General features: G+C 35.7%; 1 protein-coding gene across 2 annotated transcripts; it reads right to left on the reverse strand.

The window, feature by feature from the left end:
- Positions 1-2,968: 2,968 nt before the first annotated feature.
- LOC114054107 (desmocollin-1-like) lies at positions 2,969-51,523 on the reverse strand. 2 transcript variants are annotated; one of them, XM_027877222.1, is made up of 17 exons: positions 51,024-51,523; positions 48,079-48,163; positions 44,802-45,004; positions 43,545-43,664; positions 42,011-42,166; positions 39,251-39,392; positions 31,418-31,581; positions 29,447-29,581; positions 22,393-22,578; positions 21,380-21,639; positions 21,106-21,248; positions 14,426-14,638; positions 13,737-13,979; positions 10,677-10,798; positions 6,693-6,950; positions 5,803-5,848; positions 5,627-5,718 (listed from the first exon to the last, which is right to left on the reverse strand). In XM_027877222.1, the coding sequence occupies exons 1-16, from the start codon at positions 51,087-51,089 to the stop codon at positions 5,813-5,815; spliced, it is 2,532 nt and encodes an 843-aa protein (XP_027733023.1). In that variant the 5' UTR covers positions 51,090-51,523; the 3' UTR covers positions 5,627-5,718; positions 5,803-5,812. The 2 variants fall into 2 exon arrangements, with proteins under 2 accessions (XP_027733022.1, XP_027733023.1); XM_027877221.1 differs by lacking the exon at positions 5,803-5,848 and having other exon boundaries at positions 2,969-5,718.
- Positions 51,524-144,179: the final 92,656 nt, after the last annotated feature.

Raw genomic sequence — 144,179 nt, forward strand, 5'->3', positions numbered from 1 at the left:
CATGTTATAAAAGAAGTATATAAACATTCAGAGATAAAGATACAAATGAACTTTGAAAAAAAAAAAAAACATCATCTATAGGCAGACTGGATCGGAATGGGGTAAAGGTTCAAATATTTAATATACCAGTGCTTATAGACTTTCTATACTTGATACTGGCCTATACAGTGACTCCATTTTCTATTGTTTTCATTATAAATTGTTTAAATGGGAATCAAATATAAGCTAAAACTTCATAGTGATTGTTACTCTTCTCATACACTACTGGCAAACAAATTTATTTATTATTTTTAAAATCTTGTAACTTTTATAGCTATGAATAAGCCACCTTTTTAGCAGTAGACCAAGAATGAATGCCTGCCTTTAGATTTTTCCTAAAAGTCAAGCAATGAACTGTTTTCAGTAAAATCTTTTTGTTTTATTTGAACCATTTTATGGCTCAATGATTCCTTGACACGTATATTATAGAAAGGGCTCTTGTTTTTGTATGCTCAATGCCTGGAACAAGGCTTTGCATAGAGTATATGTTTCAAAAATTCTAATTGAATGATTGAATTTAGATATGATTTCCTTATTCAGCTGAGATTCTGTGAGGATTTTCACCAAAGGATGAAATCTGCTTTAGGAAACAGTGGGATTAATTAAATATATATCACTTAAAAAACACTTAGTTGCCTTCTATCATGATAAAACATGCTTTCTGAATAAAACACCTGAAACATTGCCTCCTTTTGTGAAAACTGGTTTTTGTTCAGGATTTACAAAGCATTCCTTTCCCCTAGTTGTAGTCAACTTATACACACATATTGACAAGGATCATGGCAAACTATTCATTTTACTGCTGTGTAAGTGTCTTACTTCATGTCAATACAGTTTTCAATTTAAGTCCCTAAAACATCCTTTAAGAGAATTTTTAAAAATCACCATATTCACTTAAACTATACTTGGCTTTCTACAATTTGCATAAGTCTTACACCTACTTAGTACTGCCTTCTCTTTACCCATGTCTTTTTTTTTTAACCATTCCCTACATCAGTGAGAAAATATACCTGTAGCCAACAGTCCCATGGCTTTCACAGATTTGTGTGGCTAACTGACAAAAAGTGATTAGAATATGTAAGACAGGATATGTCCAATTTTTATTTGTGTGTTTATGTCTGGACTTTAAATATATGGACTAGGCCATTTTCTTTCTTTTTTCCCCAAATTTAACAAACTATAACATTGGATTTTGCTTCCCTTTTAGTAGTTACTAAAAGTGTATTATCTATAGTAATAATCTAAAACTTTTCTAACCACCATAAATATATTTTCTTGAAGAATTAAAAAAAATTTAAGTTATACAAAGATACCTACACTTAGTGAACCGAAGGGATTAAAAACTTTGAAGGGTTAATGAGGAACTTGGTATTCAGTGAAACTCATTTATGATAATTACACTTAATTTTCATTCACTTCGATACTCCCACACAATTCTTCCCCATGAGTAAGAGATACTATGGGATATGAAGTAGGGTGAGGATGTCTCTTGCTGCAAATGTTTGTTCCCTTCCCATAGCCCTGAAACTGCTCTGTGTACAGATATCCCTTTGAACTCAGTGGAAGTTGTATTTAAGGAAAAAATCACATGTAATTAGTAACAATGAGTCTACATGCTTTAAATAGTATCATAAACTTTAAGATACCTTAACAAAATTAATTTGCACCAATACCTTTTTAGTGAAATTTTAGAAAATTCATTAATCATGAGACTGATTCTGTATTACCTCAAATTTTGACTAACTGTTCCAGAAAGACTTTATATTGTCAATGTTCATTTTTTAACCACACACATACATGCATATATACATACACACACACACACAGACACACACATGACAATACCAATAATTGCTCTGGAAACTGTGATTGTAGAGACCCAGAAATAACAATTTTTTAGGTCCATGGGTACCATGTAAGTCCTAATTTCCTGAATCAGTGCTCTTCAAAATGGATCCTACTGACCAGTAGTAGTCCATGCGGATCCTCCTAATGATTTGTGAGCTTGTCTCTTGAGAAAACCTGTAGCCTAGTTCAGGCATTGTGATTAACTTGCTAAGGAACCTTAAGTAGGTCATTTCACTTTTTAGAGCCTCAATTTTCTCATCGGTCAAAGAGGAGGGGTGTACTGAATGATTTCCAACCCTTCAGGTTCTTGGAGTTTAAGTAGATTTATGTTCTTGGATTTTGAATGTGTACCAGTAATTTAATTATGATATCCTCACTTTCACTTTTGTCTTTATCAAGAGTGCCTAGCATAATTCCTGCCACAAAGTAGGTACTTAATAAATGCTTATTGATTAATATTTCTCATTTTTCAAAATTACTTACCCACTCCCACTTTCATACTTGGCTGCTTCATTGCTAATGTCATTTTTCAAAGTGGTAATAAGACAGGTGAGACAGGTTGAGATAGGATCAAGGGTTGTTGTACTAAAGCACAGCCTAAACAAGTTTGTGCATTCTGTAACACAGTTTTGCCAATGGATAAGTAATTATTTATGTTTATAAATTATTCCATAATATTGATTTTATTATTTTGACATTTGGTGTTCCTCCCCTGGCATAGCCTATTATTTTAAGGTAGACTAGAATAGTTTTCTGAAAGGCTGTGAATATACCCCTGAAAGTATACAACTTCCTTGTAGGAAGAAAATTCTTCCCTAAGGAAAAAAAGAAACACAAATAACATTAAAATTAAAACAAATTAGTAGTATGTAACCTCCCAATTTAAAAGAATCATTGACTATGTTTTGCCTTTTGAACAATATGCAACCACTGTCATTGATGTTATAATGGGGCTTGTATCTGTGAAAAGCTGTAAGTAATCTGAAATTGTAATTCTTATTGATTAAGAGAATTGATGCCTACATATACCAAAACCACATCATGTTAATATATGTATAGGAAATAAAAGCTACAAAGAAAAGCAGAAAAAAAAGTAAATTTATTGCAAAATACAGTTCTTTCTCACCCTACCACTGGCTATTTGTTCCATTAGAGATCTGTTTTTAAGGATTGAAACACTAAAAGTACAGAAAATAATTGTATTAACAATTGTAATAACAAGTATTAGCTTATGAATTTGTAGGACATTTTAAATTCTGCAACTTCTGTCATACACACATTATCATTTCAGTCATGGCATTGTCTTCAGAATCACATTAGTTTTAACACAGAATATAAATTGGTATTTCTGAGAGGTAAAAACTAATGATATCCAAGTGTTTTTTAAAACAGCGAAAATCATCTTAGAACTCCTTTGTCTCCCAGACTTCTGCAAAATTTTCCCCCTGAATTTTAACAATGGCTTCTCTTAGTTGAAGCAGAAATACATCTTCGAAACATAAAATTTTATGTTCACATACATGAAAGTAAATAAGCCGTAGTGGATAATGTGCTTGATTTGAAGTCAGGAAGACCTGAGTTCAACTCTGATTTCTGTCATTTATTGTCAGCAGAAGATATGTAACCTCTATGACCCTCCATGACAATGAGTTAAAGCTGAGCTGTGATCTGCCTTGGTGGAGGGAGCTCCCACCCCACCAAAATCATTGGTCTTTTATGCAATGATGTTTGGACACACACTTCCACTCTTGTTTCTTCCCTAAAACAGCTTTGAGAACAGTGTAGTATAGAAAATAAAGCTAGGAATAAATTAATGGTGCAGCAGTTACCTTTTTCTCTATATTCAGAAAACTTTCTCCACAAAACTGCATGCAAATAGCTTTTCATGTTGTTAATTAATCCTTATCACATTCCTACCAGTACTACCATCTTTCTTGGGAGTTACAGTGCAAATTAGGTACAGAAGTGCATTGGAAATGTCTTCAGTGTAACAAGTCAGTTTTAGTTGTGTCATTTATCATATCTCTTTTGCTCCAACACTTTTATTTTAAGGAACACACAGACTGGAAATTGCCACTGAGGAGAAAATGAGACAACAGAAACAAAAAGCCCAACCAGGCACCCTATTCACTAGCTAACCAATTAATTGACAAAGAGAAATCTTTTTTTCTAGACAGAAAACTATCTCCATGACATTTGCAATTTTTATCCATAGATATTTCAAGTCTAATAATACAATCTCTTAACAAATATTTGTTAAAAAATATCTCTGCTCTTTTCTGGACTGATGTATAATTGAGAAGTTTAAAACTAAAAAAAATCACTTGAATTATTTTATGTATATACATCAGTTTTATTTTTTTTCATTTCCTGAAAAAAACTTCAAAACTGGTTTTATTTTCATTTCTCTGACTGTAGTGAGGAAAATTCAATAATCCCAATGTTCTTTTCTTATCTTGTTTTGCATTTACACAATGCCTTGTAAACAGAGATATAATAAATTACCCATGCCATATTCTAATGACAAAAATTCAGAGTTTTGAACATATATATGAAGGAGAATTACACTTATTTCAGGCAAGCTCAGCTCTGTGGGATAAGATGCTTGAAGCGGACCTTTGATTGTAAAGCCAAAGAATCCACAAAGGAATATTGGCAATTACTAGGTAAGGGATAGGACCTGTGATTTCATTGGTATAAAGAACTCTCTGGAGAGGAAACTCCCTCCACTGTGCATCTATGTGTACCTTCTCTACAATATATAGTCTTTAGAGAGCTGCCTAGGGCACTGAGAAGGTAAGGATCTACCAGCCAGTATGTAACAGGGTGAAACTTGAATCCAGACCTTCCTGTTCCCAGGACAGCTCCAATATTTCTCTCTTCTTTCTTGGATATTAAAATTCTTACATTTCTATTAATTAAATGAGAGTGAAAGGACTCACTCATAATCAAACAAGCTTAAAATCTTATATTTCATTACCCTTGACAATCTATTCATTCCCCAGGTATCTCTATTCATAGAAAAGATACATAACGTACAAGATTGCATAAAATATTCCAAGTGGATCTCACTTGCTTGTTCTATATTAAAGCATAGGAAAGGAAGACAATGTGTTGTGTTAAGTGAAAAAATGGAATAATTGAAAACCTTTTAAAATGAAAACTGAGTCAAACCTTGATGGAATTTACCTTTTGTAATGAGGGAGAAAGATGAGGGAGAGACAGAGACAGAGAGATTTCTATATAGATATAGATAGATAGATATGAAGAGAGAGAGAGAGAGAGAGAGAGAATTCTGACAAAAAAATTGCAATTTACAATCCCTGTGAAAAACTCATAAAGAGTTATTTATAATTGTCAACTAGTATCATACGATGCAGAGTTGGAAAGGATCAACTCCAAATACTCGTTTTGCAAATGAGGAAACTGAGGCCCAGAGACGTTATTGCTTAGTAATACTACTATTAGCTCACACTTACTTGTTGCATTAGTATTTACAAAGCACTTTACAGACATTTGATTTCACTGACCTCCTAAAGATAGAATGGGCTAGTAAGTAACAATCAGGCTTTGAATCCAGTCATTTGACTCCAAATTGTGTTCTCTTTTCACAACACCCCACTGCCTCACACTTTATTTCTTTATGCATGTCTTTGCTAATGTTCTAAATTTGGGTTCCAGATGATCTAAAAACTCAAGTCCCTCTTCATCCTGCCGATCACTGCAACAGCCTACAGAGCCAGCTAGAGATCCTTTTCCTTCATAGTCATATGGAAGGACATAGTCTTTAGAATACTTATGCTCTTCATCCTGTCCACAGTGATACACCTTCTGTAGATGAAGAAAACACATTTTATTATTATTTCTTAAAAAACACCTAAACATATTCACATAAAAATAATTTCTTTGATTTACCTTTTATTGTTTAATTTTTAATCAGAGTGTGTCCTCTAATGGATTCCTACATATAAAAAATGCACATGATTGGTCTAAATTATATTCATACTTAAAATAAATATTTAGCAAATAAATGTTTCTAATGATTTACAAAGGTATAAATTGAATTATACATCTATTAGAAAGCTAGCTTGCATTTTTCCAATTGAACCCACAAATATTTGAGGTTTTTATTTGTCTGCTAACTAAGTGCTTCACATATTCAGGGCAAATTTTGTGGTCTGTGATGTTTACATAGAGCTACAGAACTATAATATTTGAATGCTTTAAACTGGATAATGTTTACAATCAGTGACAAATCTATACATTAGTCAAAACAAAGTGAAGAATCAAAATAATCTTGTCATTAACCATCTGGCTGATAGTATTATCTGATGCCAAATGTTGTTCTGAGTTCCCCATCTATCCCTGAATGCAGTTGATAGCCACCTATATTATAGTTGTAAGCTATGTGCTTATTCTAAATACAACAAACATATTTACAATTATGATATGCTCATCACTATATAAACCTTATTTAATTTCATGTTATCAATAGTATTAAAGCAAGAAAGATGTCAATTGTTTATTCCTCACTAAAACATATGACTGCACATAGTTACACTGGTTACCTTTGTCTAATACCAATTTAAAAGGTAATGCCAAGAGAATTTGTTGAAGATAAGTCAAGGAAACCATAAGTTATGAGCTGTAAAATCAGATGAAACTGTGGCAAAATGCTATTGAAAGTAACAGGATGACCAGCAGCATCAAATTCACTGAAGTTTGTCATATGGATGATCACACTATGGCATAAAACACACACACATACACACACAAAATGTGAACTTGGAATGATAGGAGCTTACTTCACCAAGGCGAGGTTGTGTAAAACTATGCCAATCAGTATATGCATATCTTCCAGTATCCACCAGTCCCTGTCCTGATCCTTTATATGATTCCAATGTCTGATGTCCTCCACTTTTGGTTGATTCCAAGGTGTAACCTTTGACCATTTCAAAACTTTGTTGTCCACCAGTTTTGGTTCCCTGTCCACCAAGTGTCCCAGAGCAGATAACTGGCTCACAAATGTTTGTAGTCTGTGTGGGGAGTCTAATATTTGCTTCCTAAAGATAAATTTTAAAAGAATATAAAATGAGTTAATTGTTTTTATTCCTTTCACATATTTTCATTTGATATTTCATATCCAACAATGTAAAACCATGAGATTCAGAAGTTACTGTCTTAGGTTTTTGTTTAAAATCCTAATGTGAAATGAAAACAGTTAAGAGAGGTCTCTCTAAAATGTCAAATGTGATGAATATCTGTGAACAAAAAAGGCCTGAATTGCACAGTAAAAAAACAACTTGGCATTTTATTACTATTTCCATAGATTTAAAGGATTTCACATGGCTATAAAAGGCAAAGATGTTTACTGAAAGTTAAATTATTATTCCTAAAAAAAAATGCTGGATCACATGACCAGCAAGAAGGTAGAATGGAAGTTTTACATAATGTTTTCAATGTAAAATCTCAAAATAAAGTAATTAGGTGGCACACAATATAGTAATCACAGCCCATTCCATAAGACAAAAAGACAGAAAACTCTACTCCCACACAAGGTTAAAAAAAAAAAAAAGAAAAGAAAATTAATTAATTAACACCAGCAAATTTTAACATAAAAGCTTTCACTCAGTGCTACACTCTCTCAAAGAAATCCACTAACATACTACAATGAACACAAGACACCTCTTAGGTTAGTTACTGGGGACCTGGATGTAAGAATCTCCCATGACTATGTTATGTATGCCTAAAATATTTCCCCCATCCTTGCCCCATCCCACAAGAAGCAATAGACATTGATTCTGCCCAGCCATGTAAGGCAAAGGAAGACCGGGGAATGAAGGAATAACATGTATTGACAGTACTCAGTGCTATAGGCTAGAGACGAGTAGTATTAACCTTAATGAAAAAAGGACTGGAAAACCACATGAGGCCAGTCCTCTCTTCCATGAGGTTGCTCATGGCAGGGACCCCAGCAGATAACCCCATATTCCCCAATGTAAAGAAACTAGTTGTTTTTTTTTTTTTCAGGAGCCCAGCCTGTACAACAGTGGAAGGAGAGGATCAAAGAGTAAGTGAAAGGAAAATATAAGAAAAAGACTTAAACAACATAATTTTTAAGAGACCATGCCTCAATAAAAGTCAAGTACACATGCAGATTAATAAAAAAAAGGACCACAAATATAAAAGCAAGAACAAGTAAAACCTCAAAAAAGAACCAAAATACTTTAAACAAATACTATAACATGAAAGAAGGCAAACTGTTGTTGCTCAATAAAAATAGAATCCTATGGACTCAGAATTACATCAGTTCAGAGATGGAAAGGATCTCAGTAGCTATTTATTCTAGTCACTCAGCCTCTACTTTAAGGTCTTTGTGAGGTACAAACAACCATTTCCTTCCTTCCACTGGACTTTTGTATAGTTCTAATTATTAAGAAGCCTAACTTCAAGCCTAACTTCTTTTTTATTTTATTTTTTTTTTGTGATTTCTATTCATTTCTCCAGGTTCTGCCCTCTGGGTTGGCGAAACAAAGCAAATCTAGTCCCTCTCTTACATAACAGCCTGAAAGTAATTGAAGAAAACTATCACTTTTACTTTAACCTTCTCTTCTCTGGCTAAACAAGCCTAAGTACTTTAGGTGATTACTTAAGCTTCCATTCTAAATGACTTTCTGGGGCAGCTGAAGGTGGTGCAGTGAATAGAGCCCTGGCCTTGGAGTCAGGAGGACCTGCGTTCATAATCCGGCCTCAGACACTTGACACTTAATAGCTGTGTGACCCTGGGCAAATCATTTAACCCCATTGCCCAACCCCCCCCCCCCCAAAACACGAATAACTTGCTAATTATAGCTCTGGGCAATCCACATTTTGCTGCTCTTTCTCTCCATTTCCTGCCCTAGCAAGCTTTGTTGCAGATTAAGAAATCAAAATGACTGAAACAACTACAAATTTATACTGCCTTACATTAAGGGAGACTTCATTGCTGCTCAGCAACTCCTATTCTACTTACTGATTTCTTATCTCAATTCTCCGCAGTGACTGTTCCAAAATTGTTCTTCTATCTTCAAATCCTCAATTTCACTACATCCTTTCCCAGAGTAATAGCCTATAGCCTAGGCTTCTACTTTACTGAAAATATAGTAACCATCTGACCTCTAAGTAGCCTTCTAGTCCTAATAAATGATCCTTGGAAGAAAATTAATCTGGCAGGTACATGTAGGGTGTATTTCACTTTGGGAGAGTCTAGAAAATTGTTAGGAAGCTATTGCAATAGTCCAGCTGTTAGGTAAATTTCAGTGTGTTAATACCTCTAAATCTCACGTGGTTTATTCATCTGAATAGTTTTATAACTAGAGATGGTGGATAGAAGGCTGACCTTGTAATCTAAAAGAACTGAGTTCTAGTCCTGTCTCTGATACATCTTTGTTATCTACCATCCTGGTAGAAAGTCACTTACCTTCTCAGTGCCCTTGGCAACCCGCTAAAACTCAAAGTTACAGATTAATGTACTTTTCTTTTCTTCACAAGCATGACCTCTTCAATCATTCCTTTCCTTCTCCAATCTTAAATCTCTCTTTATCCTTTGGCTCTTTCCATGCTGTCTATAAGCATGGCCAGACCCTGGGGAGGGGGGGACCATTTCATTTGACTCTACAATTCCCTTAAGCTATCATCCTATTCTCTATCACAGTCAAACTATTTAAAAAATTATCAACAGTCATTGCCACGACTTCCCCACATCTCACACGCTTTTCATCTTTTCACAACCTGGAGTCTGATCTTATTATTTGATTAAAACTTCTCTTTCCAAGTGTATCAATAATATCATTTTCTAAATTATTCGTCTTTTCTCACTACTCACTACTACTCTTGACCTTTCCATAGCATTTCACATCTTTGACCATCCCATTTCCTGGATACTTTCTCCTCATGGGTTTTTTGGTGATTCAGCTTGGATATTATATGTTGTCCATATAATTTTGTTGTCCATATTAATATGTTGTCCACATATAATATGTTGTCCAAAATAAAACATATAAACCCATACATATATATATATTTCAAGCTAAATGAAAATTTGATTATATGTTCTTTTAGATTATTCAAATAACTTCTCCTTTGCATAATAATTATTAAGCAAGGGTTGGCATATATATGTACCTGTGTATGCATGTATATAAATCATATGTAAAATTATAAATCATATATTACACATATACGTACACACATGTACACATATGAATATATATACAACTTTATATAGATAGATATACAGAGGTTATATATGTAATAATACATGTTTATATCATGTCTTAAATTTTACAAAGCATTTTATATTTAGAATCCCGTTTGAGCCTTGCAATAACCCTGTAAGGTAGATACTACATATTATTTTTGTTTTACAAATGAAATGAGAAACCCTCTTTGAAACACAAAGCAATTAAGTGACTAGCCCATATCTGCACGAGTCAGGATTAGGACCTAAGTCTTTCATGATTTCATGTCCAGAACTCTTTTCATTAATCTACACTGTCATTCAGTTAAAGCCACACTCTTTCACTAACCATTTACTTCAATTACAGCTATGTGGAAGTGGGGCAGAGGGAAGCCCAATAATTTTCTCTTAATGCCCTATGTTTTTGAAGAATTGAACCAAGCACCATGTTTGCTTAATCTATAAAATAATAAAAAAAATGTAAACAATTAAAGGAGATCATTCAATGCCACCTTGAAATTTATCATACAATCAAAAACAACCCCCCTAAAAAAAGATATAAAATGTTTACCATCACTTCTTCTCCTGGGGCTTCTGTGTTTGATACAATTAAATTCTGTTGAGCTATATCTTCTGGGAAACATTTTTGTACTGTCTTCTTAGTGGTAACACAGAAACATGTAAACAGGACACCTAAAACAAAGTACTTTAGTTAAACCTCCTATTTGTCTAAATTTTTATTGGATGGCCTTTTTCTGGGGATACCCTCAAGATTCTTATCTTATTGGTAGAACTGTGAATTCTTCTCAAGAACTTTGCTACTTCTTAGAACTTAAAAAATACCACCACCTATTGATGTAGACACATTGGGAAAGACAGTCATGAACTTTATAAAAAGATATTAATAAATTAATTCATGTATTTTAATTTCTATATGTAGGTAAAAATAACTCTGTCACATAACCAAAATATCATTAGAAAGCTAAATAAAAATATAGAATTAGATCATGGATTCATTAATATTGTTCATTGGCAATGCATCCAACTAGATCCTTGACATGATACATGACAAAAGTGACTAATAAGCACTGGGGTCAAGAAACAAGAGAAATGTTGGCTTCTATGCCCAAGTTCTGTTTTATGGACAGCTTAAAGGCCATAATTTTATGCCACGAAGTTAAAAGAACAATAGTAAGACATTCAGTACATAGCTTCCACTGTGGGAGATTTATGGGAAAACAAAGGAGGAAAAATCACACAGAAAAAGGAATAGAGGAGTTGTGATTGGTATTGTTAGAAGTACCCACACTAATTATATCACAGATCTTTCAAAGAATGAGACTGTTTCCAGCTCTTGAGTTATTTTCAAAAATTGATACCATCTCTTCTTTGCAATTCTCTTTTGAGAGGAAGACCAAGACCCACCAAAGGTCACATAAGTGATAGTAAGAAGAGATGACATCGGATTCCACGTCCTTTAACCTCAAATCCACCCCACCTTCATTATCACATGTGCCCCTTTGGGAGCATTTGGGGTAGAAGGACTATCTCCACCATTTCCTTCATCATCCTGGTCTCCTCATCTCTTACTTCCTATTGTACCCTTAACTCCTTCCCATCTCTCCAAGTTCTTAGCCAGCTGCAAGTATTTAGAAATAAAATTAATCAAAAAAAATTACATGCTCCAAAAGCCTTGGAGAGATGATTTCACTTTTTTGGTCTAAGAACTATATAGAGAAATGTATACAATTCTAGGCTTTGAAGGTATTCATTACATCAAATCAATTTTGAGATTAAGCTGTCTGTAGTTTAAATAATAATAGCTGACTTTATATTGTGCTTTAAAATTTGTAAAGTGTTTTTGATATTGTATACCAACTCTACCTTATGAGAACCCTATGAAGTTGGTACTACAAGTTATCCCCATTTTATAAATGAGAAAATTGGGGCCTAGAGAAATCAATTAAGTGACTTGCCAGGATTACACAGCTAGTTAGTGTTGGAGGATGCCTTTAAACTCAAGTCTTCCTAGTTCCAAGTCCAGGATCCTCTCCACTACTCCATGCTACTGCCTCCAAAACAAATCATAAGTTCATAACATAATGATTAAGAAACAGAACAATTTTTAAAAAGCAAATATAGACATGATCTGAACATCCAACTACACGATAAAACTCCTTGGAGGAACTACTTTCTATTTCTTTTCTACTTTCCCACCTCCCTGTCTACCATCCATCAATTATACTCCACTACACACAAGAAATGAAATGGCATGATGGAGAATGAGGCTCACTGAAGGACAATTTGAAGCCCTGTCCTGTAGCCACGTAGCATCCTCTCAAGATGAAGAAGCTAACACTTATAATTTCATTATTTTATTGCTTAAATCTTGAAATGATTTCCAGAACAGTAGCTTTACTTCAAGGTGTCTGACTTCTACCCATTTGGAGTGACACTATTTAAAGCAGAAGTTTCTATATTTTCAAATTGGCCACATGATAAGATATCTATATTTTTCAAGGTGCATAAATTTAATTTATTTCATTAAGCTTTATTTACAATTGCTAATAACCTGAGTGAGCCACCAAGGTACCCAGAGGCAGTAAGTTACATGACAATAGTGGGCAACCGGAAGTTATTGTCTATTAGTTTATGTGTGTTCCCTAATTAGGCTAAAGGCATGTTAAGAGCCTCAGGTAGGCTCTAGAGTCAAGCAAGATGCATTTGGCTAATGGGGTAGCTCTAGGGACAGGCAAATTGGAGTGGCTGATGGAGTACCTGTTAGATGTTGGAAGTTTAAATATTTAAATAGGAAAGATTCAAGGCAGAGTCAGCATGGAGCAAAGGAAAGCGAACTGGATTTGGAGTCAGAAGACCTGGGTTCAAGTCTATTACCTATTTCCTGTGTAACTCTAAGCAAGTGACAATCCCTCTGGGCCTCAATTTCCTGATATATAAAGGGAGGATTAGACTAGATCACCTCTAAGATCTCTTCTAGATTTAAATCTACGATCTTATGATCCCATAGCAGAGTAATGAGCCACAGCATAGACTCTTGCATTTAATTTTATTTTAAGAAAATTACTAGTTCATATCTGAATAGCCATAATTCTAAAGAGGAATACAGCTCCTGCTATGGATAGTTGAACATAGGTTCAAGTAGCATACTCAGGAATGTATCACACTGTTTTTTTTTCCCTTAAGGAGCACAATGAGCAATCCTAAGGCCATGGTCAGGAGGTGGTCTTTGTGACTTACAGGAACATTTCAGGGAATTACAAAATGAGGTGCACTTCTTTTTTGGTAGTGTGGGATACAGATAATCCTCAAACAAGACTGTCAGAGCTGTCTGGTATCTCAGACTAAGAAAAGAATAATGGTAGCTTTAAATTAAGTCATTCTCCAACCACCTCCCTCGAGTAGGTATTGCCCAACCCCAATTTTCCTCATCAAACTCATCAATAAAATGAGAGAATTGGACAGCATGAAATCTAAGTCCTTATCTAGGCCTGTAATTCTATTTCTATATAAGTTCATACACTGGATGCTATTATGAAAAGGTATTGATGATCACAAAAAAACCCACATTTAATTTAATTTGAGGAAAGACAAGACTAATAATTATACTTACATAGTAGCAGTGCAGAACCCAGCACCATTGCAAGGATAGCCCATTTTCCAAGATGTATATTTGAAGGTGATACCTCTCTCAACCGACCAGGTATCATCTTACAATCACTCGGTAAAGTACAATCACACAATTTGACTTTTAAATGAGATACTTGACCAAGGCCATGTCGATCTTCTACTCTAAGGAACACTGAATAAAAATCACTCTTGAGACCTTCCTTTGGATGAATTAAGGCAGATGTATCTGGGAGAAGAGAAGCATTAATCTAATATTAACAAGACCTTTCAATGCAAGTTCCTAACCAAGTTATGTATTTTGATAGAAGTTCTTAGGTAAAAAGAAAAGTCAGGTGGGTATTTTTATTTGGTACTATTTTGAGGATAAAAGAAATAACATTCTTCCTTAACTTTTAGAGAACAGCTCAATCTCTATCTGGTGTTGGTGTTTAAACATTAGCAAAACAAACTACATATTCCTATATGAACATGAACATTTTTTGTTCTTAAAAGGTTTATTCATTAAAGGATTTGCAGAGTAGGAAAGTATAGACAGTGCTTTGTAAATAACACCTGTTTATCCTTTCATAATATCTGAGATTGTTACAAACTAATGCTAACAACTTTCATTACAATAAAAAAGATAAAGATTTTAGTGAATTACAAGTAGAAATATTTCACATCTTAACATACCAGACTTTTTTTGTATTGTCCAAAGTTTACTAGACTGATTATCCAATGTAAATTTAAAAGGCGGACCATTCGTTGGTCCATCATGATCCACAGCTTCTATCATGCCAACTTCATCCCCATGACGGCAAATTGTCACATTTTTCTTAATTATTGGTGAATTATCATTTTCATCTTCCAGACGTACTACCAAAGTCCCAGTGCATGATCTGCCAACTAAAACAGAAGCATAATAACTTTTGGATTAAAACTGATCGGTTTCAGTTCATTATTATTATATTAAATTAACAGATCTACAATTGGAATAGTGAGGTGGCACAGTGGGGAAAAAAAAAAAAACGCCAGGCCTAGAGTCAGGAAGACCTATGTTCAACTTTATCCTCAGACATTTATTAGCTATTTGCCTCAATTTCCTCAACTGTAAAATGGGGATAATATTCCTAGAGTTGTTGTAAGGCTCCAATGAGATAATATTCGTAAGTTGCCTGGCTCAGTTCCAGGTAGGTTCTATAGCAGGTACTATAAAAGTAATAATAATTATTATTGTTGTTATTATTATTAACCTCTGACACTCATTAGCACCATGACCTTTCACAAAAATCACCTAATCTCTTTGGGACTTAATTTGGGGAGAAGATGGCTCAACTGACTCAACAGGGAACAGACCAACTGATCTTAAAGGTCTTTGTTGGTGCTAAGAGCAAAAAACTTACTCATAAAGTCCCTAAAATTAATGACAGCTCAAAGTGAATTCAAAATTACTTTTTAATTGTTTTCCTCATTTCATTAAATATGCAACATTTACTCCATTTAAGTATATTTTATTGTTACTATGACTGAATGTTAAATTTACAACAAATTTAAAATGAGGAGATGGGACGTAATCATCTTAAGTTCCTTTACTGCTCCAAATCTAATATCTAGGAACATATTCTTTGTTTATATTTCAAATATATATTAAGATAACAGAGTTGAACTGGATCAATGACCATTGATAAAATTACTTACATATAACAATGGAGAATGAACCTTTTCATATTCATTCGTGATCAAAATATAAATTAACAAACTAACCCTTAGTTTTGGGAATTGAACAAAAATAGGTACAATTGATTAACTTACTGTTCTTCCTTGCTTGGAAAATAACCATCTATTCATCATATACATATGTAATAATACAGGTATTATTTTGAATATATTATAAAAGCCATTGCCTTAAATTCTTTATGACTATAATCCATGTTCGGGTTGATAGAATTTCAAAACCAAAATTGTACGAGAAAATATTTAGAGAATATTTCATATTTAACAAAACAACAAATCTTATTTTTTTCATGACTTTAATTAATGAAATAGTAGGAAACCACTATGCCTATTTAAAATATTTTTAGTTCAAATATATTTTAAAGTGTTTAGAAAAAAAGGGCCAGTACTCCTTTAAAAATAAGTCTGCGTCAATGTTTTGTAACAGGTTATGTAACTACTATATGTTACCTCACAAGATAACGAAAAGGTTTTGGAAAATCTTAAAGTAATATATAAGTATTGACAGAAGTTAATAAAAAAATAGACTATATGAAGATGTAACTAGACTGCAAAGGAAACATAACTAGATGATAGAGGAGGAAGCCTTCTGATTGGACTAGGAGAGCCATTCTAATGCTAAATATGTTTACTTTTAAACAATGTACAAATAGATTTACATTTATATAATTATTTGTTCTTATCCAACTCTAGATAGGGTTTGAATTAGATGACCTTTAAGTTACTTTCCAAATCTGAGATTTACTATATGTGTATGATCTCCAAATGTAACTATCCAACCCTAATTCCCCTCCTGAGCTCTAGTCCTGCAATAGCAATGGCCTGATGGACATCTCTACCTGGATGTTTTGTGGGAAAAGCAAACTCACTAAATACAAAAGAGACACCATGATCTTTCCCCCTAAACCTTGCCATTGGCAGTTAGGTGGTGCAGTGGATAGAGTGCTGGTCTTGGGGTCAGGAAGGCCTGCTGAGTTCAAATCTAATGCCAGATAATTACTAACTGTTTGACTCTGGGCAAGTCATTTAATGTCTCTGCCTTAATTTACTCAACTGTAAAATGGAGTATGTAATATATCCCAGAGTTGTGAGGATCAAATGAAGGATGTATAAAGTACTTAGTACAGTACATGGCACATAGTAGGCACCTTTTAAATTCCTCCTTCCTTTCTTTCTGGCTGGGTCCTGAACTTGGCAAAATATCCCCCTCACCTGTGCCTTTGCAAAGGGAGCTCCTTCTGCTTATATTACACCACTCTCTCACCTCTCCCTATTAGAATCTTTACTTCCTTTGAGGTTCAACCCAAAGGCCACCTCATAATTCCCCTAATTGTTAGTGTACTCTCCGCTAAAGTTGTCTTGCATTTACTTCTGCTCCTCAGGCTCCTCAGGGGTCCATTTTTTGTTTGATTTTGTTTTGACTTGTTGTGTATCACACAGTACTGCTCTTAGACAAAGACAAGTATCTAAGGATACCTTCACCCTCTGGATAATGCCATACATCTTAGACACAATAAATTGTGAGATTAGCCATCAAGTGTAAACCATTTTTTTCTGGAATGCTTGGCACACAATGTTACAAATAGCTAGAAGGATGAGTGGGAGGATTCACTCTTTAGCCATCAGTGGTTAGACAAGCTGTCCAGAATTTTGACACTGGGTGATTATTATAGTCCATTCAGATGTGATAACTTATTGGTGAGTGGTACAGCTGGCATGACTGATACTGATTCAGTGATTTTTGTGTAAGGGAGCATTTCCAGGAAAAGTACTATGAAGTTCATGCCAAATTCCTGTAAAATTTCTTTATAGCAACAACTTAAAAAAGCTTGGATTGGAATACTTATCCAAGTGACCACTAAAGGGTTAAGAGATTTCTTCTACATCCCATATTTTATGAAATCATTCTTCTTTTCAAGATCATGTCCCATTTATTATGAAAAGTTTCACACAGATGTCCTATACTTTTTTTTAGGTAATTGGGGTTCAGTGACTTGCCCAGGGTCACACAGCTAGTAAGTGTCTGAGGTCAGATTTGAACTCAGGTCCTCCTGACTCCAGGACTGGTGCTGTAGTCCTATATCTTAAATATGTATGTTTAGTGCACAAATGACAGTAGTGATAAGTGATTTTGATCTCATATTTGAACAATGGAAAGAGAGACATGTTAAAAAAATTACTTGACCAAAAAAAGCAATTGTGGCTATAGTCACCACTCATTATAATCCAACATTTGGCCATTATTTAAAATATAATTTTGTGTGTTGTGCCATGTTAACTTGAGATGAGGTGATACAAAATATGAATGTCATCAGTAAAATTCAAAACCCCAAACTTTTTTGAAAAAGTAATAAATAAATAGAGAAACCCTTAGATGCAATGATGATTTAAGAGGATATTTTCATGGAAATTCATATAGAAACCCTATCAAATACACTAATCATGAGTTGCATGGTAACATAACCTAAGTCTTTTAATATTGAGCTTTCTTATGAATTTTTGTGTCCTCCCTTTTTGGTATACTTTTCTATGTGTGAATATATATTAGTGAGATGATGAAAGTACCAAATATGAATACAAGTATGTGTGAATGTGCTTGAGATAAAAATTATGAAGTAGACTAAATATACTTAGTTGCAGAAAAATCAAAAGTAAAATATTGATGTTGAAAATTTGCATCTGTTATATCTATATATAGTCTAAGACTGTCTATAGTCTTTAAAACTATATTGGAATTCATTCAGTGAAATTACTCAAAGATGTAAGTGAGAATTTTGAATACTTCAGAAGAAATTATATTTTAAACTATATTGAAATTTAATTTTGTGGTTATTATACTCATATAGTATAATGATAAATCAGTGTATCTCATGGATTCATAAATTATGTCCTACTTTTTAAAGTCAAGTTCATTATATAAACAGGTACCCCAGAAAAGGGACTGAATGCCCAAGGGCAGCCCCTGCTTTTGTACATAGTAAGTGCTTAAAAATATTTGTCGAAATAAATAAGTTCAGGGATTTTTCCTCCCTGTCTTATTTAAAAGATTCAGGAGTCATAGAAGAATTATAGTTTGTCACAGTACACCTAGGATTATTTTAAGTCAATAAGAACTTCTATAAAGGCAATCATAACAAGCCTGTATCCACCCCTCAATGACACCTGTCCAGAAAAAAAATGTAGGCACACTTTAGAAGCTCCAGATCACAACAGTTTAAGTCTAAGATATATGGTATACAATGACAATGATCAAAATACATATAAAAAGTAGTGAAGTCCTATAAAATTATACTGTTATACTAGATCTGGGTGAGTTGATGTAGGCAACAAATGCTAAATATAACCAAGAGGAGCTGTTTTCTTCATTTGAGGGTCAAGAAGAAGATCAAAAAAGTGGTAAGATTCAGGTATATACCATGCTCATGTGCAATGCTCAAGGTGGAGGAAATGATGATAAAGGATATCATCAAAGGATGATAAAAGAGAAATAGGCTTATGTATCTGTTATTCAACTTCTGTTTTACAAGAAGAATAATTTTTAGTCTGAGTCTAATTTTTAGTCTGAATGGTAATACAGAAATGATTTTAACATAAAATACAAAATAAGGAGATAATGAAGTTGGATCACCACGTCCACCTGAGTACATCCCAGAGAACTAAGATAATTGACATATAGTAGTAGTAGTAGTAGTAGTAGTAGTAGTAGTAGCAGCAGCAACAGTAGCAGCAGCAGCAGCAGCAGCAGCAGTGGCTAACGCTTATGTACCACTTCAAAATAGACACGTTTCTTACCAAGCCACTTTCCATGATCTTTGAAAATAAAGGAGAATTGGAGAGGTGCTATAGGGCTGTAGAAAGGTGAGACTAAGATTTACAGAAAGGCAAAGAACATGAAGTCTTCAGACTATCTAGGCTTATAAGCATAACCTGATTCCTAGGGGGGAAAAGGTTCAAAATAAAAGGGAAAATGCTCATACTTGTTATTAAGGGGATAGTTTGTGAGACTTTAGAAAGTGCAGTAATGAAAAATCACAGCTTCTTAAAAAATTTTGATGCATATGGGTAAAGAGAATATTTTAGATATAATTTGCCTGGATTTCAGCAATGCATTTCTTTATTCTAACCTTTAGGACAAGATAGAAGGATGTAGACTAAATTAAGATAGTTCAGTTAAGTGAAGTTAGTTTGAATGACCAAAGAGTAGTGATTAATTAACAATCAAATGATATATTGGAGGGTAATCTTTGGTGGGAAGTCCCAGGAATCTCTCCTTGTTCCTGTGCTGCCCAACATTTGTATAAATAACTTGGATTAAGTCATTAATAGTGTATTTATAAATTTTGCATATTACACAAAGTTGTGAGTCAAAGATAACTTGTTGAATACTAGCATCCAAAAAGTATTTCTTTGAACAAAGAATGGGCCAAATGAAAAAGACTAATTTTAAAAGGGATAAATATAAACCCCTATATTTGGGTTCAAAAGATAATTTGCAAAATTCAGTGTGTATGTGTGTGTGTGTGGGAGAAAGAGAAAGAGAGAGAGAGAGAGAGAGAGAGAGAGAGAGAGAGAGAGAGAAACTGAGTCATAGTCATATAACTATTTGCATGAAAAAACCTGGGGATTTTAATAGACTATATGTACAATATGAGTCCACAGTATGACATGATAACTAAAAAAAAAGCTAAAACAATTTTAGGCTTCATTAAGCATGTCATACTGTCTAGGAGATATGATCATCTCTACTTTGATCAGACCACAGTTGGGATACTATGTTCAGTTTGAGCCAATAGTATTTTAGGAAGAACATTGATGATCTTCCAAAGGAAGGAGTGTAGAATGATAAAAGAACTAGAGACCTTGCTATACAATGACCAGTTGAAGAAATTGGAGGTAAATGGCTTAGAAAAGAGAAACCTTAAGAAGTATGTGATAATTACCTTCAAATAGAAGGTAGGGCAGCTAGGTAGAGCAGTGACTTGAGTTCAAATGTGGCCTCAGACACTTAACATTTGCTAATATGTGACTCTAGTCAAGTCACTTAACCCCGATTGCCTCACCAAAAAAAAAAATACTAGAAAGAAGGTCATGTTGAATAATAACAACTCACTAATTCTATAATGCTTTAAGATTTAGGAAATATTCTTCTTGCAACAAAGGGATGATATTGGTTGAACCAGAGTTATTATCCCAATTTTAAATATAAGGAAATTGAGACTCAAAGAGATAAACTGTCCTTCCAGAGGTGCAGAAGTACAAAGTGTCAGTACTAGTATTTGTAGAATAGTCTCCTTATTTCACATTCAGTGTATGTTCTTTCCATCTATAGCCCCGCATTATGAGTTAAATTGTTCTATTCAACTACAGAGGGTAGAATTTGGATAGTGATTACAAAGAGACACATTTAGACTCCCCTATAGGGAAAAGTCTTCCTGAAAATTAGACCTGCCCCCAAAGTGAAATCAGCTGCCATAGGAAATAGTGGGCTCCTCATCAGAGTTGGTCTTCAAGTGAAGGCTGGATATCTACTTCCAGGGATGTTATAGAAAGGATTTCTGTTCAGGAACAGGTTACAGTAGATAATTTCTTCTAACTCTGAAGTTCTGCAACATATTATATTTGTCATATATGGTACTCACCTTTATCTACTGCAAGCACTGTGACATTGTACTGGTCATTTTTTACAAATGGTGACTCTCTATCCAGGACTTTAGTGGTTACCAAGTTCCCTGTTTTTTCATTAATTTGAAACCAATTATCTTCATCTTTTAGCTTCTGATACCTAATTAGGAGATGTGAGAGGGAAAATGATATATTCTAAAATTCATCATTATAGGAAATGCACATCCCCTTTCCCACATTCCCAACTAAATATGGGAGTAATAAAACAAATATGATTAAAAAGTTACATACATCAAGCCTTCATTACTGTGGGTTTCTGGATCCCGTGCTGTGTATCCACGGATTTCTTTCCCAGCTACCATACCATCCTTAGATGATATAACTGTTACAGGAGGCTGGCATTCAGGTCCCTCATCAGTATCTTTGACATTGACAATGACAGAAGTTGTACAAGTTGTAATGCCTCTGGAACTTGTCCCTTTAGAGAACTCAGCTTCATTAACTACACCAACTTGTAGAATAATTTGGTGAGCAGCTTCATAATCCAGTGGCTGTTGAATCAAATGTGTCTTGTTAGTCAATGGAAAACAATATACATAGCAGGCCCATTTGTTAATCAGGCTATAATATCTAGGCATAGTGAACAAAAAAGGAGGGAAAATACAGAGCTAGATCCAACGATGTGTTCAAAATAACAGCTAAGATTTTTAGAAACTAATTGGCCACTTTCAGTAGACTTTCTAACAGAAGCTTATGAGGTTTAGGCAAATGTTTCCAATGTTAATTTTTCTGTTTGGCTGAAAAGCACCAGTCTTCTTTTTTTAATCTGCTCTTAATCACAAGCAGAAATGCTGATGAAGTAATAGAACACTACAGTTTGAATAGTCTCACATTCCACGTTATAGTGCTTCTTCCATTTGTTTCACGCAAAAGGCACAAATCATTAAGAAAGCATAAGCCCAGTAGGCTAAGGAGTTTTAGTGATTCATTAAAGAACCAAAGCAAAAATACTATAAATTCTACTCATTACATTCAAATACTCAAATGGATCTGTTGGAAATTCCCTTCAATTACATAGAAGGCAACCCAGCCAAACCTGCCCATTCTGCAGAATTCTTGTTATCAAAAAAAAGTCATCATTAATTAACTACATAAGTATATATATATATACACATATATATGTGTGTGTATACACATATATGTATAGATATACACATACATTTATGACATAATAATTTGAAATTACAATCTATATATAGAGCAGAGATGATAAAAACTCATCCTTATCATTGCAATGTATTTACCTTGACAACATGTAAGATGCCTGCATTTGTATTAGGATCAGTAGTGATTTGGAATTGTCCATTTTCATTTCCCTTTAAGATAATGTATTTAGCTCTTGAATGAGGAGTGTTGGGTAAATCCTTGTCCTCTACATCCATGCGCAGAATTTCTACATTGATTCTATTTTCTTCCACTTCTGTCACATACTGAAAAAATGTTTTGTTATAATTTCATTATATACATAATTTCTAAAAGCAACACACTTTTTGCACTCTCCTCCTAGCCTCAGCAAAAGAGTCAAGTCAAGTTGACAAGTATTTATTAAGTTCTATTGTCAGGCTCAATGAGTTGTAAGTGCTGGAATATAAAGAAAGGTAAAAATAACACCTGCCCCAGAAGGAACTCAAAATCTAAAAGGGAGGGAGGCAAAGAGAAAACAAGCAAACAACTATGTATTTACAAGATATATACAGGTTAAATTAGAGATCATTTCAGAGGTGAGGCACTAACATTAAGGAGGACTAGGAAAGATTTTTGCAGAAGGTAGGAGTTTAGCTGAGACTTGAAGGAATCCAGGAAGTCCAAGAGGCAGAGGTGAGGAGGGAGAGAATTCTAAGTATGGGAGACAACTAGTGAAAATGACTGGAGTTGAGAGTTGCAGTGTCTTGAGTCAGAAACAGCAAGGAAGTCACTGGGGAGTAAAGTATAAGAAAACTAGAAAGGTAGGACTTTAAACGTCAAACAGAGGGTTTTGTGTTTGAAACTGAAAGAAATAGGGAGTCACTGGGATGTATTGAATGGGTGTATGAGTGGGGTAAGATGGTCAGATATGTGCTTTAGGAAGATCAGTTTGATGATGAATGTAAGATGATCTGGAGCGGAGAGAGATTTGAAGCAGGAAGATCAGACTTTTGTAATAGTCCAGGTGTGAGGTGATGAGGGCCTGTACCAGGGTAGTAACAATGTCAAAAGGAAAAAAGGAAACATACATGAGAGATGTCATCAAAGTAGAATTAGTAAGACTTAGCGAAAGATTGTATAACAGGAGATGAGAGTGAGGAGTTGAGGATTACACAGGTTATAAGCCTGTATGACCTGGAGGACGGTGATGCCTTTGATGGTGGTAAGAAAGAAAAATGGGGAAAGTTTTGAAGAAAAAATAATTAATTGAGTTTTGGACATGTGGAATTTAAGATGTCTACAGGACATTCACTTCAAGATATTCAGTAGGAAGATGACTAGAAATCAGAAGAAATGTTATGGCAGAATAAATAGATCTGAGATTCATCTGCATAGAGACAATAATTGAATCCATGGGGAGCTGATGAGATCATCAAGTTAAATAGTATAGAGAGAGAAGAGAAGAGGGCTCAGGACAGTTTTGGGGAGGTACCCTCAGTTATTAGATGCAGTTTATATGAAGATCCAGCAAAGGAGACTGAGGAGTGGTAAGACAGGTAGGAGGAGAACCAGAAGAGAACATCATGACAAAAACTTAAAGAGAAGAGATAGTCAAGAAGAAGGGGTGGTACACAGTGTCAAAGAATGCAGAGAGGTCAAGTAGGATGAGGACTAAGAAAAGGACATAGATATTAAGAGTCAAGTGACAATATGAAATAAAATTTTAGAACTGTATTGTACTTAATTTCTATTTCTTCTCCATCTATCCAAATACCAAAACCCAGATCACATTCTATCTCTATGAACCTCCATTAACCATTCCCTGCACTCTTCCCTCTCTTGTGAACATATACAGATATTTCTTTTTAGCATATGCCACTTTTTCTATCTAAGATAAGTAATAATATATAAGTAATGTCTAAGATTTATGGAAGAATATATGTACATATTATATAAAATGTGTGTGTGTGTATATATAGAGTACATTTATTTGTACAATTATAAGAAACATAATTAAGACAAAAACTTCCTAAAAGTCCCAGTTTATATAAATGACTTATTAAAATAACTAATTTTACTAGAGAATCAACTAAAAAAACTAGTTGAAATAATTAACAAATTCAGCAAATTTGCAGGCTATAAAATAAACCCACACAAATCACCAATGTTTTTTATTTACTACCAACAAAACCCAGCAGGAAGAAATAGAGAAATTCCAGTTAAAATAGCTGCAGACAATATAAAATACTTGGGAATCTACTTGCCAAGACAAACCCAAGGATTATATAAACACAATTATAAAACATTTTTCACACTAATACAGATCTAAACTATTGGAGAAATATTAATTGCTCATGGGTAGGCAGAGCCACTATAATAAAAATAGCAATTCTACTTATTTATTCAGTGCCATACCAATCAAACTATCAAAGAATTATTTTATACAGATAGAAAAAATGGTAACAAAATTCATGTGGAAGAACAAAGGGTCAAGAATATCAAAGAGAATCAATGAAAAAAATGTGAAGGAAAGTTGACAAATACTTCCAGATTTCAGATTACATTACAGAGTGGTAATCATCAATACTGGTACTGGATAATAAATAAAGTAGTGGATCAATGGAATAGGGAAATAATACACAGTAGTAAATGACCATAGTCATCTAATGTTTCATAAATCCAAAGATCCAAGCTTTTGGGGTAAGAACTCACCATTTGACAAAAATTACTTGGAAAACTGGAAAGCAGCTTGCCAGAAAGTAGGCATAGACCAACATCTCACAGTTTACCAAGATAAGGCCAAAATGGATTTAGACATAAAGAATGATATCATAAGTAAAATAGGGAAGCATGGGGAGATGTACCTATCAGATCTATGGATAAGGGAAGAATTTATGACCAAACAATAGATAGAGGAGATTATGGAAAGTAAAATAGATAGTTTTGATTACAAGAAAAAGGTTTTGCACAAATAAAACTAATGCAGCCAAAATTAGAAGGAAAACACAAAACTGGGGGAAATGTTGCAATCAGGTTCTCTGATAAAGGTCTCATTTCTCATATATGTAAGGAACTGAGCCAAATTTATAAAAATAGAAACCATTCCCAAGTTGATAAATGGTTAAAGGATATGAACAGGCATTGCTCAGAAGAAGAAATCAAAGCTATCTATAGTGATGTGAAAAAATGCTCTAAATAACTATTGATTAGAGAAATGCAAATTAAAAAAAAAAAGCTGAGCTACCACCTCACACCTATCAAATTGGTTAACATGCCAGAAAAAGATAATGACAATGCTAGAGGGGATGTGGAAAAACTAGGGCACTAATGCATTGTTGGAGTTATAGACTAGTCCAACCATTCTGCAGAAAAATTTGAAACTACACTCAAAGGGCTATAAAACTGTGCATACCTTTTGACTCAGCAATACCACTACTAGGTCTGTATCCCAAAGGTGTCAAAGAAAAGGGGAAAAGGACCTTTTTGTTTAAAAATATTTGTAGCAGCTCTTTTTGTGGTGGCAAACAATTGGAAATTGACAGGATGCCCATTAATTGTGGAATGGTTGAACAAGTTATGGTATAAGATTATAATGGAATACTATTGTGCTATAAAAATGATGAGTAGGATGGTTTCAGAAAAACCTGGGAAGACTTATATGAACTCATGCAAAGTGAAATAAGCAAAACCACGAGAACATTGTCTATAGTAACAGCAATATTATAAGGATGATCAACAGTGAAACACTTGGCTACTCTGATCAAGACAATTTCAAAGGGCTCATGATGAAAAATACTGTTCACCTTTAGAGAAAGAGAACTAATGAACTCTGAATGTAGATTGAAGCATACTTTTTAAAATTTTATTTGTTTTTATTATTTCATTATGTTTGTGTTTTCTTTTGCAACATGGCTAATATGGAAATTAAAAATAAAATAACTAACTTTAGCTGGTAACAAAATCCCAAGGTAATGTTAACTTACCATATTTTAAAGAATATATTTTCTTGTTTAAAAATTTTGCAATTTTATATTACCACATACATGTTTTGCTGTAATTGTGCAATCTTACCTCCTGTGCTAATCATTCTCCCCACAACAAACCCAAACGAGCCTTACTTTGTATCACTTAAATTTTAATCCTTCCTCTCTCTCTGTCTCTCCGTCACTGTCTCTCTCTCTGTCTCTCCGTCACTGTCTCTCTCTCTCTCTCCTCTACACAAAGGGATTATAGGATTATGTATATTTATACATATTATATAAATACATGTACATATATGTGTTTATATGCATACAATATATAAGTGGAATGTGTACATATGCATGTATATCATATTTATATATTCTTTTTGATACTGAGACTCTAGAATTTGGCATCTGTGCAGGTAATATTAGGATTCTTCCCCATTAGCATTCAATATATTATATTGATTGACACTTTGCCCTTTGTTTCTATTACATATGCAAGGCATTTTTATCATGTCATTTACCAGAACTTGTTATTCATAATCCTTGAAGATTTGGTGGGAATTTTTTCAGAGATACCAATAATTCTCAGATTGTTCCATCAAGTTTTTCTCTTCTAGTTATGCTTGTTAATTTGTAGAAATCTAAAATTATCTTCTAGTTTTATCATTTTTTTAAAAAAATATTTTTTTGTTGTCTGTTCTTTCATTTCTGCATTTTTTTTTCTGCCTGAGGTACTCTCTACCCTAGAGAAAACACTGCTTCATAACGGTTTTTCAAAACCTTTTCCATATTGTGAATTCTTATGTGTTTTTTTTTAACTCTCCCTTCTGTGATCTTATTTCCACTCTTGTATTTGTGAAATACATCTACTTCTTTTTCTGAATCTAAACTACTTTGGAAATTTTAAAATATGTCTATCCTTATTTTTAGAGGTATTGTTTTTCTTTCTGCAGTATTGTTTTTGTCCCAGTCTTGCCTTTTCCTTATGGAGATTTCTCTTACCTTTTATATTACTCTACAATATTTAATTATTTTATTGGAAGGAGGTATTTTTTTTTTGCTTGAATTTTTGGTTTTGGTCTTTCTATTAGTTTTCATGTGGGAGTTTTGCTTCTTTCCTTACCTCCTTTTTTGTTGTTATTCTATTATTTTAGGGTCTACATTTGTCATATCTTAAGTTAATGCAGTAGAGATGAACTTCATTACAATAATGCATTTTACAATCTTGCTCTTAAAGATTTAATTTTTAAGAAGTAATAATTTGCTAAATGGAACATATAGAGAAATTGTATTTCATGTGTTAATTTATCTTCAAAATTTCAAAGGATATACAATTTGGATTTCAAACCAACAAAAACCAACACAAAATCTGTGATCCTCACAGGTTTTCCAAGTAAAATGTAACAAATGGGAATTTTTCAGTCAAATGATAACAAAGACAGTATAACCTTCTTGTAGTCCTTGGTGATTGCTCTCCCCTTTGAATTATTATCTATCCTATATTTTGAGACTTAGCAAATGCTACCTTGCATTATTTGTCCTCAAGCATAATTACATTGTAAGTTGCTCGAGGAGATGAACCATGTCTAATTCTCCTTTGTATCTTTTAGGACAGCTACCTATACATAGTAAATACTCAACAAATATTAATGATGTTGGTAATAAATAATTATTTATTAGGGTATATTACTGGAGGGCTGATTATAACAATAATCACCTTTGCTATGTTATTTTCTCACTAGCGTAAATTTATATTTCTCTTATTTTTGTCAACGGAAAAAGAACACATAACTAAGGAAGAATGTGTTATCAAAGAAGACGTAAGTAATGAATTGGAAACAGTATGGATCAAATGAGATAAAATATACAAAGTGCTTAGTAACCATAAAGTATCATATAAATATTAGCTAATATTATTAGTAATGTTATTATTAGTGGAAAGATCATTGGATTCAAAGTCTGAAAACCTGACTTAAAGTCTTGGTCTAGCCATTATTTAATTGTGTGGCCATGGGCAAGTGCCTTCATCTCAGTTACCCCACCTGTGAAATGGGGCATGACCACTATGATCCCTTCTGTCTTTAAATCCTATGATATTATGATTTCTTAAGGCTTATAATGTCATGTAAATCTATATAAAATGGATTTTTTTATTTCCTGACACTATGAAATATGAGGGGTATCACTTCCCCTCAACACCATAGCATTAGTGTGTCCTATGTCATATACTATTTAAATGGAACTTGGACTTAGTACACTAAGAAACCACATAGATATGCCACTTTTATTGTTTGTTCCATTAGATCTCCTCCTATACGTATGTAGCTGAGGGAAAAATATTGAACTATCCTATTCTTCAATTAAAAACCTGGACTGAAAGTAAGTCGGACAAAGGAAATAAGCTCACCCTTTAACTCCCTGAAGCAAAGTTATAAACTGTATTACTTCATTACTTACATGAGTTAAATCAATCATCTTTTTTTTTTTATCCAGATAGGTGTTGGGATTTATGAGTAGAACTGAACTTAGAAATTCTACTTCCTTCACACTACCTCCTATCCTTTCCCCTTTCTCACTAGCTCATTCACACTAAACTTGTTATGTGCCCTTATTATGACTTCTATTTTCTTGATTCCTTCCTTTTCTTTTAGTCTGTCTTTCCCCTTTATCTATATTCACCCTTGTTCATATGGACTATTTGTTTTCAGCCTTTGGTAGCTCATATTGGTCTGATCAGCCACAGTTGGATACATTGTACCTTGACCCAAACATAATAATATCATTTTTGGTCCTTTTCAAGAATGAAGGACAACAACCAACCAACTATTCACTCGACTCAGTGGTCTACTAGTTAAATGATTCATAGTTACTATTCTAGAATTCCTCATTCCTTTTACTTTCCACTATTCCAAACCTACTAATTATTTGCCAGTAGCCTCACTAGTTTATTTCAGGAAGAAGGGAAAGGTCCTTATAGTGAAACTAAAGATTTCTCCAAAGATAACAGGAAGGCATAATTCTCTCAATATTCTAGATCTTTTTGACCCATCAGATTATCATGATATTTCTACCAAAATATTATTTTCTTCCCCAAATAAATTCTGCTACCGTATGTAGTATCAACACTAAATGAAGTCATCCATAATGAATGTTCATGGTCTCACAAACCTATCAAGTTCTGAGTGGGGTACAGTGCAAAACTTACAGAAGTTTTTCGGAAAGTTGGAGCATTGTCATTTTCATCTCTAATGTCAATAGTCAATGTTGCTGTACTTGATAAACCAAAACTCTGGCCAGCCATATCTCGTGCTTCAACATGCAATATATATGTGGGGCATGCCTGGGGAAAAAAAATATCAGAGTCTGTAATGTTCCTCATTCCTGTAATAGACAAATCCTCAAAGTCAGCATGCACAGCCTCTAATGTAAACTTTTAATATTTTGGGACAAATAATAACAGCTAGCATTAATATAACACATTAAGATTTGCAAAGCCTTTTCCACATATTATCTGATTTGATCCTCACAGCAACTTAAGGAAATAGATGTTATTGTTAACCCCATTTTAGAGGTGAGAAAATTAAGGCTGCTAGGTTAAGTAATTAGCCTAAGGTCACACAACTAAGTGTCTGAGGCTAAATTTGAATTCAGGCCTTTCTGACTCCAAGTCTAGCACTCTACCCAATGTACCACTAAACTGTTACAAATGTGAAGGTTAAGTTAGTCAGATGTAAGCATAACAACAAATTCAAAAGCAATGTTTTGAAATCCATTTGGTAGGCCAAGACAAAACTTTCATGGAGAAAGTTTTGATCTACTTGCTAAACAGGGCAATTAGAAAGTACTTCTCAATTCTGATCTTCAGTGGTTTTTGAAAAAAATTAGGAAACATTCAATTTATTGCTCCTTCTTTGGAGTTTCCTACTTCTTTGGAATTGTTTACGTCTCAATCACGCATTTTCATAGGCAGAAGCAGAGCAACTTGGCTATTTCCTTTATTTTTCCACTTAATTTAAAATTTCTTAGATTTTTACTTGGGTATTTTTATGTCCTACATTTTGTTTTGCCCCCTATCTTCACTTTCTCCATTAAACAATGCCATCCCATTTCTGACTTTTTTTTTTTTTTAGTGAGGCAATTGGGGTTAAGTGACTTGCCCAGAGTCACACAGTTAGTAGGTGTTATGTGTCTGAGGATGGATTTGAATTCAGGATCTCCTGACTCCAGGGCCAGTGTGCTATCCACTGTGCCACCTAGCTGCCCTCTCCCTCCCCCTTTTTTTCTATTTCTGTCTTTTTAAGAGAAGATAAAGCAGGAAGCTTAATCATATTTACCATTTCAGTTTGACTTTCTGTCACATTTGTAAAATTTTTGATTTGCTAAAATTTACATCAATTTTATAAGTGGATTTTTTTCAATTTTACCTTTTCCTAAATTTCCCTTTCACTTTGGATGTAGAACCTGCTTGGTTTTATCTTTTGGTTTTTTATTTTTGAATCTCATGTTTTTGTTTCATCGCTATTCTAAAAACTTGCCTTTTTTGGCAATTGGGGTTAAGTGAATTGCCCAGGGTCACACAGCTAATAAGTGTCAAGTGTTTGATCTGAAGTCGGATTTGAATTGAGGTCCTCCTGACTTCAGGGCCAGTGCTCTATCTACTGCACCACCTAGCTGCCCCTAAAAACTTTTTTTTTAGATTGTATAGTTTATCTCCTATCTTCCAGAAACACTGGTCCAATACTGGTACAACCTTTCACCTCCCCTTTGATATCTCTTTAAAGTTTTTTTTTAAAGTTGCTCGCCCATTATTATGAGTGAATTATTAATATATTAAGAGTATCAATCTAAACTCACATAACCACCAATTTTCCCAAGATGAATATACCAATTTTATGAATAATAACTGATTTCCACCATGGATTTTATACTTTCATAAAGAGAAACGGAGAGATTAAGGGAGAGATCAGAGAGAAGAGGTGATGATGCTTCCCAAGACATCTATGTTCTTCCAAACACTCTAGAAGCATACAAAAAGGACTTCAGAGAGCAGGCAACAAACTTTCTAGCAAACAAATTCAAAAAGTTACTCCAAAAGCAGAGGCTCACAGAAGTCAGTTGTGTTATTGCTCATTATATATATACATAGCATTGCTCAGGAAACTGGAAAATAATTTACTTCTCTGTCAGGTGTCAATATGGTAGTGATCACACCCGTATCTGGATGGATTGCAAAATGTTTTGGGTTTTCTGGAATCTGCTTCAAAATGGTATATTTCAGACGAGTATGTAGTGTATCAGGCTCATCCCTGTCCGTGGCCACCACTTTTCCTACTGAAGTACCTGTAGGGATAAATCAAATTCTCTTGAACAATTGAATGAGTGATGAAATTTAATATTTTTTGATAAAGATGTGGTTATAGATAATTCTTTCCAAAAGGCCAGGAATAGAAGAATGTTTTACAGAATGGTTGAGGGTCATGTGATCATATTCTGAAAGTTCTTAGGTTCTCTATATAGTCTTAAAATGAACTTCAGTTAGATGGCTTTTTTAATTAATGTTGTCTGTATCCTATTTAATCTACATGTTTCTTATTCATTTGTAAGAGTGCTTCTTATCCACCTCCAGAGAGAAAATTGATGAACTCTGAGTGCAAATTAAAGTATAATTTTTTCACTTTATTTTTCTTGCTTTTTTTGTCCTCACATGGCTAATATGGAAATGTGTTTTGCGTGACTTCATATGTATAATTGATATATTTTATTGATATCTTAACATATTAATAATTCACTCATAATAATGGGCAAGCAACTTTAAAAAAAAAAAACTTTAAAGAGATATCAAAGGGGAGGTGAAAGGTTGTACCAGTATTGGACCAGTGTTTCTGGAAGATAGGAGATAAACTATACAATCTAAAAAAAAGTTTTTAGGGGCAGCTAGGTGGTGCAGTAGATAGAGCACTGGCCCTGAAGTCAGGATATTGATATGTATAATTGCTTGCCTTCTAAATGCATGGGGGTGGGGATGGAAGGAGAGAAAGAGGTTGGGACTGAAATAATTTTTAAATGAAGATTAAAATAAATAAATAAAGTATATCTACTTTTAAATAGTGGTTCTTATTTTTTCCCAGTTTCTTGACCTTTGGCCAGCCAATGCACTCTGACAGGTCATCACTATGCAGAAGAAGGGAATGACTAGAATTAAGATAAGGAATGGTACTTTTTTTGGTGGAGCACCAATGAATGTATACCTGTTCATTTTTTTAAAAGTTTAGATCTGTATTAATTTGTTTAAGTAGCAAAAACGTTGATGTTATTATGTTATAAGCATCATTGACATAAGACAGCAATGTGTGGATTATTATGCCCATACCCATACTTTTATCTTGTAAGAATCTTGAGATTCTTGTATGATGACAAAATGCAGAAATATTTGTTTGTTAACATATTTACTTATTATTACATTATATATTAGCATTTTAAAATACTTACAGTGTTCAAAAACCATTTGTACCTCTAAAATATTTTCTACTTTTTGGGTCCATGATAACCACAACTCGCTCACTGGTGGCTTCTCTGATTTTTTGTAATTTATATTTGCCCTGCATGACATATAAGAAAATTGTATTCCTATAGAGGTTGATTTATTAAATTTTGTAATTTAGAATTTGCCATTGCATATAAATATTGCAGACCTCAGAACCATTTGTGTTTTGTTCCTTTATTTCATAGAATAAGTAGGAGGTAAAGTAGTGTAATGAGAAAAGCACAGACCGAACCTGTAGTTTGGAGAACTTGGATTCAAATCCTGCCTCTGTCAACTATTAGTTGTGTGATCATGAGAATGTAATTTAAAGTCTCAATTTCATGTTATTCATCTTTAAAATAGAGATAATAGTATCTACTTCATAAGATTGCTATGAAGATCAAATGAGATGATGTACATAAGGCAAATTGCAAACCTTAAAGTATTATATAAATGTCATTTACTTTTTTTTAACAAATGGAGCACCAAATAAATCAAAGTATAGTCTCAAGGTAGTCTACAAGCATTCAAAGATGCTCCACAGATTGGTGTCTTGTGTCAATGATGCTTATAGCATAAAATCTGTATTTTTGTTACTGACGTAAATTAATACTGTTCTTATACCAGTTAATTTTTTTAAAAAAATTGTATAACTCCCTAAGAAAAGTTAGTGGCTACTTGAGTTAGATGCTAACATACAAAGAGAATCACTCCACATTCTTTTCATCACTGATTTTTCTTAGGTGTCTAGACCAGTTTTAAATCAACTATTCAATTACCATTGAAAAGTACAGGATCTAATAATAATAACAATGATAACAATAATGGTAATAATGATAAAAGCCAGCATTTATATAAAAGCTTTAAGTTTCATAAAGTTTCAAAAAGTATCTCATTTTATCCTCACAACAACCTTGAGAAGAAGTCTCTACTATTAACGCCATTTTATGGAAGAGAAAACTTAAGTGACTTACTGGCCCAGAGTCACACAGGAAGTAAGTGTCTGAAGTAAGTTTTAAAATCAAATCTCCCTTATTCCAAGTACTATGTCACCTGATTGCCTCAAAAGATTGCCTACCAAATGCACTCCATAACCTAGGCAATAGTCATCATTCTGTTTTGTTTTCCAACTTTGTTTTTTCTCTCTGAATTATCAAATCTTTGGAGTTGCTATGGATCTCATCTAGGATATCCTATAGTAAGTATCGTGTGTCGTGACACAATCAATGCAATTTCAGTCAAAAATAGGAGCATATGGAAGACATCATCATCTCTTATTTAAAAGCTGTTCAAAATGTCCTTCCAGATAGTGATTATTACTTTTGGTGACCATGTTGCTCACAATTTTATACCCCACTTGATACTAACAGAGAATTATTGGACAAAGCTCTCCTTTGTTTACATCTCTCAAAGAACCAGCCAATTTTAACACATACATAGGATACATGTTCTAGGAAGGGAAAATTTAGGATGCTTTTTGTTCTACTAAATCAAATAAATACTAAAGTCCTTCCAACCCCAAATCTTTGATTCTACAATCAGATCCTCTATTCTATTCATCTTTTAGTCAATTGTGTTATTATGAAGATGTGGTCTGCAATAGAAACTGATTGATAAAATCTTGCTTATTCCTTTCATATATACACACATATACATACATAGACACGTATGTATACTTACATGTATGTGCTTATGTGTATATATACATTATATATGTATATATGTGTGTATATATGTGTGTGTATATATAATATATATATATATATATGAAATCAGAGATAACCAAGATACCAGGAACAAGTAGTCTAAAGTATTTTATGGTAATGAGAAAGTAGGCACATGGATCAATCATTAATGATATCTACTTGGTTATCATTTTGGAAGTAACAGTATTGTCCATACTTTTTTTTTTCCATTCTTGTTATCTTCCTTTCTTTATGAAGGTTTAAGTTTGTTTTCAAAACTCTTTGGCTTTCTGTATAGGCTTCTTTTATGCATACTTTGAACTGTCTAATTGTTCTTCCTATCTTTTTCATGCCATTTTCACTTTCTTTTATATTGTACATTGGTTTCCTAAGTGTTAAAGTCTAAATGTGATTATTCTGCTGTCATCAAAAATTATAATAAATCACCATAAGATGCTTGGAAACTTGTTTTATTTTAAATATATTTATTTTCTTCCAGTTTATACTAAAAGTGCTCTTGGGAAGATTCAATTTAATTGTCTCTCATGCTAAATTTTCTTTTCCCTCTCCATAGTTTTTTGCTATTTTGTATTAGTAAGTTTTCACAAATCTTCCATGATGTTCAGCAAATGAGCTTGCACTTTAATTTGGTGCTTTCTCTTGCTTCCATGTGTCTTTCTTTTGTAAGAGGAATAAATGACTGCTGGCTGGGGTGGCTTCTGAGTAATCTTGGCCTATTCATTATGATGCTTTTTTATATTAGTTAACTTCTTCAAAAAAATGGCGATAACCAGAATGACTATCTTATCTTTAATCCATTTCCCATTTTTAATCAGTAGTATATTTACATATGCCAAAATGCAACTGATATAATTTACACAGAAGTTGTTTTTTTTTTCAAATTTAATGCTAGTTTTTACTTCTACTCTAAAATGTTGGTGGTCTAACAGCAAACATACAGCTGATTCAGGAATGACACCTAGATATTTGCAAGTTGTTTCTATCATGTCAACATGAAATTAATCTGACTTTTGTTGTTGATTATATCTTCTGGTACTTATCATGCCCAGTGCCTTCCAACTAAATTTTTTAAAATAAAGTAATCCTGATATACAGGTTTGGGGCTACTCAAAAGCCTTCCACCTTGGGGTCATATTTTTGCTACATATTGTTAGCCATCTTCACCTGATCCCTCCTTTGCACTTAAGCCAACAAATATCAAGGTATAAGTTAATTGGTTTAGAAGATCTTGTTGAGTTTTTCATAGAATTTCATAGAATGTATCTACTTTATTTTCTGTAACATAGGCTGACATATACCACCTTGCTTATAGTCTACATGAGCACTGAGCTTGAGATGATTAAGTGTCCCATGAAATGACTTTTCTTGTTGCCTCTGAGTGCTCAATGAAACCAACTCACCTAACTCCTTTAACTGCAGCTCCAAGGAGGACCTGTGAGTTGTCCTTTAATTTGGTTATAATTTCATTAGGTATTCTGGTTTTATTTATAGCAAGAATATATGTGTATACATATACTGTACATGTGTGTATATATACATTGTATGTGATATGTGTGTATTGTGTACATATGTATATGTGTGTATAGTCAGTCAATAATAAGCATTTACTGATCATTTACTTTGTGCCAAACACTGTACTAAATGCTGGGGATACAAAAAAGGGCAAAAAACAGTCTCTACCCTCAAGGAACTTACAATCAAATAGAGGAGACCAGGCAAATAATTCGGTACACACAAGATATATATATAATAAAGATGGTAGGTAAATGCAGAAGTGAAAGCACTGAGAAAGTTTTCCTACAGAGGGTAGAATATGAGCTAAGTCTTGAAGAAAGTCAAAGAAACTAAGAGATAGAGATAAGTAGGCAGAGCATTTCAGGCATAGGAGATAGTACAAAGGCAAGGAAATGGAGTGTGGTGTGTGAGAAACATTAAGTGTAGCTGGATCATCATGTACAAAGAACAGAATAAAGTATAAGAAGACTGAGAAGGTAGAAAGGGTCCAAGTAGTGAAGAGCTTTAAATGTCAAACTTTATATTTGGTTCTAGAGGTAAAAAGAAACCATTGGAGGTTAGTGAGTAGGTAAGCAACATGCTTTAGCCTGTCCTTTAGAAAAAACACTTTGACAGCTGAGTGGATAATGGACTGGGGAAGTCTTAAGGAGAAAAGATCTGAGTGGGGAACTTGAGGCAAGGAGTGGTGAAAGACTTGAGGTAGGGAAAACAATTGGAAGACTATTACAATAATTCAAATATAGTGAACCAATGTGATATTTGAGTGTCCAGAGAAGAGACATCCATAGAATTTGCCATTAAGGTAGAAATGGCAAGGTTTGGCAAGGTTTTCAATATGTAGGATGAGTAAGAGTGGGTAGTTTAATGTGAAACTGAAGGATGGTGGTGCCCTCAACAATAATAAGAAATTTCATAAGATGGAAGTTATTTGACGAAAGATGAACAAATTCTGTTTTGAATACCTGTAAGTTCAAAATAGTCAGTTGGTAATATAAGAGTATAACTCAAAGGAGAGATTAGGCCTAGATATATAGACCTGGGAATGACATACATGGAGATGACAATTAACTACAGCATGGGATTTGATGAGATCACCAAATAAAATAGTATAAAGCAAAAAGAAAAGAGGACCCAGGAAAAATCAATTCAACTCAACAAGCATTTATTAGGTACAGATTATATGCCAGACACTTGTTAAGCCTTGATTTAAAAAAAAAGAAATGAAAGCAGTCCCTGTGCTCAAGGAGTTTCCATTTTACTTGAGGAAAGAAATGGAAACACTGTTATTGCAATTAAATGTAAAAAATACATCATAAGGAATCAGGAAAGACCTCTTATAGGAGGTGAAAGTAGTGAAGTGTAGAAAGAGGTAGAGGTGAAGAGGGAGAGGAATCCAGGAGGGGATGACAGATTGTACAGGGGACTGGAGGTGGGTTTTCATGGAATAATAGAGTCCATTACAACATTTACCTCAAATATTGATTGTAGACATATTGTGAGGGATTTTAAATGCCCCGAAGAGCAGTTTCTATTTGATTCAAGAGGCAATAGAGAGTAGTTGAAGGTTTTTCAGCAAGAGAATAACATGGTCAAACTTGGACTATTACAATATAAATTCAAGACCTGTGTGGAGGATGGAGTGAAGAAGGCAGAGAATGGATACATAAACACAGTTAGGAGGCCATTATAATAGTCTAAACACGAAGAGATGAAGGTTTTAGGTAGGGTTGTGATTACTTCCTCAATTTCTTAGTCATAATGATAGCAGACATTTTAATAACACTTTAGAATTTACAGAGCACTTTATGTTGTGGTTTGTCTTTTATTCTCAAAGAGGACTATGCCATCAGGAAGATGATAACATTACTTGCAATTGAATTGGATTTGAGTAAAGGAGTGCTGTGCAAAGTCAACAGCCTTAGTTTTCCTCCAGGGCCATCTGGGTCCAGTGGTCAAATATAGATCAAGACTACTGGAGATGGCCCAGGATACAGTGGGAGACCTTGGCCTTCTTAAGCTAAGGTCTTTCTGAGTTTCAGGTAGGTACCCTAGCAATTATTATTCAGAAACTGAAACTCAGAGAGTTTTGTGATTTGCCCACAGTAATACTGCTAGTGTCAGAAGTGGGAAATGAATTTAAGACTTCCTATCTCCAAATCCAGCACTCTAGCCACTACCTAGGGTGATTCTTAGAAAGGAGACACAATCCTCTATATGGACCATATTTAAAGCCTTTTTGGCTTGGTAGAATCAACCAAAACTTGTATTTTTCGGACAAATCCTTCAGGATTGAAGAATCACATCTACATCATGAGGCATTAGAGCAGGACTTTTGTGGAGGTAGATGCCAATTAGTTATAGTAAATATAACTAGGAAAAATATTGCAAAATTGCTATTAAATACCAGCGAATCTATTGAACATGGACAATGTTTGAAAACATACTTAGCCCACATCTCTTTTTGTATCTTTTTCCTAACTAAAAAGGGGAACATTCAATTGTCATTCAACTAGTTCTGATCTACACAGATTTCCATTCAATAAATATTTATTGAACCAGTGAAGGGGAAAAATTACAATGCCTGTGTCTGGTTACTGTGGGTGGCACTTCATTAATTCAGTATTAATTCACATTTGCTGCATTCCTACTATTTTCAAAGTATTTGTCTATGGGGGGAAAAGTCCTAAGAAATATTTTTGAAAGACAAATTAAACAGGATAATTTCATTTTTTGCTGATTTTTAAACTGACCATTCCTGCCTTTAAAGAATTTATATTCAACTAGGAAGAGATGAAAACAAAATTAGTTTTTTGAATCATTCATACATTTTCTGAATTTATCTCAATATTGTACCCACTTTTCTCTATAGGAAAATTCTTCTTTCCATTTCTTAGACTACATAATAGCTCCTCTACGTAAGGCTGTCTGAGTGAGTCTTTCACACCAAGAGGGTGTCAGAGTGTACACAAAGGTCAAATGAGCACAAATATAATGCCCTCTAATTATAAAATAATAACAAAATATTGTAATTGTACTCTATTACTATCATCTAAATTTAGAGATGGTTTAATCTTGAACATCAGCTTTTAAGAAATTCATAGTATTAATGTAGCAATTCTAAATTAAAAATATGTTTTAATTAAAATTACCCCCAAAACCACCAGCACAAAATGTAATGGTGAAAAAAGATAAAATTTAAAAATACTGTAAATACATGTTAAATTTAATACTCATTATGATATTTTGATTATAATTTTGCACTTACCCACTCTGCAATTTTCTATCACATTAAAAGTAATCATATCTTCAAAACATGGGGCATTATCATTGTCATCTTCAACTTTGATCAGAAGTGGGAGTGGCAGATCTGTTGAGTAACCATCTGGTGTTGTTGCATAACCGGTTATCTACAATATAGAAAGGAGCCCCCAGAAATCCGTTAACATAGTATAAGCTATGTATATTGTCAAATATAGTGAATGAGAATTAAGAAAGCAACAATTTCTTTTAATCCTGATATAACACAAAATATATAGAACCCAAAAATTAATACTGTAACCAAGATGTGTCCACATTGTTCTCTTTAGATGACTCCTCTTTTTTCCTCCTTGTCTCTATGTCTTCTGAATTTCATTTATGAGGGCTTTCCATCTCTTCCAAGTTCACTTCTTCTGCAGAATTTTAAGTCAAAAGATCCAGCCTATCCTTTGATGGAGCCCAGGCCTATTCACTGTTCTTCTGACAGAACACTCAACTCCTGACTCCATGCATTTTCACTGGTGGTCCACCCTACCAGAAATTCACTCACTGATCATCTCCATCTCTAATTTTTATACTTTCCTTCAAATCTCACCTAAAATCCCACCTGCTGCAAGAAACGTTTCCCAATGCTTTTTAATGCTAGTGACTTTACTGTGAGATCATCTTGAATTTATCCTGTCTATATCTATATTTTCCACCACCACAATGATCTAATTGTGACCTCCTTAAGGACAAGGAAGGTTTTTACCTTTCTTTGTATCCATAGTACATAAATAAAAGTCATTTGAAATGACATTCAAATCTGTTCTCTAAAATTTAGGTCAGTCTATGTCTGGCTTTCCTCTCTATTACAAATTCTAAAATATAATAAACATATCCCTCCAAGGTTAAAATTTCTATCTCAGTAGCCATAGATTTATTTTTGGGCACAATCAGGTCTAGACTAGTAATTTTCTTTGTGGTTTCATCCATCTTTTGAAGGACGAAATTATTATTATGACAAACTAATAAATTATTAGCTCTTCTTCCTTTGGCAGAGAAAGCAACAGCAGATGTCCAAATAACAGAAGTTCTCCATCATCACTACACCATGTCTCTGTGCCAAGCTTGTGTTGTGTTCCATATATCCATATATATTCACGTATGGTCCTTCTGTCCAAGTAATCTATAGTTTTCCTACAGGACAGTATTTCTGGTTTCTTCTTTCATTGATCTTGATCCCAGTGCCCTACACCACGATTTCTGAATTGTATCACGTGATTATATCTTCCTAATATGCACTACTACTCTGCCACTACTTCCTTTCATCCTTTCGAGTAAGACTTACCATCGTCAAGTTATGGATGACTCATGTCATTAAGTATTTTAATTGAGCTCTCTGGTTCACTTTCTTTTTTATAAATACTTCATGCATTTGTACTTAGATGTCTGAACTATGCATTTTATTACTTAATTACTTTTATTACTTTAGTCGTACTAAGCATCTTCCCTTTTTCTTCCCACATTGTAGCTGCTTTCTAGATATACCTTGGGAGATACATGTAGACAGTTTTCTCCTTCCTTTTTTATTTAAATCTCCTTTGAGTTAATTTTTCAAAAGTCTAGCAAATTATTTTTTTAAATCAACCCTTATTAGGTACACTCTAACCCTGGTCAAACTCATCATTCCTATATTTTAAGTGGCAGTCCAAAATCCAAATGCTATTACCAGCTACCCTGTTCTTAAACAGATATCCATATCTTAAATCTGCTATTCTGTTTTGCCACTTGTCAAAGTCAACCACATTCCACAATGTCACATACATTTACAAGGAAAACAGTCACTAGTATTTTTGCTAGTCCCATGGATCTCTTCTTGCAAGGACACACTAATTAGGGGAGCTTAATAGTTTAAAAGTTTAATAGAATTTAATAACACCAGGCATATGACATTTATTTAGTAGAATTATTTAAAATTATTTAAATTATTTTATATTTTGAGATTATCTTTCCTAGCAGACAAAACATGGTTCTTCAACAACTTTAAATCGTATGCTTATACATGTATACATACATATATAGGTAAATATTCAAACCCAATTCAAATTACTTATGTTTCTCCTGTGCTTTCTGTCACCTTAGATATAAAAATGGGAGAAGCATAGCAAGCAAAGTCTAGCAGGGTAGTATGTGGTTTAGTTCTTTCTTGATGCAGGATGTGACTTTATGATGCTTATGGAATTTTGTGCGTATTTCTCATTCCATCCTTAGAAAAGCCGTGTGATGTTGGTAGATCAGATGTTGTTATTAAAGCATATCTTCTACTCTCTTCTTTTTATATGAAATGATTTAAATATCAAATGCATTAAAAATGCTATGACTATTGCTAGAAACTCATTACTCAAAATGAACAAAAAAGAAATTATTCTGCTTATTTTGTTTTTTGGAAATATTTCTTAGGACTTTTCCCCTATTAGAAAGCAAGTTTTTGAATGTGTTTCAAAATTGATACTGTTGTAGGCTCAAAGTAGTTAATTAGTGTTTAAATAATGATTATGAAACAGGAAAATGCTTGCTCCCCTCTCTTCTCCATCTATAATAATGAAAGAATCTTGATAATACTTTCCTACTAAATATATTTAAAGGAATAAAATAAATATTTGACCTATAGTAAAATATAATATAATAATAAAAATGAAGGTGTTTAAATGTTACTATTTCTAAATCTTAAGTACTAAAGCACTAAAACAGTAAATAATTCAGTATAACCAATTCAGGATTCTACCTGAAAGCTGTCATATGTCTCACGGTCTACAGCACGTGTACAAAAGATATCCCCTGTGTCTCTCTCAATGTAGAATAAATTGAAGGGCTCCTTGTCTACTCCAGGTCCACTTATAGAATAATAGATGGTGTAGTTTTGTGCAGAATCAGACTGGATCTAGAAAGTTTAAAAAACAAGAATGATTATTGCTATTATTATTATGACAAGAGTCATAATACAAAGTTAAATGTCCAAAATGTCTTAGAATTTGGGGCTGTTTCTGACCACTCTCCTTTTTTTGCTGGGTATGTTCTCTCACCCAGTTCCAATTCTTTCCCAACCACTTGTTTATGTGCATAATTAAGACACACTGAATCACAGAAACTTAGAGCTCCAAGAAGATTCCTGTAGACGTGCTCTTGTTCACCTCCCCCACCTTATTTGACATGTCAGGAAACTCATGTCACAGTATTCTGCCCAAGGTAACATATAAAGGGTATAGCCCACATCGAGCCCATTACCCCTGACTCCCAGGCTATTGTTTCTTCCACTACCTCACAGTGCTGTCTAGTTTTTCAAAGTCCAGAATTGCCTGCCACGCACCAAGCTACCTATGTCTTTACTCACTTCTCATATCATTCATTCTTTTGAGTAGGTTTATCTCAACAATTCTAGTCCTTATGCTAAGATGGAAAATCACCAGGCTACCTTACAGTCACTTTAAGATCACCTTACAATCTACTCTGCCACTGCTTCCTAAGCCTTATCATCTCCCAACCTCTACACACTCCATCTATCCATCTAAGTTTCTCTATGCTACTCTGTATTAATCATACTCACCGTTTTGTATAGTGCAGTGATATTCCATTACCTTCATGAATCACAATTTGTTTAGCCATTCCGCAGTTGAGGGTCACCTATTTTGTTTCTAATTCTCTGATGCTAGAAAATGTATCATGAGAAATATTTTGCTATAAATGACCTATTTCTTTTTATTACTGACCTTCTTGGGGTACATGCCGAGCTGTGATATATCTCAGTAGAAGGATATTAATATCATATATATTATATGGTTACATAAAAATTATAATTATAAATTATTGTGTCCTCTGTGTCTTTAAGTTACTCAAATGTGTGACTGTGAAGTTGTGGCACTGCCATCTAACCTACTGGTGCAATTTCAGAACTCTTGTACCTTATCACTCATTCCACCACTGCATGATTAGGGCTTCCAGGCCTTTTCTATTCAACTTACAGGATGAATTTTCTTTAATGTGTTTTCTCCCTTAATTAAAATATAAGCTCCTTGAGAGAAGAGACTGTCTTAATTTTTTTTTAAATTTGTATCCCTCAATTAATAGCACAATGTTTGCTATGTACTAAGTGCTTAATAAATGCTTTTCCGTTCATTCATCAACTCATAGATAATGCCTTTTCCAATTCCTTTTACTATAATACATCCAGATGTATCATATTGTGTAATACAGTTGGAAATAAAGTATGTGGTTTAACATAAGACTCCTTTAGGGTAATATAAAGCTTTAAGTGCCCTTACCTGTTGAATTTGTTGTGGAAATGGACCTAATGAGTTTTCCATTATTGAACATGGAATTGGAGCCCATCTTCTTTTGGTTCTCTTAAGAGTTTTGTCTTTTGCATGTCTTTTCATAGGTATCTGAATATGGTAGGAGGCCAAAAAAGATATCATAGATTATAAACATACAGATTAAAATTTTACAGTTATGAATATAGAGTGGAATTAAGAAAGTCATCATATAGCATAAAGCAAACATGGTATGTTCTTGATTTGAGAAGAGAAAGATACATATTTAGTGACATGCATATATGTACACAAATACAGAGAAGTGTTCAGACCAATACTTTCAACTGCTTTCCCACTTCCTGCTTCTGCACCTTCCCCCCAGTTCCCATGTCCAGCCCCAATCTCACCCTGAGTCACCCCTACTCTTGATGAATCAGAAACTTATCGGTCAGTCATAAGAGAGATTTTGGACAGTCTTAGGAAATCCATAAACCAAATGATTCATTGAGAGAAGATCAAAAATACTACAATTTAAAGTGGTATGATACTAAGCACTAACACACGTGTGTGTGTGTATGTGTGTGTGTGTGTGTGTGTGTGCATACATGTGCAAGGGATCTTAAAAGCTTTAATGGCTTAAAACTACTGTAGGATTTTTGGGATTCCCTGAATGAACATACACACACATATGCCAAAGCTTTTACTATAGGAATGCTTTCCTTTACACACATATGTGTATACACACAAATGTGTTCTGGAAAATGTATAATCTGAATTCTTATAAATTAAATCAGACAATGTGTTGTAGCCAAGAGAGCACAAACTTTAAGTCAGAAGGCCTGGGTTCAAATCTTGGCTCATATATTCACTAATTGTGTGGTCATAGGTAAGTTACATTATTTCTTGGAGCCACAAATTTCCATGTTGGTAAAATAGAGGTAATAATCCTCACCCTCCTAGGAAGCTGAAGAAAGCATTTTGTAAACCTTAAAAGACTGTGTGTATGTATGCGTATGTATATGTGCATGTGTGTACATATAGAATATATATGTATATGTATGAATTATTGTACTTAAAATGAACTAGACCTGCTGCTTAGAAAAACTTGGTTGTAAATCCTTTTCATTTTATGCTGTAGCTATTTAATTACTTTTTTTCATAAATCAAAATGTTCATATTGAACTTGTACCTAAACAACAGCTTGGGTGATGTTTGTTTTAAATAGACAAAGCAATAAACAAAAATACTTCAAGTTTTCATCCATTGTACCTTCTTTTCTGGGGCTAACAGTGCAATCTCTATCTTTTTTTGTTCCTGTTTCTGAGAGTCTGAGAGCAAAATAGCAAAGGTTCTTCCCTCAGAAGACAACCCAATGTTCTTTGTTGTATACACTGAACCATCTTCCAGAATTCTGAAGTCAGGATCACTTGAATGGATGAGGTCAGCCGATTTGAGGCACTCCTCTAGATTAACTGCATGGAAGAAATTTGACAGGGATTTGAAAGATGCAAACAAAAAGAGAACATGTTTTACAGGAATGACAACTGCTTGTTACAGCATGATAAGGATAGGGATGAACCTAACTATATTTGAATTATGATTGACTCTTTTTCCAACTAATTCAATTCCATTCCACAAACATTTATTAAATGCCCACTAGCTGCAAGACACTGTGCTACAAGTCAAGAATACTAAGAAAAAAAAAAGAAGGCTCAGCCAATAAGAAATTTATATTCTACTAGAGGAATATAATAAGTTACACAAGTAAGTAAATACAAAGGTTACACACAGCAATCTCAAGAGTGAGAGAGACAGTGATAATAACTAGGATGATGCCAGCAAAGGTTAAAGAGTCTTATCTTGCATTGATTTTGTGTCATAATTTCATAATAATTGAACCTACTACATTTAATTCACTTTGGTTATATTATTGAAAATATACTGTGAACAAAGATTTAACAATCTTTTTCTTCCAGACACCAGAGTTTTGTTTTGTTTTGACCAATGGAGATGAATGTGAACACAGAAAAAATTGAATTTTACTTCTGACTTTAGAATCAGCTTCTAACTTGCCAGATCACATTCTTCTATCATTGATATTAAGTCATTTGATACTGTCTAAAGATCTATTTATAAAAAATGCTGGATTTAAAAAAAAACAGGATTAGGAGATGCTGGAGCCAATCAAAAAAGCAGTCATTAAGTTCCTCCTACCACAAGCAAGACACTGTGTAAGGTACTGGATTTACAAAGACAAAATTACCTGTGTCCCAATAGAACGCGCAATATTTTTTCCTTTACTTTTTTTTAGGCAATTGGGGTTAAGTGACTTGCCCAAGGTCACACAGCTAGTAAGTGTCAAGTGTTTGGTCTGAGGCCAGACTTGAACTCAGGTCCTCCTGACTCCAGGGCCTGTGCTTTATCTACTGCACCACCTAGGTGCCCCCTTTCCTTTATTTTTTTGACTACACTCATTAACTTGCATGTATCTTCTTTTTCAAGCAAAAATTTCTTTTAGATGTTCATTTGAATTTCAGCCTTTCATATGTAAGACATTCTTCAAATAGTCATAAACTTTATGTTTTCAATAGGATAATTTCCTCCCCATATAAGAAGTAAAAATATAGCTCCACGCCTAAAGACAAAATGCTAAGTCCTCATAAGAGAGTACCAATGTCCACTTTTTTCAAACAGAATTCATATTTGCACAATTTCATTTTTCTTATGACAATATGGGAGTTTATATGTATTCATACCATTTGCCCTTTGGATCTTAAAATCTATATTGTATCTATAGAAATCTACATAAAATCTATATATCATAGACTCATAGATTTAGAGTAGGAAGGAACCTCAGAGGTTTTCTAGTCCAATCTCCTCATTTTACATATAAAGACACTGAGGCCCAGAGAAGTTGAACCTTGCCCAAGATCATCCAAGCTAAGAAATCATAGTCAGGATCTGAACAGCTCAAATCTGTTGACTGCAGATCCAGCTCTCTCTCCACTACAAAACCCAAATGAAGTCAGTCCATTATGTAGCATTATTAAGAGTTTGTTTTAGGTATCTTCTGGTAAGTTTTACAACTATATAGCAACTAGATTGGAAAATCTGGTTGAAAAAATGAGGAAAAGTTGATCAAGCAAAAGTAAATGATATGCATTTCCTTAATAATATGACAAATGCTAACTGTAGTAGCATTAAGAAATCTGCAATGTATTATTTTAAAAAGACTGAAAACTTCTTCATAATAGTCTTCAGTTGAGGTCATTGTATACCACCTAATATGCCACCTAATTATATCTACAGGTAACTAAAATAAAATATTTTTATTATTAAAATAATTAAAATTATATAACAATGTCCTTATTTGGAGGGAAGGCAGGCAAATGTGGACACTACTATAAAAATGCTCAGAAGATTCTTCTTATGTTGAGGTAAGGCCAATTCTCTGGGCAGCAGAGCCAATGCTTATACAAATATTTTTAGAATTCCCTTTACTTATATGGGCTTATGAGGCTTAGACCCTGAGGAGATCCTGAAAAGTATTTAATTTGACCTGCTCATTTCATAGGTGAAGAAACTGAGGACCAGAAATGTTAAATAATTTGCTCAAGGTCTTATAGCTATTAAAACTCAAGATGGAACTAAGACTTTTGGGACACTCTGTATTCAGGGGCAAATTTCTGAATAAAGAGTAAAGATCAATGAGGAACCTAGATGAACTGTCATAGTAGAAAGAGAGCTAGATTTGCAGTCAGAGAACCTAGGTTTAAATGATGAATCTGCTGTTTATTTCTTCCATGAACTTGGATAAACTGTTTAACCTCTCTGCACCTGTTTCCTCATCTATAATTTGAAAGGGTTGGACAAGATGACTTCTAAGGTCCCTTCCCACTATAAAATATATGCTCCTTATGAATATTAGCTACAAAGTGTGAGGTACACCTACCTCATAAACCAGTAGTGATGGTGGTTATTGTTATGGGAAAAATAGCTCACATGCTAGTAGGATAATATGGAGGTAGATTTGGTTTTGTTTCCCCATAAGTAAAATGTATAGTTGTTTGCAGTTTGGAATCTTAGTATTTCCTATCAATATCTAGTGGTTTAGAGAACTATGACTTGGGAGCTTTGGAAGTAGCTTAGCTCCTTGAGGGAAAGCACAATGTTTCATTTCTTCTTTGTATACCTGAAGCCAACCTTAGTGAATTGCATATAGAAAGTATTTTAAAAGATTTGCTGACCTGAATTGAATTGAATTGATATGCAAGAGATTTAGGTTCACTGGTTCTGAAGAAATAAGCTTCAGTTATTTTAAATCTGATGTGTGTTCCCTCATTTCTCTTGAATGAAAAGAAAGAAAGCATATTCTGGGATTTCAGATATCCCTAACCACTACAACAAAATAAGTTGTCTGCTCATCATTATAGGCCCAGTTTTAAATAGGGCAATTGCTACCTGGCTTTCATCCCAGCTCTTAGAAAAGCCTTAAGCAAAATGTAGAAAATTACAACTTTGAAAGTCTTACAACATTTTTTCTCACCTCTGCCTACAAATGTGTCAGCCTGAAGATGAAAGGGGACTTTAAGAGCGACTTTCTTACAAGCATCACAAAAGAAACACAGAACCTACAAAGAAAAAAAAATGCATTAAGGGGAATTACATATCATCCTAGCATTTTGCATGTTACTAGCATGTCATAATAAATGTTAGTTTCTTACTACATTTGAAGTTTGAATCTTTGAGAATGAACCTTGAACGATTCCCTTGAAAGACTTAGAAAAATGACCTTAGAGATTTTGAATTAAAAGGAGGGAGAACATTAGCTTCATGAAACCAAAATTCAACTTTTAATCATTCATACAAATTCATATATTCATATGTAATTTGAAAGTAGAAATAAAATGTGGAAAATCAAAATAATATAAAATTCATAAATTCATATAAATAAAAATACTCATTTCTTAATTCCTTAATTCCTCATCTTTATGGCCAAATAATTTATTAAAATAGTCACATATTTCATTCTAATTTCTAGCATAGCATAAGGACTTAATTTATTTCACTGGAGGTTGTCAAAAAAGGAGTTCTATTCTTGCCCTGACTCCAAACTGAGGAGTGGATAAGCAATCAAAATAATTCAAGAAGTGAAGGGTTATTTTGTTATTTATTTCATACAGTTACTACTAAAAGTCAGCATAAAATTCAGGGGTCTCATATCTTACAACTTATTATATAGTTCTAGTTTGTTTTTTGTTTGTTTGTTTCCCTTGGGGTCTACTCTATATTGATATAAACGTGTGTGTGTGTGCGCACGAGGCAGAGAGAAAAAGAGAGAGAGAGAAAGAGAGAGAGAGGAAGAGTGAGAGAGAGAGAGAGAGAGAGTTAGCTGTTCTGCAAGGATCACTCTGCAATTTGTCAAATAGAAAAGTTCCTAGCAAAGTTGGAATGCCCACAGAATAACATGTCATATTTCTCATAATTCTTCAGTGAAAAGATATTTCTTTAGTCTGAGTCCTTTTATTATGGGATGGATTCCTGTCTATTTTTTTTTTTTACATCAATGACTTTTTCTTTTTGGGCCTAACCTTGGTTCAGAAGAGAGAATAAAACCTCATGAACAGATTAAACCACTTTGAAGTTTTGTGATAACCCTCAAGTGAAGCTGAAACTACCTAAACCAGGAATGAAAGGGGAGAAAAGCCACATTTGGTACTCCTCCCATCATGGATAGCTTTAGACACAGCAAATAGTCTCATCTGTTTGACTGTTTTAAGTCTTCTTTCCTCAAGTCAATGAATGGTCTAAAATGACTTATTAGGGTTAATTTAGTCCTGTGATTTTAAGAAAACATTCTAATAAATAATGGTTTAAATACTATTGTGTGTACATAGTAATGTCATTCTGATCTTGATTCTTAGGTGCCGTGTGTGGGGGAGATAATCTATATAAATAATTTATTTAGAAAATCAGCTAAGTCCTATTCATTTTATATATCCATATGTGTGCAATGTGTATTGCATTAACTCCCACTCTCTTACTCCTTTCTTTCTGCCCAGACACACCTATAGAACATTACAGATAGAACCAGTGTGCACTATTGATGCCTACAAGTTTAAGCAGGGGCCAAGAAATGTACAGGGAGGGAACAGGTGTCAGGAAGTGAAACAGGTGTGTCATAGATAAGGCTCCTTGCATCCCTATAGGGTATTGGTGATAGTGGAGTGGGAAATAAAAGGGATATGGAAAGCAAATAAAGAGAAAACAGTGTAGAGTTCCTAGAAAAGAATTCTCCAACACTCGTCCTTGTTCCTGACATCACCCAAGTGGTCGTATTCCTCTTAAGAGATCACTTTTAGGCTATCCTTCGAGCCAGAGTGGATCAAGAGAACCATCAATAAGGGTAAAATGAATGTATTTGTAAGGAGACCTTTGGCTAGCACATCCATCCTCCATGCCTTATGCTTCTTTGGTGGATTAGTGAAGCCCAGCCCCATAAAAATATATTTTAGGTCTGGTTGACGTAACAGCCTGGAATAGAGGAGGGAATTCACTATAATGGGAGAGAGATGTAGCACCTTTAAAGAAAAACAGATACATATACAGGCCCAGTCACTAACGACTTGGTAAAGCAGGGTCAATTTGGCAAGATCCTCCCCCACATCCCTCCCAACTTTCCCATCTTCCACTTTTCTTTTTCTTTTCTTTTCTTTTCTTTTCTTTTTTTTTTTTTTTTACACAAACCTCTCATGAGAAATCCCTAGATTGGACCTAGAGCAGTGGCTCTCTTCCTGAATTTTCACCTTCCTTTTTCTAGGTGAGGTGTTCTTAACTTGGAATTTGTAAACTTTAAAAAATATATACTCATAACTTTTTGATAATAAATATAAGTGGTTTCCTTTGTAATCCTAAGTATTTTATGCGTTTAAAAACATTATTCTAAGAAGGGTCCCACAGGCTTCACCAGACTGCCGAAGTCCATGATACAAAGAAGGTTAAGGACCCCCGTCCTTAGTAGGGGAGTCTCAGCTGCCCTTCTCTGCACTTTCCAGGGCTGCTGACTTACTGAACGCACGCATTCTGTCCCCATGATTCCTTAGGTGATCAGCAGCCAAAGCAGCTTCTCCCAACCCCAATCCCCTTCTTTCCAAATAGCTCTACACTTTGACACCAGCTCATGCTATTTGGTCGCGTGCCTGAGCAAGGATTGTATTGCACTCACTTTTCTCCGGAGAAAAAAAACTCTGCTCCTAGGGGAGCAGGGAATTCCCCTGGAGCGGGATGTCTCGGAAGCTGTTTAGTTGGGCGTCCCGCCTCCCTCCTTTCACCTTTGTCAGGGCTCAGAGGAAGCGAGCTCCCTACACTAATCCCCGCAGTCCATCATTCTCCTCCTCCTGCCTTCACACCCTCCGGGGCCAGCAGGACGAAGGCAGGAAGAGGCTGCTAACACGCTTGAGTATCGTCGCTAATGCCTCGACTCTTACTCACCAGGAGATAGAAGAAGAGATGCCTACAGAGGCTGCTCCTCAGGGCGCCGCCAGGAGTTGGTGCCATCAGAAGCGTTCTCAATGGTCAGGGAAGGCAGCGGCAAGATGAATCAGGGCAAGCAGGTCCCCAACTGCAGGCCCCTGGCTGGAGGAATATGCTGCCTCCTCTGCACCAGTGGAGAGTCGGGAGAGAAGTGAGGAAGGACAGAAGGAGGAGGAGCAGGAGGATGACTTTTCTTTTCTCTCCCTCTCTTTCTTTCCCCTCTCAATTCTGTCTAGCCCCTCTTGCCAAGGGGTTTTCCCTCAAATGTAGAGGGTGAGGTACCAAATCACCCCAAAACCAGCCAGTGCTCCTTCTTGAAGCACCTTTCAAAACTTCTGTTACTTGCCACATAGGCAGGAGGAGAAGGGAACACCCTTGGTCCTCAGCTCTCTCTTTCTCCTCCTCCCTACCCCCCAGATTGATGGTATGAAGTCCCTTGCCAGTTATTACCCATTCCTTCTCCCACCCCTTCTCCTCCTCCTTGGCCTTATTAACCTGCTCTGCCCCAGGCAAAGAGACATGGATCATGCAGGGAAGTCAAGTTGGAATCATTCTTTCTTACTCCCTTCCCCCACTTCCCATTGCCATTGGCAAATCAAGGGACATAAACAGATATGCAATCACCTTCTCATCAGTCTGTTATCTCTTCATCTAAAGCATTTAGGTGTTGCCTTGTCACATATAGCATTGTTGTTCTGGAAGAAATGAAGTCTTCTAGTCTGAAGCAGTTTAGCTCTGTCTATTCTTCAGTATTCTTCCCTTCCATTTAGGATGCCCACAGGACCTTAGCCTAAAGGCCTGAGAGAATCTAAGAAGCCATTATTAAATCTGTAGTCTGTGTCAAGAATGGTCAGGTAGAAACTGGGAGTGTCCCTTCTTTTCTTCAATTTTTTTTATTGTTATTGCAAATATATAAATTATTTTTCTTGAACATTGTTTGATAGAGTTTCTTATACAAGGCCAAAAAACTTTAAAAGCACTCCATCCACTTTAGTTGCTTTCTAATCACAGAATTTTAGCCATGAAAGAAACCTAAGCAATTTGGTCAAACCACTTCATTATAAGGAAATGAAGGCCTAGAAAGGTTAACCAATATAGATAGTCATGGTTATACAACAATTCTCAGCCCAGAACCCAAGTGTTCTGATGCTTGATCCAGTCCTCTCTTCCATTACAGCACTCAGGAACCTGTTAATGTGAAGTAAAACAAAAGATTTCACTAAGTAGAATATCTGAAACAGACCAGTGATGCAAAAGTTTGACATCTTGACATGAAACATTTGTCTAAGCTCAGTGATATCTATTCCTCATCTCAGAAACAGAAAGCTGATATCATTTCAAATGATCAAATTGAAGGAATCATTTCAAATTGTCAAATGCTTTTCCCCCAGAGAAATCAGCAATGATTTATTGCATAGATGTTGTGAGGCATAAGAAGAAGAATATACCATGTACCCTGTCTTCAAGAATGTTATGATCTAGTTGGGAAAACACCATAAATAAGAGATACCTCATTTATACTACCTATAGAAACTTGAATGGATCTGTGATTTTATCACTTGGGGGAACTTCTTCACCAGTGCATATCATAGCCTCTCTGCTTCATCCTTTTTGGTCCCCCACCCCTTTTTATTATGAATTTAATGAAAGCACACAGAAAATTCTACAAGTACAAAACAGAACAAGGGGAAAAGACTATGTATGGAACCACAAATCTCTTTTATGTCTGGCTTGCTAAATCTAAAAAGTTTTAGACTGTTTTCTAGTTTTCTCAGAAGGCTTTTGTCTCTAATCTTTTTTTGGGGGGGGGGCAGAGGTTTTTTTTAGGTATTCCAGTGATTCTTAGATAATCTCTTGACTTATTTTCCAAAACAATTGGTTTTGATGGAAGATAACTTATTTATATTTTCTGATATATTTTCAGTTTTCTTCACTTTTCTTTTAGCATCTATTAATTGATTTCTATTCCAATCTAATTTTTGTAGTCTGTTACTTGAGGATTTTCTGCTTTCTATATTAAGCTGTTTAATTTTCTTTTAATTATGTCCTTTAGAATTCTCCCTTATTTTCTTCCCCATTCTTTCTTTTAGAGCTCTTATTTCATTTATACAATCATGTCTAGTAAAGTTTATAGCAAATGTGATTTTTTTGAGACTTTACATGCAAATGATGTGTTTTTTTCTTTTCTGCTAGCTTTGTGTCTTGATCATCCCTGGATCTATAATATTTCTTTATCACCAGTGTTTTATCCATTTTTCCAACCTTACTTCCTAAATTGGGACTTTGTGCCAGGGCTGGGCTCTGCCTCCTCCCACATACTGTCTATGTTTATATATATATAGGCAGGAAATGGTCACTACTATCCCACTATAATTCCACATTTTGAGTGTTGGGTTTGGAGGATATTCAAGCAATTAGGGGGGAAAATAAGCTTAGGTTAAAATCATAAGTCAGGAAGCAACAAATTATATAACCCTGTATTTATCACTGAAACTTGGTAGGGTAGGACTCATGACTGGAAAATGATTATGGAAGGGCATGCTCCATTCAAAAGAACAACATAGATAAAAGGGAAGTATAGAGTAACAAATTATATTAAGAAAATATAATTACATGTAAGAAAATCCAGGAATTTGAGAGGAGAAATTTGGTAAAGAGTATTTGGGTAAAGACAGATAGGAGGAAAAAAGAGGTGGTGTTATATACAACAGAGAGCTTTGACAGAAAGAGAAAGTAGATTAGGAGTTTGTGAAGTATAGCTTACATTTATATCATATTTTGCATATATCATCTCATTTGATCCACATAAGAATCTTGTGACATAGATAACTACAAGTATTATCTTACCTATTTTTACAGAAAATGAAATAGGATCAAAGGACTTACATGGCCCCACAGATAGCAGGTAAATGTTATGGGCAGAATTCTAAACTCAGGTCTTTCTTGACTTTAGATTCAGTGATCTTTCCAGTATATAATGATGCCTCTTAATCACAATCTTACCACAAACCAGTCACAGATCCATGATATAGTAAAGATGGAAGACTTCAGTTATCCGGACATCTGAAAGAGTTTTTTTTTTTCTGCCCAGAGCAGAGGAGCTAAGAAATTCCTGACTAGCCTTTAAGGCAGAGGACATGATGAGAGAGGCTACTATTCTGACCAACTAGGAGGAACTAGATCCTGAAGTATAATAAAGGAGACATTAGAGCTCATAAAAGATCAGGAGAGGAAAATCCAGCAAGATTTGAAACATTCCCTAGATTCAGAGAGATCAGATTCAGAAGGTCCATTGAAAGAATCCTATTATTTCATTACCAAAGTTCATATAGGAGAAGTCTACCTAAGAGGAACAGAATGCTCACAAAAATTAAATTCAAATAATTTAAGTACAAATAATTCTAATAAAGAAAATAAAGGGAGCTAACTAGATAACAATGCAGATAAACAGTGAACTGATCAACTGTCTTACATTTAAAATGTCACGTACAAAATATGAAAGCAAGGGCACATGATAAAGGATGGATATGTGTGGTATGATCATATAAGCATAACATTGGGAATATAAAGTTAAAAGCACTGTGGTAGGGATGTTAAGAATAACAAAAGGGATTTGAAAGTTGTTGTTTTTTTAAGTTGTCTTGGAAAAATTAGGAAAGTTAAAGACCTGCTGTTTGAGATGGAACAATTATAATAAATGAGAAAGAGAGGACAGAACTACCAAATTCTTATTTTGTTTCTGATTTCAATGTCAGAGAATGCTTACTAGACTAGAAAGTATAGAACAAAGTTGGCTAACAGGGAGTTGAAACCCAAGTAACTCTTAAGCTAGAGGACCTCTTTCTGTATGTTTTCTTAATGGTAATTTTTATCTATTTTTTTGTTTTCAACATTTACTTTCACGAGATTTTGAGTTACAAATTGTCACCCCATCTTGCCCCTCCCCCCACCCCAAGATGGCATGCATTCTGAATACCCCTTCCCCTAGTATGCCTTCTCTTCTATCTCTCTCCCCCTTCTCTTATCCCCTTCCCCTTCAATTTTCCTGTAGGGCAGGATGGGTTTCTATATCCCATTTCCTGTATTTCTTATTTCCCAGTTGCATGTGAAAACATTTTTTTTAAACATGTGTTTTTAAAACTTTGGGTTCCAAATTTTCTCCCTTCCTCCCTCCCCATCCACCTTCATTGATAAGGCAAGCAACTCAATATAGGTTATATATGTGCAGTTATGCAAAACACTTCCATACTAGATATGTTGTAAAAAACTAACTTTATTTCCCTTAATCCAATTCCGCCCCCCATTTATTCTATTCTTTCTTTTGACCCTGTCCCTCCTTAGAAGTATTTGCTTCTGATTACCCCTTTTCCCAATCTGCCCTCCTCACTATCATTCCCCCACTCTCTTGTCCCCTTCCCCCCCCCATTTTCCTGTAGGGTAAGACAAATTTCTATACCTAATTGAGTGTGTATGTTATTTCCTCCTTAGGCAAAATCCAATGAGAATAATATTCACTCATTCCTTCTCACCTTCCCTCATTTCCCCTCCTCTGTAAGAGCCTTTTCTTTTCTGTTTTTTTTTTGTGAGATAATTTACCCCATTCTACCTCTCCCTTTCTCCTTCTCCTAGTATAATCCTCTCTTACCCCTTAATTTTATTCTCCAAATATGACCCCTTCATTTTCAACTCACCCTGTGCCCTCTATCTATCTATCTATCTATATCTATATATATGTACGTATAATTTTTTCCCCTCCAACTACCTTAATACTGACAAAGGTCTCATGAGTTACAAATATCATCTTTCTATGCAGGAATGTAAACAGTTCAACCTTAATAAGTCTCTTATGATTTTCTCTTTCCTGTTTACCTCTTCATGTTCCATTTGAGTCTTGTATTTAGAAATCAAATTTTCTATTCAGCTCTGGTCTTTTCATCACGAATGCTTGAAAGCCTTCTATTTCACTAAATGACCACTTTTTCCCCTGCAGGATTATACTCAGTTTTGCTGGGTAGGTGATTCTTGGTTGTAATCCTATCTCCTTTGCCCTCCGGAATATTATATTCCATGCTCTGTGGTCCCTTAATGTAGAAGCCGCTAAATCTTGCGTTATTCTGATTGTTTTCCCACAATACTTGAATTATTTCTTTCTGGCTGCTTGTAATATTTTCTCCTTGACCTAGGAACTCTGGAATTTGGCTACAGTATTCCTAGGAGTTTTCCTTTGGGAATCTCTTTCAGGAGGAGGTCGGTGGATTCTTTCAGTTTCTATTTTGCCCTCTGGTTCTAAAATATCAGGACAGTTTTCCTGGATAATTTCTTGAAAGGTGATGTCTAAGCTCTTTTTTTTTGATCATGGCTTTCATATAGTCCAATAATTTTTAAATTCCCTCTTCTGGATCTATTTTCCAGGTCAGCTGTTTTTCCAATGAGATATTTCACATTGTTTTCTAATTTTTCATTCTTTTGGATTTGTTTTACACTGTCTTGATTTCTCATAAAGTCACTAGTTTCCAATTGCTCTATTCTAATTTTTAAGGAAGTATTTTCTTCAGTAAGCTTTTCCATTTGTCCAGTTTTGCTTTTTAGGACATTCTTCTTCTCATTGGCTTTTTGGACCTCTTTTGCCATTTGTGTTAGGCTGTTTTTTAAGGTGTTATTTTCTTCAGTATTTTTTTGGGTCTCCTTTAGTAAGCTGTTGACTTGTTTTTCATGATTTTCTTGCATCACTCAGTTTTTCTTCTACTTCTCTTACTTGCTTCTCAAAATCCCTTTTGAGCTCTTCCAAGGCCTGGGACTGATTCATATTTTTCTTGGAGGCTTTGGATGTAGGAGCTTTGGCTTCGTTGTCTTCTTCTGGTTGTATGTTTTTATCTTCTTTGTCACCAAAGTAAGATAATATAGTCTGACTTTTTTTGTGCTGCTTGCTCATGATCCCAGCCAATTACTTGAGTTTTAAACTCTTTGTTAAGGTAAAAGTCTGCTTCCAATGTGGAGAATGTACTGTCCCAAGTTTTGTATAGCTGTTTTCAGAGATACTTCTAGGGATCTGAAAATTTTCAGTTCTTCCAAGGTACTATGATAAGGAGTGAGGTATTTTCTCCCCACCACCACAAATAGCTCTACCACACCACTGTTCCTTCTCATTCCAGGACCACCCCTCAGAACTGTGACCCAGATCCAAGCCCCAACAAAGCAAGAGATTCCTGCCTCAGCCCTGGCAAAGAGATCCCTGCAATCCCCCTCTAATCAGCCACTTGATTCCCCCTTAGTCTATGGGCTGGAAGCTCAGGAAACTGCCACGGCCTTAGGCCATGCTCCAGACTTGTGACTGAGGCCTAGCTCCTCTCTCACCACAGTCACAGACTTTTCCCACTGACCTTCCAAGTTGTCTTTGGCGTTCATGGGTTGAGAGGTCTGGAAACTGCCACAGTCGCCCACGATTCAGTCCTCTGAGGCCTGCTCCAGGGTCGCTGTGGCCTGCGTGCCCACGCCAACCTGTGCTCCTCTCCCCACCCGGTGAAATATACCTTTCTGATCAACCATCCAGGCTGTCTTTGGCTGGAAATTTGTTTCACTCTGTCTTTTTTGTGGATTCTGCTGCTTTAGAATTTGTTTAGAGCCATTTTTTACAGGTATTTGGAGGAGTTTGGGGAGAGAGCTCAAGCAAGTCACTGCTTTCCCTCTGCCATCTTGGCTCCGCCTGTTATTCCCTTCTTGAGCCAAGTCTGATGAGAGTAAGGTTCAAACAATGCTCATCTCCCTCCCTTCTTTCCCTCTCCTCTTCCTGTATGTTATACTTATATTCTAATCTATGATCTCATAGCTATGGCTACTCTGTCCAGTGGTTCAGATTGTCCACCATCTTTGCCTTCTTATCCTATATAATTGTTGTTTATGTTTTCCCATAATTCTTAGAGGAGCTACTCAAGTCTCTAGAGATTTTTTCATGTGTCTTTTTATATTCAAGTGTAGCATTCAGACATTCCATCTCTTATTCCTGCACTTGCTACATGACTAGCCCACCTTATTTTTGATCATACATTTATTGGAAAATTTACTTTGTATCACTCATTGTATGCATATTATTATTACATAATGATTCCAAGGAGTTGTTATTTTGTCAGCATGCCAATATGAATTTCAACCCTTGCAATTCTCAAAAAATGGTCTTAAAGAGTTACTATGCCTGGAGGACAATGAGTCAGTCAATAAACATTAAGCTCCTACTATGTGCCAGGCACTATGCTAAATACTCTGGATACAAAGACAGGCTAAAGACAGTCTTTGCCCTCAAAGAGCTCACAATCTAATGGAGGAGACAACAAGCAAAAACAACAACAACAAAAAAAAAAAAAAACAAAGCCTGCACAAATAAGCTATATGTAAGATAAATAGATTAACAGAGGGAAAACACTAGAATTAAGAGGGATTGGGAAAACTTCCTACAGAATATTAGAATTTTAATTGGGACTTGAAGAAAGCCAGGAATACTAAGAGGTGGAGATGAGGATGGAGAGCATTCCAGGTATGTAGGACAGCCAGAGAAAATGTCCAGAGCCAAGAAATAAAGTGTGTTATTTGTGGAACAGCAAGGAGACCAATGCTACTAGATCAAGGAGTATATGGTGGGAAATAAAGCATAAGAAAGCTGGAAATATGGGGGGAAGCATGTCATAAAGGACTTTGAGCAAAAAACAAGATTATTTTTTATTCTGCAGGGAGAGCAGCTACTAAAGTTTATTGTGTAGGAAGGAGCACCTAAATTATTGAAATAATGAGTTATTTGCAATAGGAAATATTGGAATAAATCAGGCCTACACCATATTCAGTATGGCCTGTAGACCACAAAAGAATTTCAGGTGGCCCATGAAAAATGTAGAAGATGTGAATGATAGGCAAGTGTATGTCATCATGGTGCTGGTGAGTTTTAGGCATACTAGTCCGTTATAACTTAGTGGGATAATGTGGAATGGAGAGAGACTAGAGTCAGGACCAGATAAGAAGCTGTTGCAGAAATCCAGGTGTGAGGTAATAGAGGCATTAGTTAAAGTACTGGTAGAAAAAAATGTAATGGCAAAACCAAAAGAAATTTACATGGGGGGAATGAAACTTAGAGGCGGAAAAGTGATGTTGAATAGATTTTAAAATGTTTTAGTGATGGTCTCAGGGTTTCTAGCCTGAAAGAGTAAAAGAATAGAGATACCAATGGCAGAAATGGAGTCTTTGAGAATGGAATTTGGTTTGGATGCTTCATGAGTGAGAAGAGACTTGAAGCAGAATTCAGTAGAATAATCAAGATGGGTGGAGAGGAAACCTGGCCACAGTGTGGAGTAGGGAATAGTAAGGATCATAGGATCAGAGAAATTTAACCTGATAGGGGTAAAAAGCACTTTGGCCATACAGGTTTAGTTTTCATTCTGTTAGTGCTAATTTTTTTTATTTTTAATGAGTTTTTAGAGTATGAGTCTGAGGTCAGTGACTATCTTGTAGTTCATCAAAACTGTCCAAACACTTAACACCAAACTCTGAAAACGTTTGACAAAATAAATAGGATTTTAGTGGCCATGTGATCTGACTCAGAGATTCATACCTTTATCATAGTAGTCTTGGGAGTTTAGTTATAGTAGTGATGAAGTTCTTAAGTAACATCAACAGCTGTCAAAGTTCTTTTTCTGCTAAAGCAGAACAGTTAACAAATTACTTACTTCTCTTAATAACCATTTCAGTATTCAAAAAGCAGTGGAACTGATGAGCAACTGCTATTCTGGACCTAATTCTCAGCAATAAGCAGAAACTGGTTGCTAAAATAGAAATTATGTAAACATTAAGACCAAGTGACTACCATCATTATCAACATTATTATCTCTGGCATTTTGAGGGGAGATAGTCTGATCTGAAGATACTGGAGATATATCACTGGAGATAGTGATTTCATTGGTGTATTGAATTCACAATGAGAAAACTCCCTCCACCAAAGCAGAATGATGATTGAGGGCACTCAGGGGTTAAGTTTGCTCAAATTTAGTCAGTATGCATACCCTACAATTTTCAGCATTTTTAGCAGTAACTTGAATGAAAGCATGGATGAAATGCTTACCAAGTTTACAAATGACACAAAAATAGAAGGGAAAATAAACATGTTGGATAACTTTGAGGTCTCAAATATTTCTCAAAAAGCTAGAATGATTAGCTAAATTTAATAATATGGCATTTAATAAGGATAAGTTTTCAAGTTCTGCACTATCAGCCACCACAAAACTTCAGCTAAGTACAAATGAGGAAGGTGTAGCTAGATATCAGCCCTGTGAAAAATGATATGGGGGGTTTTAGGAGAGCATGAGCCTTTTCTCAATCCTCATGTTTCTTGATCTTTCAGCAGATTTTGACACTGTAAATCACTCTTTCCCTTTATAATTTCTCCTTTATAGTTTTTTTTTCTTTGTGACAATTCTCTTTTCTGGTTTTCTTTCTCCTTTAGAGGTCATGCCCCTTGACTGTGGGTCCACTAACTAAAATTCTACCCTGGGCCTTCTTTTCTTCCTCTATGATGCTTCACTTGGTGATCCCTTCAGCTCCCATGGATTCAATTATGCCAATGTTTCTCAAATCTATTTTTTTCACCCCTAATTTCTCTTCTGATCTCTAGTCTCACGTCTCCAACTGCCTATTAGACATGAAGAGGACTGAGCTGGAATTAGAATATAAACTGGATATTCTGGTGACATTTTGAACTCAACAGATGGGAAACTGAATTTATAATATCCACTACCTTTAAAGCCCTCCACACTTCCTAACTTACTTTTTACTTCTGAGGACATGACCAACTTCCAGGTCATTCAGGCTTACAACCTAGCTATCATTCTCAATGCTTCACTCTGACTCATCCCGCATGTTGAATCTATTCACAGATCTTATTGATTCTGCCTTCACAATATCTCTTATATAAGTCCTGTTCTCTCCTCTGTCACAGCTGCCACCCTGAGAAAGACCCTCATCACCTCACTCCCGGATTACTTCTAGTTGGTCTCTCTACCTCATGTCTCTACCCACTCCATTTTATTCCCCACAGGCAAAGAAATCTTCCTGAAGTACGGGTCTATTTCACATAAAATGATCCATACAATCTAACCCTTTCCTACTTTTCCAGTTTTCTCATATTTTATTCCCATCTATATAATCTGTGATCCAACAGCAATGGCTTCCGTACTGTTCCTGGCACAGAACACAACTCCTCTCCATGCTTTTTCATTGGCTCTCCCCCTAGCCTGGAATGGACTCCCACCTCATCTCCCTGGCTTTCTTCAAGATTCATCACAAATCCTACCTTGTGAAAGAAGCCTCTCCTGCTCCACATCACCCATCCCCTACCCCCCACCCATGCTAATGATTCTCCATGTGCCTTTCCTCTGCAGTTACTGACAACTTGTCCTATATATGTACATAGTGGTTTGCATGTTGTCTCCCCCATTATAAAGCTAGCTCTTAAGGACTATTTTAGCTGCTCAGTACAATATCTGGGATAATGATTGCTTATTAAATGCTTATTGACTGTGGTCTCTGTGGTCAGCAGACTACTTAGAATTCTGCCTCAGTTTTCTCCTCAGATTATATATTTCCTTCTTCCTCCAGTTGGCTCTCATGATGGCATGGAAACTGTGTGTGTCTGTGGGGGAGGCAGGGTTTGGGGGAGATAGGTAACAAACTCTGAACCTGTTTGGATAACAGTGGACAGTAACCCCTAAATAGAATCATACAGAAGAAAACATACCCTTCCTTTATTTTCCACGAATTTTGAAAATCTCTGAGCTCTTTTCATTTATTAATCCCTAGTGGATTGTCTATTTCTCTTAATTAAATAGATCAGTTTCTTGATAGAGAGCTCCTTCACAAATGGTGGCTTTTTGGTAAGTCTCATTGAAGAATTGTGGAGGGGGGAGGGAGTGGTCACAAGAATGGAAGTCCATTCCCACCCACAATTATGGCATTGTCTCTCAAAAGAAGATAAAGTTTTGAGGCAAGGACATGTTGGAGAAATCCTTAATTGTAAATCATTCTAGTCCTGAGAGCCTTTTTCTTAAAAAAAGATCATCAACTATCCTTATATTCATTACAAGAGTAGTTATGAATTTAGAAGAAGTGAAAAAAGTACTCTATTACTGAAAAGAAATGAGCCCAGTGAGGAGAAATATCAATCATAAGACTTTTTAATTCAACAAGCCTTTATTAAGTGCCTTCAGTGTGCTGGGTGTTGGGAATTTAGACAAAACAAACCAAAAAAAAATAGTTCTCACTTTAAGAATCTTACATCTACTTTAAGGAGAGGGTTCAATATTTAAACAGAAAAATAAATGCAACATAATTTGAAGAAGGAAAAAAAGCTAACAATCAATGGAATAAGTAAAAGATTTTCTGTAAGAAGCAGCACCTGTTGATTCTTTAAAAATTCAGGGTGGGTAGTGCATTCAAAGCCTACAGTATAGCCTAGGCTAAGGCATGGAAATTGGAAAGGCTGTATAGATTTTTCAGGATTGTGCTGGTAGCTATTTAACAAATGACTCTCAAAAAAGTTAAAAAAATACTTTTAAGTTTAGTTTACATTATTAACCTTTCCTCCATCATTTTCTTAAGCCTAGGCAATGAAGAAAAAAATAAAGCCTTGATGGCATGGCATTTGCTAATTTCTGATGTATAAAAGCTCACACTGAAAATTTAACCATTGGCTCTTGTGAACTGGTTCAAGTTGGCTCCAGCACATCTCTGAAGTTTGGGGGGAAATAGGTTTATTTTTTCACAATATAGCCATGGTTGAGAGTATGTGACAGGAATGTATGTAAAAGAAGTCTAAAAAGATAAGCTGGAGCCACAATGTGAAGGGCATTAGATACCAAGCTGAGAAATTTACATTTTATTTTAGGTACAATTATGACTTGGGACAACTAGGTGGCACAGTGGATAGAGTACAAGGCCTGGAGTCAAAAAGACTTGTCTTAGTAAGTTTCAAATATGGCCTCAGACACTCACTAGCTATGTTACCCTGGGCAAGTCACTTAACCCAGTTCCCCTGTCCATAAAATGAACTGGAGAAGGAAATGGGAAGCCACTTCAGTATCTTTCTAAAAACCCCAAAATGGTGTCACAGAGAGTTAGATATGACTGAAAACAACAACAATAATGACTTACTGAACATTTTTGATCAAGGAAGGTGCATTACTGGACCTGTACTTTACGAAGAATATTTTAACAGTTGAGTGGAGAATGGATCAGAGAAGTCAAGTCAGCAAACATATATTAAGTGCCTACTATGTGCCAGCCTCTATGATAAGTGCTAACAAGGAAGAGATTGGAAACGGGGAGCTTATTAGACAGCTATTGCAACCATCCAGATGAGAAGTGATTAGGGCTTAAAGTTGGTTGGTGAGCACATAAGTAAAGAGAAGGGAATGGATCTGAGAGATGTTGTGAAGATAGAATTGACTATATCATACCTGATTGCCTATGGGGAGTCAGGGAGAATAAAGAGTTGAGGATCAGGTTAAATGTCTAGGTAACTAGATGTATGGTAGTGCTCTCAATAGAAATAAGAACATTTACCGAAGAGAAAAGTTTAGGAAGGAAAAAATGATGAGATGTTTTGGATGGGTTGAGTTTGAGAAGCCATCTGTGTCTACATGCAGATGCCCAGCCAATTGGTGATTGGAAACTTCAGCTCAGAACAGAGATCAGGGTTGTTAGTATTTATGGATACAATAATAGGATAGCTTAAAATATTTCTCCCCCAATTGAGTTTTTCTTAAGTATACCTATAAGGGCAACCGTTTAATATAAGTGATATAGTAGCACAGATAAAGGTAGGGAAAATATAGGGAAATTTTTATTTTTCTAGGGAGGCTATGTTAGGACCAAGCTTGAAGGAATTTGTTGTTGAGCATAAAACAGGCTAGGCTGGTTCATCTGCAGTTTGCTGGATGCCCTAGATAAATAATGAATAGATATATGAATGATACTGGCATAAGAAAAACTATAAAGACAGAAAATTGAATTTTCTATGAACCTGAAATAGTTTCATTTAAAGGCCAAGATATTTCTGAATTCCAATTATGCAATCTAGAGACAATGTATGGTAGCCAACCCAAAAAGCAACAATTTTGTGGAAGCACTAGGAACTCAGGTATCATTACTACTATTACCCCTTCTGTGATGATATCAATGGCGAGCAAGTAATAACAACAACAGTAACTCACTTATATATCCCCTTGAAGTTTCAAAAAATCTTTTTTTGCAACAATATTAACTATTTTACTCCTACTAGGAACTACTCTGTATTGAAGAGGCAGAGAGTTATTGTGAGAGGTAGAAGTAAAGAATAAAATAGGGAAATCAATGTTCATTTTCCACAAATTTGAAAGTTTATGAAGGCATTTCATTTGTTAACCTCCAAAAGAGGGGGTTGGTTATACCTAATAAACAGAAGAATGCATTCATTATTTAGGTTTTTGTTATTTTTTTCTTAGTCAATTAGACTGAGTGGACAATTAAATATATTATTGAAACATATAGGAGACAAATATATATAGAACACAAATAGGCTCTAATCTCTAGGAACACTATATCTCAGCTTTACTTTTTTAATGTAGACAGTTTTATTCACAGGATAAGTTTATTATAAGGTCCATGGTCCTTTCTGCAAAAGAAGCAAGGTAACTGACATAATTTATAAGTCGTAGGAACTTCTATAAAATTTACACAACTTCTTTAGCAGGCTATACACTATTGTGCATTCCTTTGTATTCCTTGGTTTAGCACATCTACATTGGTTATAAACACTTTAAGTTTAGTTTTAAGTCAAAGTTTAGATTCTACGATACTGTGTTCCCATGTGCAGACTTTGTGAAGCAAGGTGTGGTTTTATACTTATTTCAGGTTTTATTGTCACATGTCCTAGAAACTGTATCATAGACAAGTTTATACACGTATATAAATCTACCCTGTTTTATTAATCTATTTATGTAGATGTTTCTGGGGTTTTACTGAAAGCACCAATTCAAAGTTCTTTCAAGCCAATAAAAATGTCTTTTCATATAACTCACTATTGCATTCTATTTTGCTTTTCTATTCTATTCTATTCTCTCTTTTCTTTATTTTCTCTTCTCTTATTTTTTTTCCTGTTTTCTCTTCTCTTCCTTTCTTTTCCATACAATCCAGTCCAGTCCAGTCCACTCCTTGCCCTCCACATCCACTTCCCGATGCAAACTCTGCCATCATCACTCAATTTCTTCTCCTACACTCTACACATAACTATCATTCAGGTCAGGTCCTTGTTATTGTGATCTGACCTATAGGCTGCTCTTCCTCCTTTTTCTGGTTCAATGGCAGGATCAAAGTCTATCTTTTTGACTCAATTGCTTCCCTCACACTAGGGAGCTTCAACATACAGAATGACATCCTCTCAATTCTTTTGGCCTCCCAGCTCATCAGTCTTGTTTAAATAATAATAAGAACAACATTAACAACTGCCATTTATCGAGTGCTTTAAGGTTTGTGAAATGCTTTACGTATATTATCTCATATGATCCTCACAACAAACCCTGTGAGGTAGGTGCTGTCATCATTTTACAGATGAGGAAACTGAGTCTGAGAGACACGAATTGACTTGTCAGGTTCACACAGATAGTAAGTGTCTTGATACAAAGGATTTAAGTCAGGTCTTCATGACTCCAAGTCCAGTGTTCTATTACTGCATCACCTAACTGCCACCAATCCTATGGGTTATATCTTTTTTCTACCTCAGTCACCCACAGGAATGATAATACTTTAGCTCCCACCATCTCCCATGACTGCTGCTTTTTTGATGCGGAACTCTGAAATCCCCCTCTCTAATCATAATTTCTTGTATTCCCTGTCTCCCTTATTCTTCCTAAACATTTTCTTTATCCTCACAAAAACCTCCCATCTAATCATTCTTCCTTATTCACTCCAGCTCTTACCTTCACAGTCTTGACCCTATGGTTAACCAATGTTCAACTACATGCTGTCTCTCCACCCTAGACTCTTTTGTTCCCTTATCCTACTGCAATTCATACCCTGTCAACCCTCAAACCTATATCACCCCTAACAATGATCTTTTCTTTCATGCTGCCAAGTGTTGAATGTTGATGAAGTCACATGACTATAATAATTATATCTTAAAATAAATTCATGTTATCTAGTCTCAACTGGGATTTCATTGATGCATAGCAAAACTTTTATTCTTCCATAATTCCCTTGGAATTCCATTCTTCCTAGTAACTGCTCCAAAACTTCTCTCCTTTTCTTAAGACTTCAACACTTCCCCAAACTCTACCATTGCTTTTCATTCAATTCAGTTACCATCTGCATAACTGGAAAAAAAATAGAAGGCATTTACTGTGAGACGAATCTTCTTCCTTACTCTATGTTTCAAAACTCTTAAATCTTCACTAATTATGTTCATCTTGGTTTTTATCTCTGAGAAAATCATCTCTTTGTTAAGGCAAACATCTCAACCTATGTATTTGATCCCATATTTTCCAGTCTCCTCTAGGAGATTATCCTATTGAATTATTTTTATTTCTCTGTCTCTGTCTGTCTCTTTTCCATTATCAATCTCTTTATGACTCTTCCCCCACTATGTATTCACTTGATTTTGCCATCCCCTCAAACCATTATACTATGCCTCTTCCTCCTTTCAGTGTGACACATTTTTTCTTTCATTTTTACTAATTTATTCTTAGTTTTCAACATTTACTTCCATAAGCTTTTGAGTTTTAAATTTTCTCCTCCTTCTTCCCAACTTCCCTCTCTAAGATAGCATGCAATCTGATATAGGCTCTACATATACATTCCTGTTAAACATATTTTCACATTAGTCATGTTGTAGAGAGGAATTAGAACAAATAGGAGGAACCACAAGAAAGAAGAAACAAAACAAAATAAGAAAAAAAAAGAGCAAATAGAATGCTTCCATCTGCATTCAAACTCCTTGGTTCTTTCTCTGGATGTGGATAGCATTTTCCATTATGAGACTTTTGGAGATGTTCTAAATCCTTGCATTGCTGAGAAGAGCTAAGTCTATCAAAGTTAGTCATTGCACAACATGGCTGTTACTGTGCACAACATTCTCCTGGTTCTGCTCACTTCACTCAGCATCAGTCCATACAAGTCTTTTCAGGTTTTTCTGAAGTCTGCTTGCTCATCATTTCTTATAGCACAATAGTATTCCATTCCATTCATATACCACAACTTCTTCAGTCATTCCCCAATTAATGGGCATCCCTTCAATTTCCATTTCTGTGCCACTACATATAGAGCTGCTATAAATATTTTTGTACATGTGGGTCCTTTTCCTTTTTTATGATCTCTTTGGGATACGGCCCTAAAAGTGCTATTGCTGGGTCAGAGGCTATACACATTTTTATAGCCCTTTGGGCATAGTTCCAAATTGCTCTCCAAAATGGTTGGATGAATTTACAACTCCACCAACAATGCATTAATGTTCCAATTTTCCCACATTTTCTTCAATATTTATCATTATCCTGTTTTGTCTTGTTAGCCAACCTGATAGGTATGATGGTGATACATTTATTTTTAAAAAATTATCTCTACTTCTTGCTTCCACTCCCTCACTACCAACCCACCAGCTCACTTCTCAGTCTCTTGCAATCAAGCTTCTGATCTGACTGCTCTGCTGAAACTTTTTCTCAGAGATCTCTAGCAGTATTGATTATCACATGCTATGGCCTTTTCATATCTTTAATCCTTTTAAATATCTCTGTAGCTTTTGATACTTTTGCCTTCCCTCCTCTTCCTCCTGAATCTCTTCTCTTCCCTTGACTTCCATTACACTGATCTCTCCTGGTTCTCTTCTACCTATCCAATTTCTCCTTCAGTATTCTTTATTAGAGTATCATACATCTCCTGCCCCTTTTAACTTTATACTTTGGAAAATAAGTCTTACTGATGATTTTTGTTCCTTTTTCAATTTCAACAATTTCAATAAGCATTTATTAAATGCCTATTATGTACCAAGCACTATTCTATGCTTTGAGTATATAAAGACATTTCAATTTTCCTGTGGCAGGGGAAGGGGAATAAAACACATACACAAATAAATAAGGATGTTATTTTAGCAAAGGTGGAGACAAGAGAACAGTAACAACCAGAGTGTTAAGAAAATGCCTTGTGTAGCAAGAAGTAGAACCTGAGCAGAACCTCAAAGGGAGATAGGTATTCCCAAAAGCATAGATGTCCATTGAATGGGATGTTTGTGGGGACAACTGAAGAGCTGTACCTATGGTGCACCTGCATGCAAGGAAGTTTCTGCTTAAAACACTACCATTAACCAACATAGAAATGTTCATATATCTGGGCTTCAGGATATTATCTTTTTCAACATTAACTTCATAAAATTACTGTATTAGAAAAAAGTTTGGCTAGGGATTAATTTAATGGTTACTTGCTTATCTATTTTCCTCTCTATCACTGTGAGATTCCCACAAGAAATTCCTTAGAATGTGAAGTGATCAAAAATGTAAAGATATAGGTCATTTTAGATAATATCTGGAACACTTATGAAATGGCATGGTGCTCTTCTTTCATGATAGAGTCTGAGATTCTCTAGGATAAGAACATATCAACAGCTTAAAAACAAGCCAGACAGGAGCTTAATGAAACAGGACACAGATCAATATAGATTTGCTCCACCTCTGCAAATGAAGTAGGTGGGTCATGATAACACTGAAAGAGAAGGATATTTGCAAAGGAAATATGTAGTCATTAGTGAAGATAATTCATGCTCCATGGGGCTTTCCATCCTCACTACAGAAAGGGCTACCGATGAACAAAAAATTCTTAGGAGATATGTTTAATAATGATGCAGAGTCTATATAGCAGAAAGGTACTAGAGAAAAAGTGTGAAACCTCACTGTAGACACTAATGCATTTCAGTGAGTTGGTTGTGATGTTTCATTCCACAATTTATATTTGTTTTGAGGAAGGAAATTTACAAGTCCTGAAAGCAAAGGGTGGAAAGATTGTTGGTAGAAAGAATGACACAGTGGAAAGTCATAGTACCCTACTACCCATCTGCAACATTTACCATAGTACCATAGTACCCATCTCCAACATTTACCACGTGTATAACCTTGAATTAATCACCTAATCTCTCTGGACCTCAGTTTCCTTCTCTCTAAAGTGAGGCAATTAGACTGGATGGAGGACGCTATGAAAACAAGTGAATAAAAAGTAAATATTCTGCCTCAAAAACTCATGTTAAATTTATGGATAGTGATAATATCGGTGTAGTTAGAAACATAGGATATGGAAATGTATTTGTTAGAACATCAGAACTCCTAAAATAATGATCACTTTTAACAGCTCATTGGGTTAAATACAAAATCATAGAAACATAGAACCTCAGAGGTCATCAGGTCCAACCTGTACCTGAATGAGAATCTTCTCTACAACATAACAAGTAGTCTCATTGAACCCTCATTTGAAAACTTCCAGTGAGAGATGACACACTATCTCCTGAGACAAACCCTTTCCACCTTTGGATGGCATTAATTATTTGGAAATTTTTTATTTTGTTTTGTTTTGTTTTGTTTTTACATTTAGCCTCAATCTTTTTCTTTATATCTTCAATCCTCTGTTCAGACCTCTGCCCTTCAGGGCAAAGCGTAACAAATCTAATCCCTCTTCCAAGCAATAACTCTTCAAGTATTTGAAGATGGTTAGCCTGTCATCCTAAATCTCTTCTCCAGGCTAAACATTCCTAGTTCCCATAACTAGTCCTTTTATAGCATGATCTTGGAGCCTTGCACTATTGTGGTCAGCCTCCTCTGCAAACTCTCCAAAGGAGATTTTAAAAAATAGAAATTTAGCATGTGTTATTTACATTAATGTAAATAATACCTTATATGTGTATAAAGCTTTATTGTTTTCACAGTGCTCTTATATCCATTGTCTCATTTGGTCATCACAACAGCTCTTTAACGTAGGCAGAAATTATTACTCTCAATTGTGCACAGGAAGAAATTGAGATTCAAAGATGTTATGACTTACTCATGACCACACTGCTACTCAGAGATAGAATCAGGACATCATAATTTTAGGCCTATTGGTCTTAAGGTCACCATGACAGTCTCTCTTTATGGGAGGTTGTAGCTTATAAAATCTATTCATGGAAAAATACTGGCAATGATATATTTTTTTAGGCAATTGGGGTTAAGTGATTTGCCCAGAGTCACACAGCTAGTGAGTGTTATGTGTCTGAGGCCAGATTTGAACTCAGGTCCTCCTGACTTTAGGGCCAGTGCTTTATCTACTGCACCACCTAGCCCCCAGCAATAATATTTTTTAAGGTTAGTGCAGCTATATATCCAAAATATCTTTCTAATAGTTGGCTTGTTTTTCTCCCTATACTTGTGGACTCCCCAAATCCTCTGTGTGCCCCAAACCTTGATATGCAAAACAGCCAGTTCCAGGTAGCCATTAAAATCAGGTTATAAGTATCCCACTCTCAGAAGAGCACCTTGTGACACACCCTTCTAGGTTGATGGATCCGTGTCTCTGTGCTGTCCTGTACATATCATGAGTTATAACCTTTGTATATGTACATATGGGTCTGAGTTCTATATGGGGTCCCTTTCTCTCTTTCTCTTTTCCCCTCTCCCCATTGCTTGCCAATAAATCATTGCATTGAACTAATTCCCATGGTTTACATGTTGTTCTCAGCATCTGAGTACACTGAGGTATTGTTTTGCCCCACATTTCTGGCGGGCCTTCTGGTAAACAAAAATGGGGTACCCAGACGAGGACTTAACCTAAAAATAGCTCTACTTGTGCTAGGGAAGGATGGCACTGTGAGCCCAGTCATAGAAAACAAGGATCAACAGGGGATCTTGCATTGTCCTAGGAGGAACTCCCCCCCCAACAGAGGACTGTCTCTAAACACAGGAATAGAACCCAGATCTCTTGACTCCTGGTCCTTTTCTTTTTGCACAATACCATACTTCCTAATTATCATGTCAATTGGAATTCTTTCATTTGTAATAGTTGGACATCTTCAGCAATTAAGACTCAAAATAATATCTTGGTATCAATTTAGAAGGTGGTATTTCTAGATTTCAAAATATTTAATTACATATTCTTTTTAAATACATTTTTATTGATACTTTGTTCTTTTTACATCACCAGTATTTTTCTCAGTTTTCCTTCTTCTTCACACTCCCAAAGAGCCATTCATATGATAAATAACATTTTAAAGAAAAGTAATAATAAGAGGAAGAAGAAAAATAGGCAAAAAATGATGGACATATCAAAAAAAAATCTAAAAGTATTTGCGAGGAACCACACCTGTGGACTTCTTCAAAAGAGCAGGGTGAAGGCATCTCCCCATATCTCTTTTGGGAGCCATACTTATTGTTCAAAATTTTGAAACATTCACTTTTGATGTTTTGTAGTTGTTCTTTCCTTTGCATTGTTGTAGTCATTGTATATATTGTATTTTATTGCATTTTCTATCCCAACATATCATCATAATGTTCTTGGCAGGTAAGGCTCTTATTATTAAATGAAGTATGCTGAGTAAACAGTTAATAAGCATTTATTAAGCATTGGCTGTGTGACAGACACTGGGCTAAGGGCTAGTGATGCAAAGACAGGCAAAACCACAGTACCTGCCCTCAAGGAAATAGAATTTCAATGGGGGAGACCACATACAAATAACTTTGTACATACTAGATATATGCAATGTAAATGGAAGATAATTTCAGAGGCAAGGCGTTAGAGTTGGGAGTAGCAGAGGGACTGAGAAAGTATTGCAGAAAGTAAGATTTGAGCTGAGCTTTAAGGGAAGGATGGGAAGCCAGGAGGCAGAGCATTTTAAGAATGTGGGGGCAGCCAATGAAAATGCATAAAGAAAGGAAGGGAGGAAAGAAAGAGAGAGAGAAAGACAACTGGTCCTCACAACAACCATAGGAAGTAGGTGCTATTAATTGAAGAAACTGAGGCAGAACGGCAGAGCCAAGATGGTAGAGAACAGGAAGCAACCCAACTGAACACTCCCAACGTTTTCCTCCAAACAACTCTAAAATAGCTCCTCAAATCAAATTTTGGAGCTGAAGAGACAAAAAGAGGTCAGAATGAGATATTTTTCTAGCCTTAAATGACTTAGGAGGTTGGTGGGAGAGGTCTGTGACACGAAGGTGGGTGCTGGCCTGAAATTCAGTGAAACAGCACCAGCTATAGCCTTTGGAGGCAAATATGATAGTAGCAGCCACAGCTGCAGCTTTGGGAGCTGTCAATCCAGAGTGGGACAACTGATCAAAAAGAGATTACAGAGGACCCTTTCCTGGCACTTGGTGCAGCTGGCATTCATTGGCAACTATATTGTTCATCAGCAGTTCTGGATCACAGTCTTGAGTGGAGAGGAACACTTGTGGTCAGTCACAAGGGGGAGCAGGGATCCTGGTCACAGTCCCAAGGCCAAGAAGGATATTAATGCTTAAGGCTGCAGGAGAGTAGGGGTCTGGTCATAGTTCCAGTGCCAAAAGGAGTGCTATCACTTGTGGCTGCAGGGGAGCAAAAGCCCTTCCTGGGTAAAGATCAGACCACTGACTCCATCTCCCCAATCACACCACCTTACAAGCACTAAAAATTTGCAGACCTTGAGAACTGACTCTGGAAATGGCAGCATGAAAAAGCTCAAAGTTTGGCACAGTGCCTTCCCCACCCACATGTGAGCAGAGCCCAACTTTAACAAAAAGTTCAAAATCAAGAAATAGGCTAGGAAAACTGAGCAAAAAACAAAAACTTGATCATAAAAAGTTACTATGGTGGCAGGGAAGACCAAGTTACAAAGAAAGTCAACAATGTGAAAGCAGCTACAAGCAAAGCCTCAAAGAAAACTTCTAATTGGGCACAGGGCCAATAAGAGTTCCTGGAAGAGTTAAAGAAAGAGAAAAGAGTAGTAGAGGAAAAATTGGAAAAAGAAATGAGAGTGATGCAAGAAAATTATGAAACAAGAATTAACAGGTTGGTTAAAAAAAAGGCACAAAAATACTGAAGAAAATAACAACTTAAAAAACCAAGATTTACCTAATGGTAAAAGAGGCACAAAAATTCACTGAAGAAAAAAACTGTTTAAAAAGCAGAATTGGCCAAATGGAAAAGGAGGTACAAAAATTGCCTGCAGAAAGTAAGTCCTTAAAATTAGAATTGGACAAATGGAAACTAAAGACTCCATGAGACATCAAGAAACAATAAAACAAAGCCAAAAGAATGAAAAAAAAATAGAAGAAAATAGAAAATATTTCATCAGAAAAAAAATTCACCTTGAAAATAGATTGAAGAGAGATAATTTAAAAATTATTGGACTAGCTAAAAGCCACAATTAAAAAATAGTCTAGACATCATTTTTTTAAGAAATTATAAAGAGAAAACTGCCCCAACATCTTAGATCTAGAGGTAAAATAAAAATTGAAAGAATCCACTGATCACCACCTAAAATAGATCCCAAAATGAAAAGTACCAGGAATATTACAGCCAAATTCCAGAGCTTCCAAATCAAGGAAAAAATATTACAAGCAGCCAGGAAAAAAAAAAAAAACAAAAACATTCAAACAGCATGGAGCCACAGTCAAGATCACACAAGAGTTAGGAATTTCCACATTAATGTAACAGAAGACTTGGAATATGATATTGTAAAAGGCAGAACAGCTAGGATTACAACCAAGAATGACCACCCTTCAAAACTGAGCATATTCTTTCAGAGAGAAAAAATGGATATTTAATGAAATAGAGGACTTTCAAGCATTCCTGATACAAAGATCAGAGCTGAATAGAAATTTTGACATTCGAACACAAGACTCAAGAGAAACATAAAAAGGTAAACATGAAAAAGTAATCATAAGAGCCACAATAATGTTGAACTGTATAAATTAAAAGCTAATTAACTAGTCTAATAATTTCTGCAACCTGTTTTCAGCAAAAGAGATATTGCAATAGCCACAGGAACATATGAGGAAAAAATCCATAATAACTTGAGTAATTTAGCTAAGTGTCCCTCCTACTTTTTAATTGTTTATACTTTGATGAGTAAATGGTGTATGGGGAGTGGCATTTTTTAAGAAAATCTAAAAGGAAGCATTATTTCATGATATGCAAGTATTTCTTTCAGAGCTACTTATCAATCCATTTGAATTTCATCTTTCCTTAAATATGATGACCCCTTTCTTTTTCAGTATTCTTATTAATATTTTATAAAAATGAGAAACTTAAAAATTGTCTAGTGTTAGGAACATCAGAGAATTCATTAAGCAATGATCATAAATAAATGAACCAAATGTCCCTAAGGTGTCTTACTCTTGAGGTGCAGTAAAAAAAAATAATAGCATGACTCAATAAATCTAAAAGAAATTGCTAACTGCTGATTACAATGAAAACCAATTGCTGACACTGCATCTGGCATCATTTTCTCCTTGTTGCTAATATACTGTAGTTAGATAGATCCAATTACAATAAGCCTCTGCACCTGCACATATAAAATGGTGTTGTATTTATTATGGCAGGGCCTTTCTCACAAAAGATATTTATGACTAGGCATCATGATGTACTTATGTTTCATTTTGTTTTGTTTTTTAAGATACTATACCAAATGCCTAAAAAACAAGGAAGTAAATGGGAAGAAGGAAAAAGAAGGCATCTGGTTCCATACCAAGTTGCCACCTGACTGCCAGTTCCCTGATTCCTGTTTATCCATTTTTAAAAATTATCCCCTTTCCTAAAAACTTCTTACCTCTAAGGTGATCATGTTCAATAAAGTTAAAGATATTTGTAAAATATTCTGAATTCTTAGATAGAAAGGCTACCTGAGAGAAAAGTTATATCATGACTGACTAATCCAAGAACTTCAGCAAGTTTTCAAGGAGGATGCTACTACTTTTCAATCCATCAATCCAGGAAATTGTTCATAGAATTTTAGCAGTCATTAGTCCAAATGTCAGCCAAATCATGAATCCTAGTTACAACATTCCAAGCAAGAGGTCATTTACCCTCTTAAGTATCAGAGGTAGGATTCTAACCCAAAGCCCTGAGATGTCAAATCCAATATCTGATTTATAAGAATCAGACAAGTAATATTTAACTGAAGTTTTCCAGTGATGGGGAACTCATTTTACCATATCAGCTCATTCCACATATTTTTGAAAACTTTAAATTCTTGGGAGTTTTTCTTTACTCTAAGATGAAATACATTTCCCTGAAACTTCTACCCATTAATCCTAGTTCTGGCTTTAGGGCCTAACAGTACAAATTTAAAACTTCTCCTATGTGATACAAAGGATACGTAAATATCTTATTAACAAATAGTGTTCTGACACATTAAACAATACTAAGTAATTGATATGTCATTTGTTTTGCTATACTGTGTGCAGATGAATCATCTTATTTACTCTTCCCATTGAAATAACCTATGGGTTTATCTGAAGAATTTAATAAGACAAACCAGCCCTACCATTATTGTCTAGAGTCTTACAAAGACAACATAAATATAAGATATAAAAACTAAGGTCACCCTAAACCCAGCCATGCATAGAGTGCTGCTATTTAAAGCTCAGTTTATAATTAATTGTTGTTCAGTCATTTTAGTCATGTCCAACTCTTTGGGACCTTATTTGGAGTTTTCTTGACAAGATATGGGAGTGGTTTGCCATTTCCTTCTCCAGCTCATTTTACAGATGTGGAAACTGAGGCAGACAGGATTAAGTGATTTACTTAGGGTCACACAGCTAGTATATGAGGCAGGATTTTAATTTAGGTCTTTCTGACTCCAGGCCCAGTGCTCTATCTACTACTTCACCATAATTAGTACAAAGTTTTTAAAAATGTTGCAGTAGTTACATTCCCTGAAAGTAGTTTACAGTTGTATTTTAGTTGTTTTCAGAACAAGGAATTTTATCTTTCGAAAAAATACTAATCAGATTGAACATTGTAGTGAAATCTTTTGGGCAATGAGAATGATTGTTTCCCCAAAGTATCAAATGAGCAAATTGTATTAGTAGCTGTTTATAATACATTGGTCTATTTTCTTTCTATTTGACTTATACACATAATTAAAATCTGAACATATAACTATGTCCTCTGTCTAGTTACTAAGCCTAATTAGTGTGTGCAAGGAAATCGCATATTAAAAGAGCAATGAGAGGTATCATGAAAGTTTGAGAGATAGTTAGGTGTAGCAATAGAGAACTGGAGAAGGAGTTTGAACACCTGAGTTTGAAAGCTGCCTCAGACATTTTCTAGCTATTGAATTGTGGGTAAATCACTCAGTCTCTCAGATCTACAGTTTTCATACCTGTAAAATGGAAATATTATTTATTCCTATCTTATAGGGTTGTTCTAAGGAAAGCATTTTTGTAAACTTCAAAGTGTTATATTTATGTGAGTTATTATTAAGTCATATGCTTAGAATAGATTATAATGGTGTCTAGGAAAAAAAAAAACTTTGATTTGATAAAGCAAAAACCTCCCTTCAAAACTCTCCTCCAATGAGTTGACTCCCATGCATATTTTAGAATCACACAAGGTCTCTTGAATGAAACACCAGGGATAACTCTCCGGCTAGTAACATTAAGTAAGGTATAAGACGGGAAGATGTATGCTCACCAAAGGTATTTACTACCATCAAGAAGGAAGTCCAGTAGAATCCAAATGGGAGATTCTATGGAGATAGTGGTAGTTTCTCATTTGAGGATAGTCCCAGAACATCAATGTCCTAAATTTTATCCACAATAACTCAAAAGAGTTTGGCTTAAACACTTACACAAGAAAAATCAAGTGGATGAAGAATGTCTGTCGTCCAGACTAAGAATATGCAGCTGAATGAGCACCCCAAAGAACTGTCATTTGGTCGTTCAGTCATTTCCTCATGACTCTATTTGGGGTTTTCGTGGCAAAGATATTAAAGTGGCTTGCCATTTCCTTCTCTGGATCTTTTACAGTTGAGGAAAGTGAGGCAAACAGTATTAACTAACTTGCCCAGGGTGACGCAGTTAGTAAGTGTCTGAGACCAGATTTAAATTTAGGTCTTCTTGACTCCAGGTCTGGCACTCTATCTACTGTGCCACCTAGCTGCCGACTGATCAATAAATATATTTTGTGGGACAGAAAATGAATTGGACCCAAAACTGAAGAGGAAGGAGAGTATAAGTTGGTTTCCAGTTGGGAAAATGAGTACTACTTTTAATAACCCTAATCTACTCCCTGAAACAGAGGCCTATTTTTTTAGCAACAATATTCATCTCCTGTTGCTGCAAAGCTGTGAGTCACGGAATACCACAGTCTCCAAGGAATTAGAAGTATAGGTCATCCGAAGAACAATGGAAAGCACATGGTGAACGTGAGTAGTTTACAACTTTTTACCCAGAGAACTGTGTAGGAGAAGTGATATAATAAGAAGAGATATATTCTCTATTCAGAGAAAGGTAAGATTAAAAAAGATATAAACTAATTGTTTAGTGAAAGTGAAGACTAATCCTTGGGAAACACATACTTCATTAATATCCAGATAATTTGCACCCACATAATGACAAGACACCTAGAGGAAAGCCCCCAGAACTTTTTTGCAGATTCCTGTAGGAGGTTTCATGGAAAGACATGGACTAGTATACACAAATTGAGATGTGGATGGGCTGTGATCCATTTCTTTAGGCAGGTTACCATTTTTAATAAGACCCATTTAAAAATGAATGAATGAAGAAAAAAGAAAGAAGAAAAAAAAGAAGGAAGGATGGAAAGAAGGAATGGAGGAGCATTTATTAGGGACTTATCAGGTGTTGGGCACTGTGCCAAGCTCTGAGAATACAAATAAAAAAAGGGAAGCAGTCCCTACTGTTAAGGAGCTCATATTCTAATGTGGGAGACAACACATACAAATACATATACATGCATATACCCATACACACACACATATATGAGAGAGAGAGACAGGGAGGAGAGTTAGCTATGGGATCATGGGTAAATCATTTAATCTCTCAGATCTACACTTTACACATCTGTAAAATGATATTAATACGTGTTCTACCTTTCAAGGTTGTTGTAAAGAAAGCATTTGGCAAACTTCAAAGTCCTATATTTATGAGTTATTGTTAATTTATGCTTAGATTACAGTGCTGACTAGAAAAAAAGCATTTGATTTGATAAAGCAAAACTCTGCCTTCAAAGCTCTTCTTCAACAAGTTTCCCATGTACATGGTAGAATTATACAAGATCTCTTGAAAGAAACATTAGAGGTAATTTTAATAATTCTTTATTAATATTAATTGAGGCATGTGTGTACCTACATGTATATGTATGTATATACATGTGTTGTATATCTATACACACATACATATGTGTATACATACACACATATGTATAGATACATATCAGTAATCAAATCAATACTGTCATACTATTGTTCCTGAAAAGGTTAAATATGATTAATTGACTATCCTATAGGTCAATTCAGCATCCCTATGATTTTCCAGATATACTCTTTCCTGACTATCATCTATATCTATCTCTATACACATGTATACACACACAAATACACATGTATATTGTCAGAAGCATAGCTCCCTTGGAGATATCATCCTGTAGAATCAAGACCAGGCACCAAAGAGCAGTGAGACTTTTCCCAAGTTAATACAAAGTAGCCCAAGAGTCTAGGTGAATTTTAATCTATTGATTAAAACTTAACAGTGCACTAAGATTTTTGGATCACTTAGTATTTATTCATCTTCCTATGAGGCCTTTATAGTAAAATCAAGGATATCAGCAATAGCACACAGGGGATATTACTTTACAGAGCCCCCCAAAAGTACCAACATTCTAAATTCTATTCTGAATTTTGATAACAATTACCTCTGCAAGTAGTCTTGTTAAGATCTAGTCATATAACATGCCACACAGTTGCCTTTCCTATTGTACAGGCATCCCAAAGGTACCTTGTGTGTAAGCAGTATGCCCATATCATAAAACTACTGAATAAGGTTGAAAATTCACTACCTAACATTTAGGGCCCTCCACAATATGGTACCACACTTCTTTTCTAGCCTTATTTTCATATTAATAACGTCCACGGACTCTAAAAACCAGTCAAACTAGAACCAGGAGTGGGGAGCCTATGACTTCCAGGCCATGTATGGCCCTCTAGCTCCTTAAGTGCTGACCTTTGCAAAATTTGTTCTGTGAAGTTTGGATTCAGCCAAAGTTTGGATTCAGTCAAAGGGCTGCACTTGAGGACCTAGAGGGCCTTATGTGGCCTCGAGGCTGCAGGTTCCCCACCCCTGAACTTAATTATTACCTATGCCAGAAGAGCTGGCTGGTTTTCAAAGAGCCAGAGGAACTAGAGAACAAATTGCCAACATTGTCTGGACTACGGAGAAAGCAACGGAGTTCCAGGAAAAAAAAAATCTACTTCTGCTTCACTGACTATACTAAAGCTTTGACTGTGTGGATCAAAATAAAATATGGCAAGTCCTCAAAGAGATGGTAGTACCAGATCATCTTACTTGACTTATAAGGAACCTGTATGTGGACCAAGAACCGTTAGAATCAAACACAAAACAACTGATTGGTTTAAGATTGGCCAAGGAGTAGGATAAGGCTTTACATTGTCACTTTATTTATTTAACTTATATACATAGTACATCATGTGAAATGGTAGGCTGGATGAATCAAAAGCTGGAATTAAGGTTAACAAGAGAAATATCAACAGTCTCAGATATGCCTGATACCACTCTGATGGCAGAAGAATTAAGAAGTCTTTTGATCCACACACACCTCTAAAAGATGAAGGTGAAAGAGCAGAGTGCAAAAACTGGCTTAAAACTTAAACATAAAAAAACAAAGGTCTTGGCAACTGGTTCCATCACTTTCTGGCAAATAGAGGGAGAGAAAATGGCAGTAGAGTCAAATTTTATATTCTTGGTCTCCAAGATCACTGCAGACTGTGACTGCAGACATGAAATTAACAGATGCTTGCTTCTTGAGGGAAAAAGGTATGGCAGACTTGGAAAGCATACTACAAAGCAGAGACATCACTTTGCTGAAGGTCCATAGAGTCAAAGCTATCACCACCACCACCACCCCCAAGCCTTTTTTTTTCCTTCAAACTAAATATTCTCAGACCTTTCAATGGTCCGTGGAAGCAGTGGTTACAAAAAGTCAGCATGCCTAGACCAAGAACAGGTCTAGAATACTAGAATAATTTTATTTCTTTTTTGGCAGGATTGAGTGGAATCCTAGGGATATAGTTTTCCTAGATATTATCTAAACTTTTCATAAAATAATTCATACTATTCTTGTGGAGAACTTAGAGATGTGGGGTTTAGAAGATATCATAATCAAAACAATTCAGAATTGGCTAGAGAGCCAAAGAGTAGTTGTTAATGGTTCATTATGAAAAGAGCAGTCTCTAGTGAAGTACCCTAAGAATATGGGCTATTTAATATTTTTATCAATGAATTGCATAAAGGTATATGTTGCATAATCATCAGATTTGTAGATTATCCAATGTTGGGGAGAAGCTAATGTACTGGGTGGTACAGTCAGAATTCAAAAATCAGTGAATCAATCCATCTACAAGCATTTATTAAATATTTACTATATGCCAGCCACTGTGCTATGCATTGGGAATACAAATACAAGCAAAAAGATAGTTCCTACCCTCAGGGATCTTACCTTATAATGGGGAAGACAATAAATAAAAAAGATGAAAGGGGGAGGAGAGAGAAGGTACCCAGCCTCAGGGGGTACGATGGAGAATTCTAGAGGAGTGCAATATAATGGAAAATGAAGAGCTGTCTAGCCTAGGCACCCTCCTTAAATGAAGGTTTTGGGAGGAGCCATCTAATCAGAAGGGGCCCCAGGGGCATGTTATTTCAGAGGTGTGAATTCCAAGGCTGAAATCATCTTCCAGGATAAAGACGCTTTTGGGGCATGATGAAAGAGTCTGGAGGAGTATAGTAGCCTGATGGGAAAAGAAGACATTCAAAAGGATATTGACAGGTTGGAGGATTGGAATGAATCTATTAAGATGAAATTCAATATGGTACAAAAAAATCAACCTCAGAAGTTTGACTGGAAAAGGCATGATTTGTCAGCATATATTTTCAAAAAGATCTGTTTAGTGGGCTGCAAGCTCAATATGAATCATTAGTGTGGGTGGCAGCTAAAGACACAGGAAGAAGGTGCTAATAGTCCCCTTGTAGTTTGCCCTTATCAGACTTTATCTGGAATCTTATGGTGAGAGTGAACTTGAGCTAAACTTGACTTGAAGTCAGAAAGTCATAAATTAAAATTCTGCTTCAGACCTTATCCAAGTTAGTGAACCTCTCTGAGCCTAAATCCTCATCTTTAAAATGGAGATGATAGTAGGACTTCCTTTAGAGGGTTCTCGTGGGAATAAAAAAAAAGATAATGTATATAAAGGGGGTTTTTTTGCAAATCTTAAAGCACTAGATAGATTCAGTGATGATGATGATGATGATGATGATGATGATGATGATGATTTCTGTATACCATGATTAAAGAAGTGCAATTGATAAGCTGGAGAGTATAAAGAAAAAGTAAAGCAGGATGGTGATGAAAGGACTTGAGTCCATGACATTTGAAGACAAGTTGAAGGAACTGAGCATGTTTAGCCTAGAGGAAAGAAAATTCAGAGAGAACATGATCAAGTATCTGAAGGGCTGTCATGTGGAGGAAGGAATATGGTTCTATTTGATCCCAGAGAAAGAATTAGTGTCAATCGGAAGAAATTGTAAAGAGTCCAAAGCAGGCTTGATATAAGGAAAACTTCCTAATAATTGAAGCTCTCCAAAAGTGGAATAGGCTACCTAGAAATGTTCCCCCTTCTTGGAAGAACAGAGGCTGGATAGCCACTTGTTCACCATAATATAGTGGGCATTCTTTTAATGTGTAGGTCAGTCATTCAGTCAGTCAATAAATATTTTTAAACACCTATTATGTGCCAGGTATTGTACTAAGGAATTAGACTAGATGGTCATTGAGGTCTCTTCTGCCTCTCAAATTCTGTGATTCTTTTTCCAGTCCCTTCACTTTTTTATCCTCCACTTGGAGTTTTCTGGCTTACAAACTGGACTATATAAAACATGGTTCCCAGAAATGTGTGTGTGTGTGTGTGTGTGTGTGTGTGTGTGTGTGTAATACTCTAGCTGTGGTCTGTCCAGAGCAGAGTATGTGCACACTCTCACCTCCTGTTATGCTGAATTCTATGCCTCAGTTAAGCAGGTAAGGATAGCATCAGCCTTTGGTCTGTCATATGAGTTCCTAACTGTGGGTAATCCATAACTATGTGTTGATTTCATCAATGAATTAAAATACTAGCAAATCAATACCATGTATATTTTCGATTAAGGAGAATTATTTCCAGACTGAAAATGCCAGAGCAAATATGGTCAAGAGAGAATTGTAATCATATTAAATAGAAGAGAGAGTAAAAATACATCTAGTTAGCTTACATGAGTTCCTGCAAAAATGCACAGATATGGTTGCTGGAACATTTTTATATGATTTTTGAAAAATCATGGAGAAAATTTACATTACTGGAAGTAAGCAAATGTCCCAGGTTGCAAAAAATAAAAAATAAAAAAGGAGGGGGAATTCCACAAACTCTAAGCTTACAACTCTATGCCTCCAAATTTTTTTATCATTGAGAACTGTGAGAAAAAGAGGAGCAATGATCACTATGAACTTGCCAAGATTCTCTAAGGAACAAGGCATACTAGACTAATCTAGTTTCCTTCTCTGATGAAGTTATTGGACCAAGAGGTCAGTGGAATGTTGTAAACCTGGAATGTTGTAAACCTAGTACGTCTGGATTTTTGCAACGCATTTGGCAAAGTCTCTAATGATTTCCTTGTGGCCAAGATTGACAGATGTTGGTTGGGTAATAATATAGTTAGATGGTTTCATAATAGATTGGATGGCTAGATCCTAAGGGTGTTGATTAACAGATCCTGTTAACTTGGAGAAAGGATGATACTAGCATGCAAAGTTCTATCAATCCAAAAGGCAATTTTTAGGCATTATTTCCAATACAGCGTGCTATGGATTAGGGTAGATTCAAAGATGATAAGAGTATTCTTGACCTATAACAATTTATAATCTAATGTAAGTGATGAGACATATAAATGTAATGATGCTTAGAACATGGTAAGTTCATAAGAAGACTGGTAAGCCCTATGAGATTAGGTGAGACAGAGAGTACTCACTTCCAAATGGAATGATCATGGAAAGTTTCACAGAAGACACCAAAATTAAGATGAATTTTGAAGACTGGGTAGATTACTAATAGGTGGAAATAAGGAAAGAAGGTATTCAAGGAAAGAGAATAGTATAATGAATGTTATAAAGGGGGAAAACCAGACATATCTGAGGGGTGATGCACATACAGTTTGTTTTTTTCTACATTTATTGAGCTCCAAATAGTGAGCTCCACATATTGTGGGATAGCTTGAAGAAACTGGGATGTTTATTTAGCTGAAGACTTGAGGGGGTGCATAAATATATTTCAGTTATGATCCTGGGTTATTTCCAGAAGCTCTGAAGAACAAGTTGATGACCACAGTTCAATTCTCTTTGGCAATTTATTAAGCACCTACTGTATTCCCTATACTGTGATGGGGAAGAGATATAGATAAATGAGACTTGGTCCTTGACCTGCAAGTGGTGGAGTGAAAAGAACACTACACTGAGAATCAAGAGAAAGTATTTTCAATTCCTGTCTTTGACATGAAGGTTATAACCTTCATGTCAAATCTAAACTTTAAAAAATGTATTACAAAGTTTTTTTCATTTGGCCCATACCAATGATTTCATTAGTATAAGGAACTCCTGATGATGAATATTCTCTTCTAATGCAAGTCAGACACTTCTATGCAGTTTTTCTTATATAAAGAATTTTGAAGGGTTTCAATGAGAGTTTAAATAACTTGTTCCAGATTCATACAGTTGATACATGTTAGAGGAAGGTTTTGAACTCAGGTCTTCCTGATGCTGAGACCACTATAGTCCAAATTTGTACGTCATCTTTTAGTATTGTCTGGATAAGAGTGACCAAAGAAGAATTATTCTGGAGTTTTTTAATAGAATTTTTTTTTTAATTCTGAAAACAGAATTTTAAAACTATTTAAATATTTAAAATTTTGTTTTTAAAAAACTGTTTCTATACACATAGCAGCACACAAGAAGAGAATTCTATATAAAACTCCATTTCATAAACTTTAAAAAAAACTAAAATAGCCCTCTTTTTTGCATCACTATTTTTCAGCCATTCCCCAATTGTCTAAGAGGTGATCTAAGGCACCCCCTTATATTCTAGTTATGTTCTTTCTTCTTTTTTCCTTTTTTTAATTATCCATTCAGGATCAAGAAGTTTGTTTTGTTTTGGTTTGGTTTTTTGGTGACTATTCCCTCCTAGTACTATTCTCTATCTTAACAATCTCTTCCCTACTTGTTTATATATTGAGTTTAATGTATTTCTAAACCAAACTATAAGCATGTGTATGGATTCAAACTTCCTTTGTTCATTTCAGATAAAAAGAATGTACATCTGATATTATTCCCCCATTGCTCCCTTCACATTTGCATACTCTTCTTCTTATGAATTCAAAATATGACAAATAGCAAATTCTACTCCCTTCTTCTTCCTTTCTACATTAATGTACTTTTTTTATCCTCCCTTCTCTTTCTTCCTTCAAACCCTCAGAAAGAACCAGTCCACCCACAAGTACCTTTATTTCTCTGATTTAAATCTCTTAGTAACCATTGAAAACATTAAGGTTCTTAAGAGACACTTGTTCCTTCTTTCTCAAAAGAATGTTAGCACTATATCATCATATAGTTTCTTATAATTGCTCAAATAAATTTACTTCTTTAGATGTCTCTGGACTATTGTGTTCGGATTTCATTTTTACTTAATGCTAATCTTTTTTTTTATCAGAAATTCTTGAAAGTCTTCTATTACATTAAAGATCCATTTTCCCCATGTAAAATTATACTCAGCTTTTCAGGATGTTATTCTTGGTTCTAAGCCTATCTTCTTGGTCTTTTGAAATATTTTATTCCAATATCTTCCCTCATTTAAGATAGAACCTGCCAGGTCTTATATGACCCTGTAATCTTTGGTTCTTAAACTGCTTCTCTCTGGATGTTTGCAATATTTTACTTTAATCAAGGGACTTTGATTTTGGTTATGACATTGCTAGGACTTTTCATCTTGGGATTCCTTTCAGGAAAATTATTGGTGGATCTTTAATTTGTCTTCTGTTTCTAATAGATCTTGGCAGTTTTCAATTATGATTTCTTGAAATATAATGTCTAGGGTTTTTCATAGTTTTCATGGTTTTCAAGGAATCCAATGAGTCATAAATTATCTCTCTTTGACCTATTTTCCAGATCAGTTTTTTTTTTAAATCCATTATCTTACTTTTTCTATTTTTTTCAGTCGTTTGATTTTGTTCTAATGTATCTTCCTGTCTCATGGAGCTCTTGATTTCTATTTGGTCTGTCCTAATCTTCAAGGAGTCTATTTCTTGAATAAGATTTACCACTCTCTAAGCTTCTTATTCACCTTCCACTTCTTTTTTCTATGATTTTTATTTAATTTTATATCTTGGCTTATTTCTTTTAGGTATTCATGTAGTTCTTTGGAATATTAATTTTTCCCTTGGATCTCTGCTTGAAGTTATGGAGGTACTTCTTCCTTTCTTGGAAGGTGTATCTGTAGACTTGCATTAATTTTTATAATGGTAACATTTTTCTTTGATTTATTCATCTATCCAGTTTTAGTTCATGCATTGGAGCTCTGTGTCAGGACCAGGCTTCTCTCTCTGCCTCACTTTTGGATAGGGTGATTTTCCTTACTTGATCTTGCCCTGGGATCCCTGGATTCCAAGCACCTAAGCACTCCTCCCACTCAAGATATTTGCCAAGATATTTGTTGTTCAGAGCACTGGATAGTCAGGGCCTTCTATGGTATATCAGGAGAGAGTGTTAGAGACCTCAATGCCCTTGGGTTTGGGGTATCTCAACTTGAGTACTGTGTTACTCTGCTGGTTACTAGCCAATGCTATAACTTGTTGACTTCAAAGGTCTCACCCTGAGCTTTCTAAGGTCAGTCTTCTATGGTTGTAGCTGTGTAACACAGAACCTTGCAGGCTATTCCTGACCCATCTCCACTAGCTGAAGGAGACTACCCTAGATTGGCTCTAGCTTTTCTGGCAGCTCCCTTTCCAATTGCCTGAGTACTTTCAGATGACCTTTTTGTGCAGTTCTAGAGTGAAAAAGGCACTTGCCATAGTTTTTTACTGAAATTCTTAATCATTATTTGGGCTGGTACAAGTTTATATTTGGCAGAAGCTAGGCAGTCTACTTCTTTTAAAGTAAGCATTTGTCTAGAAGATCATGTTTCTAGTACGTGAGGTTGAATAGTATGAGATTAGACTGAGAAGGTAAGATGGAGCTGGACTCTGGAGGACTGTGAGTATGAAACTAAGAAGTCTGCATTTTATTCAGTTGGCAATGATGAATCACAGGAGACTTTTCAGCAGTGGAGTGACATAGTCAGTAATTTATATACTAAGGTTTTTCTGGTAGTAGTGTGTAGGATATATTGATGAAAGGAGAGACTAGAGGCTGAAAAGTAGGAGGCTATTGAAATAATTTGAGTGAGCAGTAATGAGATCGTGAACTAGGGCAGTGGCAATAGAAATTGCATAGAGTTGATGGATGTCATAAATATTACAGTGACAACAAAGTTTTGCCTTCTTTTCCCTGTGATCCCATCTCTTAAGGTGTCACCTCAGAATTCAAATAGTGTCTAGGAGCTGAGGCCAACATCAGGCACCAAAATCGTGTTCATTGGAATAACAAGTATAGAACCATATGGTTAGCAACTGTCTTCACCAACACAATTTATATGTTCATATATATTTTAAGCTGTGGTCCAGAAATCCAAAATTCATTTTCCTTAATGTAAGAGACAAGCAAAATGGATTTTGATAGCCCTTCTTTTCTCTTTTTTATCATCAACATTATGTATTTTCCCACCAAGCAGTCAAGCTCTCCATTCTTTTTTATTTGTTTTGTTCCAAACATATCTCTAAAATCTCTATTTGTTATATGTGGCATGTTATATAAGCCGTGCCTAGAATTAGTATAATCATTCATTCAATACTTGGTTTCTTCAATGGATCTGTGATACCTTAAGTATGAGTACTCCTACCAACAGGACAAATCACAACCCATCTACAATATCTTATTCTAAGCAACTTTTGTCCATGTCATCCTATAAATCCTCCCCCCCGGCCAAAATATGTTAGGGACTGGAAAGCAATCATTTATCAATCAACTGATATTTATTAAGTACTTACAATGTTCCAGGTCCTGTGCTAAGTACTAGGGATACACAGACAAAAATGAAACAGACCTTGTCCTTCGAAGTAGTCATACTACTTATTGCTATTGTATTGCAACAATGTCACATTGTAGGTACAATCTTAATAGACTATAATATAAATATAAAGACCTTACTCTGTTAACATAGGCTGGGTGGCCTTGGGCAAGTCATTTACTATCTGCAGGCTTCAGACTACTCTGTAAAATGAGGGGATTGAAATAGAAGATTCTAAAGTCTCTTCTTGCTCTAAATCTATGCTCCTATGACATTCAATCCCATCTCTTCCATGAAATATTTCTTAATTATATCATATCACAAAATCTTTCCATCATATCATTTTGTAATGTTAGCTGTTTATGTATATTTTGTTTCTCCATAAGTGTAAAGAGAAACTCCATATTTTATAATTTTTGTACTTTTTTCCTATCCACTACAGTGCTTAAAGTATCTTTTACACTTAAAGTGTCTGAAATATTTGTTAGTTGGTCATTTCATCTTTGTGACGCACGGCAATTCAGCATAATTGCACTGTAAGAAGGACCAAGCAGTCAGAGCTGTGTAGTAAATCATGCAATAGACCAGTGACTCCTAAAAATGGAATTTGAAAATAAAATACATAGAATCAGAAATCCACCCATACTGCCCTAACCCTCACTGTCCTCTAGAGTAACCCAAGAAGCTCCCTTTCTACTTCCATAACCACAACTATAGCTCATTAAATCATACCAATATCTTCTCTGTGTACCCTTGCCCTGAATATTCTTTTAACCACATTATACTTTTTAAAAGTTGTTATGAAGAAGATATAGATAAGCCTTGCTCTACAATAAAACTTACCCCAGGCCATACCCCACCAGAGATGGCCCTGGCCCTAGGGACATTTGGTAAATGGTCTTCAGAAATGATTGTCACTGAGTTTTGTCTGGTTTAGAAGATAGCTGGCATTTCCATTCCATAATTTCAGGCTATTCAATTCTGTCTTTTCTATGTCTTCCTCCTACATGGAATCACATCAGTCCTTACCCATAATTAGGAATCTTATTTGATTTTACCAACCTTTTCAGGTCCCACTATATTTAACTCCTTCACAGTCTAGATTCTTCATAAAGTAGGAATTTAAGAGCTGCTTGATGAATTAAATTGAATAAGCATTTAAGGCTCTCCACAAACTAGTTCTAATCTACCCCTACAATTCTATTTCACACTACTTTTCAGCCAAGCTGCTAATGAATACCCTGTCTCCTCCTTTCCTCTCCAGACTGTGTGCATTTGGATAGGTTGTCCCTCATGCTCCTTCTTCCTCTCTACCTGATGAAATCCTTCTTTTATTACTCCTAGCTCATGTGTCATCTCTTGCAGCTGTCATCTCTTCCTAAGTTAGGAAGCTTGCATTAGAAAGCTTTTGCTAATCTGCCACTTGAAATCTTCCTGTAATATTTTGTCTGTTCCTCTTCTTTATTCCATCACAATCTGCCTTGCATTAGATTTAGTTGTTTACATATGTGGCCCATAACATTGCAAGTTCCTTGAAGGTAGGGATTGCTTCACCTTTATATTTTCAGTGCCCTGAAGGAAGTATGTGCTTAATAAATGTTTGCTAATCTAATTAAATTGGATAGTCTTTTAAAAATCTACTGACAGTTTTGTACATCCCTAGCTATTATTCTTCCTCTAATCTATCTACACTTCCCTTGCAAAAAGTAAAGAGATGGAGATGATTGTAGTAAAGTGGCCTCAATCACAATTATAGTGAGAGAGCATATATAAAGGAAAACTACTCTGAACACCATGACTTTCAGCTGTCCCTCTATTCCACAGCCCACAGAATCCTTCAACACTCCCTACAGTACAACTCACCTACCTGAGTGATCATTGCTTATAAATATAGTGTACATTCAAGTACCTACTTTAAAGTTAATAAAAAGAATCCCATATGAATCTAAAATATCCTCCTACAGACTACAGAAATATATATTTAAAAGCTATTACAATTGGTATTATGATAAATTTATTGGAAAAAGGGACTGAAAAGAGGCAGAGTAGGAACTTTTCTGAACCTACTCCCATCTATAGCTATAGGAGACCACATCCTTTGGCTTTCTCAATTCTTAATTTTTATTGTTCTTAAAATCATACAGTCTTATGATTCTCTGAAATGTGAGACACTCCTCTTCTTGATACATGACTTCTCTCTAGTCTTAATTAGTGGCCCTCAATCCACTGGTCAAAGACCTTAAATGGAAGGGAACTCACTACTTTCCAAGGCAACCCATTTCACATTTGGATAGCTCTAAATTTGCCTCAGAGTAATTTCCTCTCTCTGATTCTAGTTCTGCCTTTGGAAATTTGCAAAGTCTACTCCATCTTCCAAATGACAACCCTTCAAATGTATGAAGGCAGCTACCAGATGTCACTCTTTTTATTTCTGTGAATTAAACATTTTTCCCAGACACATTTCCCAGACAGAGCTCTGAGCAAAATAAGGGTAGGTAACGTTTGTTTCTAACGTCCTCATTTTTCAACCATCTCCTTCTGTCAGCATTGGTTCCCACCCAATCCATTCAATTCCTCTCTTAACACATTCCTCTCATCTCTAACCCCAGTGGCTCTCTGCCTACCAACCACCTTTCAAAACCCAACTCACCATTCAGTAAACTAAGGAGACAAAAATCAGATCATAGTGTAATGGATGTAGTTTTTGAAGGGACCAATGAGTCCATCTCATCCAACCTATCAATTTACAAATGATGAAACTGAAGCCCTTGGAGGCTAAGTGACTTCTATTAATGGAAAACTAAAATAAGAACATCCCAATTGTGCATTTTTTAAGAAAAATGTTTTATATTCTGACCCACCACTAATTTTAAGGTGAGAATTCCAGACTGGTGGAAGAGTTATTTAGTATAAGCAGAGCATTTAGCATCTTTCAAACTGCAGTCCACAGATAGCAGTTTACCTATCATTTCTGTTTGTAGTCAGTCCTCATTTTTCTCTTCCACTGCTCCTTCCATGCCTTCTTTTAATTACTTACTTTGCTTTTTTTTTCTTAGAAGTAAATTCAATTTGATTTGATTTAGCAAACTTTCTTGCCAAAAAATATTTGGGCTAGGAGAATTTCCTAACAATTAGAGTTCCACAGAATTAGAATGACCCATCTTGAGATATAACAGCATTCTTTTCGAAAGGGATTAGAGGAACACTTGGGAGAATGTCATAGAGATGATCTTTTTCATGTTTGGTCTGGACTGGAGTTCACTTTCAACTCTAAGCTTTGGTGATGACTGGGAGATTTAGAGTTTGGAGGATTGGGAAGATGTCAGTGTCATAAAAAAAATGTTGAGAATATGCACAGGTATGGGAAAAATGATGAAGTCAGTTTTTTACATTGATTAACCATTGGTTCTTGGAAATCAGAAGAATCAATGTGTTCTGTTCTCTTATACAATGGTCAGAAACTTTTCCAAATACTTTCACCTCCAGTTCCACATCTTCAGCTGCCTATTAGATATTTCAAACTGGATATCTTGTGGACAACTCAAACACCACAAATCCAGAACTGAACTCATCTTTCCCTCCTTCAACTATCACTCTGAGCCCTCTCATCATCCTAAATTCTCCATTACTATTGAGGGCACTACCACCCTCCCAGGCTTATAACTTATAATCCGGTGATTTTCTCCTTTATCATGCTCCTTTGTAACTGTGCTACAGTAGAAGGGGCATTGGCAAGGTGACTCATGGGAAGTTGCTTTCAGCTGCTTGTTTTTCAGTTGTTTCAGTCATGTCCAACTCTTCTTGACCCTTTTTGGAGTTTTCTTGGCAAAGATACTGGAATAGTTTGCCATTTCTTTCTCCAACTCATTTTACAGATGAGGAAACTGAGGCAAACAGGAATAAGTTGTTTGCTCAGGGTCACACAGCTAGTAAGTATCTGAGGCAGGATTTGAACTCAGGTCTTCTTGACTCCATTCACCCCCTAACTGCTTTTAGTTTAGGGTCTATCATTATTTGGTATGAAACTTGGACAAATCACTTAACATTTTCTGGGCCTGAATTTCTCTATTTGGGATCTTTATGACACTTTCCAGCTCTAACACTCTATTCTAATCTAACTCATTCCACTTATTTTAATTTAAAGTCAAATCAGAGAAATGATGCATCTTTGCCACTTACTATATGACCATGGACAAATCAATTAACCTCTCTGAGATTGATTCTCAGAGGAGGTTGGTCTAGATACTCTCTAAGGTCCCTCCCATATCTAAATCCTATGCCCCAATAACAAAATCCTATAAACTAATGAGCATTTAAAAAAAAAAAAACAACTTGAAAAGTTGAGGCAAATGTGGATTTTTTTTTAGAAATTTTGCTAATAAAAATATAAGTAGGTCATAGAAAACTTTTTCAGATGTAAAATTGACACCTATTTCTTTGTTCTTCAGTGTTTATACAGAATTCTTTTTTAAGGATTTATGGATTTAAAAAGAATAAAAAAGAATTAGTCAGGTTCTATTGTGCCTTCATTTAAAGAATGAAATAGTAAATGATACCTTTGGGTGATGATAGCTGGTCTAGTGCTATTCTCTTGGCATCAGTTAATCTAAGGTATATAATTTAACAAGTTGCTACCCGTACACCCAGCACACACTATGATTCAGACTCCCTCTATCTGCATGTGGAATAAGTTTTAGTTTCTTGTTGAGTAATGACCCCCCACACACACACACACACAGAGTATTTCTCATGATGTAAAGAGTAAACATTGGAAAATACTGTCAAATTGTAGTTTGTGGTTCATCTCCTTGTATGGTATTCATATGGAAGTAATGTATAGAACCTGAGGTCCTCAATCCTAGACTGTTTATAATAATAATTAAAGTTTCAGATTGCTTTTCATCCAGGGATCTCAAAAGATTCTACAAGTACTAATTAACTTTCACATCACAACTGGTAGGTAAGGACAGGTATCAATGGAGATCTATGTAGAAAGAAGATGAACTGCCTCATCCTGTCTAAACCTTGGGAAATCCAATATAAGAAAAAGGAGAAAAGTGAAAGCTTCCCTGAAGAAGAGTAAGAAACTGAGGCAGACACCTCCCAGCTGTCTGGGAGTTTGATGATGACCTTGACAGTAACATAAAAGTTAGGGAGAGAGGAGAGCTCAGAGGGAAAGGTAACAAGTTCGGTTTTAGATGTGATGAGTTTAAAATGTCTATGAAACATCCAGTTTAAGATGCCCCACAGACAGTTGAAAATTTAGATCTAACAGTTAGGAGGGAGATTAGGGCTGGATAAGTAGATCTGAGAATCATCCGCATAGAAATGATAATTGAATCCATGGGAGTCAATGGAATCATCAAGTGAAATAGTATAAAAGAAGAGAAGAAGGCCCAAAACCAAGCCTTGGGGGATGCCTACAGTTACCAGAAATTACCAAAATAAAGATGTAGATACAGAAAAGGAGAGGTCAGACTGGTAGGAGAACCACAATAGACTCATGTCTGGAAAACCTGGAGAGGAAAAAAAGCATCAAGGAGAAGAGGGTGATCAACTGTTAGAGGCTACAGAGAGGTTAAGTAGGGAGAACAATGAAAAAAAAAAAGCAATTAAATGTGGCAATAAGGAAATAGAGACTTTGGTTAGTTACCCAAAGTCACATGATGATTAATAGTCAGAGGCAACACTACAATGGACTCTTCAGACTGCCAGACGAGCATGTTTTCTATATAAGATACTGTCTCTCAGCCATGATTAGGCCATGCTCATTTTTTAGCATAATGTAAAGGAAAGAGCCCTAAATTTGTAATCAGGAGTTGAGTTGAAGTGAAGGAATGCCTTGCTTTTCCCCTCTACTTAAATAAATCCTTGTTACATTTCAAAGCCACAATCAAGTCCCTCTTGCTCCATAGAGCCTTCTATTACCTCATAGCCCTGGTTATTAGATTTAGAATTTTACACCTCAGGATTTAGCATTTAATTACATACTGTCTTATAACCTTTTCTGTTTTCCACAAAAGCCTTGCTTCAGTACTTTTCTAACATTTTTTTTTTGGCGAGACAGTTAGGGTTAAGTGACTTGGCCAGAGTCACATGGCTAGTATCAAGTGATCAAGTGTCTGAGGCCGGGTTTGAACTCAGGTTTTCCTGACTCCAGAGCCGGTGCTCTATCCACTGCTCCACCTAGCTGCCCCATGTACCTTTCTATCTTGTGGAAATGATTCATGAGTTCTTGAAGGCTATACCATAAAAATGGCGGCTCCTAGGAAACTATAAAGGCTTTGAGTACAGGTCAGTTGTAGGTTGTCATCAAGGGGCAGTCTAGTTATATTTTAAAAGTTTCATCACCAGAGAGTTGTTCATAAGGTAATGAATTTTTGGCGAGGCCAGAGCAAGTCTTTTTGCAGCCTGCTCACACTTGATTTGCTTGCTTCCCCCCCAAAAAAAATCATAACCTTGCACCTAACCTTCTGATTAGTAGGCTGCAACATAACACCAATGAGGAACTGTGAAGAAGAATAAGAACAAAAGATGTCATCAAGGAACTGTGTGATAGGAAGAGATGGAGCAGCAAAGTGGAGGGATGACAGGGAGGAAACCACAGTTCTCTGACATTCTCATGGTGCCAGGAAATAGTGAGGAAGGTATGTTGAACAGACCCTTTTTGGTGAGAGGACATGACCAAGAGTTATTGAGGATGGGCAGGCAAGAATGTGTTATTATCTGCATTGTTGGAAGGAACTCCAAATTAATGAGACCACAGCTCTATTTGAGTATTTGAGTGGCCAAGTCATGAAGAATGCCTATGGAGGTGAGGAACAATTGTGGTCTATATTGGTGAAAGGACTAACCACATAAATGGAATCACAGTGAAATATCATTCTCTTTGTTCTTTCCATTATATACTCCCAGTCAGAGGAATCATGACATAGTGGATAAGACCCTAGACTTGGAATCAGGCATATCTGGGTTCAGAAACATGTGTCCCTATGCAAATCATTTAAACTTTCTTAGCCTCAGTTTCTACATCTGTAAAAGGAGAATCATGTAACCTATAGTAGTTATTTCCCAGAGAACTTGTGAGGATCAAATAAAACAATATTTGTAAAGCACTTTGTTTTTTTGTTTGTTTTGTTTTTTGGGGTAAGCAATGGGATTAAGTGACTTGCCCAGTGTTATGTGTCTGAGGCTGGATTTGAACTCAGGTCCTCCTGAATCCAGGGCCAGTGCTTCATCTACTGCACCACCTAGCTGCCCCTGTAAAGCACTTTGAAAAGCTTAGAATGCTATAGTGTTAGCTGTTATTGTTACTGCATGCTCTCAAAGGTGAGGAGACCATACCTTATATTACTTTTGTACTTGGCATAGTGCCTAGCTCAGTGCATGTAATCAGTGTTCAACAACTCTTTTTCAAGGATTAAAAATGGATGATCACACTGTTATAGACTTTTTCACTCCAGGCACTCATACAAGTAAATGCTATCGTTAGCACTCTCTGTGGCCAAACATCTTATTCATGCCTACACATGATGCAAGAGGTAGATAATCCCAAAGGATCTATGATTGGGCCTTTCTTTGGTGACTCAAGTCTTTTGGCAATATTTGGTTGAAACTACAGAATACCTTGTCAACATGTATCTTTATACTTAGTCATTATGGTAAATATTATTGCAAAGGGAGACTGATAAAATACTGATTAATGAAAATTGCCATAAAAGTTTTTATGGCTGCTATCCAGAACATAAAGAATCTGAAGGTTTCTACCTGTCTAGGGAAATACATCTTATTTAGTCATAAATTCAGACATTTATTAATGGCCTACTCCATGCATTCTAGCAAAATGGGTAGATGAGAATAATTTGTTCCAACAGCCATAAAGGCAGCTGAAGTAGGTACTATGGAGCACTTAGAGCTTGGTCAGACATCAAATATGCCAAGGTTATCCACTGCTTACCAAGTCATCACTAGTTATTTTGACTTTTGTCCTGCCACTGGACTTCAATGGCTCTGGAAGAGAGAGTAAGACTGACAACTTTGTGCAACTCTGCCTCACTTAAACTAAATTCACGCACAAGTCAAGACATCACTCATGATGTCATTGGCCTTCTTTGAAAACAAAGGATCATCATCATCTTCAACAACAACAACTCCATGCACAACACTATGCTAGGCAATTAATATTAGATCTGAGCTAATGGGTGAAATGGGAGAAAACTGGTTAATTTTTACAAGCATATAGAGTCAGCTTACATCTATTTAGCAAGCTATCCAAATTAATAGTGTATGAAATCTCATTGAATCTTTACAGGGTGGGATGATGATGATGATGATGATGATGATGATGATAGCTATCATAAGATAATTATATTGTTAATACAAACAGCAGTATACTTACAAATGAATATGAGAATTGAACTCTTTAGCTTTAGTTAAGGAATTCAAGTTCAATTCCCACAATTCAATTCAATCTCCACAACAGATTTAGACATTCACTCTTTTGTTATTTGTAACCTATCAGAACCTAAAGATACCCAGGCCAGCTTTAGCCCAAGTACTATAAGAACTACAGGAATGGGTCTAATGGATCTTGGTTCATTTTTCAAAATATAGCTATAGCCAAATGTCCATCATCAAAGTTCACTGCCTTTCTTACTGCCATATGACTGGCTGGTCATAACCTGTCATATGTGTTTACCTTCACTACTCCTTGACACTAAGCATTGGCATTGCAGGAACCCATAACTACCTAATTTTTACCCCCACCCCCCTTAGCCTGGCAGTAAGATTCTGACCTCAGTTGCTCTCTTTGAAATTTGAAAAGCATTATCCTCTTTGTGAGTGAGGAATTTCCCCAGCAAGGTGATGGCTCTTTGGCTCCATGACCTAGAAATCCCTATCCATGAGTTGTTGGGTCTCTCCATGAGAATTCTCTCTTTTCAGTTCTCCCCAGTCTTTGGCTGGATCCCAGATGTCACAGCCCTTCTATTGCTCAACCTTCTGTTAAACCCTAAGGTATGAGACTCACAGTCACAGGATTCCAGAGTTGCAAAGAACCTGAGTAGCCTTCTAATCTAATAAACCTGCATGCACACAGAAAAAGCATGCTTTTTAGAAATACCTAGCAAGAAGTCATCCAGTCTTTGACTGAAGACCTCCGATGAGGGAGCACTCACTAACCCCAAAAGAAGTATAGCTTCATGTATTAGGAAGGGGTTTTCTTATATCAAGCCAAAAATGGACCCTTTGCAACTCCTACCTCTTCATTCTGCCCTCTGGAATCAAACAGAGCCATCCCTTTCCACGTGACGGTTTTTCAGTTACTCAAAGAAACCTATCTACCCTACCAAACCTCCTTTTTAGATTAAACATCCCCATATCCTTCAACTAGTTCTCAAAATGCATGAACTCAAAACCTTTTACTGTCCAGGTTATCCTCTAGTGAAGTGAGTGACCCCAAAGCTTCCCTCTGAAAACATGACCCATTTTTTTTAAAGAACAATATGCTACCAATGATGCCATATGGCAAAGAATTAAAAGTCAAGCATTACTCAAAAAGTGATAAAGAGTCATATGGAGGGCATGGGTAGACTACTATCAACCAAGAATTATGCAAGAGATGAAGTAAAAATTATTTCTTTCAATCAGAGATGTATGATTGGAAAACAAAGTGGGCCAGTCACATTACAAGAACAAGGATAAATAATAATCTGTCTACATATTCTTTTGGCATCCATACAATGTCAAGAGAACTAGAGGAAGGGCCTCAGCCCATCAGTGGACCTCTCCATGCCTATGAAAGATTTATGTGAGGACATGGAGAGAAGTCTTATACCATGAGAGGGCATGAATGGATTATAGTATGCACATTGGAGGAGGTACCCACACAGAATAGATAGTAGATCTAATAAATCACAAAGTATTAGACTCTCCAATAAGGATTGTTAAATTTTTAACTGTGGCATATTCCAGTAATAATTTAATCATGTAGTCAAGCATAAGTATTTTATAAAATGTAAGCTCTAGATAACTTTAGACTTAATTCTAATTCTCTCATATGTGTCATAGGTTGGGAGTGGTGGGGTGTTGGACAGTGGAAGCAATTGTGAAAGATCTTCATGAGAAAAATTTAGCATTGAATGACATGGCCTATAATTCCTCCTCCTGAAGAGTAAATGAAGAGAGCAATGGAGAGGGGTAAGGTAGATATTGCAATGCTTACCTAGATTCATGATCTTTTCCAAGAGGATGATACAGATGCCAGAGTATTCTATACAGTTCTTTTCCAAATCTCCCCATAAGTTCTTCCCAGAGGATGCATCCAATATGCTAAAGGCTATTCTCCAGATCTGTTTATATTTCTTGGGTACCAATGTAAGACTAAGACTGTCCAACTATTGCTTTTCCCTCTCACTACATGATTGGCAATATATAATATTATATACGCTTGTGATATCTTTATGTCATTTCTTTTGTGCAAGTCACCAGTGGTGACATGCTATAGTTTATTTATACCCACCATGTTTTTCCATTATATTTTAGGCCAACTAAGTTTTAAGTCTTCTGCCATCATTGTATTCTACTGTCTCTACTCACATAGGCTCACTGGGAGAATATTGATGTTAAAAATTATATAACATATATATATATGTATATATATACACACATATCCATAAATACATATATAATAGTATTTCATTTAAAAATCACATTTGTACTATTTTGATGAATTCCCCCTAAAAAAACAAATTATGTGACCAGGTACAACAAATCCACTCTCTACTAAAATCCTAGTAGCAAGTGGCTAAAATGGATGGAGCACTAGATTTGGAATCAGAGAACCTAGGTTTATACCCCACTTCTCTCACTTTCTACCTGTGTGTGTGACCTTGGGCAAATCCTTTAACCTTCTTAGCCCTCAGTTTCCTCAAGCTATAAAATGAAAGGGTTGGTCTAGATGGCCCTTACAATACCTTCCAGCTCTTAATCAGCAGTCCCATGGTCATTTACTTGTCTGGTACTGTTTACTGACTCTGTTTCCTCCTATTTAGGAAGATGTAGAGGTGAGCTGGAGGTCCCATAGCAACAGCCCAGGAGAGAAGTCAGGTGGGGCTAGACTTATACCCCTAGTCTCTGAGGCTCACAGCTGAGCCTCAATAAGCATAACAGACAGCAGTCAATTCCTTAACTAGCTCAGACTTCTTTGACTTGCCATGAACCAGTTTTGCTGATGCTTGCTTTGGGAGTTGACTTTGGATTCTAAGACCACCCTCAGATCCTGTTGATTCACTGATGTTGGTACTTTGCTACAGGACAGAGTTAACTTTCTTGTCTCTGGACCTTCTCGGATGCCATATTGAAAGCCTAATGTTGATCTCCTCCACTTCTCTGTAGGGACCCACTCTTTGCTTCTGATCTTTGACAAATTTGGAACTGGTTTTCCTGCTGCCGACTACCTCATTGCAAAAAAAAAAAGAAAAGAAAAGAAAGAAAAAACCCACAATATGCAATGCCTGACTCTCCATCAACCACTAACTGGGCAGCTGGTCCCACATCAACATTAATAATAGCTAACTTTTTTATGACATTTTAAGTTTTGCAAAGTGCTTTTCATATATTATCTCATTTGATCCTCACAACAACCCTGTGAAATATGTGCTGTTATTATCCCTACTTAATAGACGAGGAAATGAAGACTGAGAAAGGTTAAACGATTTACCCAGTGTCACACAGCTAGTAAAAGTCTGAGGTCAAATTCAAACTCAGATTTCCTGACTCCTAGGCAGGTGCTCTTTCCCTTTATTCCACCTAATTGTCTAAGACTGGAGCTAGTACTATGGACTAGTGTCATGGACAAATTTGTGCTACCTTACTCCACACAGTTTATACAAAAATGAAAGAGAATGGTTAAAGTAGTTTGAATGAACAATCTAGATATCAGTAAATTTCATTAATAATAATTCATCTTATTATTTCTGTACAGTTCTATCTAGCAGTCTCCCTTTTAAAGTATCCTAAGAAGAAATAGAAGTGTTATATTACATTTATTTAAAAACTAATAGAGGCAGTGAATTTAAAAGTGGAGAGACTGGTGGGTGATGAGATAGGAAAGATATGTTCCAAGCTACCATTCCATACTTATTACACATTACTTCCCTTCATGTAATTGACAATCAGGTCTGTCTGGCCTCCTCATCATTCCTCACATGACATTCCACTTCCCATCACTCTGTATATGCCTGCAATGTACCCACTCCTCATCTCCATCTTTTACAGTTACTATGTTTTTCCCAAAGCTCAGCTTAAACACTATGTCCTCCATAAGGACTTTCCTGATCCCCATCTGCTAGAGCCTCTCCTGCAACCAAATTACTTTGCTTTTATTTGGGATATATTTTTTAAATACATTTATATGTTTACATTATGTCTAATAGAAGACAAGTTCCTTGAAGACAGGTATCTCTAGCACCTACCATAGAATATTACACATAGGAGTAAGTTCTTAATAAATGCTTACTGGCTAATTGATTGTAATCCACTAATTAGCTGTCATTTGGGCAGGTCATTTTAACCTCTCTGGGATTTAGTTTTCTCACATGTAAAATGAACACTTTGGACTAAATAATCTTTAGAGTCCTTTCAAGTTCTCTTTTTATTGTTATTATCATTAGTAATAAAATATATATTCCATCTAAAAATTGTAAAAAATAATTTTTCATTTAGAAAAAAAACAGCTGAATCTGTACTATGTAAATGCTAGCTATTCATTTTATTGTTATTGTTAACAATAAAATGTACATCCAATCCAAAAAATTACAAGACAATGATTTTTTTTCCATTAAGAAAAAACCAACTGAATCCATTTGAAATGGTAGAATTAATTCCATATTGTGTTTTAACAGCATTCAGTCAGTGTTTTCACATGACTTACTAGCCAGCCCAGAGTAAGCTTGCTGAAGAGTCTAGAAAGTGCTCAAGTAGTTCTGAGCTTTGGCAAAGAATGCTTTCAAGACAGGGTGGAGTGGCCATATTCTCTATCAGATGTCACGCCTCCCTGGCTAGGACGCTGTGATTCATCCTGTACTTGGCACACTATAGTTTGGAACACACCTTTGTATTTTGCAGTTGTTGATCTTTCCTTGAATTATCATAGCTAGAGATAAAGCTCACAGGCTTTAGATGAAATACTGCTTTTCCACAGGAACAGGCACATGAGGGAAATGCACTGTTTATGACTTTCTAGGATTGATATTATTGATAGTCATGCCAGGTGGATCTCTCTTTACCTAGAAGACTTAACCTTTGACACCTTTCACAGTGTTTGTTTTGTTCCAGACAGTTTACTTTGCTTTGAAGGGTAATGCTTTAGCTGTAATTAATGCATATCTCATTCCTGTCCTTTTGGGAAATTACTACAAATTAGGTGGTAGTCAAGTAAAGAAAAATGTGTGCAGCATAAAACATGTTATGAAAACTAAAAATTTAAATTAAACAAGAAAAAAAGAAGGCATAACAACACATTGCTGGGAAACAATTGGTTTTTGTGACAAAATCTTTGCTAAAGTATTAAAATACTTCCAAGTTTTGTCAACTCTACCTTTATAACCTCTTTCACAACCATCTCCTTTTCTATATTCTCACCACAACTACTCTATCATAAGCCCTCATGAACTTTCACTTGAACCATTACAATAGGGTCTCCCTGCCTCCTACCTGTTTGAATCTAACTTTCACAAAGCTACAAAATGTATATTCCCAAGGCGCAGGTCTGTTCATATTACTCTCCTCAGGAAGCTTCAGTGGTTTCAACCTGACTATAGGAGAAAATACAAAAGTCTTGGTTAGAATTTCAAGATCATCATAGCCTGGATTTAGTCCATTTGTTCTGCTTGCTGGTCCTCATCTGTGTCCCTCCATCTTCTGCCTCTGTGTCTTTATCAGGCTTCCTTTCATTCCTGGAATTCACTTTCTTCTCACTTCTATTTCAGAGAATCCCTAGCTTCCTTCAAAGTTCAGCTCAAATGCAACTCCCTGGAAAACTCTGTGTGTGTGTGTGTGTGTGTGTGTGTGTGTGTATAGCTATATGTGTGAATATATATATATATATATATATAGCTATATGTGTGGATATATATACATATATAATTATATACATTCAAAAATATATTTATGTATATACTTTCTGTGTACATACTGTTTCCTTCCAATAAAATATAAGCATTTTGAGAACCGGTACTGGATCATTTTTACGTTAGTAGCCCCAGTCATAGTACTTGGTCTGAAGTAAGAGCCTAATGAATGTTTAATGTGATAAATGAATGAATAAATGAAATTCTAGCCAATTGGTAACCCAAGATGAAAAAAAGCACAATATTTTTAGGGAATGCCCTTTAGGATTTCTTGTTGTTTTCCTTCTTTTATTTTGTATCTATATTTAGTTTGATTTACTTAACAAATATTTATTGAGCACCTGGCATATGCCAGACACCATACCTCAGTAGAGAACACTTTCCAGGAAGAGTGAAATGAATATTTATTTTCCATTCTGGCACCATCATAGAAGTACAGAAACTGACCAGTCCTGTTGTGTTACACTGGTATTAATCCTACATGGAAGAAAAAGGGACCAGAAGTGGTTATGAGGGCTTTGTTCAAGGTAGATAAGGTCATAAGTTACTACAGAATTACAAGTTAAGTAGTGATTGCTCACTCTTTCCTTTCATATGAGGTGTGACTCTCACCTATAGAAAATTACCTAACAACAGCTTACTTATTGCAGATTTCACTTCAGACCTTGGTGATTAGCTTTGCTTGGTAAAGCACTTGGAAGGAAAACTGCCCCACCCACTGTTCATGCTAGGCAGGACTACAGTTTCCTTTAGTGACATCAGTGATGAAGAGATGTGACCTCCTCCCAATTTTCTAGGCTGGTCCTCAGGACTTTATTCTACACAGAAGGTAAGAACACATAGCCTCCCTCTCTAAAGGTTTTTGGCTTTCAGCTGACACTTTTTTTTTAAGATTTTAGGATCAAGAGCAGTAAGACACTTTTGCTATCATTGATTTTTTTCCCCCACAGATGAAAACACTGAGTACCAAGTGACTTGCCCAAGATCATACAAGTAGTAAATAACAGAACCAAGATTGTAAAAATAGATTTTTTTAGTCCAAATCCAGTGCCTTTTACTCACTACATCACATTCCCTTTCCTAGATTTAGGGAGGTAGAAAACACTTTGTCTTATTTATCCCCAGTCTTGCCATAGTCAATTTATCTTAAAAGTCAACTTGATATTAGTTGTCCAAGAAAGGAAAATTTGAGGGAGGGAAACAAAGAAAGAGTGGGAGAGGGAGAGAAAGGGAAAGAAGCTTGAGGGCATGAACGACATTAGATTGGAGGGTATTGCTTTTTAACCCCCTTTTGTCAATCCAACTCAGCAAGCACTTATTTAACATATACTAACATATAACATATACTATGCTCAGAGAAATATCCTATGAAGTAGGTGTATTTGCCTCCATTTTTTTTATGTTAACCAAGAGCCTTCTGCAAGATTCTTGCTAGCAAAAACAATGTTTTGCAATTATTCCCTGGAGATAATCCATCTCAACATTCAAGCTCCATCCTGTTAAGAAGTGCTCTATCATGCTGCTGAGGTCAGGCTAAACCCAGGCGAAAGTTACTCTTTCTACCTGTTGTGGGAGGGCAGAACTGGTTTGAAAAATGTTCAGCAATTCTTCAGTAATGCAGTGCTGGTCACTCGGTCTTTATAACCGTGGGTTATGTTGCTTTCCTAGAGATTTGTAGTCTTTAAAACTGGATTATATTGCTTTCCTAGAGATTTGTATCCATAGCAAAACTCTTGTAATTCATTTTTAATATGCTGTGTTTGAAATGACAAACAGCTCAAGTTTCAGGAAGTCTCTTATCTTGGGGTAGATGAATTAATTTCATTTAACCCTAAGCTCAATCCTCTCAAGAAAGCTTTCTTAATTGCAGAGTAAATAATTAGAGAAACTTGATTTATGAAGTCTATTCACATCTAGACACCCATTTGACCACATTATGTAAATACTCAAGAGAATAAATTTAACAAGCTGGTTCCATGTTTGTTTATGTATATGAACCAGACGTATTTGCAATGGCTTACATAGATGCATAAGGAGGATAATTTTCTAATGAATTACTTTAAATAAAAGGAATTTAAAATGTCATGCACATCAGTCCAGCCTCTCTACTTGAGATTTTTTAGCAGTGTGTTGGAAGATAACAATGTAAGTCTTTTACAGGTAAGGTCACAGAGGCAATAAGAGTCAGAGGGCGAATTTGAACTCAGGCCCTCCGACCTCTAAAGTCATTTTCTTATCTGAAAAATGAGGGTGTTAGACAAGATGGCCTCATAGTTCCTTCTAGCCTTAGGTCTATGAATCTACACTCAATACCTGTCATATAGTCTATTGTTTCAATGCTTATAACATTCAAATATTCAAGTTAGCCAGTGAAGGTGTGCATTACCAGCTCACCACTTGATTGATCAGATCCTACTCCCAAGAGTATTTTACCTTTCTAATTGAAGTTGCCCTAATAAGAACTTGTCCTAGGACAAGTTGAACTGAGTTAATGGATGAGTAAACTACAGTTATTTGAAAGGACCAGGTGTTTCCAAGACTTCCAAGGACACTAAAATTCAACTCCACAGTGGCATGGTGGAGCTGTTCATCCTGAAATCATTGCCTGTGTGAGACCTGGCCGTGAATCAATTGATCCTGAAAGTGCCGAGAGCTGACTGGCATCTCCAGCTATGGTTGAGCCTGAAGTGAGTTTAGCTAACAGCTTTCTAACACCGCTTATGCAGTGCACTGATTGTTCTGCTGTAGATAGATAAATGATAGATAAATACCCGGAGGGTTGGGGGGGAGAAAGAGAGACAGATAGGTAGAGATGGCGGGGGGGGGGGGGGGGGGGGGGGGGAGGAGAGGGAGAGAAAGAGAGAGTGAGAAAGAGAGAAAGAGAGGGAGAGAGAGAGAGAGAGAGAGAGAAAGAGAGAGAGAATGATTTATTAAGCATTTACTATGTACCAGGTACTGTGCTAAGCACTGGAAATGAAAATATGAGCTAGCAAGACAGTCCCTATTTTCCAAAATGTCAATGGGAGAAGACCCCACATAAGGGGAGCTGGAAAGAGGGTGTGTTATTCTCATGACAATGTGGATCTGGACAAGCAAAACCAAAGTCTCACTTAGAGGCAGCTAGGTAGCTCAGTGCTGAGCCTGGAGTCAGGAAGACCTGAGCTCAAATCCTTCTTCAGACGTTTACTAGTTGTGTGACCTTGGACAAGTCATGTAACCTCTGCCTCATTGTGAAATGGAAATAATAATGACACTTACTTCCCAGGTGGTTATGACAATCCAATGAATTAAAGTGTTTAGTATAGTGTCTAAAACAGATGAGGAAACAGAGATTAAATAACTTGCTCAGAGTCACACAGCTAGTAAGGAGCTGAGGTCAGATTTAAACTCTGGTCTTCCTGACTCCAGGACTCATATTCTATCCATTGAGCCACCTACTTTCCCTGTACAAATAAGATGTGTATGGGATAAATTGGAAATGATTAAGAGAGGGTAGGCACTAGTAATAACATAGATCAGGAAAGGCTTCTTGTAGAAGGTAGTATTTCAACTGGGAACTGAAGGAAACCAGAGAAATCAGGAGTGGAGAAGAAGCAGACAATCCCAGGCATAGGGGACAGTCAGCAAAAATGCCCAATCAGAAGATCATGTGTCATGCATGAAGATGGCATGGAAGTTTGGTCATGTTCTTTACAAAAATCTAGGTAAACTAGGTCTACAGCAACAAAAATCTAGGTAAACTAGGTCTACAGCAACATATATACAGCAACAAATGGTATAGCATTCAAATTTTTTTTTTGTCTTTTAAGTAATATTTTTCCAATCACGTATAAAAACAATTTTTAACATTCATTTTTTAAAATTTTGAGTTCCAGATTCTCTTCCTCCCTCCCTCTCCTCCCCCTTCCCTGGGATGGCAAGTGATTTGAAATAGGTTAAATATGTGCAGTCATGAAAAATATTTCCATATTAGTCATGTTATGAAAGAAGACACAGACCAAAAAAAAAAAATTAGTAGGCTTCAATCTTCATTCAAACACCATCAGTTCTTTCCCTGGAGGTGGAAAGCATTTTTTATCATAAATCCTTTGGAGTTGGCTTGGATCTTTGTGTTGCTGAGAATAGCTAAGTCATTCACAGTTATTCATTATACAATGCTGCTGTTAATAACACTTAGTTGTCACATAATAAATGTTTGTTAATTGTTGATCACCTGATATAACACCAAATTTGTAGATTAATTTAGGTAATATCATCACATTAATTATATTTTCTCTGACCATCCATGAACAACTAATACCTTTCAAATAGTTTGTCTCAAATGTATGCTTAAATAAATTTTGTATTTAAATAAATCCTGAATGTGTCTTGGTAGATTAAAAGATATTTTATATATTTTATAGTTGTTGTGATGGCAATTTCCCTTTATATTATTTCCTTTTAGATTTTATTGTTAGATAAAAATAATAATGATTTTTACAATCTATTTTGTATCCTTTTTTTTTTGCTGGAGCTGTTGTTTGTCTCAATTAATTATTTTGATAATTCTCTGGGTTTTTCTAAGCAAATCATAATGTAAACAAGTATGGATAATTTTGTCTACTCTTTGTCAATATTTCTGCTTTCATTTTCTTTCTCTTGTCATATTGCTATGGTTAACATGTCTAGAATTATGTCAGTAACAATGGGGAAGAATAACAGCTTCTAAACAAAAATGATAATATGCTTCCTATTTTAGAATTAGAGCTGGCACAGAAAAGTGACATGAAGTTAAGTGAGTTTCTCAAGGTTATAGAGATGGTAATATCTAATCTAAGCCCTCTGATTCCAAACCCAACATTCTATCTCTACCTTGTACTATAGTGGAACACACACATGTATACATGTACATACACACATGGTTTAATTATCACCTCTATGCAGATGCTCAAAGATTTACATAACCAGCCTCTGTTGCTGCCTTGACCTTCACTCTGGCATCACCAACTTCCAGTAAGACATTCAAAACTGGATGTCTTGTGAACATCTCGAACTCAATATGTCCAAAACAGCTCATTATTTTCTCCCCAATCTCCCTCCTTTTCCAAACTTCTTCATTTCTTTTAAAGTAACAACCATTTTCCAGTCTCTCAGGGTTGTAACTTCAACTTATCTTCTCCTCCTTACTTTCTCTCACCTTGCCTATCCACTGACTTAACAAATCTTGTCTTTATACCTCCACAGAAACTCACATCTGATCCCTTCTCTCTACTGACATGGCCACCTTGTTGTTAGAGCCTTCATCATTTCTAACCTAGACTACTATAATGGCCTCCTAATTGTTTTCCCTTACTTAAGTCCTTCCCCACTCTAGCCCAACTTTCACATAGCTGCCAAAGTGACTTTCCATGCTATTCTTTGACTCAATAAACTCCAGTTGCTTCCTATTGTCTCTAAAATAAAATATAAACTCATCAGCTTAGTTTGTAAAGTCCTTTACACTGCCTGCAACCTATCTTTCCAGTTTCATCATACATTAGTCCTCTTTATGCATTCAATCTTCCAGCCAAACTGCCCTTCTTTCTTCTTTATAATGTAGTTTTAGATTTTGTATGTCTAGGCCACCTTCTTTTGCATTTTTTTCATTAATTTCCTTGATGTTCTTGACCTTTTGTTCTTCCAGATGAATTTTGTTATGATTTTTTTCTAGCTGGGTAAAATAATTTTTGATAATTTGATTGGTATGACACTAAATAAGTAAATTAATTTAGGTAGAATTGTCATTTTTATTATATTAGCTCAGCCTACTCATGAGCTACTGAAATTTTTCCAGTTGTTTAGATTTTACTTTATTTGTCTGAAAAGTGTTTTGTAACTGAGTTCATATATTTCCTGGGTTTGTCTTGGCAAGTAGACTCCCAAATATTTTATATTGTCTACTGTTATTTTAAATGGAATTTCTCTATGTCTTGCTGCTGGGCTTTGTTGGTAATATATAGAAATGATGATGATTGATGTGAGTCTATTTTATATCCAGTGACTTTGCTAAAGTTGTTAATTATTTCACATAGTTTTTAGTTAATTCTCTAGGATTCTCTTAGTACATCATCATATCTGCAAAGAGGGATAGTTTTGTTTCCTCTGTCTATTCTGATTTCTTCAATTTCTTCTTCTTTTCTTATTGCTAAAGCTAACATTTCTAGTACAATATTGAATAATATTGGTAATAATAGGCATGCTTGTTTCACCCTGATCTTATTAGGAAGCCTTCTGGCTTCTTCTCATTACAGATCATGTTTGCTGATGGTCTTAGATAGATATTACTTATAATTTTTAACTCATATGATGCACTAGATTTTCTTGCTTATACCTGTCTTCCAAATTAGTTATATGATAGATATATTCATGTGAGTCATGTGCATACATGCTACACCAAATATATTAGTTTCTATTTGTCAAGCGTAGAGATAATGTGGATTGTGATTTCATTCAAATAAAGAACATCCAAGTGGGAAAATTCTCTACCAATGCAGGTCAATGCCTTTATTTTCTTTTATTTAAAAAAAATTATTTTATTTTTAATTCATGGAATAAAACAAGCATTTCCACAACATAGCACAATTAAAAAAAAAAGATTGTACATGAAACTGCAAATCTACCATATACAACTTGCTAATTGTCTTCAAAGACACAGTAGTTATCATGTAAATTTCTTTTTTTCTCCCCCCAGAAGATGGCCTAGAAATGGCCACCATTAGACACAAATACATATATATATGTAAAGTTATTCTATACATACTTCCATTTATCAGTTCTTTCTCTGGATTGAGATAGCATTTTTCTTCATATGTTTTTTATAGTTAATTGGGTACTTATAATAATCAAAATGACTTCTTCACTTAAAGTCATTCTTAAAACAATATTGCTGTTACCATATACAATGTTCTCTTGGTTCTGTTTATTTCACTCTTCATTATATCATACAAATCTTTCCATGTGTTTCTAAGATCATTAAGCTCATCATTTCTTATATGACAGTAGACTCCATCACAATCATAAACCATATCTTCTTCAGCCATTCCCTGATTGATGGGCATCCCTGCAATTTCCAGTTCTTTGCCACCACAAAGAGAACTACTATAAATATGATATCCTGAAATCCATGTCCCCCAAAAAGAACCTGGATATCATAATTCATGAAATCATTAGACAACTGTGAAGACATTCAAGCCAGAGTCTTCTTTTTTTTAATCTATCCTTCATACAGTTATAAAATGATCACTCTTCCTTCCCTTTCTTTCTCTTCCAAATTTCTTTAAACACCTGAACCATCCAGATTCACAGAAAAATCCAATTCCATTGATTCAACTCACCTTTATGAAACATTTACTATATGAAAGATACTATTCTAAGTGAGGAAGATACAAAAAAACAGTCCCTGTGCTCAAGAACTTTGCCTTCTACTGAAAGCAATATATGTAGAAATAAGATTAGTACATAGAAAATTGAGAAGCGAAGGTACACTAACTACTGGAAGCATCAGGGAAGGCTTCATAGATATATTCTCTTAAAAATATTCAACATCAGTTGTCATCAGTAAGATATGAACAGTAACAACTTTGAGATTTTGCCTCGTACCAGTTAAACTGGAAACAAAACAAAACAAAATTAAAAGCAGGAAACTCAATCCTGGCCAAAATGTGCAGAAACAGATGCATTCATTCACTGCTGGTGGAATTGAAAACTAGCATAATCTTTTTGGAAAATAAGTGATTACCAAAAAAAGAAAAAGAAAAGAAGTGATAGCTTGTAGAAAAATTAACAACATTCATACCTTTTGAACTAATAATACCATTGTTGTTAATATACCCCGAGAATGTCATCAACAATAAAAAGAAAAACAGCTATAATTTCAAAGATATTTTTATGGTGACATTAATCATAATTGTTAAAAACTTTAAGTAACCTAAACAAATTGTGGAATATTATGTTTGTGGAGCACTATGATGCAATTAATATAAATAAGTAAGTAAATAAGTATTAATATAAATAAGTATGCACAATATAAAGACATACAGAAGGATCTTTATGACATAATGCAAAGTCATGGGAAGGGGGAGGAGGGAGAACTAGAAGACCATAGCATATACTATCATCATATAAATGAAAAATTGAATGGGAACAAATTGACAGAGAAAGGAATTTAAGGGAGTGACTGAAAAATCATTGCAATACTTTATGCATGTAAATTTATTTATTTAAATCTACATAGCTTCAGAACAAATTTGGTCCTTTAGAATGATAAATGGTCACTGTTCTTTTTTTTTTTTTGTGAGGCAGTTGGTATTAAGTGACTTGCCCAGCGTCATACAGCTAGTAAGTGTCAAGTGTCTGGTCTGAGACTGGATTTGAACTCAGGTCCTCCTGACTCCAGGTTTGGTGCTCTATACATTTCACCACCTAGCTGCCTCCAGGTCACTGTTCTTAGAGCTTTCAAATTTGTTCATTTTTACAGTGTTGTTGAATAAACTGTGCTCCTGGTTCTATTCATTTTCTTCTTTATTAATTTATAATAGTTCTCAAAGTTGTTTATTTTTATAATATTGATATCATGATATAAATTATTCTAATGGTTCTACTGACTTCACTCTGCTCATAGAAGTCTTTTTATGTCTTCTGAAATCATCTATTTCTTCATTTCTTACAGAACAATTATATTCTGTCACCTTCATACACCACAACTTATTCAACTATTTCTCAATTGTTGGTTACCTTAGTTTCCTGATTTTGCCACCACAAGAAGAGCTGCTATAAACATTTTTTTTTTGATATAAAGAACATTTTTCTCTTTCTTTCATCTGTTTTGGAAATAAGCCTAGCAATGGTAATTAATATTAAGTTTCTAATAAATCATTAAAAGACAAAGATTATTCTCTGTCTCAGAGCACCTCTCATTCTCCATGACTTCTCTTTTTTATATAACTTTTAATTTTGCTCACTTTTCTGTTAATTAATAAACATTAATTTTCCCTTCCTCCCTCCTCCCCCTATTGGGGAAAAGAAAAAAGAAAAAGAAATTTCTTATAACACATATGCACTGTGAAGCAAAACAAATTCTCACATTGGCCCTGTCCAAAAATATATCTCTTTCTGCACCTTGAGTCCAAATGCTTCATAGTCATATCTCTGGAATTGTTGTTGAAGTCATTAAGTGTCATAGTTTCTGTTGATTTCATATGGGGGGTCCAAGTCTCCCATAAAATGATGCTTCTTGTTGTCCTTAGCCACACAATAAAACAAACTCTGCCAAGTCCTTTATCTGGCTCTCTGAAAACTGTGAGCCATACATCTATTTAGTTAAAACTTCCTTTTCTTGTTTGGTTTTGTTTATAGGAATAATATAAAGATTTATATGGTTCAGTTTCTATAATAATGTTATGCTTGGGGGAGAGAAACAACACATACACAAATAACTCAAGTATAAAATAATATGTGATAAATGCATTAGAGAAGTGAAAACAAAATGATATACAAGATCTGAGGGGGATGAGTGAAGATTTTATTGCAGCAATGGTATTTGAGTTGGGTTGGTTTTAAGAGATGAACTGGAATTTAAAAAGTAAAGGGATAAAATGAGAACATTCAGAATCACAGTATCTCAGATTTACAAGGGACCACAGAGGTCACCTAGTCAGACCTGTACCTAAATGAGAAGCTCATCTACAACATAGCCAACAAGGGGTCATACAATCTTTGATCAGAACTCCCAGTGATGGGGAACCCATTACCTCAGTATGCAGCCTCTTCCGCTATTGGATAGCAATGCTATTTAGGAGTTTTTCCTTACATCCAACTTCTTTGTTACATTTGTGTTACATCCTCTTTGTAATTTTCATCCATTGCTCCCACTTCTGCCTTCCAGAGACAAACAGAATAAGGCTAATTATGAGCCTTTTTTGTTCAGGCTTAAAAAGCTCACAATCCTTCAATCAATCCTCATGTGTCCTTCAACATCTCTTCTGGACACCCTCCAGTTTATCAAAATCCTGTTTGATACATGATGCCCAGAATTAAACACACTTCTCCAAATGTGGTATCACTAGGGACAAATATAGTGGGGCTATGGCCTAACTAGTTCTAAGTCTTTTCATTAGGCCTGAGAGAAAAGATTATTAATATTGGAATCCAGGTTTTATTCTCTTTTTATTTTCTCATTCAAAGCCTAGTTCTAGTGAAGGATAGGACTGACAATGAGATTGGTCTGATTGGCCTAACCCTCCTGGGTACATTCTCCCCAATCCTGGGTGAGACCTCACCCAATTGGGAGAGTTTATTTCTGATTAAAGTGTAAAGAAAATCTAATCTAGGTGAATTCCAGCCCTAAAGCATTAGGCTCACACCCTTGAAACCCCCATTGTTCAATTTATGAGTCTCTGGGGAGGAGTTGAAGGCTTTCTGTCCATCTTCTGGTCCACTCCCTCATTGATTGTTCACCAATCAGAGTGGGTTTCCACCTGTTAAGGGCATCCACATTTCCAAAGATAAAGGTATTTAAACATTGGATTCTCCATGGTTCCTCTTTGGTTACTACTGACTATCAATTTATTGATTATTTGTGAGCCTAATTAATAAATTGATTATTAACTACCCAGAACTTCTGTCTCTTCATTAGTCTCAAGCCTAAAATCACATTAGCTTTTTTTGTTTTTGGATGGGGAATCAATATCACTCATATCATTTGCAGTCCACAAAGTCTCCTAGGTCTTTTTTTTAAGAGATCTAATACCTAGTTATAACTCCCTTATCATATTGTGAGGTTGATTTAAAAAGTCAATTGTGTAATTATATTTATCCCTATTAAGTTCTGTCTTATTATATTAATTCCAACATTCTAGCCTATTGAGAAATTTTTTTTGAATTTTGGTAATGTTGTCTAATATATTAGTTTTATATCCCAGGTTTGTGAAATCTAAATGATCAAAAAATAAGCATTCCATTTATGCTTATGCCTTCCCACTGAAGTTATCCTTCTACCTGCCTGTATCTTGTATATATAATTTATGAATACTGTCTTCCCCATTAGAATGTGAACTCCTTGAAGGAAGGGCTAGGTTTTGACTTTTCTTGCCATCCCCAGCACTTAACACTGGCTACGCTATAATCACTTAATAAATGCTTATTGATTTACCTATACCTCAATTTAATGAGTTTTTCTAGCTACATTCAGATACTCAGATGGGAGAATGACCAGTGAGATCTAATAAGAATTAGATCTATTAGATCTAATTGGAAGTTTTAGGATTTAATATTAGGTCAAAGGTGAGAGTTATCATTGATGAAGTTGGGATCTGGACCCCAGAAAGGAAAAACCCTGGACTTCTCACATGGTCAAATCTCTGGCAGTCCCCTAAGGCTATAATCCCATCAAGCAGCCTTTCATTGTGGCTACACCCAATCTCCCAATTCTCTGTTACCCTTAACCTAGTTAGCCCTCCATTATTTTACATCCTTTAATCCTATTTGGGCTCCATTCTCCCTAGGCCACACAGTCCAAGTCCCTGGCTTTCTATTACCTCACAGTCTCCCCCCTCCACCTCCCCACCCCTCCCACCCCCCACCTCACCTACTTGGCCACTCCTAGATGCCTCCCACAGTCTTTCTGTATATAAGGTCCATCTTGTCTCCATTAAGATGCTCAGATTTTAGCAATCTAGCCATGGGCTTAGATTTTTAAAATCTACCCAATAGCTCACTAACATTCAGACTCCTTAAGAGTTTGCCCAATATGATGGATGTTCTAATAAATCTTGTCTTTGACTGAAAGAAGGCTTAGGTCGAATTCTTTTGTGCAGGACCTGAGTGTTGTGATTTTGGGGTCCCAGCACCCCTAAACCTCAACATTATGATGCTAACTTCTGATTCATCAAAAGGAGAGATGATGGGGTCATTTCAGGATAGAGGCAAGTAAAGTCAGAGTATAAGAGTTGTAATGGAAGGACAGAAGTTAAGGGCCTAGAAGTCAGGAAAAGAGCAAATTTATCATGAGGTAAGAAAGTGGGAGAAAAGAAAGACAGCTCACAATCAGATGTAACTTTGAGAGCCAGATTTTCCAGATTCTTAGTGCACAAGCTCTATCTCTATTTATTTCTTTTATATTAACCTGTTTGTGCTTTTCCAAGAACATGACACCTTGTTTCCAGGACCGATGATAGAACTGCAAAGGACATTGGGGACAGAAGGGGGTAAGTAAGTGTGCAACAAACAATAAGTGGGCTGGTGAAAAGATAGGCAGAGAGTGATATGAAGCATGGCTAAAGCTAGGCCCATGGGTAGTGGTCAACTGAGACGATCATCAATTGGGTCCCAGGATAGAGGTTATGGAGATAAAGGAGTTTCCCTAGACTCCTCCAGGACATGGTTTCTGGTCAAGAAGATAGGTCTATTTCTGGTTGTGATTTGGGGTTTTGTCCATTTGGATCACATTGTGACCAAGTAGCAAAATTCTGTGCTATTATTAATTGATGGGTTGAGAGTTTTTGCAGGGCAGCTTTACATTTTAGTAGGGTAGTTCCCAGATACTATCATCCATATTTAAAGGATGTGTAATCCTCCTAGCCTTGCTCAAGTCAAACATACTCACCTGTTTCAGTGCCTTTCAATGGGTTGCACAAAGCCTCCTAGCTGTCTTGGGTGAGTAACAGATGTATAACAGAAAGCAAGCTTGCCTAAGTGATCTGGTCATTTATGTATGACTTGCTGCACAAAAGAGTATTCCCTACTAGGCCTACTAATTGTTTCTATTTGGAGCCTCCCTAATAGGCTCCTCCCATATCTTCACCCTCTTAGATGCTCACTCTTTACTCAGGAAACTGATCTTCTTCCCGTTCCTCCCTCTTTTATGAGAATTATGTCCCAAGCTAACAGCTCACAAAACACTCCTAGTCTTCTCCCACAAACACACCCCTTTCATCAAGATCTGCCTGCTTCAGCACCAAAGCTTCTCTGCTTCCATCAAAATGAATCTTATCAAATCTAGATTTATCATCTCCACCCTCATTAATTGAGTCCCCTCCCTGGCTCCTCTGCAGACCCACCCACTGAGATTCTCTGTTGCTTTTCTTTTTTGTATTATATGAATCCTTCCCTCCCCTTGTGGAAGTTGCTTCCAATCATAAGCAAACCTGTATGATCTGTCCAATCAAACATGTGAAAACCAGTCGAATCACAATAAAATCAAGAAACCTACCCAGAAAACTATTCTAATGTTTGAAAAAAAACTGGTTTCTCTTGAATGAACAGCCCTATAATTTCCCTAAGGGCAAACACAGTGTCTCATAAAACCTGCAAGATGCCTACTCTGCTGTAAGATTCAACAAGTATGAATTGTTCAATTGATAATAAATCAGGACTCAGCTCCTTGCAATATCCAGAGACACATTACAATGAACTCTTCCTTTGGAAATACATAGGCTTACGGATAGAGATAGAATGATTAGCTTGGTCAGGCAAACTTTGTTGCTGTTCAGTCACTTTTCAATTGTATCTATTTCTTCCTGACCCTATTTGGAATTTTCTTGGCAAAGATACTAGAATGGTTTGCCATTTCCTTCTCCAACTCATTTTACAGATGAGGAAACTTAGGCAAACAGGACTAGTGACTCACTAGTAAGTGTCTGAGGCCATATTTGAACTCCAGTCTTCCTGACTCCAGGCCTGGTGTTCTATCCACTGGGCCACCTAGTCTCCCCTCTATTCCTTCTTGCTAAGAAGCATTCAGAAAACTTGATAATTGCAAAGACTGTATACCTTTTATATTACTAATTCTTCAAAAGCCTATAAAATTGGTCTTCTTAAAGATGAGTCATTAAGTGGAATAACAAGAATAGCAGCAAGAATAATTGTCAGATTGGTGAATTTCTAGGCTAGGTCCTTTCTGGACATTGAAGCAATTGTTGCTGATATTTTTCTTTTAAATTATGTTTACCACGGAATAGCATCAATTCAGCACTCAAGTGTTCATGGAAATAGTGTCCTCTTACAAACATAAATAAGTGAAGGTTTTGCAGCTAATTCCTCATCTTTTAGATAAGTGATATTTTTGCACTGACCAAGGGGCATAATTTCTTAGTACAAAATTTACCATCTTAAGCACACTATTGAGGTTTACCTCTTTCTCAAAATTCCCATTATTTGGAAGAATCAATCCACATGTGAAAAGTTGTTTGCTTGTTTGTTGGTTGGTTTGTGGGGGCCAAAGTTGGAATGTTCGGTATCCTAGCATTGCTGTGAAGGGATGAGCTCATGAAATATATAGATTTGGATCTTGAACAGACCTGAGAGGTCCTCTAGGCTAACTCCCTTACTTTACAGAGGAGGAAACTGAGGCCCAAAGAAGTAAACTGACTGACTCAAAGTTACACAGGTAAGTAGTAGATCTAAAATTTGAACTCAGTTCCTGTGACTCTAAATATAGCACTCCTTCTACCAGTTCTTTTTTGGTAAAGCTCTAAGTAGGTTATATTAAGATACTAACAATGGCACATTGGACTTGGAGTCAGGAAGACCTGAGTTGTAATCCTGCATCCAACATGTACTAAGTATGTGACCCTAGAGAAGTCATTTAATCTGTCTGTGTCTCAGTTTCCTTATCTGCAAAATGGAGATAATCATAGCACCCATTTCACAGGGTTATTGTGAGGATCAATTGACTTAACATATGTAAAGTGTATTGCAAACCTTAAAGCGCTATATAGATGCTGCTATTATTGTTAGCACAGTTCCTTGCACACATTAGGGGCTTAATAAAGCTTTTAAATGGAATAACTCACATTTCTATAGCACTTTAAAACTTTACAAGGCATTTTCCTCAAAAGAGTCCTCTAAAGAAGGCAACACAGGTATTATCATCCCTAGTTTACAGATGAAGAAAGGCTTAGGTGGAATTCTTTTCGGCAGGACCTGAGTGTTGTGATTTTGGGGTCCCAGCACCCCTAAACCTCAACATTAGGCTCAGAGAGGTCAAATTACTTGCCCATGGTAACACAGCTGGTAAGTGTTAGAGGCAGGATTTTTTGTTATTTTTTTCTTCAGAAGCGGGATTTAAATACACTTGTCATATGACTCCAAATCCAGGGAATGATAGCCATTAGACTTAATACAAGAGGATATGGGGTCATGTGATAGCCCTACAAATTCTTCCCCTTCCCCACTACCTATCCATATTTGTTTGACTCAGCCCATTTCTGGGTGTTACAGATAAGTTTCCTTCATGTTCATAAATTTATACATTGTAGGACTTAAATGTATCACACCTTCATTAATCACTGCCTTCTGGTTTTGTTTGAAGTCATTCCTGTTCTTCAGGTGTGTGGAGCCTTTGAACTGAATGAATAGAAAAACTACCCCTATTGTCTTTTTTTTCCCTCTCTGTGGCCTATATTTAAATAATGGTATTGTATTCTCTAGTAAATAATGACCAGCTTTCATGAAGTTTTTGCTTCTGGAATGGATTCACAATGAACTTAGGGTGGGCCCCAGCCAAGATAACAAGCTATGACCATGGACTGACATGGCTGCCTCAGGGAATCCATGTAAGCACATTATTGCATAGCCAACATGTTTGCTTTCTAAATTGGAGAGGTACAAAGCTAGGCCATATTTCCATGAGAATATTATCTCAAAGCCTGGGTTAATGTTAGCTGTTCATCTAATTCCTTAATAAATACAACAGAATGATAGTGGCCCTTTCTACACCTATATCTACCACATCAAGGTCAAGGTTGTGCAACCCAAGTGGAATTGAGATTTGAAATTGTTATCGGGATAATGCCAGGGTGCTCTGGCCTTAATAATAGGAATAATTGACATTTCTTGCTCTGGTCCAGTCATATTAGCCTACCTGCAGTTCCTTATATGTGACACTTCATTCCCTTTCTTTTTTCCTTAGCACTAGCTGCCTACCATGCTTGAAATTTTCTCCCTCCCCACTTCTATTGCTACTTATGTCCCCACAAAGATGACCTTGTATCTACTTTGTATCTATCTTGTATATTTGCACATATATACGTGTTGTGTCTCGCATTAGACAGCAAACTCCCTGAGAGCTGGGACAATTTCACTTGTATATTTGTATCTCCCGGGCTTTGCACAGTGTCTGAAACATAGGAAGCCCTTAAATTGATTATTTGCTGTGAAAACGTGATACATTAAACCTAGATAATTCAGGAAAATGTTAATTTTGTCCCCTGATTTATACACGAATGGCTTCAGGTCTTCCTTTTATTTTGGCTGTAGATTCTAGCTTCCAGTATACAATTTAGACCATCCTGGTAACGTGTTTCAACCAGTCTGAAAAATTTGGTTTTTAAATTTACATATGCTTGGGTATTTAGCTGAACATTAGCTCTAGTTTCCCTTAATTGCAAACAGCAACCAAAGCAAATATCTCAAAGATTACTTGAACTAGGCATGTGAACTTGAACTCGTGTGCTAACCATTAATCACGAATAGGCCCTCGTTTTTCACCATTTAAACATTTTAACATGAATACTTATGGAAAGGATAAGCAAATTTGAGTGCCTTCAGATAATTTTAAAAACAAATCTAAAAGTTCTGTGTATGGGACAACCTGAGAAGGAACAACAATTACTAGCATGGTATGATTGAAGGATGCCAGATGGTTCTCCCATATGAAACTATCTCCCATGGTGCCTGAAGTTCCCTCTATTTGATTAATCATGTTCTTGCTTGTTAAAATGATTGAGAGAATATTAAAAGCACTATGAGTAATTTGAAGAAGGTAGCTACAGAAACACAAATTAGCATTATCACTCAGATGAACAGGTTATATTGAGAAAAAAGCCTAGGTGCTGTTAGAAATAATTCAGATGGACATTCATTTGCAGCATATTTGGAGGAAGATAGAATGTCTCTTGGCCTAGCTCATATTTCTTTAGACACCCACACAAATTCTTCAAATACACCTTCCCTGTGATCTGAATCCTGGTAAGCAGAAAGAGGGCAGGAGACAATGCACATGGGTGGGGAGGAAAGAGTGGGTGAGGGAGATTAGTGAACAATTTACATGTTTGTCTTGCTTGGTGACACCTTGTACATGCTTGTCTAGACTAGTGTACACATGTCCAGTTATGCATCTGGACATGTGTCCAGATGTGTCTACGTGCATGTGTCCAGATGTGTCTACGTGCATGTGTACACAAGTCTAAACATGTATCTAGACATTTGTGTCTAAAAGTACAGACATGTATCTTAAAGTACAAATCCAGACACATATCAACGTATATGTATACAAGTCCAGATGTACATCTATATGTACTTGTTCTCAGTCTCTTAGTTTCTCTCTAGCTCTATGTCCCGTGATTGTCAGATCTTTAAAGTTGCAGTTTTTCTTTAGAATGATATGCCCACAAAAACCTCCTAATAAGTATTTTTGAATTACGGTTATTGAATCCAGCACTCCAACTCCAAATCCAATCTGAGGAAAGTTAAAAACATTTTCATTTTATTGTCCAAATGAATATTACAACCTTTTTTATGCAAAGTGCATGTCTACATAGCCCCAATTCCCTGGATAAGTTAAAGCTTCTCCCACTTAATAGTTTTGTGTAGACAGGCATGAAGGTATGACATACTCATTTGTAAATAAATATTCAGATGGACCTGAAGTTTCATTGATTTGAGTACCGTCCTATTAATTTCAATCCCAACCCACACACCTGCTCACTTTTTGTGACTTTGGTCCACAGCCTCCCACAAGTTCATTCGGGGTGGGGGAGTCACCTCACTTTTCCCAACATTAAGAAGCTAATAGTATTCTGGTCTTCTCTCTGTTAGCTTTCACTCTCATCCTGTGACCAGACCATCTTTTCTTTCTGTCGTATAATTCCTTAATAACATCCTTACTGCTGTTCTTTGGAGCTCCTCATGTTGCATCTCATTCACACCAACCATATACCTTTGCATTGATCTCTGTGTGATGGCTAGGTATTCTAGACAGAGCATTGGACCTGGAATCAGGAAGACCTGAATTCAAATCCTAACTGTCTTATGGCCTTGTAAACCTGAGTAAGTCACTTAATCTCTGATTGCCTCTATTTCTTCATCTACAGAATGGGGACAATAATAACACCTCACATGGTTGTTGTGAGGGTAAAATGAGACAATATTTGAAAAGTGCTTTGCAAAACTTAAAGTGCTATGTAAATACTAGCTATCATTATTCTTATTAGTTCTTCAGAGGCATTGGTCTTTCAGGTCTTGCTGCCATATAATAACACTGTTAAAATATTTGGGGGGAATCTTTGAAATTTCTCTAAATCAATTCCAGCTCTCTGTTCACCTCTTCTGGACATCTAGGTGGTGCAGTGGATAGGGTCAGGAAGTGCCTAGAGCCAAGAAAACTCATCTTCCTGAGTTTAAAGTTGGCTGTGTAACCCAGAACAAGTCACTTACCCCTGTTTGCCTCAGTTTCCTCATCTATAAAATGAGCTGGAGAAGGAAATGGAAAATCACTCCAGTTATCTTTGTCAAGAAAATCCCAAATTGGGTCACAAAGAACTGGACACAACTGAACAACAAGTCTTTCTCTTCTTTTTCAACACAGGACCCAGCTCATCTAAAACTAATATAGAAGAAAAGAAAATTCAGACTACATTCCTTTCATGCTCCCCAAATGATTAAAAGATGGACCAGGGAGACCACATAGTGCTTTAGTTTGGATTTCTAAAAAATCTTCTATTGTTTTTCTTAAGTCATTTTCATCAAGTTTATGTGGTATTTAGGCAGTAATTGCACCTTCAGTCTAAATTAACACATAGTGAATTATTAGGTTTGCAGCAGCTAGGATATTTGAAGTGGTTACATTTCTATAACTATAAAACAGAAAATATACTACTGTCTAAAATTAACCTATTTTTAGGAATATGGATTAAATCGTTCAACAGAGACAATGAAGTCAAACAGGCAAATAGAGGGAGTTGAGTGCATGCCAACCTTTTTATATCTGTACATAATTCATTCCATAGTAGTTGGTAAAATGTCATAAAAAGTCCCAGGCTGTTAATTAGAGGTGATGTGTATGCACATAATTACATTTTCACAGTAACATTGGGAGTAAATTCAGGGCCCATTTTTTGTGAAGCAGTAAATCTAAAGTGCTAGTTGCTCTTTTGTGTAAGAATTAAGTAATTGTCCTTAGACTATAATTGAAATTTCAAACCTAAAGATGGCATAGAACGCATTTTATAGATCTTGTTAACATTTCATTAGCAACCAAACTGCAATTTCTAGTACCACAAAACACAAAATTTGAAATATGTTTATTTAATAGCTAAAGAAGAGATATGGAGTCAATTTTAAAAATAATTTCAAAATAATTTGATATCTTCGATATTCCCAATACTCATGAATAGCTAGTATTTCCATAGATATTTAAGGTTTGCGAAGTGCTTTATAAATATTATCTCATTTTATCCTCACAATAATCCTGGGAGGTAGGTGTTATTATTATCCCCATTTCAGAGATCAAGAAATTGAGAAAGACAGAGGCTAAGTGACTTCCCAGTCATATAACTAGAAAGTATGTGAGGCTGGATTTGAACTCAGGTATTCACAACTCTAGAGGCAACACTCTATCCACTGCATTATCTGGCTGCCTCTAAATAAGTCATAATTGATTCGGTCTAGAAGTTAAGTATCCTGGAATCCCAAAATCACGATACCTGGGTCCTGCCCGAAAGAATTCTACCCAAGCCTTCTTGCAGCCAAAAACAAGGTTTATTGAATATTCACCATATTAGCTAGACTCTTAAGGAATATGAGCATCTATTGGCTATTGGCTAGATTGTAAAAATCTGCGCATCTTAATGGAGACAAGATGGACCTTATATACAGTAAGACTGTGGGAGGGATCTAGTGGCCAAGTAGTCCATGAGGTAATAGAATTCCCAAGGGTGGGAAATGGAGCCTAGGTGGGACCAAGGGTGAGAAATGGCCAGGGGCCATAGGGAGGCAAGACAATGGAGGGGAAACTGGGTATCCATGAGATTAGAATTACCAAGGGTGGGAAATGGTCTGGGGCCAGAGTTTTTCCTTTCTGGGGCAGATTCCAACTCCATCAGGGCCAGAGTTTTTCCTTTCTGGGGCTCAGATTCCAACCTCATCAATAATGTTTTTTAATCTTCCAAGTAGGTAGCCATTATGGATTTACATAGATTGAAAAATGTGACTATATCCGGTAATATCTGACCTATCTATCAATCAAACAAAACAGTCAACAAGCATTTATCAAGTGCCTACCATATGCTAGACACTGTTTTAGCTTACAGGATAAAAATGCAAAAATGAAACAATCCCTGCCTTCAATAATCACTAATGTTCCCCCCATTTTATTTGTAGTCATTTTTTTTTTGGTATATCTAATTTGTGTGAAATAGTCCTCATCTTGGTTGTAATTTTGGGGGAGAGGGATACAATATGTTGGCCAATAAGTAGATTCAGAATATCCAGGGTGTCCCAAAAGTCTTAGTTTAGTTTTAAGCTATTAAACCTTAAACCTGGAATCACTAGACTAAGATTTTTGGGATACCTTATATTTACAATCTATGTTCCATAGTAGAATAACCAGAGTAAAGAAAACTTGATTTCATGTTTAGGCAAGTCATGTTACAGCTGGCTCAGAGCTCAGACCAGCTACTGAGTACTTCCCCCATTGTTTTACCCAAGTGCTTTCCACATTCCCTATGAAGAAGAGAACGAGGAGGAAACCTTGCAAAGTTGGCCTGCCTAGTCTTCAACCAAACCTATGTTTATTCATTCCCTTTGAAATGCATTACAAAGGGAGGCTTTGCAGGCAGCAGTCACTCACAGAATGCATTATCCCCTTCTCCCCGTGACCCCCCCCCCCCCACAGGAGCTCATAAGTACACAAACACAAAACCTCTCTGATGAGTAGCATGACAGCCTCAGGCTTTCAGAAATCTAAGATGGTAGAGGAGATGAGGAGGGTGACAGGTAGCAGCAGCCATCTACAACCATGTTAAAATGCAAATTCATTTAGGACCAGTTACATTGAATTGTTATTAGCAAATACTTCAATTATCAGTTAACATCTCAGTAGAGATTAATTTACAACCAACTGAAAACAAGAACTGCACAGAATATTGACCTAGGGAATCAGGGGATGCAAAAATGGAAGAGAGTGGCAGAAAGAAAGAAATGGGGGACAAGATCAAGGAAGCAGAAGGTCACCAAATGCAAATTTTGTCCTCTTCATAATTTTGCCCAGTACCAGCCCTGACCATGCAATCAGCCACAACTCCCCAATGTGATATATTTTGCCAACTCCTGCTGTAGAAATTTCAGATTTCTAAAAAACTTCCCTCTCAGTTTTTGAACACTGCCTGTCAGAAGCTATTTTGACATCTTAATATATGCAGCTTTATTATTTCTGGATCAAAGTCTCAAAGCCTATCTACAAGTGAATTTTCTGTCTTTTCTGAAAGTTCCTTCTTCCTTCTGATTTCCCTGTTCCTGTAGGTGGTACTACCATTCACCAGTCCCTTATTCCAAACCTGGGTGTTATCTTTGACTCTTCCCAGTTACTCACTTCCCATATCTGAACAGTTGCCAAATTGTGTCAATACTATCTCTACAATATCTCCCACACCCACCCCCTCATTTCTATTCCCACTGCCACCACCCTAGTATAAACCCTCATTACTACTTGCCTAGACTATTGCAATAGCTTCCTAACCAGTCTTTCTGCCTCCTTTCTCCCTACTCCAATTATGTTTCTCACAGCTGAGAGATTCATATTCCTTACATGCATAACTGACCATATCACTCTACTCAAAATACTACCATGACACTCTATTGCTTACTGAATAAAGTCCAAATTATTTTGCCCAGTATTAAAGACTCCACAATATTAGTCCATTCTGAAAGCTACTAGGTGATGTAGTGAAGAGATGGCCAGGCTTGAAGACTACAAGACGAGCTCAAATTTTGCCTTAGACACTTAATAGCTATGTGACTCTGCATAAGTCATGTAACCTCTGTGTGTCTCCATTTCTTTGCTTATAAACTGGAGGTAACAATAACATCAATTTCACAAGATTGTTGTAAAGATAAAGTTAGACAATGCATTTTGCAAAACATAAAGAGCTATTTAAATGTTAGCTATTGTTAGGCAATATATTAACCATAACAGCTTCACAATTTCCCACCTCTGTACCTTTGCTCATACTAAACACTTGACACAGAAAAAAAAATACGTTGAATTGTATTTGCTACAATTATATTATATTTAATTATATTTGTTAGGTGAAAATTTAAAAAGCAGTAAAAAGCAGATTATTTTTTGTAGGCCATTTGAAGGCATAATTTTTAATTATCTATTAAGAGTCTAACATTTAGCCCAGGCAGGTTCTGGAAATACTGTTGGAATACCTTTCTTAGCCTGAAGTATCTCTGGCTACTGAAATTCTGCATATTTTCTAAGGCCAAAATCAAACACTACCTCCTCCATGAAGTTTTCCTTGTTTCCTCTGGCCAGAAATAACTATTCTCTCCTCAGATTTTGAATAATATTGTGTAATTCTCTTCTGCATAGATTATGCTCTATTTATGATGAACAGTCTGGAGAATTAAGAAGTTGTGGCTCACCCATGGTCATACAGCAACTATGTCTTAGAGCCAGCATTTGAACCCAAATCTTCCTAACTCAACAGTTGGCCCTCTATCCACAAAGCCATTTTGCCTTTTATAGCTCAAAAAATAACTGAATTGAATGATATTTCTTCAATTAAAATTGAGAAGGCAACAAGGAAAAAAAAGATATTTGGGGATTCATTTGCCTGGTTTATAGAAAGTCAAGGGCAGACTTTAGTTTTAATATTCAGAATTTCACGTTTAGACTTCAGTGTGAGATCTAGCATCATATATAAAATATTAAATAAAGAAGATAGAATTTGTATTCTTTGGATATTGAAAAATTTTGGTGCATAAAATACAAGTGGGATACTAACAAGGTTGGAAATTTTGTTTTGTTAAAGAATATTGTTGTAAGGTGGTTTACCACGAAATCCCAGAAAGGTAAAGAGGTAAAGTTACTTGTGAAGAAGTGACTTTCTCAAGGTCATAACCTGATTTATAATAATAATAGCTAGCATTTTCATAGCACTTTACAATTTTCAGTGTTTTACATACATTTTTTCATTTGATATTCATAACAATGTGGGGAGATAGGTGTTAGTTATTATTATCACTTCTATAGATAAGAAAACTGAGGCTGAGATAGGTTAAATGATTTGCCTAAGGTCACATAGCTAATAAATGTCTGAAGCAGGATTCAAACTCAAGTCTTCCTTACTCCAAGTCGATCTTTCTATCCATTGCTACACCAGCTGCCTCAGTTTATAGAACAGCATGGACCAGAACCCAAGTCTTCTGATTCTCAATCTAGGTCTTTTTTTACCACACCAAGCTGACTCTTCTATACTTTGCTACAAATGTGTAATTATTTCTGAGTCAGTTTTCCACTGTTCCATCAATCATCCCCTACCTCTCTTCTTGCATCTTCAATCTCTGTCTACTATCTTCTTCCTTTATTCCAATAAATATGCTCAATCTTGCCTTAACCTCAAGAAGAAAAAAAACAGCCATCTTTTCTAGACTCTGGTATTCCTCTATGTTTTTCTATTTTGGAAAGTTCATCTATCTAACTGCTAAACCAGAAAGAGAAATCTATACTTGTTCATTTTTTCCACACCAACCACATAAGCAGCAGCAGCAGCAGCATCACCACCACCACCACCACCACCACCATCACCATCACTATCACCATCATTTAGTATTGTACTTAAGGTTTACAAAGTGTCACCTCACTTAATTCTCACCACAGCCCTGTGAGCTAGGTGCTACCATCATCATTTCCATTTTACAGATTAAGAAACTGAGGCTAAGAGAAGTAACCTATCTAGGATTATACAATCAATAAAATTCACATACAGGATTTAAACTTAGATATTTCTGACTCAGAGACCAGCACTCTATCTATTGCACCACCTAGCTGCCACTTATTCATCAACTGGTTGCAGTGTGGTTTCCTTCCCACTAATATTCCTGAAACTATTCCCTCCAAGGTCACCATTGTTCTCCTAATTTCCAAATCCAGTGGCTTCTCCTTAGTCCTTATCCCCCTTGACTTTTCAGCATTTAACACCTTCATCTGTCCCTTCTTACTTCATACTCTACCTTCTTGTGACTGCCATGACTTTTATCTATCCTTTTTTCCCATCCTACTTCTTCGACTATTTGTTTTGCCTTCTTCATTGTCTTCTTTTCCCATCCTCTGAGTATGAGTATTTCCCAAAGCTCCGTGTTTAACCCCTTTCTCTTGTCTCCATAATTTCTCTCCTTTAATCTCATCTTGTCCTATTGCTTCAATCACCACTCTATGAAGATAAATCCTACTCTCCAGCTCCAATGTCTCCCCTGAGCTGTAGTTCTGCTTTACAACTGCATGCTGGATAGCTCCATATGGATATTCTTTTAGCACTTCAAAATCAGCATGTTTCTAGGCTGATCATCTTTTCTCCAATGCTTAACCCTCCTTCCAGTCATCTAGGCATTCTTGACTACCCTCCTTCATTATCCATCTTCAATCATTTGTAAAATCCCATCGAATCTACTGGAAAAATATATCTCCTTTCCACTTCACTGTCAATACCCTACTTCAAGATCTCAGTACCTTTCAGCTCACCTTCTAATTGGCCTTCCTGCCTCCAGTTTCTCTCTTGTCCAATTCACCTTCACACAACTATGAAAATAATCTTTCCAATCCACTGATCTGACTACTCTCACTCTGTGGCTCAAAAACATTTGTGACTGTCCACTATCTACAAGACAAAACACAAATTCCTTGGACTGTCATTCAAAGCCCTCCATAAACTGATTCTAATCTGCCTAGCCAACTCCCCTTAACACACTCTGGCCTTTGGTCAGATTTGACTGTTTACTATTCCATCATCTTTCTTGGCCTCTCCCTATTTTTTATCCTTGAGTACATTATCTCTGATGCATAAAATAGTTTCCCACATCCCATTCCCATCCACATCTGGCCTTTGATATTTTTTGCCACTTTCGAGACCCATGTTATATAATGGAATAGATGGAACTGAGTGTGGATGACAGCTCTTCCACTAACTACCAATATAACCCTAGGGAAGTCACACAACTTCTAGACTTCATCTTCATCTACTGCTCAGCTTCTCTCCAAAACCTGCTCCTCCTCAGTTATCCAGGCTCAGCTTTAAAGCTATGTTCCTACACAGTCTTCCATGAAGCCTTCCCAGATGCCCCTAATAGAAGCAATTTCCCCTTCTTTGACTCTCTTAGGCAATTTTGCTTGGCTGTTCCTATCCACATAATCATTTTCTTAGTGATATTCTAGTTGTTTTCTTTTATGGCTTAGCCCATTACTGAACTGTATGCTCCTCAAGATCAGAGATGATTTTGTTTTTCATCTTTGCATTCCCAACTCCCAACACAGTGCACTACACAGAGTAGGTACCTAATCGATGTTTGTTGAACTTCAATTTGAATTTCTTACCCAGTAGGTGCATTGCACCAAGTACAAGTGTAAATATGTCTGAGTCTTTATGTTTAATAATATTATGCTCAATGACTGCACACATATAACCTATATGAAATTGCTTACCACCTAAAGGAGGGGAGGGAGGGAAATAGAAAATTTAGAACTCAAATTTTTAAAAAATGAATATTAAGATTGTTTCACATGTAATTGGGAAAAATAAAATATTTAATTACGATGCTTGAAAACTTTATTGAAGTTCCAGAGTTCAGTGTTTTGCATCAGAACTGATAGTGAAAATGTGCTATAAATGCTGTAAGATTTTGGGGGGGGGAGGGACGGAGTGAAACAGCAACTCTTAGATGACCTTATTTCAGATTCAAGGAAGAAACCATAATTTTTCCCCATTTACAGAACATTCCTACAAAATTCTAAACACCATATGCCATCTGTTATGACCATAGAATGTAAACTTCTGGAAGGGAAGTCCTTTTTAATTTTTTTTTTTTGTAGCTTCAGTATATATCACAATGCCTTGCACAAACTTGGCATCTAATTAAAATGTGTTTAATTTAATAGATCAGGGTACTTATGTTAGTTTACAAAGAGAGATTTGAGGGATAGAGATGAAGAGATTTACTTCAGGTAGTGTAGGATAGTAGTTAGAGAGCTGACCTCATGGACTGAAGGACCTGAGTTCAAGTTCAGATTCTGACACATAAAGTCTACACAACCCCTACTAAGTCATTAGACCTCTCAATAACTGAAGTAACTCTCTAAAACTATAAATTGTAGATAAAGTGTCCATATGCATTGGTAAAAGAAATTTTCTCATTCAGGAGTTGCCTCAGCACAGAAATCATAGATCCAGTCCCTACCCCTAAAACTTAAACTTCTATGCTAACAATTCTGTTAAGGGCAAGATTATTTCCTGTTTGCTTGTGTGTGGAAACTAATTGGACAGGAATGTAACATAACATCCTAAGAATTTCAAAGGATGGAAAAAAAACAAATATTGTAATATCTTCTTTTTGGGATCATGACTTTTAGACCTGCAAGGTTACCTTAGAGGTTATCTAGTCCAACTTCCTCAATTTATGGATGATGAAATTGTGGCTTTGAGAGGGTAAATGATTGGTCCAAGATCACCCAGGCAGGATCTTGCTGGAGAGCCAACTCCAACTGAAAACAGTTAAAGAAAATTGTCTTGGATTTCTGGTAAAGTAGGAAATTCAATCTCCTGCAAGTCCACCTTGATTCTGAGTTGATCATCTCCCTTAGCTAATTCTCCCATGTACCTTTACTTCCCCAATTGTTGATGCCTATGAAGATTAAAATACCCACATAACACAAAATCTGATCATTATTGCTAAATCCCTAAGATCATTATACAATTGGATCATCATGTGCTTTCTTTTCTCCTCACATTTTGGGGTGTGAGAAGACCACACCCATGAACTCCCTCCTGTGACTCACAGGCATGAATGAAGAATTTAAAATTCTAAAATAATCATCTAGTTAGACCGTCTTTCAACTGAGCAAGATGAACAATACTCTGTTAAAACAATCCACCCTTTCCTTGGTGAAGGATGGCCCCTTATTTTCAATTAGTCATACTTGACTGAAGATATACTCCAGTAATAGAAGCAAGAACATGAGTTTGAGAGAATAGCACAGTATCTGCTTTATACTATGAGGGAAAAAAATGCTAATTTATCCTGAAGACCTTAAAAGTGTTGGATTAGGCAGGTCAGCAATTTGTTAAACAGGTACCAATTGTTCTGGTGTCTAGTGTTTCCATTCATAAATATGAAATAGTCTCAATCTGGTGAGTCAAAATTGACATCATGTCAAAGTTAAAGAAATTCATAAAATTTCTCACTTTATTAAAATGGTATTAAGTTACAATTAGGAATAAGTTTTTATGACTAGCTTTTTTAATTAAACTCTACTCTATTCAATAGATACTTTTTCATTACCAAATAAACAGAAAGCATTGTAATCATGAGGTAATACCAAGACAAAAAAAAAAACAAACTACCATTACATTCTATTGGGACCTTATATTCTACTGTGGCAGGGGTTCTTTCGGAGGTCACAGATCTCTTTGGCAGTCTATTGAAGCCTATGGACCCCTTCTCAAAATAGTGTTTTTAAAATCATAAAAGAAAATATATAGGATTACAGAGGAAGCCAATAGATTGAAATAAATTATCAATTTTAAAAAAAGATTTACAGTTAAGAATTCATGTACCCAAGGCATACAACATGTAAACAGATAAGTCAATACAAGTCTATAAGAAGGGGAACTCATTAACAATTGGACTAATCAGGCAGAGCTTCACAAAAGAGCTAACAACTGAGATGCATCTTGAAGATGGGGATTCTGAAAAGTGGTAATGATGGAGGAGGGTATTCCTCAAATGGGAGACTGTATGACCAAATGCACTGAGGGTGTAGATAGAATGCTAAATTCAGAGAATGTCTAATAATCTACTTTTTAAAAAAAGATTTGTCAGAACTGAGGGAAGCATTTCCAACTGAAATTCATGACTGTTTGCTGAAATGTCAGTCATGTTTCAGATATGATATGGTCAATGGTAGGCTCCTCACTCTATAACTATCAGGGATCTCAGAAACCCTTTTTGTGAAATACTCTTGTTTTCCACATGAGGAATTGAAGCCTAGAGAGCTTACGGGATTTACCGAAGATCATACAGATAAAAAATGTCAGAGCTAAATTCTCTGGTTCCAAACCTATTGTTTCCATTGTATCATCTTTCTGATTGCTAATTATAATGGTACTTTCATGATATCAGTAATATTAGGTTCACTTTTTATTAATATGATTTTTGAACATCATCTCTAGATCAATTATAACAACAACAATAATAATAGCATTTGCATGACACTTTAAGGTTTGTAAAGTGCTTTACATATGTTAACTTATTTATTCTTTGATGAGATATATTTATTTCAGAGTTTAAGTGGATTAAAGCTGGAAAGTTTTTTGACCAAGATAGTTGATCAAAGAAGCAACAAAACATTCACACTTTGTCCTAACCTTATAATTGCACACTAGTATCACAAAACCCCTTCACAACCTTTCCAATTCTTTTACTCCTTACACCCAACTCTCTGCCTCTCTCTTTCTCTTTCTCTTTCTCTTTCTCTTTCTCTTTCTCTTTCTCTCTCTCTTTCTCTCACTCTCTCTCTCTCTCTCTCTCTCTCTCTCTCTCACACACACACACACACACACACACACACACACACACACACTATGATCTGGTAACACTGGCTTTCTTGCTATTGCTTGAATAAGACACTCTGTCTTCCAAATCTAGACATTTTCCCTGTCTGTCCCCCATGCTGGTAATTCTCTTCCTCATCTCAGGTTTCTTGACTTCCTTTGCTTCCTTCAAATGCCAGATAAAATCCCATCTTCTGCCAGAAGCCTTTCCTGATCATGCTAATGACTTTTCTCTGCGGTTTATTTATCTTGTGTGTAGCTTGTAGATATTTGTTTACGTCTTGTTAAACAACATGTAAACAGATAAGTATTTATCTTGTATGTATCTTGTAGATGGTTGTTTACATATTGTCTGCTCCATTAGACTGTGAGCTACTTGAGAGCAATAACTATGTTTTATTTTGGTTTGGGGTTTTTTTTTGGGGGGGGTTGCCTTTCTTTGTATCCCCAGTACTTAGCACAGTGCTTTGCACATAGTGAGTGCTTAATAAATGTTTATTATTGACTGACTGGATTTTCAAACAGTATTACTCTAAGTATCTCAAACTTAATGTGTACAAACAGAATGCATTATGTTTTTACCCAAAACATACCCATCTTCCAAACTTTCTTAATTTTGTGGAAGTACCATCATCCCTCCAGTCACTCGGGTTCAAAACCTTGATATTTTCCTTGACACCACACTCTTGCTGACCCTAAATAGCCAATCAGCTGCAAAATATTGCCATGTGTATCTCCAAAATATCTTTCATTTACCTCCCCTTTTCTCCACTTACACAGCCACCACCCTGGTTCAGGCTCTCATCATCTCTCACCTGGATTATCACCTTTCAATAGCCTTTTAATTCATCTCCCAAACTCAAATCTCTCCACACTCCAATTCACTCTGCACAGAACTCCCAAAGTGACTTTCCCAAAGAGTAGATATGACCATGTCAATCAACCCCTCACACACACACACACACACACACACACACACACACACACACATGCAATAAATTCCCCTGGTTCCCAATTGCTTAAAAGTGCAATTATGAACTCTTATTGGAATGTAAAACTTTTCACACCTTGGCCTCTTCCTATCTTTCTGGTCTGCTTACATACCCCTAGTATCTAGCTCTACTGGTCTACTTGCTGTTTCTCATACAAGACACCATATCTTTTGTTTCTATGCCTTTGCTCTGGCTACATCACATTCTAGAGATGCTCTCCATCCATACCTTAACCTCCTAGAATCTCTGGCTTCCTTTAAGCACCAACTCAAGAATCAGTTCCTTCCAGAAGTCTTTCTCAGTCCCCCCAGCTTCACCTCTAAAGTTACCTAGAATCTACATTGCATGCATCTTCCATATACCCATTATTGTAGCTGTTGTCTTCTCCGTTATAATGTAACTTCTTCACAAGGGATGATTCTGGGATTTTCTTTATATTACCAGCATCTAGCATAGTTCTTGGCACAAGACAGAAGCTTGTTGATTGATGCATGGAGTGATTGGAGCTGGAGTGGACTTAGGACTCTAATGCATGTTATATTATCTAAGTAGACCAACAGAAAGGTGAAGTTACTGAATGATGCATGTTCACACAGCTGGTGTGTGTTGGAACTGGGATTGTGACCTAATGCTAACTCCAAGTCCAGTGCATTTCAGTTACATTATATTCTGCCTTTCCTAAATATAAGAATTTAAATTTCAAATTTCCACAAGGCTATTATAATGTTTGGAGGGAATATGCTACTCAGTTCAATACAGATTTATTAAGCACACCTTTTGTGCAAGGCATTGTACTAGACGATATATAAAAAGATAAAACAAATTATGTGGACTTCTAGTAAAATGACGAAGACATGAAAGGTACCAATACTCATATAGGTACTTGATGTCTTCCCCATTAGAATGTAAGATCCTTGTGATTAAAGGTTATTTTCGTTTTTTGAGTACTTGTATCCTAAGTACTTAGCACAGTATACAGAGGCATGGAGTTGACACTCAATACATGTTTGTTGATGGATTTTAACTCTTTCCTTCTTTCCTTCCTTCCTTCCTCCCCGTTTCTCTATTTGACTTTCAAAAAAGCAAAAATCTCATTTTCATTGATATGCTGTTTTTTCAATACCTTCATTTCTGAATATATCCTTCCTCCTTCTTCCCTAGGAAAGATCACTTGTAACAGAAATTTCTAAAAAGTAAGAAAAAAAGCAATTGAGCAAAACAGTTCATCACATCCATTTTCTCTAGGCATGCATAAAGCATTCTATACCGATAGCACCTCACCTCTTCAAAAAGGAGAAGGTATGTTTTCTCAACTCTTCTCTAAAATCAATCTTGTATAAGATAATTACAGCACTGCATTTTTTTCTTTTCATTTATATTGTGTATATTGTTTTCCCAATTGTCTTACTGGAAAGAATCTTTGAAAGACAAACATGAGACAAAAGAAATGTAGAAAGGCAAACAAACAAGTTTAGATAACAGATAATAAGAATGAATTAAATGGTGATCAAATTGTGTATGTCTTTAAAGAGAGAAAAAAGACTATTGCCCCCTTTTGAAGCCTATCATCATAAAGGCAAAAAAGAGAAAATATGTCTGTTCATGAGAGAGAGAGAGAGAGAGAGAGAGAGAGAGAGAGAGAGAAGCTTTTTTTGTAATGGGAGAGAATCACATGAATTTCACTAATATCTGAGCTTATGCAAGGGAAGTTTAGGGAAAAGTAGAGGAGAGGTGGGAAATGAAGTAAACCAAGAAATGTGCTTAAGCAAGGAGAGAATGGATAGGAAAAAGTCACAGAGGAGGTCAAATTATCTTTATTTACAGATGATATAATGGCTTACTTCAATTAATCAACAAGCATTTATTAAGTTCTAATTACATGTCAGGCACTGTGCTAAGTGCTGGGGATACAAATAAAAAGCAAAACAAAGAGTCTCTGTATCAAGAAGCTTGTATTCTAACAAGGGAGACAATGTGTACATAAATGGGTGTATATATAATTAATATAGAATCAATAGAAGGTAGCCTTAGAGGGAAAGGAAAGGCCTCCTGAATAAAGTGATGCTTGAGTTAAATCTGAAAGTAAACCAAGGAGGTTTCTATAAGCTTTCATAGGAAGCCTATAAAGAAAAGTTAGGAGGAAGAGCATTTGAAAGCCAATGAAGACAAAGAGATGGGAGATGAAGAGATGTGTGTAAGGAAATTCACGTCGACACCGGTTATAGAGTAAGTGGAGGGGTGCATAAGAAAATCTGAAAAATAGAAAGGGGCCATGTTGTGAATGTATTAAATGCCAAAGAGAAGCATTTATATTTGCTTTTAGAAGTAATAGGGACCTTTTAGATTTATGACTTTGTATACTTGTGTGTTGGGAGTGGGTGGGGATGACATAATCAACAAGATTAGATCTATCCATTAGGAAAATCACTTTGGCAGCTGTGTGATGGAGGAATTGGAGTAGGGTGAGACTTAAGGCAGAGAGTCCAATTAAGAGGAGGCTATTATAATACTCTAGGTGATAGGTGATGAGATTCAGAATTAGGGTGGTGGCTATGTGAATGGAGAGAAGGGGAGGTATGAGATAGATATAGAGATATAGAGGTATGAGGGGAGATATAGAGGGGGGAAAAAAAGTAAAACTATCCAGAAAACCCTGAATCACTTGATTTTTTTTTTTAGTCCAGTTAATGAAGTTACAGATAAGGGGCAGATAGTAGAGACAAGAAGATGTAAAGATTTTATTTTTGTTTGTTTTTTGTCTGTCTTTCTGCTTGTTTGGTGATCAAAAAAGTTCTCCTGGAGGAAAAAATATTCATGAGGTATGCTTTTTTTAAAATTAATTAATTTTTTTAAATTTTCAGTTTCAAATTCTCTCTCCCTTCAACCCCTGCCTGACCCATTGAGAAGGCAATAAATACAATATCCATTGTGTATATGAAGTTATGTGAAACATTTTTTCCATATTAGCCTTGTTGCCCCTCCTCGCCCCCCCAAAAAAAAGAAAAATGAAGAGAAAAATAATTACACTTCAATTTGCATTCAGAGAGTATTAGTTCTCTACCTGAAGGTAGATAGTATTTTTCAAGATAAGTCTTTGGAATCGTCATGGACCATTTAATTAATTAGAGTCTTTCACAATTGATTATTCTTATAATACCTCTGTTACTGCATACATTGTTTTCCTGGTTCTGCTCATTTCACTTTGCATCAGTTCATATGTCTTCCCAAGTTTTTATGAAACCATCCCCTTGATTCCCTTGATATTCTTGACCTTTTGTTCCCCCAGATGAATTTTATTATTTTTTCTAGTTCTAAAAAAGTAATTCTTTGGTAGTTTGATTGGTATGGCAATGAATAAATAAGTGAATTTAGGTAGAATTGTCATTTTTATTATATTGGCTCAGCCTACCTATGAGTGATTATTATTTCTCCAATTATTTAGATCTATCTTTATTTATGTGGAGTGTTTTGTAATTGTGTCCATATAGTTCCTGTATGTCTTGTCAGGTAGGCCCACAAGTATTTTTTATTGTTTGTAGTTATTTTTTAATGGAATTTCTCTTTCTATCTCTTCCTGCTGGGTTTTGTTGGTAATATTTGGAAATACTAATGACTTGTGTGGGTTTATTTTATATTCTACAACTTTGCTAAAGTTGTTCATTGTTTTGACTCAGTTTTTAATTGACTCTCCAGGGTTCTCATCATATGTAGAAAGTGATGGTTTCTCTTTACCTATTCTTATTGCTTCAATTTATTTTCTTGTCTCATTGCTATAGCTGGCATTTCTAACAAAATATTCAATAATAATGATGGTGGTGGACTTCACCCTTGCTTTTACTGGAAAAACTTGTAGTTTATCCCCATTAGAGATAATGCTTGTCCTTGGTTTTAAATAGGTACTACTTGTCATTTTAATAAAAGTTCCAATGATTCCTATGCTTTCTAGTGTTTTTAATAGGAAAGGGTGTTGTATTTTGTCAAAAGATTTTTCTGTGTCTACTGATATAATCATATGATTTATGCTGCTTTTGTTATTAATATACTCAATTATGCTTAAAGTTTTCCTAATATTGAACCAGCCCTGTGTTCTTGGTATAAATCCATCCTGGTCAAAGTACGCAATCTTTGTGATATATTACCATAATTTACTTGCTGGTATTATATTTAAATTCTTTTGAATCAATAATCATTAGGGGAAATGGTTTATAGTTATCTTTCTCTATTTTGGCTGTCCCTGGTTTAGGTGTCAAAATCATATTTAAGTCATAGAAGGAATTTGGTAGAACTCTTTTGCCTATTTTCTCAAATAGTTTATGTAATATTGGAATTAATTGTTATTTTAATGTTTGATAGAATTCATGTGTAAATCCATCTGGTCCTGGGATTTTTTTCTAGGGGAGCTCATTTATGACATGTTCAATTTCTTTTTCTAAAAATGAGTTTTTTCCCTCTTCTATCAGTCTGAGTACTTTATGTTTTCATAAATATTCATTTTATTTAGATGGTTAGTTTTATTAGCATACAGTTGGGCAAATAATTATTTTAAGTTCATTTTCATTGGCTGTGCATTCATCCCTTACATTTTTGATGCTTATAATTTGATTTTCTTCTTCCTTTAATCAAATTAGTCAATAGTTTATCTATTTTATTGTTTTTTTTCCATTAAAAATGGTTTCAAGTTTTATTAAGTTTTTTCTCTAACTTTCAATTTTTTTAATCTTTGCTTTTCAGGATTTCTATTTTGGTGTTTTACTTGGGGATTTTTAACTTGTTCTTTTTCTAGTATTTTAAGTTGCATGCTCAATTCATTCATTTGCTCTTTCTCTCTCTTACTGATATAAGCATTTAGAGATATATTTTTTCCCAAGTACTGCTTTGTCTGAATCCCATAAATTTTGATGTGTTTCCTCATAGTTGCCATTATCTTTAATGAAATTATTGATTATTTCTAAGATTTATTCTTTAACCTACTTATTTTTTAGTATGATATTTTTAGTTTCCAATTCTTAATCTATGCTTCAAAGACTCTTTCCCAATGTAACTTTTATTTATTATGGTTTTTAAAAGAGTAAATTTCATATATCTCCTTTTTATGAGGTTTTTATGCTCAAATAAGTGGTCAGTTTTTTTTGAAGGTGCTGTACATAACTGAGACTAAATATACTCCTTTTTATTCTCATTCAATATTCTCAAGAAGTCTATAATATTTAACTTTTTTAAAATTTTATTCATTTCTTTAACTTCTTTCTTATTTATTTTATGGTTAGGTTTATCCAGGTCTGAAAGGGGCAAATTGAGGTCCCCCACTAGTATAGTTTTATTTTCTATTCCATCCTATAACTCATTTAATTTTCTCTTCAGGAATGTGGATGGTATACCATTGGTACATTTATATTGAGTAAAATTCAGTTTGTCTGATAATCTCTTTTAATTAGGTCTGTTTCTGCCTTTGTTTTGTCTGAAATCATAATTGCTAATCCAGCCTTTTTTACTCAATTGAAACATAATAGATTCTGTTACAGTCCCTTATTTTAATTCCGTATGTGTCTTTCTGTTTCAAAGATATCTTTTGTAAACAAGATATTGTTGAATTCTGGTTTTTAATCTATTCTGCTATTTACTTCCATTTTATGAGTGAGTACATCCCTTTCACATTCATATTTATGACTGCTAACTTTATATTTCCCTCTATCCTATTCTCTTCTCTGTATCCTTTTCTTTTTATCCTGTCCTTTCCTCAAAAGTCTCTTTTGCTTCTGACCACTACTTCCTTTAAGCTACCCTCCCTCTTATCACTCCTTTTTTCTCTTAGTCCCTTCTCTTCCTACTTCCCTATTGGGTAAGATGAATTTCCATAACCAACTATGTCTGTGTGTCTATGACTATATTAGTAATGATAACACACATATATGTGCACACACACATATACATAGATATTTTCTATCATATGAAAGTGAGGTTCAAGAATAGCTCTCTCAACCCTATTTCCCCCCTGCATTGTAAAAACTGTTCTTTGCATGCCTCTTTTATATGACACAGTTTTCTCTATTCTTCCTCACTTCCTTCATTTTTCCCAATACATCCCTCTTTTGTATCTTTCCATTCTTCTTTTGATGTCATTCCCAAATAATAGACTCACATCCATGCTCTCCTAACTGCCCTCATAATGATATAGTTCTTATCAGTAACGTGTAACATTTTCCCATATAGAAATTTTAACAGTTTAATCTTAAATGCATTATAATTTTTCACTTGTGTTTAACTTTTTATGCTTTTTATCAGTCTTATGTTTGAATGTCAAATTTTCTCTTTTTTTCTTCTTTTTATTACTAAAACTTAAATACACAATAAGAAAAGAAAAAGAAACATATAATGAATTTAAATATTGAAACTGAAATACAAAATAAGAAAAGAAAAAAATGTCATGTTCACAGCAGAATGTAAAAGAGGATTCAAAATATATAGCAATAAATTTCTATTTCAAGAAAGTCTATATAATAAACACTATGTGTTGTACTGAGAGCTGTCCATCTTTTCTTTGCTTCCTTGTAAGTTTTCTTTCTTTCTTTGCTGTGCACTTTTTGCTTTGTTCTTTTTCCCCCTTCCTCCCTCCCCCCAGAAAGCTACAGTTAAGCACAGATATATTTAGATATAGATATATATACACATATACATATATACACATACTACATATATAATACATACGTGTATAGACATGCACTTTCCCTATCAAATTCTACTCCTGATCTTTGTTTTTACATTTATGCATATCTCTTATTTCCTTTCCCTCCTAACTCCTCTATTTTACTTCTATCTGCTACCTTGCCCCCTATTGCTTAACCTACCCCTCCTCCAATGACCCCTCCCTTATCTTCCCATTCCCATAAATCTAAACATCCTTCTATATCCCCTTTAACCTATTCCCTCACCCTCCCATCTAAAGATCCATCCCTTATCCTCCCAAGGATCCCTCCCTTATCCTCCCATTCCCATAAATTTAAACACCCTTCCATACCCCTCCTTTAACCTATTTCCCTCACCCTCCCCTCTAGAGGCCCCTTCTTTATCTTCTCACCCTTCCTATCTGCTTAGCATTTTATTTCTTTCTGAATTTATAAGACTTTTATACTCTTCTAGATATAAATGTATTGTTTCCTCTTGAACTCATTCCTGATGAAAGCAGGTTTCCAGAGTTACCAGCCCTCCTCCTCACATCTAATTCCTCTGTATTGGTTCTTCCTCTTGCCCCTTATCTGTATAAGATAATTACTTCTTTTTAGCTGCTCCTAAACAGTTTTACTTTTTATAGTCATATCATACTCAGGTCTACCCCAGTCTTTCTTATGAACTACTCAATTGCTAATACCAGTCTTAGACATACATTTTATATTTTGCATATGTAAAAGGTAAACAATCTGTCCTTATTGAGTTCCTTGTAATTAGTCTTTGGTATGTACTTTATACTTCTCTTGGCTCTTATATGTTAAATCTTCTATTAAGTTCTGGTTGTATTTTTTTTAACAAAGTCCTAAAAGTCTGACAGTTCATTAAATGTCCTTTTTTTCATTCAAGAATATGCTTAGCTTTGCTGGGTGTGATATTTTTGTCCAGAACCCCAGTTCTTTTGCTCTTTGGTATATAGTGTTCCAAGACCTGCAATCTTTTAGTGTCACCACTGTTAGGTCTTGTGTGATTCTAATTGTGGCACAGCTAGATTTAAATTTTTTTTCTGGTTTCTCATAATATTTTATCCTTGACCTGGAGGTTTTAGAATTTGACTATAATATTCCTGTGGATTTTCCTCATAGAATCTCTTTCAGGTAGTGATCAGTGGATTTTTTTTAGTTTTTCTTCAATCTCTCTCATTTGATTTTTAAAGTCTTTTTAAAGTTCTTCTATGAATTCTTTTTGAGCAGGTGACCATTTACTATTTCTCTTTGGGGTAGAAAAGAGTTTCTTTGCTTCATTATCCTCCTCTGAAGATGAATCCTGGTCTTCTTTATTCCCACAGTAACTTTTTTTAACATCACTTTTAAGCAGTCTAATAATTCTTAAATTATCTATTTTCCAGGTCAGTTGTTGTTCCAATAATACATTTCACATTTTCTTCTACTTTTCCAGTCTTTTTACTTTGTTTTACTGTTTCTTGCTGTCTTAGGGAGTCATTAGCTTCCACCTAAATGATTCTAATTGTTTTTTTTTTCCTTTTTAGGTAATTGGGGTTAAGTGACTTGCCCAGAGTCACACAGCTAGTAAGTGTCAAGTGATTGTTCTGAGGCTGGATTTGAACTCAGGTCCTCCTGACTTCAGGGCCTGTGCTCTATCCACTGCACCACCTAGCTGCCCCCTCGATTCTAATTTTTAAGATGTTATTTTATTTGGTATTTTTGTGGTCCTTTGAACAGGCTGTTAATTCTCTTTTCATGTTTTTCTTGCAGAGCTCTTATTTCTTTTCCCAATTTTTCCTTTATCACTCTTATTTTGTTACAAAGATTTTTGCTCTTTTTCTATCTGTCTCTTTAGCTCTTCTAGGAATTCTTATTGGGCTTTTGTCCAATCTGCATTTTTAATTGAGATTTTCCTTGTAGATATTTTCAGGCCATTGTCTTCTTCTTGAGTTTCTCTGTTACCATAGTAACATTTTGTAGTCAGGTTCTTTTATTATTGTGGTTGCTGTTTTTGTTGTTGTTGTTTGTTCATTTTTCCAGTCTATTTCTTGACTATGAACTTTATATTAGAGTTGGGCTCTGATCACCTCTAGTGGTAGGGAATGAGGATGTTTGGCCTAAGCATCTGTCTTTTATGTCCTTCAACTGCTTTCACAACTCAATGTGGGCCCTCAGGTTTTCAGTGGTTCCAAAGTGGTGTGATCTGCAGAAAAGTCTGATCATGGCTCTCCTGGTCTGTGATCTGGTCCTTAGCCAGGCAGGGCCCCTATTCTCTCATGACCACAACCACTCCTCTCTTCCCTGAAACTATGATCGGGAATTAGGTAATGGGCAACAGAACTGCCAGATGGCACCTGTTCCTACTCCCTATTATAGGAATCCCCTAGGATTCTCTTTCTGATCAGGTGTTTAGTCCTTTTAGCATCCCTGGGTACTGGGCTGCTCCTGGTGCCACTACTGCTGCCATAACCTGTGTTGTGTTCTTGGTAAGCCACTGCTATGTTGTCCACAGAACTCTCTCTGTGGCTTCCTGGGATGCCTGGGAAATGATTCACTATGATTTTTTCCTGTTTTTTCCCATTCAGAATTTGGTTGGGTACATTTTTAAAAATTGTTGTACAAGGGGTGTATTGGGAAAGCTCAGCAAAAGTGCTGGCTTCACTCTGCCATCTTAGTTCCACCTCTCTCCCCCATTCCTGGTGTCTCTTAGAAAAACACAAAGCAGTATTTAGGGAGCAAGTCAAGGAAGAAGACAGCTCTGAAAAGTGTGATATCTAGTAGCTGAGAAGAGAGATAGTTATGGAATCAAAAACTAGCTTTTGGAAAAAAAATAGTTATGGAAGAAGAACCCAGTTTTTGAAAGGGAATCATTCTTTGCCTCTTGGGGTTAGAAGATTTATCTTTCTTCTTCTACCTCCATTTGCCAGGATACCTTGCAGCAGAGCTGCTCACACAGTAGGAGATGTTCTTCATCTATTGGCTAATAAAGAGTCCAGTAGAATGACATATCCAGCAAAGATGCTATACTCAGAGAAAAAACATGAAGACACTATGAGAAAATAAAGAGCATTGGAACTCTGCATTTTCAAAGTTGTGGGTTACATTGGCCACATACATTCTCTACAAATGTACTCTATGTATCTGTGCGTATTTTTCCTACTGATGCTACAAATAGATGGGGGAGAATGTTCCCTAAGTTTGTGGGTGGAATGGATAGCTATATCCTCTGGCTGACCACTAAAGGTAAATGCACCTTTTGGGGCTCATGAACTATATTAAAAATGGAAACCCAAAGACTATATTAAGCCAAGTAGAAGTTGTTCATGTAACTCCTGGGCACTCCGTATTGAATACAACTATAAAATATTATTTATAGGAAATTGAAAAAATATAGTCCAAAAGAAGGTCACAATATTTTTGTGCATAGATGATATGAAGAAAATAAAAATATTGGAGAGATATCCATTGTTAGAGTTGGGCCACTCTTATATTTAAAAAAAAATGATGATACTGCCTAAATTAATTAATGGATTTAGTGCAATACAAATCACACTACCAGAGGATTACTTTATAGAACTAGATCAAATAATAACAAAAAATTTATCCAAAAAAAGATTAAAAATATCAAAGGAAATAGTTTAAAAAGCAGAAATTAAGAAAGCATAAATAACATTAATAGATCTCATACTCTATCATAAAGCAGTAATTAACAAAACTTTTTGATACTAGTTAAAAAATAGAAAATGTGATCAATGAAACAGATTGGGTAAAGAAGACCCAGAAGCAACTGAATATAGTAACTTTGTGTTCAATTAAAAAAAAAGAAGAAAAAAAACTACTGGGAAAAAAATTCCTGTTCAATGAAGAACTGCTAGGAAAATTGGAAAGTAGTTTGAGAGAAAGTAGGTTTAGTCCATAACTTTACTCATTACATACCACAATAAGCTCCCTCTCCCTCTCCCTCTCCCTCTCTCTTTCTCTCTCTCTCTCTCTCTATATATATATATACATATAATATGTGTGTGTGTGTGTGTGTATAGTTATACCATTTAAAAGTAATTAAAGTATGGGAAGAGGTACTTTGCATGATGATTACTAGAAAGAAAATTCTCTCTTTTTTTTCTTTTAGTGAGACAATTGGGGTTAAGTGACTTGCCTAGAGTCACACAGCTAGTGAGTGTTATGTGTCTGAGGTCAAATTTGAACTCAGATCCTCCTGACTCCAGGGCCAGTGCTCTATCTACTGTACAACTTAGCTGCCCCTAGAGAGAGAATTCTTAACCAAATGTAGGATAGAACAGATCATAATGGATAAAACAGGCAATTTTGATTACATAAAATTTAAAATCTTTTGAAGAAATACAATCAATATAGTGAGTGTACAGTATAGATTCACTGTTGGACAAGTTACCCCTCCTCCACTCTTATTACACCCAACCACAAGCACCTCAAGAAAGCCATCCATGAACCAATAGAGGGGAAAATCAGCTCTGCCCCAGAGATGAGAACCTGAGGACTTGTAGGACCCAAGATGAAGTTTTTCTTTGTTCCTACTTCCAGCTTGCAAATATAGCTAGAGTTAAATGACTTCAGGAGGTATCTAGCAAAATTGCACCACCACACCATTTTACAGTTGAGGAAACTGAGAGCAAAGGAGGTTGAGCCATCCAAAGTCACTTAGTAAGTATGAGAAGAAGGATTTGAATAGATTTTCTTTGACTAAAGCCAGTACTCTTTCCACTTCATCATGCTTCCTCCTGTGGGAGGAAAGAATGGAAAGAAAGGAGGACTTGATCTTACAAAGGAGAAGAAAATTGTGACTTTGGAGGGGAAAAGTGAGTTGGAGGAGTTTAACCTAATGAACAAGGTCAAAGATTAAATTGGGGGAGGAGAAATTTGGCAAAATTTGGCAAAAATCAAGGAAAATATTAAGGAGAATAATTTCTAGACCCTAATATTGGTCTGGATTCTACTACCAGGTCAAGAGGAACAGGATCAATGACAAGTAAGAACAGCACAAAAAGGTTAAGGAGAATCAATGAGGATAATGGAGTTGAATGTGAAGAGGTTGACTCCAGAAGGTAAAGGAGGAGGCAGCTGGAAACACCAGGCAAGGTAAATAAGAAAAGTTAAGTGGAATGTTTAGAGGATAAGGGACATTTGGTGGATTGGTGGATAGGACAAGTTGATGAAAGAGATAGAAGATGGGTGCAAGGCTAAAGAGGAGACTGTGATTGTCAAGTGTTTGAGATCCAAGAAATGAAGCTGAGTGGGTTTGTCAAATAATTATCAGGTGACAGTACATCTTAAAAGTTCTAAGTAATTAAAGATGAGGCATAAATACCTACAAGTATTTAAAAAACAAGACTGTAAATCTCAACCATTATTGAGAATACAGGAAATCATGCAGTGACCCTACATTGAGTATTTGATGTTTGTATTACAAGCACAGAAAAATGATTGTTACCTGTATTCTAAGTACCAGGTGTCTCAAAAATATTAGGGCAATTTAAAGTTAGTATATCTTAAAACATCCTATTTAGGTTGATCTCTTTCTGAAGGAGAAGATGAAGAGATGGGGTGAATGCCTTCCCACACTCCATGTCTTAAGGAAAATAAAATGTTCCTAAAGGAAACAGAAGTGAGGATTTAATGAGAAAGGAGGGGATCTGAGGGGAAAGAGGGTAAATTTTACCCTTGTCATGATGTTGGACAGTAGTAGAGTGGTACACAGAGAAGAAAAGGAAGGAAAGGGACACATATACAATTAGAGGTTAAAAACAGATTTGAAGTTCTTTTTTAAGGGGATGGTGTGGAAACTCTCAGGAGGAAGAAACTCATCAAAAATCGTCAGGAGAGAAATCATTCAGTAAGGGGTAGAGAAAGAATAGATGAGTAGTAAGAAGTGTGATTGCCTGCTCAGGGGTTCTGGAGCAGCTATTTGTTGACCTAATAACAATGATAGATAAGTCTGTTGCCATCTTCAGATGTGTATTCAAGACATAT

Source organism: Vombatus ursinus, unplaced genomic scaffold, assembly GCF_900497805.2.
Source record: "Vombatus ursinus unplaced genomic scaffold, bare-nosed wombat genome assembly UNPS02014812.1, whole genome shotgun sequence".
NCBI lineage: Eukaryota > Metazoa > Chordata > Mammalia > Diprotodontia > Vombatidae > Vombatus > Vombatus ursinus.

Coding starts and splice junctions, on each gene's coding strand:
- LOC114054107 (XM_027877221.1), bottom strand. CDS start 51,089: ATGGCACCAACTCCTGGCGGCGCCCTGAGGAGCAGCCTCTGTAGGCAT. Junction 31,582..39,250: donor GATAGAAAATTGCAGAGTGG/GTAAGTGCAAAA, acceptor TTATCCCTACAG/GTACTTCAGTAGGAAAAGTG. Junction 6,951..10,676: donor CCCCAGGAGAAGAAGTGATG/GTAAACATTTTA, acceptor ATTTATCTTTAG/GAAGCAAATATTAGACTCCC.